This window comes from Nelumbo lutea, chromosome 5, assembly GCF_056320005.1.
Source record: "Nelumbo lutea isolate HS-2025 chromosome 5, American lotus-T2T, whole genome shotgun sequence".
NCBI lineage: Eukaryota > Viridiplantae > Streptophyta > Magnoliopsida > Proteales > Nelumbonaceae > Nelumbo > Nelumbo lutea.
The window spans coordinates 80,969,150-81,113,328 of NC_142688.1; the positions used below are offsets into that span (position 1 = coordinate 80,969,150).

The 144,179-nt window shown below is 37.0% G+C and overlaps 1 protein-coding gene and 1 long non-coding RNA gene across 4 annotated transcripts in view; both read right to left on the reverse strand.

The window, feature by feature from the left end:
- LOC148853075 (uncharacterized) overlaps nucleotides 1-263 on the reverse strand; it is a 5,253-nt gene extending 4,990 nt beyond the window's left edge. The window contains exon 1 of the long non-coding RNA XR_016098648.1: nucleotides 1-263. This exon is cut by the window's left edge and continues 23 nt beyond it. This is a non-coding gene — a long non-coding RNA (uncharacterized LOC148853075).
- Nucleotides 264-32,173: 31,910 nt separating this feature from the next.
- On the reverse strand, nucleotides 32,174-94,314 carry LOC148853076 (Sec23/Sec24 protein transport family protein). 3 transcript variants are annotated; one of them, XM_088943904.1, is made up of 25 exons: nucleotides 94,083-94,314; nucleotides 92,942-93,874; nucleotides 90,293-90,523; nucleotides 90,078-90,152; nucleotides 89,842-89,940; nucleotides 86,943-87,054; nucleotides 85,186-85,313; nucleotides 82,393-82,512; nucleotides 71,454-71,534; nucleotides 57,411-57,488; nucleotides 57,199-57,291; nucleotides 56,744-56,798; nucleotides 56,036-56,112; nucleotides 52,770-52,841; nucleotides 52,512-52,595; nucleotides 50,950-51,069; nucleotides 50,760-50,828; nucleotides 36,241-36,318; nucleotides 35,974-36,112; nucleotides 35,571-35,735; nucleotides 34,451-34,596; nucleotides 34,186-34,365; nucleotides 33,753-33,841; nucleotides 33,608-33,639; nucleotides 32,174-32,673 (listed from the first exon to the last, which is right to left on the reverse strand). In XM_088943904.1, the coding sequence occupies exons 2-25, from the start codon at nucleotides 93,812-93,814 to the stop codon at nucleotides 32,567-32,569; spliced, it is 3,303 nt and encodes a 1,100-aa protein (XP_088800030.1). In that variant the 5' UTR covers nucleotides 93,815-93,874; nucleotides 94,083-94,314; the 3' UTR covers nucleotides 32,174-32,566. The 3 variants fall into 3 exon arrangements, with proteins under 3 accessions (XP_088800030.1, XP_088800029.1, XP_088800031.1); XM_088943903.1 differs by having other exon boundaries at nucleotides 90,293-90,544; nucleotides 94,083-94,267; XM_088943905.1 differs by lacking the exons at nucleotides 32,174-32,673; nucleotides 33,608-33,639 and having other exon boundaries at nucleotides 33,796-33,914; nucleotides 90,293-90,544; nucleotides 94,083-94,263.
- Between the last annotated feature and the right edge of the window lie 49,865 nt (nucleotides 94,315-144,179).

Here is a 144,179-nt window from a genome sequence, read left to right on the forward strand (position 1 = left end):
AAGGATTCTTTCCCTTGTCAAACCTTTTAGTCAATGGGACCTTTCTCTGGAACTTTTTGACAAGGAAATGGAGAACGATAGCACCGAGCGGAGTTTTCTTCTTCCTTTAACCCGCCTCAGTTCGTTTCTTCCGCTTTTCCTCCTCGAAGAAGCCTCTATCTCCCTCTCTCTATTTTTTTCTCATAGAAGAGCTCCTCCCTCTCCTTTGAAAAATATATTTCTTCTCTTCTTGGTATCTCCCCTCTCCTTTTAGCTTGTTCTCCTCTTTTTTTGGATCAATGCTCCCTCTCTTTATAATGGTGAGGGGGAGCATAAAAACCTGCCAAGATGCCTATCCGAGGGGTGGGAGTTAAGGACGAGGTTGAAGAGTGGTCTAAATCGAATTAGTTTTGAGGTTTACGAAGGGGGTCCAATTGTAAGAATCAAATTTTCTAGGGGGCCTTTTAGGGACTCATAGAGTGTGAGGGGAAATTTTGGTAACACAAGATGGGGGGGGGGGAACTGTGGGAAATTCGGGTTCGGGCTCTTAACGACACAGGCAATGTGGATCATTTTTTTTATTTAAGTGATGGTATTTTAGGAATTGTATTAAAAGGATATTGTGGTGACGTTTATCAGTTCAAGTAAGGAGTATTTTGTTGATTTGTGAGAAAAAGACAATCTGGATGGTATTCCAGTAATTCGGTCATGGGGTATTTTGGGAATTTGGGTGTGAAGGGTAATTGTGAAAATTGGAAAGTGTCTTGGTAATTCGGTCAATGGTATTTTGGTAAGTTGGGATTAAAAGGGCAATTTGGTAAATCAGGTAACAAAAGGTGATTGGGGTAATCTAGGGTTTGAACAGGGAGGTTAAAAGGGGTATTTGGGTAATTTGGAGAATGAAGGGCATTTTGGTAATATGGTCAAGGGGTATTTCAAGAATTTGGAAGAAAGGGTATTTTGGTAATTGGTCAAAGGGGTATTTAGAATTTTGGTCCAAGAGTGTTTAAGTAATTAGGAAGAAGGGTATTTTGGTAATTTGATCAAGGGTATGTGATAATTTGGAAGGGGCATTTTGGTAATTTTGGTATCAGGTGAGATCAATAACAGATTTTGAGGATTTGAGGGGTTGAGACTTAGGTTCTTTGGATATTTTGGGTTTTGACGGGGTCAGAATAGTTTGATTAATGTTCGAGAGTGAGTTAAGGGTTTAAATGGAGGACCAAGCAAAAATCGAGTACTAACAACTCTCTCTCTTTGTTATGAAGTAAGAAACTACGAAACAACAAAAGTCGAAAAGAAACATAGAGAGATTTTTGCCAAGAATAAGCTTGGAAGAGGGGCAAGAAGAAAGAGAGGTGAAGGTGAAAGGATGACTCCGTGCAGCATTATTTCATCATAAGCAGGCATAGCGCATATCACACACAAAATAAAAAATAGTACATCAGAGCATGATAAGTGGCGGCACAATAAGGAAATACACTTTCTACTAGAAAACAAATCAAGAAAATTCTATAGCATAATGTGAAGTTCAAGTACTTATACTAATAAATATGTGCGATATGCTGCATTATAATCTGGAAACATGGCCTTAAGCCAGGAAATCGACATTCAAGATATTGAGTACGTTAAATCATGATGTAAATGGGAAAATCCATTGTGAATTGGAAAATTAGTGAAAACTCATGATATGCAATTATGCAATATTCAAGATTCTTAGCACACTAACCGTGATGCAAATTGGAAAATCTACTATAAATTGGGAAATCAACAAAAACTCATGATATGCAATTATGCAACATTTAAGATTCTTAGCATGTTAAGTTATGATGCAAATTAGAAAATCCATTGAAAGCCGAGAAATCAACAAAAACTCATGATATGCAATTATACAACATTCAAGATTCTTAGCATGTTAAGTCGTAATGCAAATCGAAAAATCTATTGTAAGCCGAGAAATTAGCAAAAACTTATGATATACAATTATTTAACATTCAAGATTCTTAGCACGTTAAGTCGTTACACAAATCGAAAAATCCATTGTAAGTCAAGAAATTAGCAAAAACTTATGATATGCAATTATGCAACAATCAAGATTCTTAGCACATTAAGTCGTGATGAAAATCGGAAAATCCATTATAATATGGGAAATTAGCAAAAACTCATGATATGCAATTATGCAACATTCAAGATTTTTAGTGCAAAGTCAAAAAGAAGATCGTTATGCTATAACGCACATCAGACTCAACACCTTTTCATCAACTTCCTTTGTTCTACCGATTGAAAACAAAATCTTCCTTCTTTACTCTTTCATTGTTAGAATCCCTATGGCTTCTACCGAATTTTTTATTATTTTCATTTTTGTTCTATATTCTTCTCTTTTTTTAATCGTTAGTTAAAACTATCAAACACCACTCAATGTTCCTAGCCTTCTGAAATCCAAAAGGTATATCTGTGCAATTGATCCAGATGACGCATCCTGAAAAACAACCTTGCTTCTAGGAGGAATTCTAATTCTTCCGTAGGCTTTATCTGTAATGTCAAAGTGAGGGGAAACAAATAGAGAGAGTTTGTATAAAGAAGAAAGAAAGAAATGTATGAATTAAATGTAATGGGTAGCACTGCAAGTAAACTCCTTAGGCAGGGCAAATCGAATCAAATCATTTTAGACACTAAAACTTGGGCATGGAGGACCCTTTAGAACCACTGATCATGTTAACCTTCGAAATGCCTATACCTGGTGCTATTTCATGCATGGATTTTTTTACCCTCTTTTGCCCCTGCCACCTCACATGGAGGTTTTCACCAAGTCTAGGTGTCACCTAATTTTTGTGCCACAAAGCCAACTCTGGTTTTCATCCGAACCGGCGAAATTAGATTTTGCCATGACCTAATGCTCTTATCCGAGGCGCCCTTTTGGGTTTTCATCTCGCCCTTTCAAGTCATGCTTCATTTTGTGAATTCAATTAACTATCTTTAATCCATCCCGTCATCACCCAGGGTAAGGGATGCTTTCAACGTTCTTTTGAGATATATACCATATGCCCTTTTGATCAAGGAGGATGACATTGGGAAAAGGTGTGGGTAGTGGATTCTTCCTTTGTGGAAAGAAGGGAAAGGGATAGGATGGCTGATTGACCTAACCCCACTTGAATTCTTCCTCTTGCCTTTCTTCTTTCATGCTCTCCTTCATTTTGCTTTTCCTTTATTCGCATTCTTTTCTCTTCACCTCTCTCTCCTTTTCCTTTTTCGTAGCTGTTTAAATTTCCCTTTTTTTGGACAATTGATCATAATTTTTCTATGTGCAAATCCCCAAAAAAGGTATTTTGAAAGATATCGCAATTCTCTACTTCATCCTTTTGATTGGGTTTTGCAAGAGCCGATCCTTATCGAGATGGGTTTATGAGAAGGGAGGAAGCTAATAAGTAAGCTCAAGGGGCTAACAAATGAATCAAAGTATCAACGTGGGTGTTCAGTTCATTTTGGATAAAGAAAAATGGCCGAAAGGTGGTATCCTTTCATTTCAAAGACAAGCATATAGCATATATATAAAAATAACATGTTCAAGCATAATATTTTCTTATTTGATCAAATCTAACTTGCTAGACAGTGTACGCTCTTAGCTCCAATCAAAATGATGTACCTTATGACATTTAATGTAAATGAATAAAGTACATATTTGATTCATTATATTATGATGTGTTTCTGTGTAATATCCTTAAACTGGACACTTATGAGACTCGTGTTAGTTTAGAATGTTCATAGCCGTTGGGTAAGTCTGGGGAGATTTATCCTACCAATGCTGACACTGATGTGCCACCAAGTTGGTTGGGGTGGCTTGTCTCAGCTGCCAGGGTGAGACCTGAGGTACATGCAATGTGGATTTTCTTGAAACCCTGAACTGGACCAGAATTCCAGTATTACTTTGGACCTTGGAGATTGATGGGCAAAACTGGAATGTTACACCTGATCCCTATACTCAATTATGACACTGCACTAAGTGTTGGATTTGATTGTCTTTGATATGCCAATTAGTGAGATCCTTAGAGGGGGTCAAAACCTGGGTATGTTGGGACAGTCTGAGAATTCATCTGAGTGGGTGATCATAGTGACAAGATCAGCCCCTTTGTCGGACAAAGGTAATGATCGGGGATGCACTATCTCTGATGGAAACCAAAACTGCCGATAGTTGATTTCAATCGTTAAAATTTGTTTTTGCAAAATATATTTATATATGGATAAATATAATATACATATTATGGTTTCAAATTGTTTGCAAAATGTTTTAATTCCCGGGTTCCATGCGAGTAGAGAGTGCAGCACCGTTCCTTGCAGCCGAGGGAGAGGTCCTCTCTTGTCGGGCAGTGTTTAATCATTATGGGCTGAGAGGTTAAGTGCAAGACCATTGAGGGTAATACCTGATGGGCTAATCTTGCATCTGCCCACAATCCCTAGGTTTTTATAAGGTAGCTTACCCCAGGGACCACTTAGTGTAAGTGTTGGGCCCTTTAAGAGCCCATGGTGATGGGCTCAGGGGTTTGTTGCCCATAACAGTGAATTTGGCCAAGCCTTATAACAAATGCTAGGCTGAACCCATGTGGTTGATGTGTAGATCAATGTTTGGGTCCCACACCATACAGGGAAACCCAACTGGGCAGTAGTTTGAAAGGTTAGTGAGCACGTGGACTTAATGGCCCTAAAGCCCAATTCGAACTGGTTTAATTAGATTAATTAAAGAGGGGCGGATATGGGATTTGAATCAGCAGATAGGATAAGGGATTATCCTTATCCACTCAGAGAATCCAGATCCAAATAAGGATTTGGATTAGGAAGGTCCTAATTAGATTAGGAGAGCTTATTTAATTTGCAGATTAGTAAGGGCTTATCCTTATCTCTTAAAAAGAATCCAAATTCAAATAAGGATTTGAATAAGGAAACTCCTAATGGGATTAGGAGTTGATCTCTTTAAGGCTATAAAAGGGGGAGGGGGCGAACCATTCAAGACATCTCAAAACAATTCAGATCTCAGATCATAGAAAAAGAGAAGACAATTACAGTAAGACTGCGCTATCTTCTGCTCTTGCGCCCTCCTCCTACTGCCGCCATTGCCAGTTCGATCTCCACTGTAAGAGCGATTAAGAAGAGTTCTTGATATCAGTTTTTGGGGAAAAATTGATCTGAAGTTGTGCTCAGATACCCTCTATCGAATTCTTGCTGAAGGATTTGATTCTTGTAAAGAACCTGTTGATTCTGCTCCACCCTACACTGTGTCATCTTTAGTGGGAGCTGTCTTTGGAGTTTTTCTTGGGCGTGAACACCTTCATTGGGACTTACTGCTACCCCGTATCAAGTATATCCCTCTCCTACCTTTTGGTTTCAGATCTGGTTCGGTTCTTGGTTCAAGATTGATCCTTGAAAATGCAGATATTTTAAAATAGGGAATGTGATTCCCAGATGAGAGAGAGAAATTTTTGAAATTTCGCCCTACCTTCCTACAGGATTTGGCCATCCATATGATGGATATCTCATCCCTTTAATGGTATCAGAGCCAGAAATAGATCAAATCTGAATCTACGCAAATGGGTAGAAGGCGTTCTACCCGATTTGCGTAGATAATTAATTTTCTGGGAAATCGGTTCCCAGATTAAGGGCTATTGATCTAAAATTAAATCTTTATAAATCTAGATTATATTTAGAATAGTTCTTTATATTTTTCTTGATTTATGGGCTATTAGTACAGTGGAGGTCGAATTCTTTAATGGCGCAGGAAATCAACGATTTTGTAGTTTTATTAATTTTGGTATGTAATTATTATTTTTTAATTTCTAGACTAAATGTATACGAATTCGATCTGATGTAATATTAATAGAAAATTAGGGTTTTCCTATTTTATTTTATTTCAAGACTGAAGCTGGATGCGCAGGAGGAGATTTCGCAGATGGAGAAATCGCTATATGCAATTTGCAGTTTGTGAAACTTTAAATTGTGATCTAACATTTGTTTTGCAGGTTGCAAATGTACAAACAGCCCTAGTTCTGATTTTTTATTGTTCTTAATCAGAAATTTAATTTTTCAGATCAACTCTTGAATTATTTCTTGAATTAAAAATCAAACCCTAGACCCATTCGAATCAGATTGGACCAAACTGGTTGGACTAAATCTGTGGTTCAATGGGGGCTGATCTCAGCCCTAATTTCCCACTCCTGGGTCAAGAGATTGATATTTAATTGCAAGATCTAATTCGTGCCACACCTGTAAAGCCCAGTTTTAAAGTGTTAAAACTACCTAACCCACTAACTGAATAAAAGCTATATGGGCCGAACTACTCTTTGCTATTCAGCCCATATACCTAGATAATATTAATCAGTAATATTATGGATCATTATGGGATTTGATAATGGGCTTTACAGATGTTAATTGATTGGATCAATTCTATCCATGCATGTGATATATGGATATGTGATGTGCAACGTTCATGGGCCATAAGTACTTGGCCCATGCTAATACGATAGTGGCTCTTGCGCACACCATGGCTGAATGCACATCATTGCCATAGTGTCCTTAAGATCATTGGATGATACTCCCTTTTTGGTGGGCTCCACACCTCTCGTAAAGAGGAATCGTGCAGAACCCTAGCCGTTTAAGGCCCACCGAAATCTGGCTTTGTGAAAGTTAGTGGAAGCCACTTTGGTTTGACCTAAATTAAACTAGGGCATAACTTTTGCTCCCTCCTAAAATATAAGTGCATGTGATAGGGAGATTTATATGATGAACTCTCTAAAGGCCTTCCATCATTAGCATAAAGATGGGTCCTACAGTTATGAGGAAATACACCATAAAATTGGGCTATCTAAGTGTTGCTGGATCTGTTGGAATGCTTCATAAGATGATAGGGGTGTCATAGACCGATGTGGGAGGGGCATATCCTAAAATGAAAGAATCTCTCACGGTACCTTGGCGTTCACAAATATGATGGGTAAGCACTCACTAGACAGAAAGGTTTAACCTAAAATGGCAATGAACCTTGTTTGACAAAGGCCAAAGTGAAAGCTCATACGATGAGTGGATATGATCATTTACAGAAAAGTGGTGGGGTTATGCATATGAAACAGTTGGCTCCATGCATCCTATGTGATTTTCCACATTTCTAGAGACATAATTCGTAGTCTCCGCCACTGAGATAGGAGGGAAATCTCGGAGATGAATAAATGAAAATGGAACATAGATTAAAAGTCATATCTATGTAGATAACATGAATCAAATTAGGTTGTTGACTAATGTTTGCCTTTTTTCAGAAATGGCAAACGGACAATTTGCTAAGCTGTTGGACAACAACAAACTTAAGGGACCAAACTATGCTGATTGGTACCGTAATCTTATGCTGGTCCTAACATCTGAAAAATTAGACAAAATATTTAAAAACCCTACCTTGGAGCGTCCGGGAGATAGGGCTTCTGAGTTCCTTAGGAGAGACTACCAAGAATGGGAAGAGAAAAATTCCCTAGCCCGGTGTTACATCATTGCCTCCCTGGACAATCCGATACAGAGGCAGTTCGATCAGATCAAGCTAGCCAATGACATATTGAACAATCTAAAGACAATGTATGGGGAGAAAAAATGTTCTACTTGCCAAAAGGTCTTGAAACAGTTCATGACCGCGCAAATGTCCAAGAACCAACAGGTTCATGACCACTGTCTTCGGATTATGGGCTATATCAATGAACTTGAGGCTCTTGGATTCGGGCTTGACCATGTCACGAAGGTAGACGCCATCCTGACTTCTTTGCCTCCTTCCCTCAATCCGTTCATCATGAACTATAACATGAACAAGCTAAATGTTAGCATCCAGGAACTCAACAATATGTTGCAGAGGGCCGAGGAACTTATTAAGAAGGATGAGCCCATTGCTATGCTTGTTGAAGCCGACAAATCGGGTAAGAAGAAGAGGAAGGCAAAGAGAAAGCCCTAGAAGAAGGCTGCCAAGTCTAAGAGGCAGAAGAAGGATAGAGCATCAGATGCATGTAACTTCTACAAACAGACCAGCCACTAGAAGAGGAACAGTCCTCAGTACCTAGATTCCAAGAAACAAGGTAATTTTGAATCCTATTTCATAGAAACAAATTTGTTGGTAACTTTTGCTTCCTGGATAAGCAGAAGACTGAGTGATAGAGAAGTAACTCTTTACTTGCGGACTTCTGCAAGTGTTGCAACTACGACTATAGAAACTGTAAAGTTATTTTTCAGAGAATGATCTGTTGTACTAAAAGATTATCTTTATGTACAGAATTTGAGAAGAAATTTGATTTCTATTTCAAAATTGTGTGTGGATGGATATTTTATTCTTTTTGGTAATACGATTACTGTTAAAAGAAATAATAAATTCATCGCATATGGAAAACTTAAGAATGGTCTCTATTTTCTCCATCTTTCTCTGGAAACTAACAGAGCCGAAACTACGTCAGTTGAAATCCCCAAGAAAAAAACCCGTGATACAGTTAATCCCATGTGCTTGTGGCATTACCGACTTGGCCATATCAACATTGATCGTATCACAAGGTTGGTAAAGGATGGTCCTTTGGATTTTCTAACTGTAGAAGATCTTCCCACCTATGAACCTTGCATTCAGGGTAAGATGACGAAATGACCATTTAACGGTAAGCCTGAAAGATGTACAAGCATGCTTGACCTTATACATAATGATGTATATGATCCCCTAAGTGTTAGGACATGCAACCAACATGTTTATTTTATAACATTCACCAATGATTATTCTCGGTACAGTTACATGTACCTAATGAGACACAAGTCCAAATCCTTTGAAAAGTTCAAGGAGTTCAGACAAGAGGTTGAGAAACAGTTAGAGAGAGAAACAAAGACCCTTCGATCAAATCGAAGTGGCGAGTATCTCTCTGACGAATTCAGGGACTACTTAAAAGTCAACAAAATAGTATCACAGTTAGTTCCTCCTGCTACACCACAACTTAATGGTGTTTCAGAGAGGAGGAACATGACCTTATTGGATATGGTCTGGTCACTTCTCGTGCACTCAGAGTTACCCACATTCTTTTGGGGTTACGGATTGGAGACTGCAATGTACGTGTTGAACCGGGTCCCAACCAAATCTGTTTCAAAGACTCCCTATGAGCTTTGGACCGAAAAGAAACCAAGTGTAAGACACTTAAAGATTTGGGGTTGTCTAGCATACGTTAAAAGAATGAGTGCGGACAAATTGGAATCCAAGACCAGTCGTTGCCTATTCGTAGGCTACCACAAAGGCTCTGTGGATACCTATTCTATGACCTAGGTGAACATAAGGTGTTCTGTAGCCGAAATGCCCATTTCTTGGAGGATGATTATATCCTGAACAATCATCGCTAGGAAGTTGTTCTTGATGAGTAGAGCTCAGGGGTAGTGGGAGGTGTCCCAAAAGTTCCAAGTAGTGACCAACCTAGAAGATCTACCCGGGTTTCCAGGCCTCCAGTCCATTTTGGCTATGACCAGGATAGTTACTTGGTGGAAGTTATGACTTGTGAGGAGGATCCCGTGACTTATACGGAAGCTATGTTGGACATAGATTCCTTGAAGTGAGTAGATGCCATGAGAGATGAGATGCACTCAATAAAGACCAATGAAGTCTAGACTCTAGTAGATCCACCCCCTCGGGTAAAAACAATTGGTTGCAAATGGATCTATAAGATGAAGACGAGCCTCGATGGTAAGGTTGAGACCTACAAAGATCGTCTGGTAGCGAAAGGGTATACTTAGAAAGAGGGCATCAATTATGAGGAAACCTTTTCGCCGGTGGCCATGCTTAAATCCATTAGGATCCTACTAGCTGTAGCAGCATACCATGACTATGAGATTTGACAAATGGATGTCAAAACTGCATTCCTGAATGGAGATCTTACTGAAGACATGGTATGTAAATTAAATAGATCCATATATGGACCTAAGCAAGCTTCTAAGAGTTGGAACATCCAGTTTGACTCTACTGTCAAAAAGTTTGACTTTGAGCAGAATCCGCATGAATCCTGTGTTTACAAGAAATCCAGTGGGGATAAGGTTACGTTCTTGGTTCTGTATGTAGATGACATTCTGCTCATTGGGAATAATGTAGGAATATTGACTATGGTGAAAGTATGGCTTTCATAGCAATTCTCCATGAAAAATCTTGGAGAAGCCTCCTATATACTGGATCTTTGACTCTATAGAGATAGATCGAAGAGAATAATAGGATTATCTCAATCTACTTACATTGACAAAATAGTCAAGAGATACAACATGGGGAACTCCAAGAAGGGAAATGTTCCTTTCAGGCATGGAGTCACTCTCTCCAAGGGAATGTCTCCCAAGACTCCCAAGGAGATTGAGGGCATGAAAGACGTTCCCTATGCCTCAGCCGTAGGGAGCATCATGTATGCCATGCTGTGCACTCATTCTGACATTGCTCGGGCAGTGAGTGTGGTAATCAGATTCCAAGCCAACCAAGGGCAGGAGCACTGGACTGCTGTGAAAAATATACTTAAGTACCTTAGAAGGACAAAAGAGTTTTGTCTGGTATTTGATAGTAGCTCACTACAGATCTAGGGGTATACTGATGCCAACTTCCAATCAAGTCTAGATGGTAGAATGTCTACATCTGGGTATGTTTTCACAATAGGATCGTGTGTAATTTGCTGGAAAAGCAGCAAACAGGGTTCTTGAGTAGTAAGAATAATAGTCCACAACCGAAGCTGAATACATTGTCGTAAGTGAGGTTGCCTAATGGATGAAGAAGTTTATTCATGAATTGGGAGTAGTTCCATCCAGCACATCACCCATTTCATTGTTGTGTGACAACAATGGAGCTCTCGCTCAGGCTAAGGAGCCACGAACCCACTCAAAGTTGAAGCACATCGAGAGGAAGTACCATGTACTACGGGAGATAGTTGGAAGAGGGGACATCCTGATTCAGAAGGTAGCATCAGCGAAAAAAATAGCAGACCCGTTGACTAAGGCACTAACACAGAAAGTTTTTTAGAAACACGTGGAAAGTATGGGACTCCGGCTTATACCAGATTGGACCGAAGTGCAAGTGGGAGCTGTTAGACAGTGTATGCCCTTAGCTCCAATCAGAATGATGTACCTTATGACATTTAATGTAAATGAATAAAGTACATATTTGATTCATGTTATTATGGTGTGTTTCTGTGTAATACCCTTAAACTGGACACATATGAAACTCGTGTTAATTTAGAATGTTCACAGCCGTTGGATAAGTCTGGGGAGATTTATCCTACCAAGGCCGACACTGATGTGCCGCCAAGTTGGTTGGGGTGGCTTGCCTCAACTGCCAGGGTGAGACCTGAGGTACATGTACTGTGGTTTTTCTTAAAACACTGAACCGGACCAGAATTCCAGTATTGCCTTGGGCCTTGGAGATTGATGGACAAAACTTGAATGTTACACATGATCCCTAGACTCGATTATGATACTACACTAGGTGTTAGATTGGTTTATCTTTGATATGTCAATCAGTGAGATCCTTAGAGGGGGTCAAAACTTGGGTATGTTGGGACAGTTTGAGAATTCATCTGAGTGGGTGATCATAGTGACAAGATCAACCCCTTTGTCGGGCAAAGGTAATGATCAGGGATGCACTCTCTCTGATGGAAACCAAAACTGTTGGCAATTGATTTCAATCGTTAAAATTTGTTTTTGCAAAATATATTTATATACAGATAAATATAATATACATATTATGGTTTCAAATTGTTTGCAAAAGGGTTTAATTCCCGAGTTCCATGTGAGTAGAGAGTGCAACACTGTTCCTTGCAGCCGAGGGAGAGGTCATCTCTTGTTGGGCAGTGTTTGATCATTATGGGCTGAGAGATTAAGTGTAAGATCATTGAGGGTAATACCTGATGGGCTAATCTTGCATCTGCCCACAATTCCTGAGTTTTTATAAGGTGGCTTGGCCCAGGGACCACTTAGTGTAAGTGTTGGGCCCATTAAGAGCCCATGGTGATGGGCTCAGGGGTTCACTACCCATAATAGTGAATTCGGCCAGGCCTTGTAACAGAGGCTAGGCTGAACCCATGTGACTAGTGTATAGATCAATGTTTGGGTCCCACGCCATACAGGGAAACCCAACTGGGCAGCAGTTTGGAAGGTTAGTGAGCACATGGACTTAATAGGCCTAAAGCCCAATTTGAACTGATTTAATTAGATTAATTAAAGAGGGGCGGATCTAGGATTTGAATCAGCAGATAAGATAAGGGATTATCCTTATCCACTCAGAGAGTCCAGATCCAAATAAAGATTTGGATAAGGAAACTCCTAATGAGATTAGGAGGGCTGATCTAATCTGTAGATAAGATAAGGGCTTATCCTTATCTCTTAAAGAGTGTCCAGATTCAAATAAGGATTTGAATAAGGAAACTCTTAATGGGATTAGGAGCTGATCTATTTAAAGCTATAAAAGGACGAGGGGGCGAACCATTCAAGACATCTCAAAACAATTCAGATCTCAGATCACAGAAAGAGAGAAGACAACTACAGTAAGACTGCACCATCTTCTACTCTTGTGCCCTCCTCCTGCTGCTGCCATTGCCAGTTTGATCTCCACTATAGGAGCGATCAAGAAGAGTTTTTGATATCAATTTTTGGGGAAAAACTGATATGAAGTTGTGCTCACATACCCTCCATTGAATTCTTGCTAAAGGATTCGATTCTTATGAAGAACCTGCTTATTCTGCTCCACCCTGCACTATGTCATCTTTAGTGGAAGCAGTCTTTGGAGTTTTCCTTGGGTGTGAACACCTTTGTTGGGGGTAATTGCTACTCCGTATCAAGTATATCCCTCTCCTACCTTTTGATTTCAGATTTGGTTCAAGATTGATCCTTGAAAATGCAGATTTTCTAAAATAGGGAATGTAATTCCCAGATGTGAGAGAGAGAAATTTTTGAAATTTCGCCCTACCTTTGTGTAGGATTCGGCCATCCATATGATGGATCTCTCATCCCCTTCATAACTAGCTCAAAAAGATCTTCATCTTCCATCTGGCTTAATATGAGAACTCTTTCGGACAAACGTATTTTGATAATGTATGGACCATCGTAGGTTGGGGTGAACTTACCATTGGTATCCTATTGATTTGGAATTGTTCTACAAAGGACCAAATTGCCAGGCTGGATGTCATGTGAATGAACCTTTTTGTTAAAAGTGTGTTCCATTCGCCTTTAGTAGGCTTGTACATGTGTCAAAGCTGCCAATCGAACTTCATCCAAAAGTGTTAACTGCTCATATCATGCCCTTACCCATTCGGCTTCGGGGATTTTAGTTCTAGAAAGATTCTCAAAGAAGGTGCCTCAACTTCTACAAGGAGCACTGCTTTCATGCCATATACTAGTGAGTAAGGGGTCACCCTAGTTGAAGCACAAATTGAAGTTCTATATGCAAGTAATGCAAAGGGAAGCATATCCTGCCAAGACTTATGAGTAAGGGAAATTTTTAGAATCTTTTCTATATTCTTATTTATTGCTTCTACCACACCATGGATCTGAGGATGCTATGAGGAGGAATGAAACTACTAGATCTTGAACTAGTCAAATAACTCCTTAACTTCTTTGCCAACAAAATTATTACCATTATTTGAAATGATCTCATGCAGAACCCTGTATTTGGCAATAATATGATTGCGAATGAACTATACTATTTTCTTCATCATGGGATAAGTGATGGTAATTGCTTTTACCCACTTGGTAAAGTAGTCAATAGCCACCAAAACAAAATTATGCTTGTTAGAAGCAGGTTGAAGGGATCTTACCATCTCCATGCCCCAAACAGAGAAATACCAAGGAGATGTAAAAGAATACAATTCAAACAACGATGCATTGATCTTGTTACTGAACACTTGACATGCATGACACTTTCTAGCATGTTTGTAGCTGTCTTCATCCATTGTAATCCAAAAGAAACCCATTCAAAGAAGTTTCTTAGACAACATATGCCCATTCATGCGGGGTCCACAAATTCTATCATGCACTTATTCTAGTTTCTTTTGTTCTTCCATTTCATCTAGACACCCCAACCAAGGTAATCCTGGGAACTTCTTTTACAAGATTCCCGGAGACAATAAATTGACTAGCTAACCATGCTAGGGCCCTTCAATCCTTGATACCTACCACATCTAGAAAAATTTTGTGTTCCATAAAGTTCTTTGTCATAGAACCATGGCTTTCCATCAAATTCTTCTTCATCTACTATAAAGGTGTATACTTCACGCTTATGTGTGGGTTCAACATCCTTATACAAGTAGATAGGTTCAACCTCATCCTCCTCCAAAAACCTCGTAGATGACCCCAAAGCTGCCAATACATTAGTAAAACGATTATCCTAATGAGGCAAAAAATTAAAACTATCACTCTTGAAGCTCTTCAAAACTTCCTGAAGGTAATTATAATAAAGGGCCAATTGATCATCTCGAACCTCCCAATCACCTCAGGGTTGGCTAATGACCAAGAAGGAATCTTTAAAAACATCAACCTCTTTAACACCCCAATCTTTTTCCATATAGAGGGCCCTCAATTAAGCTTCTTACTCACATGTGTTGTTGGTATTAGCAAAATCTAGACTAATAGTAAAGGGATAGTGTAAACCATCAGGATGTACAATAATGATACCCGCACCCCAGCCATTCAAATTAGAAGATCCATAAAAATAAGTAGTCCATCTTCCGCCAATTTGGCCCTAAATTTCTAAGATAGGTTCATCTGGAAAATCTATCACTAAAGCATCAAAATCAGTGGAAGGGATTCCTACCAAATAATTTGCTATGGCCTGACTTTTAATTTCTTTCTGGATCACATACATGATGTCAAATTCTGATATGAGCATGATCCATCTGAATATCCAACTAGTAACTGCTACCCTTTTAAACAAATACTTCAAAGGGTCCATTCAGAATATGAGAAGAACAAGGTAGGACAATAGATAATGTTGCAACTTCTAATAGGCCTAGGTAAGGGCGAGAGAAGTATCTACCATTATGTAACAATATTCATATCCATTAAACTTCCGACTCAAGTAGTAAATGGCCCTTTCTTTCTTTCCAGTCTCATCATGCTACCCCAATATACAACCTATTGAATTCTCTTGGATTGAAAGGTACATAAGGAAAGGTCAACCTAGTGTCGGTGGTACCAACATAGGATGATGAGCTAGATATTCCTTGATTATATCAAATGTAGCTTGACACTCTTCATTCCATACCACAGGAATGCTCTTTTTGAGTAGATTAAAAATGGGTTTGCAAATGGGAGTCAGTTGTGCAATGAATTTGTGGAAATACTACAAATGTTCCAAGAAACTCTAGACTTCTCGCTCTATCCTAGGCAGGGGCAAATGGCCTTGGTAGGGTCTATTTTGAGTCCCCTTCTACTAACTACAAACCCGAGCAACTTGTCTGACTGTGTTCTAAAAGTGCACTTCTAAGGGTTATGCTAGAGCTTGAAGTCTTTGAATCTATCAAACAAATTACATAGATCTTGTAGATGATCCTCTGCTCTTCTGGACTTTGTTATCATATCATCCACATAAACCTCCATTTCTCTATGGATCATGTCATGAAAGAGGGTGTCCATAGCCCGTTAATAAGTCACTCCAACATTTTTCAACCCAAAAGGCATTACCTTGTAATAGAATGCTCTCCAAGGTGTAATGAAAGCTGTTTTTTACTTGTCCATTTCATCCATTTTTATCTAATTATATCCTAAAAATCCATCCATGAAAGAGAACATTTCATGACTAAATGTGTCATCCACAAGAATATCAATATTTGGTAAAGGGAAATCATCCCTCGGAAGTCAATACACATCCAAACTTTGCCATTCTTCTTTGGTACTGGAACGACATTGGCTAGCCATTCCGAGTACGTGACTACTTCTATGAACCCAACCTCAAACTGCTTCTTTACTTCTTGGATCTAAAGTGACCATTCCAGGTTATATTTGCAGAGTTTCTGCTTAACCGACTTCACATTGGGATAAGTGGGAATCTTGTGAACCACCAAGTTAGTATCTAAACCAGGCATAACTCTGTAAGACCAAGCAAAATTCTCTTGATTCTCTTGATTTGCTCTAAGCGACCAAGTTAGTATCTGAAGTGGCCATTCGTGCAATAGCCTTATCAAGTTCATTTTCTGCTCATATGGTAAATTTTTTCTAATCAATAATTCTCTTGATTCCTCCTCATTACCCAAATTTTTTGTCTTAGATTTGGCCTTTGGCTTATTCTCTTTAAGTTTCTCAACTTGATCAAGGAGTTCTTTCAAAATTTTCTCATCAAAATCTTCTTGTTAAATGCCCAAGACAGTAAAATCTAATTCAACACTAAAATCGTAAGGCTCAAGAGTGGATTCCTAGGAACAAGATAGGTAAAGTAGTAAGTACTAGGGGGGGGGGAATTAATTTCTGATAGGGGCTGGGCCTATGATACGAGCTGCACTATGTACCATTTTTATAAGGATCAGGCCCAACGTAGTCCCATAAGTGTCTTTGAATGACACGAAACACCATCGGATTTAAATTGTTCACATCAACATCAAAAACTCTCAATGTGTATGAAAGTGGGATAGAGAGCATTGATTCCCCACTCCAGCTTAACATTCAAATCTGAAGGAATGATTCAAACTCAGTGCTAATTCCCAATACTATGAGATGGACGCTCCAATTGGCAACTTTTTCCAAGCAAGGATGGATAAGATATACTGGGTCAACGTGGTTATCCCAATCAATTGCACAAACATCCCCCATCTGAATACTCATAGATGAGTTGGGGGTGCAATTCTGCTACTTCTTTGACAATGGTGGCTTCTAGAATTTTGATGGCAGACCAATCAATCGTGAAAACCACACCTTGATTTATGCTATTGCTACTATTGTGGCCTTCAACAACTAGGGTAGATGCCAGACTCTTTCCCATACAGTGATTAGCCTCCTCTTCAATAAACAAGGTAAAAAGGTCTGGGACTTGAATAGGATCAGGCTGGATTAAAGGGACTTGGGGATCAGGTGCTTAAGAATGATGATTTCTTCTTCCTCTTACCGAGCAAATCATATTCATTAGGCATGTACTCGAGGCTGAACCTACATACCAACTCCCTAGCTTTGAGTGGGCTTCTTTGCCCCTGCTGCTTATTTCCTAAACTCTTAGTTGGATTAAACTTAATCTTTGCCATCATCTTCAGATGTGGAACCAACTCCTTACTTGCTTCTTGTTCTTTTCTCACCCTCTCAATTGAGTTAACCTCCTCAAATTGGTAAGAGTAATGCCCACTAATTTCCTCCATATGTTGCACTGAAGATCCCCTTGCTAGTGAGATTTTGTTGTCCCTTAAGATAGTAATCAGCTTACTTTCATACACAAGTTCCAATTTTTGGTGCAAAGATGAGGGGACTGCTCCATCCATATGCAACCATGGTCACCCTAACAACAAAGTGAAGGAAACCTTTATGTCAAGTACATGGAAGTTGATCTAATAAGTGGTTTTCCCTAAGCTAACATCCAAATTAATATCTCCCAAATTCGATCAGTTAGATTTATCAAATGCTCTGATGGTCATTGGCCCATTCATCACATCCTTTCTTTGAGCCCCAACGTTACGGTCTAACACAGGCTTAGCCTTGCCTACGCTTGGCAAACTTATGTTGAGTGGCAATACTATAAATATGCTAGTATGATTTTTGAGAAGAATGATGTTTCCTATTGGTAGACCACAAAAAGATTAATGTACTCTTTGAGGAGGGGTAGCCGACCTCCTTGGGTGCCTAACCTTGGCACTCCTAGACCTACAACCCTTGCGAGGTGGCCCTAGTTAATGGCTAGCATGGCTACCAGTAGACTTGTTAGGGTCGGGCCAGGCTTTTACTCTTCATAAACAAGATTTTGTTAGGCCCGAGCCTGAGCTTGACCCGACTAATTGGCCTACAACTTGGGCCTGAGCCCGGCCATAATAAAAAGCCCGAAGCCCAACCTAACAAAAAGATAGATCGATGCTTGTGTCTGTGTTCGCCGCCGGTACCTATGTTTGTGTCTATGTTCGCCACCGACTAAACAATAAGAAAGGAATAGAAAAAAAAAGGGCAAAGAGAAAGGACTCATTGCTGGTGCATGTGTTCTCTGCTGCCTGAGTTCATGTCTGATAAATGAACTGAGCTGAGATTTTGATAGTGAGAAGGAGAAATGAAAAGAGGAACAACCGAACAATGAAATGAGAGAGAGAGGATTCACAACTAGTGCCTGAGTTTGCGTGACTCGCATATGATAAATGAGCTGCTGAGATCGATTATGAGAGAAAAGGAGAAGTGAGAAGAGGAATGAGAGAGAGAGAGAGAGAGAGGACTCACCAGTCACTGCTAGAGTCCACTGGTTGCACCAGTTTTGTCTTCTTGAGAATGTTTGGCTATGTGAGACTATGACTGAGAGGGGAGTTTGTTCGGCTAAGAAAAAGAGATGAGTGATAAGAGAGGGGTTGAGAAGAGAGGGATTAATATTTAGGGTTAGGGTTTAACTTATACAAAAGTTGGGTCGGGCTGGGCTTTTTTAACAAATCCTGAGCCGGGCTCAGGATTTTAGTCCCGATGTCAAGCCCACGGGCTAAAATACATGCTCAAGCCCGTTCGGGGGGCTACCTGGCCCATGAACAAGTCTAGCTATCAGGGTTCCTCATGGGGGCAGTGCATGGACCAGCACTACGCAACGCACATTAAGGGGAGGCTTTCCATGCGGGTTTGGCCCAAGCATGTCCCTACACTTCGCCAGCCTCATGCCTAAGTTAATTGATCTATCTCGTTGCCTACAATGCATGGGTGTGCTCAGACCCAATGATTGCCCTACACATCAACGACACGACATGTGCCTTGCATCATTGGCGCCACAGTCGCCTCACATCATGGCGTTCCCCCTTTGGCACATAAGCGACACCTCCCATGGACTGGTAAGAGCCACAAATGGCCCTTAAGCACACATCAAGCTTGTCCTGACTGCCTATGGCCCAGACTCTATATGGGTTTCTTCTACTGTATATCAACCCCTGTGATAGTTGGTATCAAAGCACATAGCCAGCCAAACTGGAGTGGTCATCCCATAAGCAGCACATCATGGGGTATGGTTCCTTGGTACACCTACTCAACAAGGTTGACCAAGTATCAAGCATCAGGCCTGGCAAGAGGCCACTCATCATGTTCCCATTCCAATGACCCTGAAGCAGTGCTCATGCGGGGGTAGATGCATGGGCCATTCCATGGAAGTCATATTGTGGTGATTGGAGTGGGGGAGTGCCACGCTTCCTCGCAGACATCAGTCATTGTTCATTTTTGTGAAGTGTGGGTGGTGTGCCTACATCTTGGTTTCATGAAGGATGAGCCATTGTTTCGTAACTTGTCAAATGCACTACTAAAGTGGGGACGGCAATCCAAAATTGGTTGATGTCAACAGTTAGTCAAGGAATATCACTGAAGTGGAGGCATTAACATAGAAAGGGTCCCCGATTGAAGCCATACAAGCAAGTGCATGTTTAGCTCACATAGGAATGTGGGTACACTGACCATTGGAGCATGACGGCCAACACCAGCACAACATCAGAGGACATGCTTAGCTCACATAGGAAGAAGATTCGCGAAAACAAAAACTCACCACACAAGCAAGTGCATGTTTGGCAACATCATGGGTAAAAGTTGCCACACTCGCACAAAACGTAGTTGGATCCTTGAGGGAGAACACATTGGGGTCCCCTCAGAGCGAAGATGTAGCCCGAATCGGTGAGGTGAAGTGTATTTCGAAATCTAAAAGTGCATAAGCCATGTCTTGGTTTGAGAAACCCAAACATAGCAAGGTGAAGTCCTAATGCCAGCATGGTGAAAGGGTTTCCCAAGACATTAGCCAACAACAGGAGAAGACCTATCACACTGTGTTCGGTAGCACAATTGAAAAGCTACCAAGAAGAAGAATTGAGCATTGAGGTAAAGAGAACACGAGATAGACCTCCGTGAAGCATTACACACACATCTTTGAGGGCCATAAACACACACACATCGGGGGCATAGCCATTGCACGGCTTGAGTAACCCCAACATAGCGGGTGAAGTCCAGGTCAACTAGCATGGTGAAATGGTTCTGTCCCCATAAGTGGACACTAACATAGGCAAGACTCAGGTTGACCAGGAAACCGTAAACTGGAGCACACGTGGATGGCGTGGAACACAAACACCCATTCATAAAGGAGCCATTGTCAAGTACAATAACGGATTAAGTAGGGGAGCCTATCATGGTTTGACATATGCTTAGTCTTGCCTATGCTTGGCAGGCTTACGTTGAGTGGCAATACTATAAATATGCTAGTACGATTTTTCAGAAGAATGATGTTTCCTATTGGTAGGCCATCAAAAAGCTTAATGTACTCTTCGGGGAGGGGTGGTCGACCTCCTTGTGTGCCTAACCTTGGCACTCCTAGACCTACATCCCTTGTGGGGCAACCCTAGTTAATGGCTAGCATGGCTATCAATGTTTATAATGGGCACATACACGCTCATAGGGACAGTGCATGGATCGGCACTGCATAATGCACATCAAGGGAAGGCTTTCCATGCAGGTCTAGTCCAAGCATGTCCCTACACCTTGCTAGCCCCATGTTTAAGCTAATCGAGCTATCCCATTGCCCACAGCGCATGGGTGTGCTCAGGCCCAGCGGTTTCCTTACACGTCATTGGCATGACATATGCCTCGCATCATCAGTGCCATAGTCGCCTCACATCATGGCCTTCCCCCTTTAGCATGTAAGCAACGCCTCCCATTGACCGGCAAGAGCCACAAATAGCCCCGACCATGCAAACTAAGATCATGATCTAGTGTTACTGACCTTGGTGGAGCCACCATCGGGCCACACATGGCCCTTAAGCAAACATTAAGCTTGTCCTAGTCGCTCATGGCCCGGACACTACACGGTTTCTTCCATTGCAGATCTACCCCCACAACACTAAGGCAAGCAATGTGCTTAAGGTGCAAACATTCAAACCAGATCCATTATCCACCAATACTAAAGGGATTTTCTTTCCTCTACAAGTTACTGTGATGTACAAAGGGAGGTTATAAGAGGTGTCATCTGTTGGGATTTCATCATCAGTGAAGGTGATGATCCTCAAGGCTAGAATCATTTTGACCATCTGTGCCAACTTCTCCGGTTGGATGTTAGGGAGAATGTGAGCCTTCCTGAACACCTCCATAATTTGTAGACGATGATGTCCAAAGGTCAGAAGAAGGCCCAAGATGGATATTTGAGTGGGTACTTTCACCAATTGATTCATCACATTGTATTTGGACTTCTTAATTGCTCTACAAAATTCTTCCCACTCCTTTGCTTCTCCTTCCTATGATCTAATTTCTTTCGAAGCATCCCTTACCTTTGCTTTCCTTTTTACAACCCTAGAAGGCATGATTCTTCTTGACCTTAGTAGTGCTCTGCATTCTTCTTTTGAGGGACCCTATGTGTGGTCTACCATAGAGTCCATTGTATAGTTCTAAGGGGCCCGGTCAGTATTCTTGCTAGCCAGCTATAGAAAAGGGGTAACAAAGGAGGTTCTAGGGGGAAAGTTGATAGGCTGGAGGTGTGGATGATGGGGGTATTGTCAGATATGATTGGTTTCCAAACAAAGAAAAGGAAATAACAAGAGGGGGTCTCCTAGGCTCTAAGGCAAGGACGAAAGAGTCAAGTAGGGTAGTTGGATGACTTGGGACAGAGGAATTCTCTAATGGAACTATAACCATCTCAAGATCAACAAAGATTCCTTCCCCATAATCTATGAGGTTGATAGATGAGTTAGGACCAGCTTTGTGGTTAGAAAAAGGGTTTTGTGTTATTCCCTTGCCTGGTAGTAGAGAAGGGTCTTGCATTGGATTGGAGGTGTGATTAGATGCTAACCAATCAAGTCTTGGATAGCAAATTTTAATGGCCAACAATGATCTGTGGTGTGATCGGGTCTCTAGTGAAATGTGCAGTACGCTTTCTCATCATAATTCCTTGTCTTAGGCTCTGTGGGTGGCCTCCACTTCAATAATTGCAAGTATCCCTCTTGGACCAAGGTGGGAAATAGTTGGGAGTATAGGTAAGGTATTTGAGTAAGCTTTTGCCTTTCCCTATGGGAGCGAGGTGGAACAACTGGAGGATAGGCAATGAAGGGGACATTATTGTACCTAGGAGGAGGACATTGAGGGTTTACTAGAAGTGTAGGTTGGTAGGGTGCTCTAGGGCGAGGTGGTTATGATTGAGGCGGAGGATTGACTAATAGAAGTTGTTTAACTAGTGAAGGATTAGATTTTGTAGTGGCTACAAAGTTGGTTTGGGGAAAGGCAGCGGGTAGAGGAGGTCCATAAGCGGAAATTGCATGCACCTCAGTCTCCGCTTTTGGTCTAGGTAAGGGCCTCTTTGGTCCAGTGATAGGATTGGGTGTATTTCCTACTGTGACTATTACCGAATTCATGCACCCATGGTGGACTGATTCTTCTATCCTCATTGCACCTTTGACAACATCACTAAAGTCCCTTAATGGTTGGGCCACCAACAACATGTGATATGGATCCTTTAGTGTTTTGATAAAGGTCCAAACCATTTCTTCTTTAAGCAAGGGATGACAGAGTTTGGCCGCTACTTCGTGCCATCAGTAAGCATAGTCTAGAAAAGACTCCCCTAACTTCTGACTCATCAACTCAAATTCTACTCAGTCCGAGACTAGCTCCATATTGTGGGAGAACTGTTTTAGAAAGGCTTCAAAGACCTTTTTCCATGACTTCTTCTTATCCTCTATCAATTTAGCAAACCACATCCTCATCATATCCAAAATGGAACATATCTCCATAGAATATCTTCAAGTGTGTTTGTGGGCATCCCTTTCCATCATACTTCTCAAAATTGGGTATATTGAATTTCTTAGGTAATTTAGAATTTGGGTACAAACATAATTCCCAGAAGTCCGTGATTCCCAAATTATGCACTCCTTTCGCTTGTCTCATTTCTTCCTTTAACTTTTCCATATCTTCCTTCCAATGGGTTTGAGACATATGGGGGGATGGTGTAGTAAACATGGGATCATCTTCATCAAAGAGGGCCAAAGAGGGCTGGCAATAGGACTGCTCTGGAAAGCTAAAGGTTGGTTGTGGTGGAGATTAGTAGTAGGACTTTCCAAAAAACTAAAGGTTAGTTGGGGTGGAAGTTGGTATGACGAAGTAGTGAACACAAAGGAAGGGGGTGTAGAGGTAGTATTGGGTGTGCAAATGTCAACAACGAAGAGGATGCGCAAGGTGGGAAAACTACTGATATGTTCGGAGGTGTGAAGATGGGAAAAGCTTCTGACATTGGTGGTTGGGTGCTTTGATTTGTTGGGGGGAGGAGGTGGTTCTGGCTGGGTATGTTCTTCATGAAAGGCTGCAAACTAGGCTATTACATCCCCCAACTTCTCCTAAAGTTTGAGGTACTTAGTGTATGGGGCTAAGGTTGGTATCCTTAAGTCTGATGAAGCAGAAAAATCCGTAGATGGAGGGATGATAGTTTTTCCATTTGGTGTGACTCATGCACCATGGCTTGTGCGACCGATCTAGTTATTATACAACGGGTCACGGGCTTAGGATTCCCAATGGTGTTCTTTTGTAGATTCAACTTGGTTAGTAATGCTATCTTTTTTCGCATGCCCTCCCCCCTAAAAATATCCTTTTTTCCTTTTCTTTTGTTGTTTTGTTTTTCTTTTGTTGTTTTGGTAAGAGTGTCACTTTACTTCTCATCATAAGGAGAATAAGAGGGAAAGGAAAGGGTCACATAACTTTATTGAGAATCTCTAAAAACAGTCTTTGAGCCTTTTCCACATATATATGTATATATAGACTTCAATTCAGTATAAACAAACCAAATGTATGTCTCGAGATATTGACTAAAAAAATAGAGAATTCAAAAGTATGCAGCTCTGGGGAGGAGGAAATATGACAGGTCTACACCCGTTCTCCTCAAAATGGACTCTAGATGCACGATATGTCGTTCCATTTGAGCTATGACATTAGAGGCATTGGTGACATGATCATCCATGGTTGTTTTGAGATCAGCATAATCCCAAATAACTGCCGCATTTTCTTTGTGAGCCCTTTCCAATTGATCTTGGAGTGCAAGATTTTGTAAAACTATTTCAGCCAGCTGGTCACTATTCCAGTCTCCTTCCTCTACTTCCTTGAGTTGATTCTGGACATAATCTTCTTTTAGCTTACCATTTTGAATTTCTAATGCACAGCTCCACTTGATTTCTCTTCTTGCAATGGCACACATTTTATCTTTGTGCCAAGAGATTTTCTCCTTTTCTGGTGCACCGTGCTCCTTCAACTCTTGTAGTTCTAGGGATGCTTCCATATAAACATCAACCATGGGGTCTCGGATCGTGTACCTGATGGAGGTGGACAGATGGGTGTAGGCAATTCTAACGATAGTGGGAGGAGTGATTTTGGTTCTCCCTTATCCATAACTAGTAGGCTGCGCCACAAATGGGGAATGTGGTTGGGAATAGGATGGAATATTCTCTTTTTCTATCATTCTAATAACTGTAGTGGGTGAAATCAATAACATCCCTTGTCACATCATCTATAGGCGACACAAATTGCTGAAATCCAAATTGTCTAAGTAGCGGCAATGGTACATATGGTGTCGACCCTGTCAGACCTGCCATGACAATGCTTTGAGAATAGGCCAATACGACTCCACTTTTTCTAAATCCATTACAGTTCTCCATACAATTTCTCCGATGTATTTGACCACTTCATCGTCACGCTATTGAAGCCTTCGGTACAGGCGTAGATTACACGTAGTATATTCTGGTAGATCCTTGTACATCATACTTGAAATGGGTGTTAATAACGAAGTTAGTATACATGACAAAATTCTCTACAAGCTATATGACCCAAAGTTTTCCATTCCCCTCTTATGGAATATCATCTTCATCATTGTTTTCTTTTTTTTTTCTTTTTTTTCTTTTTTTTTCCTTTTTTATATTATCTCTTCATCCTTTTCCCTAATATGCCCCCTTCTTCTTTTTTTATATATTGTGATCGATTATTTTATCATATTTTTTGGATTTTTTGTTTTGACTTTTCTCTTATCCTCCTCTTTTTTTTTTGGTTTTTATTGTTTCTTACTTTGGATTTCCCTCTTTTTCTAATTTTATTCCCCTTTTGTATTTTGGGATTTTTTTTCCCTTTTTGTAGTTTTCTTTTTATATTTTGGCTTTTTCCACATTTTTGGATTTCCCTCTCAAGTTTGAGTAACATCGTGATATTTGCTCAAAGCCTATGATACCACACTACTTAATTCAATGCTAAAAGGGGGGGAATGGACACAGAAAACTAATAACCTAACAAATGGAAATCAAGAGATAATGTAAAGAGCTCTACCTTGACACTAAACTTCTATTCCCGTCGACCTGGAGATGAACAAGATCTAATCCAAACACCACTGCCTCATCATGGAGGAAGAAAAAAAAAGGATATATATAGTTTTTATTTGACATACCTTATTCTTGACCAGGTGAAAGAAACCTTGTTGACAGAAGCGGTCTAAATGTTATTTCTAACAGTCCTAATCCAAACACCCATGCCTCATCATTGCATTTTATAGTCTTTCCCTATTGGTTTAATCTTGTTTTTCTATCTTGCTTTCAAATTCGAGCCTATGAATTCTCCAGACTCCGAAAGGTCTGAACTTTCTCTCTTTTCAATCCATTCCACTGAGTCTAAAGGTGGGGGTTCTGATAGAAAAGGGGTGAGGGAGCAATCTTTCACCCTTTTGCTCAGGCCCCTGTATCCAAAAGGGGATTGGTCTATCAATATGGAAGGGAACATCCTTTTGAGCTGATGGAGGATGTGAGTCTCTGATTCGGATTGAAAGTACAAAGGGGAATTACAGAAAAAAGGGAAAATGCAATATCAAATAAAAATCTGATAAAAAGAAAATAAAAAAAGGAGAAAAATATATAAATAAGGGATGAAATAGGGTAAATAATGATAAATCCAATGAATAATTGATAAATAAATTAACAAATGGGGTGCCATAAGAAGATAACAAATAATAATAATAATTTTAAAAAGAAGAAAGATAATGAATAAATAAATAAATATAAATACTTAAGATTCTCTTCTATGTGTGTTGCTTTTATAGTTTGATATCTTTAATGATCATTATCCTATTGGCTTGAATAATTGTCCTTTTTTTGGACCACATGTGGACCTCACCTATTGGACCCAAGAGAGGAGTGCCTAAACCCTTCCCTCTTCCATTTGAGTTTTACCCGGACTGATTTAGCTAGTGCCTCAGGCATTAGAGTCACTATTAAAATAAAATATTTTTGAAAATCATTCTCGAAGGTCCCATCACCTCCATTTCTTTCAAATGATGGGTAGCGACTCCATTTCAGCCCAAAGTGAGCCATTTTTTGACACTCACACCAGCTATGTAACAGGTATGTTCTCAGCTACAACAAAAGATTTGATATCTCATACATCAGTGAGCAAAGTCAACCTTTCTATTATGTGTATCAAGCAGGGGGTGCACCCAGTACTTTTGATCCAGCCTGGTATACAGACATTGGTGCCACAAATCACCTCACACTAGACATGAATAATCTTCAAACTCGTTCAGAGTACAAGGGCTCAGATTAGATTCACATTGGGAATGAAACAGGTCTGTCTATTGCTCAGGTTGGTAACTCATCCTTTACTTATAATGATGGGTTATTTAATCTGAAAGTTGTTTTTCATGTTCTTGACATTGCCAAAAATCTTCTTTTTGTAAGCCAGCTTGCTCAAGATAATGATTGCTTCTTTGAATTTCATCCCTCTTTCTTTCTTGTTAAGGATTGGTCCTCGAGGAACATTTGACTTCTGCATTTTAGCTTTTGGATTTAAGCACAATAGTGTTAATAGATGCATTTATTCAAAATTTACTAAAAATTGTGGAGTGATTGTATGTCTTTATGTTGATGACATGCTTATAGTTGGTACTAATATGGTTGATATAAATGAAACTAAAAGTTATTTATCATTTGCCTTTAAGATGAAAGATTTAGGAGAAGTAAATACCATATTAGTAATGAAAGTTAAGAAGCATGATAGAGATTATGCCTTAAGCCAATCACATTATATTGAGAGAATACTTGAGAAATTTAAGCATTTAGGATTTAAATAATATTACACACCATATAACTCTAGTATAAAGCTAGTAAAGAATTCTAGTAGGATACTTACATAACTTAAGTATGCTAGCTAGTGTAGTAGAAAGTCTAATATATGCTATGCTTTGTACTAAATTTGATACAACATATGTAATAAGTAAACTCTGTCTGTTTATAAGTAATCCTAATATAGAGCATTAGAAGGCAATTGGTAAAGTTCTTGGGTACCTCAAAAAAACCTTAGAACTTGGCTTATTATATTGTGATTATCCAATTGTACTAAAAGAGTACATTGATGTGAGTTGGATTACTAGTAATAGAGACAATATGTCCACCTCTAGATGAATTTTCGTACTTGGTGGAGGTGCAATCTCTTAGGCGTCCAAGAGACAAACTTATATATCTCACTCGACCATAGAATCTTAATTCATAGCCTTAACTCTTAAGAAGAAGGCTCAATGGATTAGCAATTTATTATTAGATATAAAACTATGGCCCGGTCCAATGCCTACAATTTCCATCTACTATGATAGTGAAGGAACTCTATTAAGAGTTTACAACAATACTTACAATGGTAAGTCCAGACACCTATGTCTGAGACATGAGTATGTTAGGCAATTAATTTAGGATGGAGTGATCACTATAACATATGTAAAGTCAAGTAAAAACTTAGTTGATCCTCTTACCAAGGGTCTATCTAAAGAAATGGTAAGAACGACAACTAGAGAGATGAGATTAAAACCTTTTGCCTAGTCTCGGATAATGGTAACCCAACCTAAGCTGAAAATATCAAGTATTGATTTTAATGGGTAAAAACAAGTTACTACGATGTGATTGTTAACACTAACATTGAGATAAATTCTTGATGAAATTTTGAAATGTATCAATTAACGAAGTGCACAACGAAACTTCACCTATGTGAATGTAGAAATGGTGCCGCTTCTCATGAGAACTTGGGTTTTGCTTTCGAGATCATTCATAAAACTAGGAAAGTAACACAATGCCATAAAAGTGTTGAGCAAATTTGAAATTCTTGCAAAGACAAGACATTTTTATGTATATAGATATTTCTGGTCTATCTTGAGAGTAATTGGTTTAAAGTCTTACAACCAATAATTGACAAGATTTTGAGACATCTGTACTAATTAAAGGTTTAAGTTATAAAAGACCTTCTCGTATGCATATCTATATCATAGCAGTTTGGATAGAGAGAGACCTATGTAATTGACCAATCAAAGTGGGGGATTTTAATCTCATTAGAGATTAAATCCAATAGGATTGGATTGATTAATTACATAAAAATACACCTGCACATATATCTTAAAAATAGTATTTAAATCTCACACTAAAACCAATTATCAACTTGCTTCTCCTCTTTAAAGCCTTGTCCCACAATGGAAAATCACTAAACATGTTTTGAGTTTTAAAGTAGTAGCTTGTTTCACTCCTTAGAATTATAAAAGGAGATCATAGAGGCTTGATATTATGCAATGCACACCCATGCGTGTGCGCAAGTGTGTGCGGTGCAATGAGGCACTTTAGAGATACATTTTGATTTTTGGTGCGAAGGTTAAATTGCACAAAAGGGTACGATTGAGGTAGAATCATGACCAGTGACGTTTTAAGAAAATCCAATGGTCATGATTTGATCGGGTGTGATTAAAAGGCGTTATTCAAAAGTTAACAGTCACTAACTGTTTAATTAATTTTGAACAATCACAAAGTTTGAAATTGTAACTACACAAAGAGCCTTTTTGAACTAGCACCTTCTTCTTTAAGATAACTCTCTAGAAATTATATAAGGAACATGAATCAAGCAAATGAACAATACAAAAGTTTTTCAAAAAATCACTTGTCTTTCTTAGTCCAATCTGCTACTATCTCATAGAAGGTTTATTTGGAGATTCTTCAGTTTTGTTGGTTGCAGATTCTCACCTAAGGCTCTGTTGTATAATGGGAACAAATTTGCTTGTAACCCAATAGCAAATTCAAAAAACTGAGTGGGGGCAAATAATGTTCTAAAGAAAGTATCTTTAGACACGCCTCTGAGCTTCTTCTTCAATTTTTCGTGACCCTAATTCCTAATAAACACTTGTTTTCCCTTTTTAAAGAGTAACATAATACATATTGTACTTCCAAAAGGAATATTACATATATAAAATTTTTGCAATTCTAAAAGGAATGTTGCATACCATACATTGTTCACCCACTCCCAAGAAAAAAGAAAGAAAATGAATAAACTTAGGAATTCTTAATTAAACATTTCCTTGGCAAACTAACCTACCACCTCACCACATTCACTATATTTTTCTCCTACCCAACATTAGGGATGATAGTGTTACAGTTTTGCAGGGATGGACTTGGTTGACTTGATCAGGAAGTCAAGTTTGTTTTCTAAGAGGTTGACCTATCACAGTTTGAGCTCAACTTTGGGTTTTAATATCCAACCCATTAGTGCCCTATATATTTCTTAGAATCTTAACATGTAGGTAACTTGGTTATTGAACTCTAACTTAGAGAAATGCTTGTAATGAGAAGGAGATTTTCTTCTTCTTACTCTCTTTCTTATTTTATTATTATTTTTGTTTTTATTGCAAGTTTTTTTTATTCTCGCTCCCCCTCCCTCCCCCTCTTTGCCCCATCCTTGACCAAGTTGTCTGGAACAATTTAAAGCAAATTTGAAAGAAATATTTCACTTGAGTCACTACAAGAAATGCAACACATACCGACGGTTGAAAATTGTCCGTATATTTGACAAATTTGTGGGCATAGACCCAACTAGGATACTCTGTGAGGGTATAGGGTTATACCGATGGAAAGCACCAATTGATATAAGCACCCAATCTTGTACAGACGAAACTTAAATTGCCGCCGCTAAAGATTATTGTCGGAATTAAATGCAAGCTATGTGACAATTTCGCCCACCATTATAGATTCTTATTTTACTGATAATTGCTTCACATCAGTATAGATGCAAGAAATATCAATTGCAGTGTTTTCGAACTACTGTTGACCCAGACGGCCAGACCATTTGGCTCAAGAACCGTCCAGGCAACCGGTTTTATTTCACACTTAACCTGGTCCTTGGCCAAAAGCCATTGATTTGATCATTGACCCACTGACCCAGATTGTTGGAACCATCAACCCATTCAACTTGTTCAACGATTTTTTGTCAATTTTATTTTAATTATTTTTTTATTTTTTATTTGTTAAGTTAAAATAGATCATCCTTTTTATCCAAACGGTGAATTTGTCAACCAGGAAACCGGTGACCAGAACGGTTCTGGTTCCAGGTTGATTTTTAAAACTTTGATCAATGGTTGTTATCCGTCAATGTAATCATCCATAATTCAACAGACATTAATCATCAATAGGTGAAGATATATTGATAATTACTATTTTTTCGGTATAAGATATACCAATGGTTTTATTTCATCTCTATAGCCAAAGATATATTGATAATTACTATTTTTCCTTGACATATCTTTTGATTTATACCAACACAAAACCAGTAATTATTTTTCCTTAGAAAACCTATTAATCCCTTATGACCATACAAAAACTTGCACATTAAAATCTAATAAATAAATTGGAGGTATATTCTCTGGTTCACTCTTGCTTAGATGCAGAGAATCGATTCCCGCAACCATCGACTTTAGAGAGGGGGTTATTAGTGTCGTGTGCATCACCAAATACAAAGAAATAAATTCACTTTTGATCAATGATTTAAAAACCAACCCGGAGGCCAAACCATTTTTACCTCCGAGTCGTAGGTCATCGATTCGATCAGCCCGGTCAAATGGTTCAACCAGGTAGGCCAAACCATATACGTGTGTATGTATAAATATGTTTTAGATATGTTATATGTATTATTTTATATTTAATTTATATTTTTTAATTCAGTTTTAATTTTTATGAAAATTTTAAAATTAGAATTAAAGGCCCAAAACGGATTTTTTCATGAAAATAATGGGGCAAAGCACCTACAGCCCCTTGGGATGCATAAATCTCAAAACATTACCCAAAATTAAAAAAAAAAAACCCTAATTAGACATCAGAGTACGAAGTTATATAACCTCCAAAAGTTTTGTATGCCTTGAATGTGCAACTCACGACTTGGTCAGTGGGTTAAATGAGTCAATGATCAAACTGACCAAGTCAAACAGTCTTGAATAAACCGGACCCAAAATCCTAACCAGGTAACAGTTCAAATGATTCGACCAGCCGGGTCAACGATGGGTCACTCAGAAGAATTTTGTATTGCTCTTGATACATTCAGGAAACCAGGAGAAATCAGGAGAAATCAGGAGTGACAGAATAATGCTGTCGCTTAGAAGTCTGGAAATATTTTATTTTTTTTCTGATCGTTATTACTCTAGTATCGTTTTACTATGCCATCATAAAATCCCGATCATCTTGGACATCAGAGTATGAAGTTATATAAACTCCAAAAGTTATGTAAGAATTGAGTGTACAACTCGCGACTTGGATCAAACGAGTCAATGATCAAACTGACCAAATCAAACATTCTTAAATAAATCGGATCCAAAATCCTAACCAGGTGACAGTTCAAACGGTTCGACCAGCCGAGTCATCGGTGGGTCACTCAGAAGAGTTTTGTATTGTTCTTGATACATTCAGGAAATCAGAAGTCTGGAAATATTTTATTTTTTCCGTTCGGTATTACTCTAGTATCGTTTTAATATGCCGTCATAGAATCCCGATCATCTTGAACAAAAGTACTGACAAGTAGGACAGTGACACAATAATGCTAGAATAAAAGAGGTCCTATTTCATAGTTAGATGACAATTTGGACTTCATTCTCTCTCACATTATTAGTATCCGAAGTTAACGTCATTGGTTAATCAAGAGACTCGAAACTAGAGATGGGGAGTGTGTTTACAGTTCAAGAGTTGGCATTCGCAGTTATTTTTTATTCTTCCAAAGTCCTCGAAGCCAGAGATGAACAATCAAGCCCGTTTCTATCCATATCTTAAAAATCTTGTATTTACAGTTCAACCAGAACATAAAAAAAAAAAGGACAAAAAATGGTCTATAGCATAAAAAGGGAGAAAATAAGGAAAGCAAAAGAATAAAGAACACATAAGAAAAGTGGAGAAACAAAGAGAAAACAGGAAAAGATATATTTTATATTTATTAATACCTCTCTATCGAATATATTAGCTGAACCTAGTAGTAACAAAATTCCTATTGCGAAATTGATTGTGCTTTCTCTCCAATGGAAATCGAGAGATGGAGGAACTCCGAAAGCACACATCAAAGCATGGATTTCTCACTTCCTCTGCCCTTCTCATGTTTACGCCTTTAGTAGAGGAATGGAGATAAAACCACAAGATCACGCCATTTTAGTTTGGATTTGCCGGTGGATATGTACAAGGAACTCAACATAAGAGAGGCCGCTCGGAGTCTTATCTTCAACCATATTAGAAAGGAAGAGAACTCCTGCATAAACAATAGAAGTTGATGCATCTGCATATAATTGGGCTAGAAGCAAACAAAATTTTCTAAGCAGTGGAGTGCTGTTTAATTACCAAATACAACTCCACCTGCCAAAATATTTAAAGAAACTAAATACTTCCACCTCTTGGAAAAACAAGCACAAAGCAACAAAAACCCATGCTTTCAACGCATCAATCCTTTATTTCCTTCTTAGTTCAAGCTACAAAATACCTAGTTCTTTTTTTTCTTTTATTTTGAAGAGAGTAAAGAAGAAATTTTAAAGAAACAATCTGATCGGGTGTCAAGGTAACACCACACCAGTTAGATGCCACTATGAAATCAACAAGAGCACATTACAAACTGATGGGGTTTAACTTCCAATGAAAATAGGAATATTGCCCAGTACAACTAAAATGTGAAACAAGGGGCAAATTCTAAAGGTGGTTGCACTGGAATGTTCTAAAGGTGGAATCCAAAACCAGAAGGTTACAAGAGCACATTACAAATTGATGGGGTTTAACTTGCAATGAAAACAGGAATATTGCCCAGTACAACTAAATGTGAAACAAGAGGCAAATTCTAAAGGTGGAATCCAAAACCAGAAGGTTACAAAGAGGCAAATTCCATTTATCAGTGGCCATTTAAATTTTTTTTTTTTGGGGGGGGGGGATCCAAAAAGTGTTGAATTTGAAAGGGGCAAAATATGCCATTTTTCAGAACTTGGAATCCATATGGAATGAAAATAATTTCAAGCACAGCTTCCAGTGGCCACTTGGAATCCACATGGAATGAAAATAATTTCCTCTTTAAAAGCATGATTTCAAGTTTAGTAATGAATCCATTTCTACATTTGTCTGCAAGTGCCAATCTGTTGTTAAAGTAATGAATATAGCCAAGCATGAAGTTGCATGGATGGTTATCATGCCTGAGAGCTTACCAGATGGATCTCCTTTCTTGCACAATCTTAATCTGCAAATAATAATAGAGCTTCATAAATCAAATGAGATAGAAGAACGATTTGAAAGTTTTCCAAAAGAAAAAAAAAAAAAGGAAACATTTGCTACACAAAACATATTCCATACCGAAGATAGGAACATCTTTGGCGCCTTATCTCATTAACAGCATCATTTAGTTTCTTCGACAAGGGATTATCATATTGTTGCAGCACAAGCTGGGATACCAACATAGAATAATCATAAGGCACACAGTTAATTGCAGGGATTATCATATTGTTGCAGCACAAGCTGGGATACCAACATAGAATAATCATAAGGCACACAGTTAATTGCACAGATTCACACAAGAAATAACATACTGTTCCATCAAATTACAAACTTCAGTTGGAATTTCCATCTTTCATCATTCCAATAAATAAATCAGCCAATAATGGCCAACAAAATTAAAATAATTAATAGAAAGAAAATCAAATATGAACACATTATGTCAATCAGACAATGAAAAAATGATGCGTAATACATTTGTGTGCACGTGTAAAAGTTTTGGTATGTAGAATACCTGCATAGGAATTTCATCAATAGAGGAGCTCCCAAATAGTTGCCGCAAAATATCAGGGTTAACTGCATTCCCAACATAAAGCAGACCATCCTCACCATTCTCCAGAAGATATATACCATCCTCAGATAAATGCTCACTGGAAAGTGGCTTTGTTGGGGGGATCAGAGACCCATCATACTCCTGATAATTGACCAGAAAGATTCCATTGTTACAGGGGTTAAAAAATCAATAAGCAAATTTGTGAACTAACAGTACTAAATCATACCTCTGAAATAAGGTTATCAATAGCTATCATCCTCGGATATACCAGAGGAACTGCCAAATGGGTAGATAGGGAGGCAACACGAGTAATCCAATACGAGCGATCATCAATTCGGCCATCAGTTCTCAGTCCTATGCTTTTAACTAATGCTGAAAAATGGGCAAAACAACATGTTCAGTAGAACTCTCCTTTTTTTCTTAGAAAGGTAAAGGTTGTATCATATTATATCAAGAGGAAACCCCAACAAAAATACAAAAGTCATTCCTATCAAGCAAAGAAAGTGAACTAAAAATATATCTTCCGTTCATTTGCTCAATACTTTTTATGTACATGTTCACAATCCTAGATGGAGGATTGTGTAAGTGTAAGCTTGTCTTACACTGTCAGTCGCAATCCTAGATGGAGGATTGTGTAGAGTTGTTTACTAGCATAAAAACATTTAGCCAATAATCCAATATGAATATGAATCCCAAATCATTTTACATGGCTCTTAATAGAGCAAAATGGCAAAACAGGATTTATGTAGCTTAAGCCAAATAGTTGGGGTTACGGTTGAATTGACTAGCAACACGTACTTCGTAACTGGTAAGCTATTGTATGGCATACAAGAGCTGTATGATAGAACTACATAGAGTAACATCAGAAAATGCCATAGATATTTTCAGATACTTGATACCATCAAGTTTTGGACGAGTGCTCATCTGGGCAGCAGCATCTGGTAAAACAAACCTCCACAAAGAATCAACCAAAGAGTTTTGAGACAACTAAGCTGACATCCCTTGTAAGATGGAATGCAACCCCAACAAAAGATATATCAAATTATTAAGAGTTTAGTAGTTATGTCCACTGCATCTTTATATATTGTTGGCATACTAAACTGTATCCATATCTAACAAGATATTCCCCACTGAAATGATTTAAAAAATAAACTCTAAAACCTTTTTCCAACTCCAACCGCTTGCGAGTGAATAAGACAAGCACAGACCTTCATCTTAAGCATCAGTAGGCAAGATTAAAATTTGGCATTCTAAAATAATGACAGAAAAGAGACCACAGCTAGTATTAAATACCACATTATATCCACACATTTCAATTATCAAATCCCAAGGAAGGAAGGAAATACCAAGTGTATATAGAGGCAGAAGCTTGAGTGCCTCAGGAAGAATTAGTTGTCCAGAGGATGATACTGTTGCACAGAATTTCCGGTAAGAATGCAAAATGTTGATGCAAAGATTTGTCATTTGTTCCCGGACTTGCAACAGGGGGGTGGTAGGTATTTCATTTGCCGCTACAGAAGAATCCCCCCCAAAAAAAAAAAAATCAAATTAGCTTATATGAAAATAAAACACTACAAAAGAAAAGGCAAAACTGTTATAGCCGAATCAGTAAAAAACTAGAGAACATGAAAAAACTTGATGCTGAACAGTTTACAAGTTTGAAGCAATTGGGAACAAGATGGAAGAGGAAGTTTTGACAGAATAGAGCGACAGATAAAAAACAAAGTCAGCAGAACCACAAGTACACACCCTGCTTCAAGAAACATGTGAATTGAGTATCCAAATCAGCTGTACGGAACAGGTTGCTGAGTACAGACGTGCAAGGAAGTGATAAAGTAGTAACTCTGATTCTTCTTTGACCGTATACAGTTGTGTACAGAAGGGCACACTAAGAAAATTAAATACAAAATCACAAAGTCAAACAAGATTTCTTTTGCCAAAGGAAATTTCACCATATTAAATGTGAATATGATAAATTAGGATCTATACAACTTGCTGAGCAGATTTAGTTTGCACCTGAAAAGCACATTCAGCTCCCTCCTGGAATTTATCATCATGTTTCAAGGTGACCATTATAGTTTTGTCACAGTCAATCTGCACAATGGGCAGCAAGTTTTTAAGAGATAAAAACTAATCCACTTAGGAAGCAACTTATACAAAGGCATCACAAAAGATGCTGGAGGGAAGGAGCAAGATAAAATGAGAGAGAACCAAGAACACACAATCAAATAAAAAAGTCTAATTCAAGATCTTACAGATATAACTAGGAAAACAAGAATGAAAGAAGAGCCACTTACAATAAAAATTGATATCAGTAATAATTTACTTCAATTGGAAAGCTTTCTGATTTTTTAAGCCATCTTTCTTCAACTAGAACTTACATAGTTAAAAAGTTAATGAAGCTTTCAATATTAACAAATTTACTGCAACCAATTCTTTCTTTTAATATTCATTTGCATATTTTTGTTAAGCGTACCTCAATTCAATTAAACTAAGCCTTGCCCCAATTATATGAGGTTTGCTACATGAATCTTGTTTCACCAGTCTGTTATATCTATAGTTGAATTATGAATATGCAAGTTAATTTTCACTTCTTCAACCCATTTCCTTTATGGTCCACCACCACTAGCTTTGTAACAGATCACTTGTGCCACAAAGCATTTCTCACTTAAATTAATACCTTTCAACTTGTAACAGATCACTTCTCACTGGTGCAGTAGACAGTCTTTTCTAAATGTCACTAAACCATCTTGGTCTACTTCACCCCATTCTATCATCTAATAGAGATACTCCTAAATTCCTTCAAATAAGTTCTTTTGTTAAGTGTCCTTTCAAGTTTTCCCACCCATCCATTTCAACACTTTTCTACTACACTCATTTTATGGACATGTTTCATGACTGCCCAACACTCAGCTCCATAAAATATTGCTGGTGTTGGGCACCCCTACATTTTGCCCATCCTGCAGTGATTCTTTGGGTGAAATCCTCCTCAATCTCTTCCTTTTTGACAATTATTGAAGCAAGGTAAATAAAAGAGGTCACTTTTAGAAACTCTTTGGTACTATAAACACAACACAAGGGAAATGAGAACCAGATTTATAATGGACCCTGAGATCAGCAAATGGCACAGCTGATACTTTATCTCATATCCCAACTTCAGAAGACCTCTGCTTGACAAGAGATGGAAGAGTGTACTTTTCTTTTAATCAAACTTAAAGAAGTTTTCCATTAAAAAAATACACATGCAAAGATGGTGGAAAGAATGTAAAAATGGCTGCTTCATAGTAAAATCGTTCTGCAAAGCTCTTATTCCAGATCAGAATGAGCATTCCAGCTTCAAAAGGGATTTGGGGTAACAATTCTTCCTAGGATGGAAGCTTTTGCTTGGCAGGTAGCTTTGTATAGTGTTGGAGATTAATTAGTTTTATGATGTTTTTCTGAGTGGATGTTTATTATAGTTGTTAGATAGGAGGTGGGGACCACAGTAGTTATGTGAGTCCAAATTTTATTATGTTTTTTGAGTGTTATATATATGTTGTTTTATGTTTTGCCGCCCTATAAGGGCATAGTTGTCTTTGTACTGTTCTATTATTTTAGTACAAATAATAAGTGAAGGGGGCGGCCAGAATTATTGCTCTGTTTTCTTTCAACTTCTCTTCTTCTCTTCTTCTCCTTCTCTCTTCCTTCTCTCTTCAAGAAACTACTTTCTTTCATATTTTTTTAATTCAGCAGATTTCTACTTGGTATCAGAGCATCGGCTAGGGTTTCTTAAAGCATTATCAGGCAGCCCTAGATCAGCCGATTGCATGAGGAAGTAAAGGGCTGATCGATCTGCTATAGATTGCCCAGTTCTTGGAGTTTTTGGTGGGATCTAGACATCAGGAAGGTGATCTACTGTTCGTCATCAAAATCAGGAAGAACTGGAGTACGAGGAAGAGTTCCAGAAAAGTTGGACTCTTTGTTTTTTATCTGATCTTGGGCGCCTAGGTATTTTTAGTTTTCTTTTGATTTTCTGAAGAGGGTGGTTTGGTTTCTGAAATTTTCTAGGCCTCCCGGAGTGATCGATTCCCTTTTCTCTCTGTTTGGAGGCATGGGGAGGAGAAAGATTTCCCTCCAGTTAGGGTTTTCTTCTTTTGGAAGGGTTGGTTTCTGTGTGTGTGGTATTAAATTATTTTTTGAAGGTCTCCAATCTATTTTTTTCTTACTGTTGAACTGTTTGAAGTAAAATGGAGAGTTGGAATACGGAGAAGAAATCTACCGGTACTGTGGGACTGGGTGTTGGAGGTAGTAGTGATATTTTTGGGTCTGTTATAATTACTATAGTAAAACTTGATGGCACAAATTATTTGGAGTGGGCACAATCAGCTAAGATGGCTATTGGTGCCCGTGGAAAATTAGGGCATCTCACCGGAGATGAGAAGAAACCTGATATAGACTCTTCCCGATGGGTGCAAGAGAATTACATGGTAATGTCTTGGCTATGTAATTCTATGTTACCTCATATTGCAAAAAAAAATCCTATGGGATGTACTGCCAAGGAGATTTGGGATGGAGTGACTAAAACCTACTCTCAGAAGCAAAATGAAGCCAGAACCTATCAGTTAAGAAATCAGGTTATAAGTATGAAACAGGGAGAAAAACCTCTTGTTGTGTATTTCTCCATGCTGAAAACCCTATGGCAGGAAATAGATCACTTAGAAACTGTGGTATGGGAAAGTGTAAATGATGCAACAACTTATCACAAACTAGTAGAGAGGAATAGGGTTTTTGAGTTCTTGGTAGGGCTGAACCCTGAATTTGACATTGCTAGGCAGCATATTCTCTCTAGGGAGGGTGTGACACTCTCTCAGGCCTATGCCTTTGTCTCTAGAGAGGAGAGTAGGAGGAATGTAATGCTGAGACAGCCTGGGATTGACCAATCGGCTATGGTTGGTATAACAAAACCTAAGCCGAATGGAGACAAGGGGAGTAGTGAGACTAGAAAGGAAGATAAGAAGGACTTGGTGTGTGATTATTGCAAGAAGCCTAAGCATACCAGGGACACTTGTTGGAAGCTTCATCCAAATCTTATGCCTGCTCGGATAAGAAACAAGAAGGGAAATGCAAATGTAGCCACTACAGGAGACTCTTCAGCCCCTCTCTCCCAAACTAATTGGGAATCCATTGCAATAGCAGCAATGAGAAAAGAATTGGAGAGGTTTGGACAGCTTATGAGTAAGAAATATTCACCCAGCCCTAGCCTTCCAGATGGACAGCAGAATGTAGGAGCCAACTACACCACTTCCTTTGCACATACAGGTAGTCCATATGCAACTGCAAATCTTGCATCCACTTCAGGTAAGGAGGGACCTCCCTAGATTATAGACTCAAGAGCATCTAAGCATATGACTAATGCCCCTACCATTTTCAATTCCTATCAGTTGTGCTCTGGTAGAGACAGAGTCTCTACAGCAGATGGTTCACATATGCCTATTGCTGGGAAGGGGACAGTTAGAGTGACCAATGATATAACTCTGTTCTCTGTTTTACATGTCCCTAGACTTCATACCAACCTACTGTTTGTTAGTTCTTTGACAAAAAAAATTGAATTGTTCTGTGACATTTCTTCCTGGTAATTGTGTTTTGTAGGATCTGGAGTCAAAGAAGATGATTGGGAGTGGGCGTGAGGTGAATGGAGTCTACCTTCTGGATGAGATTCCGAGACATCAGGGCCATCATGTTAGCAGTAGCAATAGTAGTTGGTCAGAGTCGGTAAACCAGATTATGCTTTAGCACAATCGCTTAGGGCATCTTTCTTTTAATTCTTTAAAATGTCTTTTCCCAAAGTTGTTTGAGTCCGTTCAATTATCTACTTTGGAGTGTGAGAGTTGTCAGTTAGGAAAGCATTGTAGACAGTCTTTTAAACCAAGTAATAAAAGTATTTTTTCTTTTAATATTGTTCACGCTGATGTATGGGGCCATATCAAAATCCCTTCCATGGGAGGATTCCGTTACTTTCTCTTGTTTGTGGATGATTATACAAAATATTCTTGACTATATTTGATGAAATCACGTGATGAGGTTCCTAACTTGGTACGACAATTCCACCAGATGGTTCTCACAAAATTTGGAGTGAGAACTAAGGTTTTTAGATCAAATAATGCAAGAGAGTACTTTGAGAAAGATTTAACCATGTATCTCTTAGAACATGGTGTAGTTCATCAAAGCAGTTGTTCATATACACTGCAACAAAATGGAGTTGCTGAGAGGAAAAACAAACACATTGTGGAAGTGGCAAGGAGTCTTATGGAGCACGCTTCAGTCGCTGTGCAGTTCTGTGGAGATGCAGTTCTTACAGCTGCACATGTGATTAATTGTGTTCCTTCAGGGACTTTGGGGTTTAAGGTGCCATTTTGCCTCATTTTTCTAAATGAACAGATATTTCATATACCTCTAAGGGTTTTTTGTTGTGTTTCTTTTGTTCACATTCTTGACCCTCATCGCAAGAAATTTGATCCTAAGGCCAAGAAATGTGTTTTTCTTGGGTATGCTCAGAACCAAAAGGGGTATTGCTGTTATGACCCAGTGTCGAGGAGCAGATTTGTCACTATGGATGTTACGTTTTTTGAATCCACATTCTTCTTCTCGAGTGGTTCTCTTCAGGGGAAGAGTTTTGGGGAGGAGAACTCACAATCTATTCCTCTTCCTGTTTCTGTGGTGCCTCCATCGGTTCAGCCAGTACTTGCACCATCAGTTCAGCCATCACCTGCACCATCAGTTCAGCCAGCACCTGCACCTCTAGTTTCATTACCTGAGCCACTACACGCAGCCTCACAGCAATATCAGTGCCGGAAGATGACGATTGACTCCACATGTCCTCGACCCACACCACTCTTTGTCAATCCTTCTGAAACTCTAGATTCGGCAGATACAGTTCCAGGTATTCCTCTTGAGCATGTTATGCTTTCTGATGATAATGTTTTTGTCCCTAACACCACTATTACAGCTGATCCCACTGACCTTGATCTTCCCGTTGCACTTCGTAAGGGGAAGAGAAAGTGTACAGCCGCATTTCACACCATCTTTCCTACAGTGCCTTATCACCCTCGTACCGTGCTTTTCTTTCTTCCTTGGATTCTGTGTCTATACATAGGAATGTTATTGAGGCTCTCTCCAAACCTAAGTGGAAAACAACCATGCAAGATGAGATGGATGCTTTGGTCAAAGGCCAAACTTGGGAAATAGTTGATCTTCCTCCAAACAAGGAGACAGTCGGATGTCGATGGATATTCACAGTGAAGTATAAGGCCGATGGCAAGATAGAGAGGTACAAGGCAAGGTTGGTAGCAAAAGGGTATACTCAGACCTATGGTGTTGATTATCTGGAAACCTTTGCACCAGTAGCTAAGATGAGTTCAGTTCGTATTCTTTTATCTCTAGCAACCACCTATTCATGGCCCTTGTTCCAACTTGATGTCAAAAATGCTTTCCTCAACGGTGACTTACAAGAGGAGGTATATATGGACATTCCAGCAGGTTTTTACGAAAATGTTGGTAAAGGAAAGGTGGGCAGACTCAGAAAATCTCTATATGGACAGAAACAGTCACCTAGGGCTTGGTTTGACAGGTTCAGAGGGGCACTCATCCGCTTTGGATACACACGGACACAATCTGATCACACCCTCTTTGTGAAGAGAAGATATGCTTTGGTGTCAATTCTGATTGTGTATGTGGATGATATAGTGGTGACAAGAAATGATCTAGAGGAGATTGATGATCTCAAAAAAATCATTGCAACAAGAATTTGAGATCAAAGATCTTGGTGAGCTCAAATACTTCTTAGGGATTGAAGTTGCAAGATCCAAGCATGGGATCTTCTTTTCACAGAGAAAGTATGTACTTGACCTACTACGAGGGACTGGGAAGCTGGGGACCAAACCAACAAACACTCCTATTGATCCAAATCACAGAATTAATGGTGTGGATGGTGAATTGGTAAAGGATGTGAGGAGATATCAAAGAATGGTGGGCCGATTGTTGTATCTATGTATGACACGACCAGATATTTCTTATACTGTCAGCGTTGTAACGTACACGCATGCACCTCAGGTTCAGCACAAGGAAGCTATTGAGAGAATACTTGCATATTTGAAAAAACACCCTGGCAGAGATATTCTTTTCTCAAATCATGAGAATTTGAAGCTAGAATCCTATACAGATGCAGACTGAGCAGGATGCTTAGATGACAGGAGGTCTACATCAGGAGTGTGCACCTTTGTGGGTGGAAACTTGATCTCCTGGAAGAGTAAGAAGCAAGCGGTTGTGGCAAGGTCAAGTGCAGAGGCTAAGTATAGATCCATGGCTCATGGTGTCTCAAAACTCCTTTGGGTTAGATCTCTTTTGAGTGAGATTGGGGTGAAAGCAAAAGAACCTATGTTGTTATACTGTGACAATCAAGCTGCAATCAATATTGCCCACAATCCAATTCAGCATGATAGGACAAAACACATTGAAGTTGATAGACACTTTATAAGAAAAAGGGTAACAACCGGAGAAGTTTGTTTGCCTTATGTCTCTTCAGAGTTGCAACTGACTGATGTTCTCACTAAAGGGGTGGCAAGGAACAAGCTTGAACATGATCTACACAAGTTGGGAATGTGTGACATTTACTCCCAACTTGAGGGGGAGTGTTGAAGATTAATTAGTTTTATGATGTTTTTCAGAGTAGATGTTTATGTTACACAAGTTGGGAATGTGTGACATTTACTCCCAACTTGAGGGGGAGTGTTGAAGATTAATTAGTTTTATGATGTTTTTCAGAGTAGATGTTTATGTTAGTTGTTAGATAGGAGGTGGGGACCATAGTAGTTATGTGAGTCCAAATTTTATTATGTTTTCTAAGTGTTATATATGTTGTTTTATGTTTTGCCGCCCTATAAGGGCATAGTTGTCTTTGTACTGTTCTATTATTTTAGTATAAATAATAAGTGAAGGGGGCAGCCAGAATTATTGCACAAATGATGTAACAAAATGCCATAATAATAACCCAACCTCCATATGCACAAATGATGTAAATATGTTTTATTTCTTCTTTATTTTGTAGTAGGATCCCAAATAGTTGCCTTGGATAGCTTTGTAGCTAATTTGGGTCAAGGAGTACTTCTGTAATTTCATAGTTTGGTTCCTAGTCAAGGGCTTTTAGGTGCTCCGCTGTTGGTTTTGGTCTCTTGGATGTTTTTGTAACTAAAGTTCTCTTTTGGAGGAGTTGTTTGAAGTTATTCTTGTGCTTCAGGAGCTGTTTGTAACAATGTTTTAAAACGTGGAGGCATGATGTGAGGTGTTCCACTACCTAGAAGCGCGAGGCATAGTTCAGAATGTAAGAGGTGACACAGAGGCTTAAGAGGAGGGGGATGAGGAGAAAGGAGGAGGAAGGGGAGGACGAAGAAGAGGAAGGAGAATCTCATCTTTCTTTAATTTTAATTAAAATCTTTTATATTAAAAAGAATGAAAATGCATAGCACTAGTTGAATATTTTCCTTTCCAACCATCTAATCTCCTTTGCATCGTTTCCTCTATTGGTCTCCATAGTGCACCTGATTCTGAAGCTCCTCCAACCAGCATCCCTAAATAAGTGAAAGGAAGTTCCCCTGTGCTGCATTCAAAGGCCCCAACACACTCCAATAAAACCTATCTTTCCACCTCCCCAACTCCAATTATTACACTTTGAAAGATTAACTTTCAGCCCCGTCAAGAACTCAAAATTTGCCAAAACTACTCGTAAATTTAAGATCTGCTCAACTGATGCATCCAAGAAAATCGAAGTGTCATCTGCAATGAGTAATACAAGGTCCCTCTCTTCCCACCTTGAACCCTTCAATTAGACCCAGTTGACCGCTTTTCTCGAATAACAGATTCAAAACTTCCATGACCAACACAAAGAACATAGGAGATAATGGATCCCCTAGCTTAATTGTTGTAAACCACCATTTTGGTAAGGATTTGAACTTGATCCGAGAGGGTTTTCTCTAGATAATGGTATCCTCAAGTTGCTGCTAGAGAAGAACATATTGTAATCCCATTATTGTTCTTATAATGGAGATTTTTCTGGGTTATGCCCCGTAGTTTTTCCTCTTCACATGGAAGAGGTTTTCCACGTTAAAAATTGGTGTTGCGTATTTGTATTGTTGTTATTCTAAGTTCCATTGAGATTTGAGTCGGTTTGGAACAAGCCATTTTGCACTTGGGTTGTGTAGTGTGAAACAGAGTAATGTGACTCCAAAATACTCCGTTTTACCACTATAATACTGTATTCTGAAGGCGAAACAGAATATTCGCAGGTGATGCCCAAAACTGGTTTTAGATTGCTTCCAAGTGTTTTGTTAACCACTTCATTGTGTTCTCAGGACCTAAAATTTCAAGTATTGGGAGCTTGGGTTTTGATGAATCAACCCATTGGGCGCCCTCCAATCCCTCTATCATTGTGTCTCCATGTAAGAGACCAGCTTGATGCCATTATCACTGTGGCAGAACAGTTCCAAGAGGAGTTCCACTACAAGTTCAGTTCTGAAATTTCTAGGGATCTTGTTTGTTTTTGTTGTTTTCAGTTTTATATTGTTGTGCTTACTGTTGTTCACTCAAAGCACTGCATATAACTTGTTTGTTTGCCCACAACAAAAACCAATTTACTATCACTCCATAAAACAAGAAAAATTCCAAGCCAAAACACCTTTTGTTACAAATCAACATCAACACTAGCACCAACCTCTTGTACCGCCAAACATCAACTCCAAAATATTACTCTCCTAAGAACTATATACTCTTACCAAAATCAATAACTCCTATCCAACTGAAATGCTAAAACCCCCTAATGTCAAGTAGCGGACTCAACTAGTACCAATCAGATATTCATCCACCAACTCCACTGCTTTGTTGACTTGATACCAATCCATCACACAAGAGAAGCAAGAGGTCTATCACACAAGTTTTGGTTTTAAATTCTTATTTCGTACATAAAAGATTAGTTTTGTAATTTTAATTATAGTTCTATCTTTTAAAAAATGCCTTGTATTAAGAAGATGAATGAACAATATCAGCAAAAAATGGACTTGTTTTAAAAAATGGACATTATTAAAAAATGTCTCCTTAATAAGAGCCCCGAGTGCTAAGCTTAAAAAAAGCAAGAAGTGCAAGTTTTAACTACAACTGTTTTTGTTTGCAGTGCAAATTCCAGTTCAATACATATATGTACTTTGGTTCAGTTTTGCAAGCATTTGGTAAGACTACATTGTGTACTGAAAACAACAGCTATCCCAACTTCCAAGACATGTTTGCATTCAAAATGAGAGCAAAGTTTGTATCAAAAAATGGATACAATCTTTGCACTCGAAGTGGGTTAATGTAACAAAAGATGGATTCCATTCTTGGAATTTCTCATCACAGCCAAAAACTGTTTGGAAAAGGTACAAAATTTACCAATGTAAAACTGAACCAAACTTTGCATTTTCATGACCCACCATAATTGTATTTGTACTGAACATATTTGTTTTTCCACTGCAAACAAACGCAGCCTAAGGTGCACACCAATGCTGAAGCACAAGGTGCACCAGGGGCACACCTTTTGAAAGTGTTGTTCCTGGAACCTAGGCGAGGTGCAGACCTTAAAATGCACCTCGCCTGTGTGCCTAGTCATGCCTTGTAAATCACTTTGAGGTGCCCAAGGATTTCTATGGAGATTTTGCTGTCACCTGCTTTATAAGGGAGCAATAGGGCAAAGATCTTTCGGAGCCACATTCCTTTTGTGGTTTGCAGAAGCATTTGGAAGGAACAGAAGAATCTTTGAAGATGGTAAAAAAATCCATGAAATACTATCCTTGGCAAATGGAAATACAATTAGATGGGTTAGAAGATCAGCTAAAGGTTAGGCACTGAACCATTAGCAAGTAATAAACAAGGGTGAATCATCTTGGGCTGAATTCTAATAGTCAAAATCATCTTGATTCAGTTTCTCTAATCGAGGCACTGAACCTATGTAATTCTTATTCTAATTAATCTATTGAAAGTTTCCATTTCTTATAAAAAATGGAAAATACAACTTGGTTTTGATCCTTACTGAATTTCCTAATGTTTCTTTTATAGATAACCAGAAAACTGTATTAATTAAGGAAAAAATAGAATAAGTACAGCGCTCCCAAGCCAAGCCAAACCCACATTAAGAGACTAAGTTAGCCTAGAATAATTGTCCCTTGTGCACCCCTTGTTTTGCTAATGCATTTTCCATTGTATTTCCTTTCCTGCTGATCCATTTAATTTTTTTTTGAAGGACAGAAAATTTTTTTATTAAAAAAGAAAAGGAGATAGATCAGAGGTGATAAGATATCAACAAAAAACAATGCAAGCCCCAAATCATCAAGGTCACCCAAATACCCTGCAGCTTACAATCTTGAAGACCCATCCAACCCAAGCTAAGAACCTGAAACCGACCCAAAACAAATCCCCAAAGAAAACAAAACCACTGGCCCGACAGATGACCCAATCAAACCCCCTTCCTGAAACACCACCCTTCAGACTTCATCCATGAGAAAATCCTCCAAAGACTTCCTCATCCCATTCCTTGCTTCCTTTCGAAAGTACTTTTTTCTTCAATTTCTCTTCCTTTTTTTTCTCGAATTCCTCGAAGGTTCTCCTAGAAAACTCCTCACCACCCCAGAAAAACAGACCCAGGCTTTTTCCCAATTGTGACTTCCCTATCCACTATCTTCTGAAGAGCTGCAACATGCCTTCGCGCGTCACCTGATTCTCTGTCAATAGTATCACTGCTATGCCACAACCTGTTCTCACCTGAACTTGCTTAGTTGCACCCCCCCCCTCCCCCCAATGATCTGAACCAAATATCCCCATGCCACTCACTCTTTTCCTTCTACACCCCATGATCTGAACCATTTAAAATTAGCCCCAACCTCACCTGCTAGCCTCCTTATTTCTCTTACTTGACAGAAAGTCCATAGCCCTTCACTGATGTTGATCATCCAACTTATCACCAACAATGAGTCACATTCCACCCCTAAATGTCTAAAACTCAGCTGTCTTGCAATACTTAAGCCTTACAGAAGGGCTTCAGAAAATTGTACAGATAAGAATGTTAGAATAGTGTATACCCTTAGCTCCATCAAATTGATGTATACAGAATTCAATGAATTAATAAAATCAGATCATTATTATTTCATGTTTGTAATTGGTGTGTTTTCAGTGTGTTACCCCTTAAACTAGACATTTATAAGACTTGTGCTTAGAAAGTTCTCAACCATTGGATAGACTTGGAGAGTCTATCCTAAGTCTATCCTAACAAGGCTAACACTAATGTCTTGCCGAAATGGTGGGGCAACTTCTCTTAATTTCTAGGGTTAGACCCAAGGTACAAGCAGAATGTGTTTACGAGAAACACTGAACAAGGACCAATTTCCAGTTTTTCCCTAGACCTTGGAGATAGATGGGCAAAATTGGAAAGTTGCACTTAACCCCAAACTGGATAATGACACTACACTGGGTTAGGGATCGGATTGCTATTGATATGCTAACCAATAAGATCCTCTTATGGTCAAATACCTGGGTGAGTGATCATTGTAATAGGATCAACCCCACCCCTTTGTCAGACAAAGAATATCAAGGTTAACACTCTCTCTTATGGAAACCTAAAACTACCAATAGTGGACTTTGTTTTTTTTAAATCATCTTGCAAAGTATACTTATATTTATAATATGTAATTTTATGAAAAGATTTTCAAAAGGTTTTAATCCCGAAATCCATCTGAGTAGAGAGTGTGACATTGAATTATCCTTGGGCTTCATTGGGTGGTTGAAACCAAGGGTCACTTAGACTTAAGTGTATATTGAGCCCAATTCAATTGACTCAGGAATTTACTTGGTTTACCTGGTGAATTCAGCCCATGTGCTTTTCCTACATGGGCCAAACCCATATGGACTAATGTAAGACTTCTTTGGATCCCACGCCATACATTATTCAAGCCCAATAAGACTTGCAATAGTTATGTTAGTGAACCACTTGAGTAATGGGCCTTAACCCATGAGTAGTCACATGACAGCTCATGTGCTTGGGTCAAATATGGATATGGATTTGAGTATGGATCACTCTAATAGCTAATTTAATTGGAGGTTTAACCAAATCAGATTTGGAAATTCCTATTTACATTAGGATTAGTTTACCTATAAAGGGGAGATGAGAGGTAGAGGTCAACACATGCTTGTGCACCTCATTCTTGCATGGTGTTCTCCACTCTCTTGCAACCCAAAACCCTAGTTCGACCTACCCTTGAGAGACCATTCTTCTCTTGTTCTCTGTTGTGCTTTTCTTGCAAAACATCAGAGAAATTAAGTGGTTAACAGCTGCAAAAAATCTAAGCAAGTTTGAAGTGAAAATCAACTAGAAACGTGTTGTATGATCAGCCTCACTGTTCAACCACACCATCTTTAGTTGGGAGGACGATTTGAGATTGAATCTTGGGCATGAACCACCACTCTGGGAGCTGTATATTGTGGTCTCCAAATCTGGTTAGATCCAATGCTAGATTGATCCTAGGAGAACATGATTCTCAATGTTTTGGACTGTGTTTTAACAATCCAAACAACAAAGAAATCGGTTACCACAACTGGGCCAGAATAAAAAGCTAAAACTACAGACCTAACATCTTTAAAGACTCCTCTTATGCCCAGGGATCTGGGTTTTCAAAAGATCTGCTGTCAAAATTCAGTTTAATTCTTATGTTGCTAGAGGGAATCCACACCTCATGCACTGTCAGTTTCTGCAATGAGGAAGTTTCTATAAGTCCCTAACCTCTAAAGAAGTTATCCAAAGAGAAGTCACTGAAAATTCCATAGACCTGGTCCAGTGTACATTCCTTACTTGAATGCCTTCAATATGCCTTCAATTAAAGCAGTGTTTTAAAGGCACGAGGTGCAAAAAAGGCAGAAGGGCCAATTTGTGCCCGAGGCGCATGCCTTTTTGAAGCAAGGCACAAAAATACAAAAAACAATTGCTAAAAAATAAAAAATAAAAGTCAGAAAATTCAAAAAATGCCAAAGTATTCAAAAAATGCAAAAAAATAAAAAATATTAAACATAATATTAATAAGAAATATAAACTTAAATTTTAAAGTTAATGGCTTAAAAAACCTATTATCTAAAATTAAAATACATAAACATAATATGTAAAGCATATTCAAATGAAAATTTAAAAACAAAATCAAACACATAAAACATTTTCAAGCATATAAAGCCCACAATTTCTTTTTTGCCTCGATTTCATTACTTCAAGTAGCTAATTTGATATAAAACATATTACATTCCTGATTCTACAAGTCGCCTTTGTGCCATGCCCCTCGAGGCAAGCCCAAACAAGTCCAAGGCACAAGGCACATCAGGCCTGCGCCTTTTAAAAGTGCTGCACCTAGGACCTGGGCGAGGCGCCTACCCTAAAATGTGCCTCGCTTGTGCGCCTAGGCACGCCTGGAGGCGCACCTTTTAAATCACTGAATTAAAGCAGTCACTGATTTGCTCTGGGCCCACTTGATCACAATTTACAAGCCCGAGCCCAGCCCAAGATTGGGTCCGACCCAAGTATGTCAAATTTCAGTTCAAGCTGGACCTGGGTTGCAAAGATGGAGCTTGACCCCAGTCCCAATCCAGGCTTGGACCATAGGCCCAACATTTAGGGTTGGGCCTGGGTTAACATTAAACCAGAACCAGACTGCCTGCCTTGCACCCCTATCTGGTTTATAGCTTACATGATGGTCTACATAGTAACCTTTCAATTTGATGTATTAATGTTTTTATATTTTTGCTGGTAGAGTTATCATAACACCCTTTTTAGAAGTATGGTGACCTTTTTTTTTTTTTTTGCATTTACTATTAAGAAAAGATTACCCTGATTTCCAAGCCAATTACCATTAAACTTATACTCCATATATGTTTTTTAATCTTAATTATTTTAAATCATATGCCAGCCAAATTATCATACTCCAGAATTCAGATTGTATTATCTTAATACTAGTAAAAAAATCATGTCTAAGCATCAAGGTAAGGAAATACATGCATGTATAAATATAAAAAACTTTCACAGATGGAATTAAGGTGCCATAAAATCATGCAACCAATTACTACAAAAATGTCATAAACAATAGCCGTGTACAAATCATTCTTCTTTATAATTCAACATTTAGAAGTTCAGTCAAATCACTTGCAGCATCTGCGATATGGAGTCTAGATTTAGTATTTAATACTTAGTAAAAATAAATATGAATAATATTTTTCTGATTAGAAATCTTAAAAATATTCTATCCTGTGAAGCATTATCCTGCTATGCAATCTCCAAGAGTAAGGTTTTTCCCTTACTTTTTTTGTGAATTCAAACAGGCAACAAATTTCCAGACACAGATAAAGCCATGAATTTAGATTTTTGTATTTCTTTTATAATCTGACAGGAATCTACTAGCATCCTCTAAATAATGCATGAAAGCTAGGTATTTTGTGTAAGGCATACTAACCCCAGGAAGATCAACATCTGTTGGTATGTGTTTGCAAAAATTACCATAGTATTCTTGAACTTGAAGACCCTGCAAAAGAAAATAATTATCGCAATTACTTTTGTTAAGCAACTAGTAAGTTACAGAAGAATAACAAGGGCATAAAAATATCAGCTAAGGGATTTATACTTCAGTGGTATGAGGAACTAACCTGGCTGCACCTTACACGCATTACAGCCTCAAAACCCTGGGGCCTTGTAACATTCCATCTAAGATCATTGTAAAGCTTTGCAGAATCAGAAAGAACTGAAAAGGGGTAGTAATAATAAACCTGCAAGAAGAATATCATCTTAACCATATAAAGCAAAATTTAAATTTATATGATGATAGAAAAGCATTTATAACATGCTCCAAAATTTAAATTTAGATGATGATAGAAAAGAGATGGCATAGCAGGGATTAATATCACCCCCAGAACATTAATAGAATGGACTAAGCCTTATCCCACTATATGGGGTTGGCCAGATAAACATGAAAGGAAACGACATTCAGAATAAAAACAAAAGGCAACTGATGTCAAGGGAGAAAAAGCTCAATTCAGCTTGGTCTAAACAGAAACGAGCTTTTGATGAGCTATTGGAGCTCAGATCATGAAAAACTAAATTCAGCTCAGTCCAAACCAAGCTTCGAGCCAAATGAAGCTTGGCTCATGAGGCTCCCATATGAAAGCTCGATTAGGCTTGTGAGCCTCATGAGCCAAGCTTCATTTGGATAGATAGATTGATATATATATATATATATATATATATATATATATATATATATATATATATATATATATATATATATATATATATATATTATTTTTATATGTATAATTTTTACATTTTACAAGTATAATTTTTTATAGAAAGATTGGCTCAAACGTACAAGCTTTTGAGTCAAGCCAAATTCGAGTCAAGACTCTAGCTCAAATCAAGCTCAAGCTTGAGCCTCATGGTTTTTTGGTGAGCTAAGCTTGAATAGCCAAATATCTGGCTCGGCTCGGCCCGAATCCACCCCTCTTTTAATATAAAAGACATTGGGAGAGGCGGCTAGATCATTATTAGCTTTCTCTTCCCTCTTCTCCCAACTTCTCTTCTTCTCTCAAGAAACTTTCTTCGTTTTCTCTTTTCTTGAATCTTTTTGTTTCTTTTATTTTCTATTAACTGGCATAGTAAATTTACAGCAAAAGTAATGTCAGATCCGGTGATAGTTAAGATAGTTTAGTTTCCCAACCAATCATCAGTACCTCCCAAGATCATCAAAGAGTTCTCCATAATCACTACCCAACTTCACATTAGGATCCATAGGTGTGTTACAGGTTTTGAAAAATTATATTGAATCAAGCAATTTAAACCTGAATCGAAGCTGGTTCAAAACCCAACTCTTCTTTTATTCTTTGCTACAGAAAGCAGAACAGTTTATTTACATTAAAGTAGTTAGTTCATAGTCTAGTAACATTTTTTGTGCTTCAACTAATCGCTACATGAATCACAAAACAGAAAGCAAATTCAAACAGAACCACAGGACTCAGTGATGGTATTGAGTGAAAATCTCTCATAAGAAATAACCTAAGCAAGGAATTACTCATAAGGAATAACCTAGAAATGGCTAAATGTCCTCTAACCAACTTTTGTCAAGTTTGAGAATTGAGACATGGTATTGGCATCTCAATAATTAATAGTTAACATCATGATTAAATGCATAACAGAATAACAAGTTCATATATACCTGTCCTCCAGTAGTTCTTGGGACAACAGAGATGGAAGCAATGTCTACATATGTCTGGGTAGTTATGAAGACATCAACACAAACCTGAGAGACATAGAATAATTAAAACTATGCATTAACGACAAACTATTAAATTATACACATAATCTCCATTTTCTGCAACAGCTCAACAGAGAAAAGGTAAACACCAAGCCTGATCAAATTTCCATTCCATATCTTCCTAGTTTAGGGAAACAAACTGGTTCACTTAGACCTCACCTGGTACTCAGCAAATTCTATTGCCATTGTCTTCAGAGTCTTGTCTGCCGGTTGGAGCAATTTATGGGCTTCCTGAAATTCGATGATGGATAGAGCACTTTCAATAGAAATTATTCTATCTTTCCTATTTACAGCAACTAGGCTCCTATGATACCCGGATACCTGTACAGGGGTGCCATATTGTGTCGAAAACTTCACTTCGAGTGTAAATTCCAATTCCGACACTTTACATGGCCACATCCCTGCAATATCCGGGTATTATAGAAAGACTATGCTTCTATAAAAGAATAAAATGCACAATAAAAGGACACAGTGATTTTGTAATCTGTTTATCTATAATGTGAAGAATCTCTGACATTCAGAAGCAGAGCTGCTCTTTTTCAAAATCTTTGTAATATGTTGCAAATTTATGGCAGAATAAATTATGAATTTACTTTGTTTTTGCTTATATTGCCAGTAAAGACAATACTCCCCCAGAAGACAATCAAATAATTGACAGAAAACAACCACAGGAAAACAAGGATGAAAAATATGTTATTAGTATTACTCTGAAAAAATTACCTCCAATCTAATTCTGAATAAACATACACAAAAACACAAATAAATAAAAAACAAAAATAGAGAAAGTTAATATCAAGAATTTAGTAACAGAATCAGCGTTAAATGGACAAAGGATCTATGCTGGACACCCATTGGATTACAATACCAATCAGTTTCCCTTTGAATTTTCCAACCTTCTCTCTAGTGCATATATTTATTGTTCCACCATTAATTTTACTCTTTGGCAAATTAGTGCCAAAGTCCCCAAGTGGCTTTACCTTTTTAATATAAGCTTTGCTCTATGGTACATGTTTTATTTCATTGAACAGTATTTTAAAGGAAAACAGATACATTATATGATTTCCTCCCACAGGAATCCATTTTTTCTTTCCCGTTTCCCTTCTCCTTTTTCATTGGTCCTTAATGATAATAAAATGAAATGCATCTTTAAGTTTTTCATTTAGCAACCGTAAAGATAAAAACAACTTATCATCTTTTCAATCTTTGGCTTTGATTTCAGCAGTTCTTTTTTTATCTCTTACAAGTACAGTGTTGAAAACAATTTTATTATGTTGAAAAAAACTAAAATCAGAATATGGAATTTTATGGAACATGGATGCTCTGGAACTTAGAACTGATGTTCAGTCATCAATGACATTATACATAAATTAACCAGGTAGAACTAATTTTTATTGGATGAGTTTTAGCTTAAATTATGCATAATGCACTTCAATAGAGTAGTTCTAGATATCAAACAACCTGAATAAGTTATTTTTTATCATTGTACCTGTTTATGCGGAGCTATATAAATTTAAAGCCACCTAAATTAGTACCTATAATATTTTTGAACATAAATTTCATAATTTTCCATTTCTCTTACTCATTACTACTATTGAGTCACTAATGAAAAGGTGCAATCCTGAGGCTTATCCTGAAACTTTTCTTTGAAAAAAGTGAAATATTCATTGTATTACTCCGCAAATACTCTTGTCAAGCAATAACCCATTCTCATGTCTTAGGCCGCCAGCATCTGGGAAAATTTACACCTGTCACTTCAAGTCTAGCATATCACCAGAAAATTAAAAGCAAAGGAAATTACAAAGAATCTTTCCTTGATGGGGCTAGAGTCTAGGTCAACCTTCCCAAGAAAGATATTAGTCAGCTTCGAAATCCACAACTCATATCCAGTAACTAGGTCACACTTCATAGTAATCATTGGCATAACTCTTCATGTATATGTTCTTATGATAAAGAAGTTATGCAACTGAAAGTAGGTGGCTTCCCTTCTATTTCTTAGGGTTGAAAATGAATAGGATATCAATCTGATTTGAATCTGATCCATTTATGCCAGATTTGGATATCTGGTAGCAGCTAAACGAATCAAATCAGATTGACAAATGTGATTCATTATCGGATTGAATCCGGATATTGCATGGTTCAATCCATGACAATCCTATTTGATTTGATAATAATATATTTTATTTACCAATAATCAAATTATAAAAATATAATTTTTTTTTAATTTGGCATCCTTGCTCGATAGTTGAGAGCCATGTTTCAAAGAACTAAAGGGAAACACCAGATTTCAAAACCAGGGAAGACTGAAGACATTCTTCTTCTGCCCATTGGTTTTCACCACACCTAAACCAGAGATAGGCAGACAATGAATGGAGTGAGTTCGCCATTCGTCGCCAGGTTAAGGTTTCACCATCGTTGGAATATAATGGCTCCAGCATTTTTTTTGGACTCAGAAAAATTAGGGATATGATTGCGGACCTTTCCTATGGTACATTGCATTTGACAGAGACAGCTTTCAAGGAATTTATTTCAAGGGTTAAAGTTGAATTTGGGTTGAACAGTGGGAGAGGTCTTTCTACCTATTTCGCATCTTGGATTTTTTTGAGAACATTCAACTCCACTGAAATTATGACGATTGATGAAATTGGGCCGTTTTAAGCTCAGCTGCAGCAGCTTTCTCTAATCCAAGTGTATTCTCCTCTTGCAGGAAATATTTAGTCTTTAGTTGCAGAAATAAAAGATACTTAGTGCTGCTGAATGTCTGTCTTAAAAGAGTGAGAAAAGGGCTGGTGAATCATTGATACTCCATTAACTTTTTAGCTAGATTTTTCACAATGAAGGCTACTTTCAATGGGTTTCCAGAAAATACTGGAGAAGGTAATTTGTTTATTTCTTTATTACATTTTTTCTTTATTTCTTCGTTTCCTTCTTTCTTGTATGGACATTATCTCAGTTCTCAAATTTAGTTTCAATCTTAAATTTGATAAAATGGTTTAATTGTTGCAGTCTATACTTGTTATGTTGCTAGTGGAAATCTGTAAATTTTCTATTTTTTTTAATTGAACTGAATCAGATTCAAATTGGATATCCAATTATATAATCAAATTGAATTCAAATATCAGAGTTTTGAGATTCGTCGGGTTCAAACCAAATTCGGATATCTCATAATTCTTATTGAAGCAAATTTAAATATACGTCCAACCGAATTTGATTCAATCCATTTTGCATCCCTACTATTTCTTGTCTATTTTATTAATTATTCAAATTTTATCTTTTACGTGTTCAATACTTTTTCTGTCTAATGCACCTAAACCCAACTAATGACAGAATCCAAACTCCAACTCCAAGCTAACAGTCTATCTAAATGGAAATAAATTGATGGAACCAAGCACGGGAAAGGGTGTCAACTCAAATTCAGACATACATACCTTCTCTCCTGCAGAGGTATTAGTTCTTCCTTCAGCTTCCCTAGCAGAAAGGGCTCCAATACCAACTGATGGCAACACTGAGTACCAAATAACACATTATTATAAAAGTTTGATGCTTCAGTGTCCATCTTTCACTTGTATTCAAGTGCACAAATAGACACAAAGAAAGAAAATTATGTAATTCAAAACAATATTTATATGCCAAATTAAATGCTCCAACACAATGAATTCAATAAAAAAAATTCATAGAATGCAGGAGACAAACTAAAGAAACTACAAAAAACTAGAATAGCTTAGAGCATCTTATATACATACACACACGCATATACATACATACATATATGTATGTATGTGTGTGTGTATATATATGTATGTATGTATATTGGTGAATCTCACAAAATTTGCATATTGTGTTGTTGGGAATCACCGATTTTACAGATGCATGAGAAGTAAACATCTTATTTTTATGTCAGAGATAACTGCATCAATATCATAAATAACAACATTATTGTCACCTTATTCAAGTTTCATATTCAAAGGTATCATCTGCACAATGATTATTGTGTGTGAATTAACACATTTTCAGACAAGGGACACAAAGTGGCGGTGGAGTGAAACAATGTCAAATAACATGCCAAACAAAAGTACAACTTTATATTTTTTATAGACAACATCCTATGATATAGAGTGAAAAGATATTGGCCCTGCCTGACTGAAATACAAGAAGCTTTCCCCCTGTGGTCTTCATCGCCAAGAAAGCAGCCTACAATAGAAAAGACTATATTTGGTCAGATTAATTTAAAATCCATAATATTATACAAAACCTGAATTCTCAAAGTTGGCTGACAACTAGACCTGTTCATGGGCCGGGCTTCAGGCCTGACTTACACAGTGTCGAGCTTGGGCTTCGGGCCGGGCCCCATTCAAATTTTGGCAAAAGCAAAGCCCGAGCCCGGCCCATGAACAGGTAGTGACAACCGCCAACTACAACTCTGTGAGCGAAAACTTGTTTAAATGAGTTCAAGGACACCAATCTGTTTAACTTAACAGAGTAAGAGTTGTTTGTTCAAGGGAACTGATAGGAACCCACCAAGTATTGCACTACAAAGGAGGATGCTATATATAGAACAAAATAAATGGAAATGGCATTTAATTAGGCATACCTTGATTGCCGCACCAAAAGCTGATTCAGCAACTCTGTTATTCTGAAACATGGTTGGAATGTTGTCCAGTAACTGCTCTAAATGCTGACGGCACTGAATTTTCACAAGGAATTATAAAATTAGCTTATAAGTATCCTAGAAAAATATTAAGTAGAACCTCCTTAAATAATTATTCATGTAGAACTTGATAGTTTATGTCAAGCAACACTAACCTCAGAAAGTTGAACAATGACATCAGTTTGGAGAGGGGTGTAGACATCTTGAATATCAGGAACAATGAGCATCAGAGGCTGCAATAGTAAATTGAAAATCAAAATGATCATAACCCCTTTATTGATAAAAAAATGGTCATAACCCTTTTCAAAGACAAATGATCATAACCCCTTTCAGTTCTCAGTTATAAGAGCCGTATGGACATTTTCTCTGATTGGCAGAGCCATATTATCATTTAACACAACAATAAAGCTAGGTGCATGCATTATGAGGCACAGTTGGGGAAATTCCAGGCTTAACCAAACTTCAATAAACAAATAGTACCACATTTCAGAAACCTACTAGCCTTATTTGCAATCATTTTATCAGAATATTAGCACTGAACTCTTGTTCTTACAAAGACGTCAAGATAAAGTTTTCAGACTTTGTTACACTGTTGTCCACATGATCAAAAAGAAAAACAAAAAGAAAAATAAAATAAAATACAAGATCAGTATCTGGCCCTTTTCTGCTAATAATTACCACAAATACACCACATCACTTTAACTATTAAAAAATTACAAGGTGTCTCAATAAATTCAAATTGCTCCAAAAAGTAAATGTTCAAAGAAAGGGTAAAGTGAGGAGACCAGGGTTGAAATCCAGAAATAATGACACCACAATGCAATAATAAATGGTTTTAAAAAATTGTAGATATAAAAAATAAAAAATAAAAAACTTTGAAATTTGAACTATTTTTCCTTTTTGATTATAACCTTTATCATGGTACCTTTGTTTAGTTAGGAGTGCCAACTGCCAAGAACTATTTTCCTTATCCTTTTCTTTGGTAGGTTTGCTTGGAGCAGTTTTCTAAAAGGCATGCATTACAAGAATGTATGTTCACAGGTGAAGCTAGCGTTAATGCCACTTTAATAGTTTTGATACCTAAGAAACCCGTAGCTGTACTCCCAAAGGATTTCAGACCTAGTTGCCTTGTGACTAGTTCATATAAGATCATTGTTAAGGTCCTATCCTTGAGACCAAAATTGATCCTTCCTTCCAATCACTACTTAGCTTCAAGGTGCATTCATTCTAGAAAGACAAATCGTTGTTAATTTAAGTGGCTCGTAAGGGACATGCAAATATAATTCTCATGGGTACAAAGGCTGGCTAACGGCATGGTAGATGCATTAGCTAAACAAGGGATTACCAAGGAGAATTTCTATTGGGATCAATTATAATGTGAAATCTGTTTTTGGGAATGGTAAAACCCTTACCCTCCCCAACTCCAAGAGGCATTTTCAAAGATCTCTTCATTTTCTCATTACAATTAATACAAACTTGAATTATCTATCAAAAAAAAGATACCATGGAAATGTGTAAGAGCAGCTGTCTTCTGGTCCACTTGGGAAGAGAGGAATGCAAAAATCTTTAACAAAGAATCTCACACAAAAGAAGCTTTGTCAGAATACAATTTTGGTAGGAATGGCTCATTGGTTGTCTAGGGATATTGAAGTCAAGCTAAATTGGGTCAAAAGAAGTGCAAATTCTTTTGTGGATGGGTAAGCTAAGCAAGGGACAAATAGGGACGATTTGTTTTGGGCTATTGTGTAATTTGTGCTGTATTTCCTTTGGTGAGGAGTTAAGAGAGTTTATCTCCCCCCATCTTGTTGCACCTCTTCTTATTTTTTATTGAAAGTCATTCTGTTATTGATCAAAAAAAAAAAAAAAGGAATGGCTCATTGGATCAAGGCCTTGCCCATTTTTTGCATCCTTTTCAATAAAAGACATCTTGAGGAGATATCATATAGCAAGTTCTACACATGAACAGCCTCTCCTGGTCACCTCTAAATCTGCATCAAATAAAACTAAATTTTGACAGAAACAATGTAGGTAATCCAAGGCCTCCGGTTATAGGTGGAGTGTTTAGGTGTTTTCTGCATAGAATCATAGGCGGAAAGAGAAAAAAGAGAGAAGGAAGAAGAAAGAAAGTAAAAGAGGAGAGAATGTTCGAAGGCCAAAAAATTTGGGCTGGTGACACCTTGTTTTTCATTTATATTAGGGTAAGTTGAACTTAAGAAATAAAGGGGAAATATAAAAGTGCCCCTGGTGCCACATTCTAATATAAACATTAACCCCAAGCAACACTCCCCTCAAGTTGAGCTGTATATATTGATCATGCCCAACTAGTCACAAAGTTCATTGTGTCATAAATACGGAAGCCCCTTTGTAAGAAGTAAGAACATCTTCTAGTTGCTCCTTCGAACTAACATAAAGAATACAGACTTCACCACTTTCAAGCTTCTCCCTTATAAAATGCTTGTCCAACTCAATATGGCTTGTCCTATCATGGAGGACAGAATTAGTTGCAATGTTTATAGCCACCTTGTTGTCACAGTAGAGGGACATAGGATTGTTAACACTAAATCCCAACTCTCCCAATAGTTTTTTATCTAGAGCACTTCAACAACCCCATGTGCCATAGCCATATAATCAGCTTCTGCACTTGACCTTGCAACTACACTTTACTTCTTACTCCTCCATCTCACCAGGTTTCCATCTACAAAGTGCAATACCTACTGGAGAATTTCCTATCATCCATAGGACCTGCCCACTCTGCATCTGTATGCACCTCTATTTTCATCTGCTTGTGTTTCCCGAACAAAAGTCCAGTTCCAAGGTACTTTAAGTGTCTAAGTACTCACTCAACTGCTTCCAGGTGTGGTACCTTAGGGAGTGCATAAACTGACTCAGAACCCCCACAGCATAGGTATCGGGACAAGTCATCAAATAGGTACAACCCACTAACCATTGAAATTGTCCCACATCCTTCAAAGGTTCTCCATCACAATCACCCAATCTGTGATTCACATCAATAAGGGTACCAGCATGTTCGGCCCCTAGTTTCCCTTTCTCTTGTAAAAGATCTAGGATGCATTTCCTATGAGACACAAAGATAGCCCTTTGAGAGCAAGCAACTTTGATCCCAAGGAAATACCATAGGGATCCTAGAACTTCCACTTCAAATTGGGTGGCCAGAAACTCCTTCAACTTCTGTATATATGAGAACTCCGCATATACTATTAGCATTGCAACCTTTCCCTAGCACTTCTTAACATAGAGAGTACGACCATACTAGAATTACCTAACACCTACCTATTGAACCGCCATATGAAACTTGCTAAACCAGGCCCTAGGAGATTGTTTCAAGCCATAAAACAACTTTTTCAATCTGCACACCTTGTCTTCACTGCCATTTAGGAATGCATTTTTAATGTCAAGATGATGTAACTCCCAATCTAATTTAGTGGCCAATGACAGAAAGACTCGAATTAGAGTTCATCTTTGCTACTAGGGCAAAATTATCAACCTAATCAATACCATACACTTGTGTATTGTCTTTTGCACCAACCTTGCCTCGCACCTTTTTATTGTCCCTTCTGCATTGTGCTTCACTAAGAACACCCATTTACACCCTACCAATTCTTTCCCTTTCAAAAGATTCACCAACTCCTAAGTACCATTCTTATGGAGAGCATTAATTTCCACCTTCACAGCATCTGTCCATTTAGGATATGCCAGGGCCTCTACAACATTTTTGGTACAGGGACACTATCAATGGCATATAAGAAAGCACAATAAAAGGGAGAAACATGATCATAGGACATATAATGGGTGATGGATGCTTTGTAGTGCATGACCTAACACCCTTTATTTGGGCAATGGGAATGTCAAAGTCATCCACATGATCATCAACAAAAATAGGGACAAAAAAGTAAATGGGAATAAGAGTACATGATTGTGGCCTAACTTCTTGGGAGTCCGATGGTGTCAATTGCATAGTTTTTAGGAGATCCACTTCCTTAGCATGGTGTTGATTCTACGATGCTTACACAAGAAGACACTAAAGGAGTTGGATCCGAGATGGAGGGAAGGTGCGCTTGACGAACGTGTTGCTTCTTCTCCACACAACTCTCCCCCTTAGAAGTAGCAAGGTAGAAGGGCTCATACTCAAAAAAGACATCCATAGAAACAAGGTACTTACAAACAACTTAATCAAAGCAACACTAGGCCTTCTGAAAAGATGGATACCCATGGAATAGACTCAGGGTCCAACTTACCATGAGAAGAAGACAAGTCATGAACAAAAGACCAACATCAAACATTCATATAGGGATGGAGAACAAAGGAGATTGGGAGAATATAAGCTAACAAGGCCCCTTATAGTTCAACACTCTAGAAGGCATACAGTTGATTACGTACGCAACAGCAAGCACATAACCCATCCAAAAATGTTTTGGTATAGTCATGTCTAACACCACCCCACAAGCTACTTCATGGTGTCTATTCTTCCTTTCTACAACACTATTTTGTTGTGGTGTTTTTGCACAAGAGCTACGATGAAGGGATCCATGGTATGCAAAAAATTCATTTAAATCACCATGGAAGTATTCTTTTCCATTATCTAACTAGAATATATGAACCTCCACATGAAATTGAGTAAACACCATTAGATGAAATTCTTTTACAATTTTTGGAAACTTATCTATGGTCAACATAGGAAATATCCACATGTAGCAGGAATAGTCATCAATCAAACTAAAAAAGTGTTTGTAGCCACCCTCAGAGGGTATAGTGCGAGGCCCCCAAACATCAGAATGCACAATATGGAACGAAAAATCTAATATTTTATTATTTAAAGAAGATTTACAAATCAGGAAACAAATACTTCAGCAACTCAAAAGACAAATGACCTAGGCGGTTATGCCATAGAAAAGCTTAACTCTTGTTTACATGACTCAACTACTTAACCCTAATACTGATGCCAAGAGACCAGCTTTATTTTAAAGGACATAAAGGCCATCCACCATGCTTCCTCTACTAATCGTCTTCCTAGAGGTTTAAGTCCTAAAAAACACAACAACGAGGAAAGAAAGTCACACTATCATTTAAGGAATGAGTGGTACTACTAATAGATAGTAAATTCAAATGAAGCTTTGAAACATGCAACACATTAGAGAGGGTAAGGTCGTAGGGGATCCTGGCCTACAATGGAGGAGAATGATCCATCTGCAAGCCTCACCTTATACCCCCGAACAAAAGGCTATACAACTAAAATAAGTTAGGCTTACCGGTCATGTGGTTGGAGTTCCCTAAGGCAATGGTCCAGGGAGAATCAGAGACAAGAGTGGATACATGAAAAGTAGAGGATGCATTATCTGCTTTAGACACAAACGAGGTGGAGGGAGTACCAACCGTACTATCCATTTGACGCAATGCCCTACCATAGGATTCCGGGTGATCACAAAAGGAGTTAATGATATCCTCTTTAAGGTCAGAAGCAATCTGATGCTCCTAGGTGTTTCCGGTAGTCATGCTACCAGTCTGAGAACTATTTGTTGCCACATTAGTTGCATTGTACTTCTTCTGTCCTTGAGCTTTATTTGATTCTTGGTTCTCGGTTTCCTGTTGGGCATCCCAAAAAGATCCCAGCAAGTCTCAAGAGTGTGCCTCAGGCAATGGCAATGGGTTCACCACAATTTGTCCTTGTCCCTCATTCCTCTTATGATCACTTTTCTTCTCACTATTATTACCACCATTTACAACTAAAGCAATCTGTTGCCCCCCAAAGCTGTAACCATCACACTTTGTCTGCTTTTCTCAGCTTGTAAAGTGGCATATACTTCCTAAATTGAAGGTAGAGCACCACTGCCCAATATCTTAACCCGGAGAGGCTCGTATATAGGAGTTAACCTAACAAAAATGCAAAAACACATTGCCGGGTAACTAACTTCTTGTATGCCTTTGCATCAGCATCATTCTTCCATTCAATAATCTGATAACGGTCTAACTCCTTCCAGACTAAGGTGTGGGCAGAATAGTAAGCAGATAAACTCCAGTCACCCTACTTACAGGTAGAGGATTCAGTCTGCAGTTGATAAATCTTTGCATAATGTCTCTACTTAAAATAGGTCAATTTCTCCTGTTCCTATATCTCACTAGCTGTATAAGCCAGCATGAAATTCTTTCCCACCTTTGGCTCCATAGCAACAAGAAGCCAGGACATAACCATACTATTTTCCTAATCCCATTTATCATGTTCAGCAGACTCTGACTTGGCTTCTTTCACCTTACCATTAATGTATCCAGATTTTCCCCTTACTGTAATATAGAGCTTTATACCCTTAGACCATTCCAGATAATTCAACTCATTCAAGGCAGTGATAGGCATAGGTAAGGCCATGCTTTTTTCGGATAGGAAACGGTAACTTTCATTAAGAAATTAAGAAATTAAACAAGATATTACAACTCCAGCATTCCAAAGCTGAAACGCTGAACCCACATTCATAACCACTGTAACAAAGCAACCCAGAAAAGTTCACTCCTGTTTGATCCTTGTTTGGCTAGAGCATCAGCCAGGCCATTTTCTGTTCTTCTAACCCACTGGAGGTTTGCTTCAATTTCCCTTGCAAGGCACCAAACTTCTTTCATAGCTTGCCTGTGGTTCCAGATTCCCAGATTTCCAGATTTCATCGTTTATTACTAATGATGAATCCCCTTCCACTTCAATCTGTTGCAATCCCATTTGTTTAGCCAGTCTCAGACCTTGCAGCAATGCTAATACCTTAGCTCTTAATGAATCACCCACTCCTATAGGCCCTGAAAAAAGAGCCAGAATTTTGCCTTCCTCGACTCTAAAGACTCCCCCTACACCTGAGGGCCCCAGGATTCCAAGGGAGCTTCCATCAAAACTGAACATTATTTTTTGTTGTGTATAGGCTGCCCAACTCTCTTGAATTGTTGGATTAGATCTTGAAGAGTTTGCTACTGTACTCCAGTATATCATCCACTGTGAATTCCTTAAATAACTCATCTGCTTTTACCCAATGCACCATCTTGATAGTTATGCAATCAATCAATTCCTCCCTTGATTTCCTTTTTCCTTGAAAGATTCTATTGCTTCTTTCCTCCCAAACTGTACACAAGACTGCGGCTCATGTGGCTCTCCATACCATCCTTCCCCTTTTCTTGGGTCGTCTAAAGAAGCTTCAAACAGGCCTACTACATTGGGAGGGGGTGTCCACCTGCAACCAAAGAGAGAAGAAAACTACTCCCAAATAAATGAGACAACAGTGCAGGAAATTAACAGATGCTCGGAAGTTTCACAACAAGCATAGCAAAGGGAGCAAATATGAGGGGAAAGGCACTGATTTGGCCTTCTTTTTGTAGTACATAACAGGTATTAATTTTTGGCAGAGCCACTTCCTAGCAAAAAGCCCTCACTTTTGGAGGAACTGGACTGCACTACACTTCTTTAGCTGGGAAATACACAACCGTAGATGAAGAGTGGAGGAGGGCACTGAAACAAGAGGAACAGACAGGAGGACAAGGCTGACCAAATCCTACTATCTTCACAAGAAGCATCCAAAAAAATCATACTCAAAAAGGGAAATAAGTTCATCCACTGCCCCCTTTCAACTTCCCTAAGGCCTCTCCTTAGACCCAAGTCCCGAGAATCTCCATTATAATTAACAGAAGCGATCACTTTCCCCTTATTCAAACAGAGGGAGTACAAAGAAGGGAATCAATCCATTAGAAGGCCATCCCCCAACCAAACACCTTCCCAGAACAGCACTTTATTACCGAAGCAAGCATCATACCTAAGAAACGGTTGGAGAGTATGGGTGACTCTGGAAATGGCCTTCCAAGGTGACAAGTGTGAAGCCCTAGGGTCAAGTCCTACCTCCCAGCCATTAGATGCCCTACCATGAATACTTGCTATCACTTTATGCCACAATCTGTCCTGCTCACAAGGCCATCTCCATACCTACTTTCCCAACAATACTACATTCCTTTTCTTGATATTGCCAATGCCTAAACCCCCATGTTCCTTACTTCTGGTCACCACCTGCCATTTTACCAAATGATCCTTCTTAGGATCGCCTGGAATACTAAAGGTTGAGAGCAAGTACACTGGTAAGTTTGATGAAGTGGACTTAATCAAAGTGCTTCCCCCCAAGAGAAATGTAATTCCTTTTCCAATCTGCTAGCTTCTTCTCAAATCTCTCTATAACCGGATACCAAAAGCTCTCCAAAGAAGGATTCACCCCAAGCAGTAAGCCCAAGTAGTTCAGTAGCTAGGCACTCGCCTCACAACCCAATGCTTCAACTAAAAAAGTGATTTCCTCCTCTATCCTGTTTTGGCAGTATAGAATCCGTTTAAGGGAAGTAAGGTTGCTAGCAAGTAAATTAAGAGCTCAGTTTTCAGGGACATAAATATCAGTAAACTGTTTATCTGATGCTTTGGCTAAATAAGGGGGTGAATAGGGACCAATTGTATTGGTGAGCAACTAGTAGGGAATCAATTATCTAGCTTTGTACAAAATTAATGAGATCTAATGGGTAAGGTAGCAGTGCCTGCCTAGAGACATACAGGGTGCTTGGCACATAACCATTGTACATATTCTAGATTTTTCATCACTAACTAATAAAGTGTACAGTTACCAATCAGAAAAATAAGAGGCAAGGCATAGGACTACCTACTAGAAGAACACCTTAATTTTTTTGTGTACCATCTACTAGCAAAACATTTTAATTTTCAGTGGGATGAGACCACCAAATAAGCAACCATGGAGAACAGCACTCAAACTCAAGAGCCATGGCAAGAAAAATCAAGGAAAACTCCTCCAGGAGAGAAAGAAACTTAATTACTTTGATGCTTTCATTATCCCTAAAGATCTAAAGGCTTCACCTACAGCAAAAATTATGTTTGTTTTCATTCAATTTTATTAATTTATTTTAGATATTTTTTTTGTTAATTTCATATTGCACATAGAATATCAATGTAATTATGATAGACATAAAAGCTTATCCAACTTGGCACATCTCCTAAAAGATGATGACATCAGATGAAAACAACATAGTTTAATGATAAAATATCTAAACCATGGTATAAACAATTCTTGGTTAAAAATGAATGCAGACAAACAGATGGCATCAGTAATCAAAACAAACAGTGAGAAGGCTGAAGATGAAACAAAAGCATGTACCTTATATGATACAATAAAAAATTGATCAAAATATGATACAATTAAAAAAGTTCCATACAAAAAATATACAAGAGAAAGGTAACTGAAGAGTATGGTTGGAACAGGGGATATGTTCAGAAATGGCAACAGTGATATTGTTGCCAAGGTTTAACACATCAGTGTCGGTGGAAATGTTGGTCACCAAAATATAAGAAACATGTCGGAAAAGTTGGAAATATTGTATAAATTATAGACATGGAGGTAACATTAAATGAATAGGCAGACCTTTTTAAATTATTATCTTGTTCCAAATCATTACACAAAGCTAAAAAACTAAGGTTATAGAAAAAGGAATATGTTTTGGAGTTGTCTCATAAACCTTAAGATTCAGAGCTTCATGATAGAATGAGATAAAGCAAAAGTTAAACTCAGAGAAAATGTAAATGGTTATAATAGATCAACCAAATAATATATTACACAAACAAAAAATAATATTTAACATCATGTTTGAAATGAATATTGAGATGGCTCAAGTAAGTTAGGTGGGCAAAAACATTGTTTTTTTTATAAATGCGGGCAATAGCATTGTTACTCCACATATCTACAATATTGTCACCAACTTACGTTATAATAATATCCCCTGTATTTATTTTTTATCAATAACAGCAGCTTTATTAATAATATGAAAATTGTGAAACTTTAAATACAAAAGGGGGAGATAAAATGTCTTAGCTCTCCATCAATAGAAAACAATGAAAGAGAATTAAAAATTAGCCCAAAAGATCGACTCCCTATTCACCCCTTGCTTGGCCAACCCATCCGCAAATGAGTTGGCAGTCCTCTTCACCCAGCTTTATTGTATCTCAATGTCCCTACACAGCCATAAGAATTTTTTCTTTTCATTGTTGTAACTCCACAACCCACTGTCCCCTTTCTTCAACCAACTTACCACCACCTTCGAATCACCTTCCAGGATCAAACGACTTATATTTAGTTCCTTTGCTCTTTGAATTCCTTCCAACGCTGCAAGGATCTCAGCCCTAAGAGAGTCACCTTCTCCAATAGGGCCTGAGAACAAAGCAATAACAATCCCTTCCTCATTCCCAAATACTCCTCCAATCCCAGAGGGCCCTGGATTCCTTAAACTACTGCCATCAAAATTCAATTTTATAAATCCGGAGGGAGGGGACCAAGAGGGACTAAGAGTCCTCTTGCACCGAGTAGTAGTAGCTACCTCTTTCCAATTTCTAAACAAATCATCCACAGGAAGTTCTAAAAATAATTCCAAAGATTTTAGCCAGTGGACAGCCCTTAAGAATATTAGGTCTAACAATTCTTCCAAGGTTCTTTCCTTGTCTGAAAAAATTCGTGAATTTCTCTCTTCCCACAGGGACCAACACATGGCTACCCTAATACTCCACATAATCTTCCCTCGGGAGAGAACACCCAAAATGAAGGGGAGAACAAACTTTGGACACTCTCGGGAGGATTCCAAGAACACCCATAGCGGGAAAAGACCCACTCCCATACAGTTTTAGTAACCTTACAAGAGACCATGAGGTGGTAACCGGATTCTCCATCAGCTTACAAAATGGACAATCTATTAGGAAGTAGACAATAGTTGGGTCTCTTTCTCTGAAGTAAGTCAATTGTTTTTATTCTTTCCAAGAAAATTTCCCAACAAAAAATACCAACCCGAGGAGGAATAGGCTTGCTCCAAATTTCCTTATCTAGAAAGGACAACCCAAGAGGGACAAAAGGTTAGGTTAAGTTTTCAAAAAACGAAGCACAAGAGAAAGTACATGAGGCGGATGGGATCCAAATTCTAGTGTCTTCCTTATTAGGATCTAGGAAAACATTCTCAAGGATGGCTAGCAAAGATAAAATGTTGTCCGGGTCTGTATCCCTAATTGCCCCTCGTAGGCCTAGGTTCCACCCAAAACCAAAAGTGGAGTCTGAAGGACCCAAGAAAGAAGAGATATGTTCATTTTCAAGTCTGACAGAGAGTACAGGGAGGGAAACTGGTCCTTCAGAGGTGAATCACCAACCCAAAGTTGTTCCCAGAATTTTATTGGGTTACCAGAGTTGAGATCATACCTGATCTAAGGGGAAAATTTTGGAAGAAAATTGTGAATGGATTTTCAAGGAGAAGCAGTTGTAGCCCTTGCCACAATTACAGGATCACAGCCATTGTCTTCCAACCCATGTATGCTAGCCAGAATTTAGTCCACAATTTATCCCTTTCAATTGTAAACCTCAGCAACCATTTTCCCAGCAAGGCCATATTCCTTTTTCTGATGTTTCTAATCCCAAGGCCTCCTAGTCTTTTACACCTAGTTACCACCTCCCAGCTCATCCTATGATCTCTCTTCTCCTCTCCATCCCATAGAAAATTCCTTATTAATTTTTTCAAGAAATTGGAGACCTTAGAGGGGATCTTAAACACTAACAGATAGTAGACAGGTAGGTTAGCTAAGGTAGACATAATCAGAGTGACTCTCCTACCTAAGGAAAGATAGTTTCTCTTCCAAGATGCAAGCCTCTTCTCAAATCTCTCCACTACCGAATTCCAGAAGCTTACATACTTAGGATTATCTCCTAAAGGGAGGCCCAAGTACGTCAAAGGCCATTTCGAGATTGCACAACCTAACTCACCTACATATTCCCTTTCCTCCACATTCACCCCCACCACATAACTCTTATCAAAGTTCACCTTGAGGTTAGATATCTGCTCAAAGAGTTGTATTGCCAATTTTAAATTCCAGATCCAATTTATGTCCCCTCCTTCACAAAACAAAATTGTGCCATCTGCAAACTATAGATGTGTCAAAAAAACCTCCTCCCTTCCTACTCACCACCCTCTTATCAAATTCCTCGAGTCTACTCTATGGATCAATCTCCCTAGTACATCAGCAATCAGGGTGAAAAGAAAGGGGGAGAGTGGGTCTCCTTGTCTTATACCTCTCAAAGCAAGAAAAAAGTCAACCACAGTTCTATTCACCAAGATAGAATAGTGACAAGTCCTGATACAACCCCATATCCATTTACACCACCTGTCTCCAAAGCCAAAACTTCTCAACACCTCCAACAGGAAGGACCAATCAACTAGGTCGTAAGCCTTCTCCAGATCCAGTTTGCATACCACTCCCTTCTTCTTCAACTTCCCAAGGCTCTCCAAACTCTCTTTTGCAATGAGGATTTGATTAGTGATCTGTCTTCCCTCCACAAAAGCTCCTTGATTGGGTGCAATAATAGTGGGAAGTACCTTCTTTATCCTGAGAGACAACACTTTTGCAATAATTTTATACAAGCTATTCACCAAACTGATAGGTCTAAAATCCTTTGGTTGTGAATCCTCTTTCTTCTTTGGGACCAAAGCAATGAAAGTTGAGTTCAAACCCGGATTAATTATTCCCCTTCTATGAAACTCCTTGAAAACTAACCTAAGATCATTCTCCACAATATCCTAGCAAACCTAATAGAAAGCCATTGTGAAACCATCTGGACCCAGAGTTTTTGTCCTACCCATTGAGAATATTGTTTCCTTTATCTCCTCTGGATCAAAACTCTTTTCTAACCACTCTCTTTTCTCTACAGTTAGAGTCAGCCATTCCAATCCCTCCAACCACACCCTCTTATTCAGAGGCCTTCTAAAAACAGATTTAAAATGGTTTACTAAGGCCTCTACCATTTCTATTGGGTGGGACAAAGCTGCTCCTTCAACTTACAATTTAGATATGAAATTCTTTTTTCTCCTCCCATTTGCCACTGAATGAAAAAATCTTGTATTTCTATCTCCCTCCTTTAGCCACTTACACCTGGATTTTTGCCTCCAACTAATTTCCTCCTTAACCAGGATATCCTCCATCTGCCTCTTCAGATCCCATCTCATCCTCCTTTCTTCCTCTCTAAAGGATCCCCTCTCTTCCTTCATATCCAATTCCTCAATCTGCTCCAGCAATACTTGTTTTCTCTCATCTATTCTTCCAAACTCCAGCCTATTCCACTCCTTTATTTGTGATTTTAGGAATTGAAGTTTCTTGCGGAACCTCATTCCCTCCCATTCTGTTACCGGATTAGATTGCTCCCACCACTCTCTAATCTTCTCAATGAAACCTGGATGAGCCAACCACATATTTTCAAACCTGAATGGGGTAGGTCCATGACCTCTCAATTCCTCCTTACTCATCAATATAGACCAATGGTCTGAAGTAAGTCTTGGAAGTGCCCTAGATGTTAAATTACCCCAGTGTTCCTCCCGATCTGTTGAGAACAAAAACCTGTCCAGCTTAGAGCATATTGGCCTAGATTGAAGGTTGGACCAAGTGAAGTTATTATTTAGGAGTGGAAGTGGAAATGCCAATTCCAGTAAAATTTCATGTCGCTATCCATAGAAGTGGAAATGGAAACTATTTCTCGTACTCCACATAGTACCGGTAGTGTTCATTGGGGAATATGTCAATTCCGGTAAAATTTTGTGTCACTACACATGGAAATGGAAATATTAGGGAAATTATTAGGGACATTTTGTTGCACTATATTCAGGACCAAGTCATGGAAATTCAACAACTAGAAGCATTACAAGGGATAGGATTGGTAAAGCAGTAGTTTCACAAACGTCATAGTAGAAGGGGGTTCAAGTTATCTTATAGTGGCTGAGAAAGAAAACAAGTACCAAGGCCTCACTGAAACACAATAAGGGAGATCAAGGAATTAATAATGGATGTGGAGATTCAGTTCAGCTGGATATTAGATCAGCCAATGGTTTAACTCATTCAATGGCAAAACAAGAGGTTGATAAAGAGCAACTATTCTGTGGGGCATGGTGGGAAACTTGTACTGTAAAAAAATGTACACATAAGTTTTGGGGAAGCTCAACAATAGCATCTGGGGACTTGATGTGCTTGGCACCTTCTCCTGTATTGTATTGGTTATAAAATTGCATATAACTGATCAGAAAAAAGAAAAAAGAAAAAAAGAAAAAAAAAAAACTGAAAAGTATGGTTTAGCAAGAAGATTGAATCAAGTATTTACTTGTTGCAATGCACGCTTGAGATTGTAAAAATGGATCGTTGAGTCAAATGTTGCAATACCAACCATTGTTCGAGGACCTTCCTGCAGCAAGAAATCAGACAATAAGACATCACAAAACTGGCATATTCAATAACATTAAAAAACAAACTGTTGTATTTATTTCTGTGATATCTAATTAGAACATAGTGCAGATGGCATAAAAGGATAGATTTATGTTTAGGCAAACCAATGAAAGTATACCATTGACCATTCATATACAATCTTCCGTATCTACAATTCTACATACTAAAACAACGATGGATACCTCAGCACCAACCCCCATCCTTCCTCCTCCCTACTAAATTTTCTCATTTTTCATCATTTGAAGAAAAAAACAACCGATTCATGTAAGCAGGCACCAAAATGGGAGCCCACCATACTGGTTAGCCTCTATGAGTGCTGTGCAACCATGATTGTTGGCCTCCATGGGCAGCACCTTTTCTCAAACATAGAGATGTTTTGTCTTCCAAAGGGAGTCTTTTTGTCTTCCAACACTTGAAGTAGTATTCTCAAAACATTTGTTTCGGAGGAGACAGATCTGGTGTTCCCAGCAATGAGTGCTCACGCCAGGTAGGGCAGTCAATGGATCAGGACAAGGTGTCCCAGTCCCAGACCGACTGCTTTAACGTGGGGAAACACTTCATTGGTTGCCTTGACACTCTCAACTGTACCAAAACTGTTTCCTTGTCTTACAAAGGACGTAACCTCAGGCAATTCAACATATACAACATCACCTGAATGGTGTTGAACATGGTCGGTTATTCCTATTGTAGCTGAAGTGCCATCATCTTTGACCCGCTCATGGGAGTCAGAATACTTCAAATCATTCATAGCAGGCTTCTGTGACATAGACCCTCTGAGGTTAGCAGCAGCCCTTGAAGCACACAACCTCAACGCCATTAGAATCAAAAATATGCTCTTCTCCCACTCCCTGTCTCTCTTTGCAAATTGGAGTTTTAATTTCCTAGGAATTGGCATTAAAATGTGTTCTTAAATACGGTTGTTCTTAAATTTGCATAAAAAGTAGACTTCTTATTTCATAACAAGGAAATCAAAAGTTTGATTTGATATCTGAATGTGTGTGCTCATAGTTCTGCAGAAACCCCCATTTAGGTGTTCTTAGTTTTGCAGAGAAGATCATATCATTTCACAGTAGAGAAGAGACCAGTAACTTTAGGTTTGTTTTACTTTTCCAAAGGAAATAAATCATCAAAAGTTCTTTGCTTTTATTATTTGTACTAGAAAGAGAAATTGCCGATTCAATTGTAATCAGTGTCAGCGTCATGTTACACTGTCCTTTCTATCTTCTGCTTTTTGGATTAGAAGCTTTCTTCTCAGTTTTTGTAGAAAATAAGAGAGAAACAATGGTGATGGAGGCTTTTAACCAGTTGCATGCTGAAAATTAATGCAAAACTGTATTTATATCAAAACTGGTTCTGCAAAAACACTCAGGCGAAGAAAACAGTCAATATGGCTAAAGCATGACCCGTTTTCAATAGACCAATACCAAGGGTGAAGAGTGAAGTATTGATCGAAAAAGGGAAAAAAGCTTCAAGGGTGAAGAGGGCGATTTAGATGCAAAGGAGCCCAAGCACAAATAAATTTGTAAAATTAAATTTTGATGGATGTTCGCTAGGGAACCCAGAGCCTTCAGACATAGGGGGTTTATTTATTTAAAGATGAAAACAGCAACATACTCGCAGTTTATTCAGAACCAGCGGGGCATGGAAATTCAATAAATGCAGAGATAAGTGCGCTCTTGCATGAATTGAGATTTAGCAGAATGATGAACATTAATAAGCTAATAATAGAGAGAAACTCAAAGGTGCTGATGAGCTTGATGAGCAATAGAGACCAAACAACATGGCAGCATAGTGTCAAAAATTGCACTTGAAGACCATTAGTGGGCCTTACTTCATGGGACGCTAAAGGACAAAAACCCAAGGGACACAAAAAGACAAATCCACATTAAGGACAATGGTGGCAATTATGTAAATAACATAAAGATTATTTCATTACAACACCTCACCATAGCATGAGGTGGAACATGAGCTCAGAGGTGTCACTTTAAGGCAATTAGGTGTAATTTAAAGAATGAAGTGTCACCAAACAACATGGCAGCATAGTGTCAAAAATTGCACTTGAAGACCATTAGTGGGCCTTACTTCATGGGACGCTAAAGGACAAAACCCAAGGGACACAAAAAGACAAATCCGCATTAAGGACAATGGTGGCAATTAGGTAAATAACATAAAGATTATTTTATTACAACACCTCACCAAAGCTTGAGGTGGAACATGAGATCAGAGTGTCACTTTAAGGTGATTAGGTGTAATTTAAAGAATGAAGTGTCACCAAAACAGGGGAGTAGGTGCCACAATGAGGTAAGTTCAAGGAGACCATCCCGGCCTTCCCAAACCTCCCAACATGGACCCTCCCCAAAACCTGGAGCAGGTTGGACTTTCAGAATCCAAACCCTCCCCACATTTGAGAGTGGAGCGGGTTGGGTCCAGAACCCACACCTAATTTCCTGTTATATATAAGCAATAAACAAGCAAAATAACATGAACATCAAAATTTCCAATTATTTGATTGAAACATGTTGAAAACGCATAAACCATCAATTATCTTTCACATAAAATTCAAAACATTATTAAATTCAACACATAATACATAAGTTCATATGCCTTACAACAAAAATGTATAGGTTAGAGAAGACCTCTAATACTATACCCTACCCGTACACTTAGGCTATAAAACCCCAAAACCCATCCCCACCCAAAAATCCATTTTTCAAACAAACAAAGAAAAATCAACCCCATTGGGGTGAGTACACACCAGGTAGGGTTAGGGATGGCAATTTCGCAAGAATTTTTGGGTATCTGACCCGTCCCGACCCTAATAAGTCTCGTATATCAAAACCCTATAGGGTTTGGGACAGATTTGAGATTTTAGATAAAAACCCTATAGGGTTTGGGACAGATTTGGGATTTTAGATAAAAACCCTATAGGGTTTGGAACGGGTTTGGGTTTTGACTTTAGGCTATCTGATACCCAATAACCGGTTTTATTTGAAACAGGTAGGGAAACACATACAATTTTCATAAATACATTAATAACACTAAATTTAAGGTCAAATAGCCATAAATAATGCATAAATATATAAGATATATATATATATTGGTGTACATAAAAAAAATATATATATTACAATTAATATAGTGGGATGCATAGATATCAAACAATACATTAATTAGGAGTCCAAGACACAAAACATATGAACCTATTATATTTATCCTAATTATTATATCAATTATTTTCTATTTTATTATTTTTACTTTTTAACATTAACAAAAATGCTAACCAAATATTAAATTCTCAAATATAAATTTAATTATCATTTAACAATTAATAAAAATATATATTTTTTACTCAAAATATATCAAATCTATTAAATTTTATAAGATATATATCATATGCAAATTCATAATTTTTAATTATTAAAATAATTATTTCACTATTAAAATTTGAACTTCTATAAATTTTTCGGAACTAAAAATCATTTTTTCATATAAATGTAAATTAGTGGATTTGGTAGATTCAATATAATATTATAATCTTGAATATTTTGTAAACATTTTTTTATTTTTTTGTAAATGATAAATATAATGTTATTTAACATAAATTAAAATATTAACTAATAAATACAAAAATATATCAAAACTGTAAGATATATAACATGCACAAATTTATAAATTTTAAGTACTTAGATAATTATTCTATTATTAATATTTTATTTGTATGAATTTCTTGGGATTAAAATCATCTTTTATATAAATTTGAATTTAATAGATTATTTATTCCATTTATTTATCAAATGCTAAATTTAAACATTATTCTTTTAATTTTTAGTTGGAATTATTAATCATACATATGTATTGTTTTGTTTGGGTGAACACAAAAATTAATAAAACTTATTTTATTTCATTAAACAACACAAAAGGTGAGATGGATCAGTAGCTTAAAGTAGTGTTAAGAGTTTCGGCTTTATCATTAACTAATTTGGGTTCAAATCATGCTTTAAGCGTAAATAAATTCTTTTTAGTAGAAAGTGTTAATTAACCTTTCAAATCGGGTGGAACGGGTCGAGACCGGTTTAGGAAATTGAGAGGAAAAGTTAGATGGGTTTGGGGTCAAGGATACATAGGCGGGTACAGGAATGGGTTGGGCAATTTGCACGGGTACCATACACATTGCCATTCCTAGGTAGGGTGGAAATTGCCAATCCTACTTAAATGGTTTAAGTGTCATTTAGGGTAACATAGGTGGCACTCAAGTGGTAAGTGGCAGACTTGGGAAATAATTAGTGTACATATAATGTTTCATGTACATAATTCACGTTTAAGGAGGTGAAACCACTATAGATAGGTCCACATCCCTCATTTGCAAAACACATCAAGCATTGTAGTCTTCTAAAGCCTTTGTGCCTTAGTTCAATACAATCAATCTTTACAAATTCCAACTTAAGAGTCTTTCCTACTTTGTGCCTTAGTTTGTTTTCCTTGCACTTTGAGCTCACTAAGCAAAATGTTCCTGAGCAGGTTAGGCAGACTTCACTTGTGGGGACAAGTGGGGAGACACATTCTTCTTCTTTGAGAATCAATTGTTCAACCATAGTTAAATCAGACCTCTCAACTAGACCTGTTCACCGGTCGGGCTTCGGGCCCAATTTTACACTGTCTCGGGCTCAGGCTTCGGGCCAGGCCCATTAGAATTTTGACAAAAGCCAAACCCGAGCCCGGCCCATGAACAGGTCTACTCTCAAGTTCAACTGAAATTTTGCAAAGAATTGATATAGTTTATCATAAACCACGGTTGCAATAGTGAATTGAGATGAGGCAATAAATATTCAAGCCAAGAAGTAACGATTTTTGTCACAAAATGACATTTGTTAATCCAATGGGCTGAAAGTCAAAAGCATACTATACACCATCTTTTCTCAGTATAAGAACAATATGAGTGCCATTAATGTGTTGGATTTCCTTTGGGTCAGCAAAACTATTTTGAATAAAAGTAATTAACTCACCTCCAAGCTCAGGCCAGCATTGCTGATAGAATTTAGCACAGATCCCAACTGAGCCCAGAGCTTTAGTGGGCCCAATAGCAAAGAGAACATTTATAACCTCAGAGTGGGAATAGCACACAAATAGTCATTATCTTCAGGGTAGACAATATGGAGTCAAAAGGTCTTATTATTAGTAAAAAATAAAAAAGAAAATTGTATTCAAAAGAAAAACAGAAGTACAACCAAAGGTGATAAGATATCACCCAAAAGAAAAAAGAAGAAAAGCTAACATCCTCCAAACAATTTTTATGACTTCTTTTATTAGAATAAGGATAAGAACTAGTACAACCAACCCTTGGAAAGGTGCCCTCCAAACAAATTTTTAAAGAACAACTTTGAGCCCCTTTCCCAAACTTTCACAAAAATAGTGTTGACACTATGTGTTTTGATGATACAAACTAATTGAGAGGTACTAATAGTGTGCTAAATTTGCTGCTAATCTAAGTAAGCTTCTCTGAGCTATAATTGTGTTAAGCAAATTTGATGATAAAGAAGAAGTGGAAGCATTGCTTGATCAGTTGTCTAAGCTTCACACTTCCAACACCATCTCCAATCTCTTCAAAGAAGATGCACCAAGGAAGTTCAAGCATGGAAAAGCTACAAAAATATTCCAAAGGCTTTGGAGCTGCTCAAAGAGGTTTTATGCTACATCAATTCAACAAGGATGAAGCATACATCAAGTTGTGGTTTAAGAGTCATATCTAGAGGTTCTTGATGTAATCAATTGCTTGAGATGCACTTTTTGTGTTGCTCAACAAGACCAAAACTTGGTTTGGTTAACCTTAGAGACCAATGGCTAGAATAGGTTTGCATTTTAGGCTTCTTCGACTTAAACATGTTCAGATTCTTGAAAATCAATGTTGAATGCAAAAGGAAGAATCCCCAAATCTTTGACAAAATGTTTCCAAGGTTTCTAAGTGTTGGACTATCATTAGTCAACTAACCTTAACGACAAAAGCATAAAATGCCTAGGCTCTATGGTATAGTCAACTACCCAAACGATATAGTCGACTAACTACAACAAACGAGGCATGCAATGCGTAACTGTTAGAAATACTTGACTACCCTAAAATGTATAATTGACTACCTGTGACAGTCAAGGCATAGAAATGCCCAGACTGATTGCAGTGGTCGACTACCCAAAACAATATAGTTGACTAACTCTGACAAGCCGAGTTAAATCACATATCAGTCAATTGAATAGGAGTCAATTGACCAAAGGAGAAAAAAGATTCTCCCCTTCGTCTGGTAAACGACTACTAGAATAGTGTAGTCAACTACTTCGATGAAATTTGACCTTTAAAGGCTTAAAACGGCTAATACTATCATGTTGGAGACATTTTGAATCATTACTATGTTTAGTAAGAGACATCCAACAGCTAGAAAATAATCTAGCTTGATTCAAAGAAACCAAGCAAAAAGAGAATGAAAACAACCTGAGCTTTTAGTATATAACGTCATTAGTTGTTTTTAGAGAGCCTTTATTTTCTTCGAAGAGATTTATGAACTTCAATAGATTTTAGAGGTGAGTAAAGTTGAGAAGCCATAGGTCTCATATAGTCTTACCCATCTATTGAGAGATCTCTTCTTTGAGTTAAGCATCTTGAGTTTATATTTTTGCAACTGAGTAGATTGAGCTGTAATATTTATCTATTGAAAGGCTCTATGCTCTGATGTATTGTGCTTTATCTATAATCTCTCTATGTGCAGGAGGTGTTCTAGTTTAAACACCATTAAGAGTTTGATAGAGACCTTGAAGTTTTACCAACTTACCAAGTTAGGTTTGGCAGGCATGAAGCTCTGTTGAGTTTGGGTAGCACTCCAAAGCCTATTCAAGGTTGTAGGAGCCTCGAAAAACCTACAGTTGTAAGACTTTGATAGCGCCCTGGAAGTCCAGCTAGTTTTGGTTAGTAGAAATCCTCAAAAGGTGTCTAAGGTAGAGGATGTAGACGGGTTTCTGCTGAACCTTTATAAAAATCTTGTGTGCCTATTTTTGTGATTATTTTGTTTTATCTTTTCTTTATTTTCAAGTTTGTGTAGTTGCTCTAGTATTAACATTCACCAACTCTTCAGCCAACTTCTTGTGTTTGAATATCTGAAGATCCTATAGTTATTTAACTTTGTTTACTTTCTTTTGAACTGCAAGATACAGATTTCTTGGTGCAATTACTGAGCTACTAACTCTACTAATCCTACTAACTGCACTAAATTTTAGTTTAGCAGTTTGCATGCTGTATTGTATACAAACCTTCACTAACCGCTAACTGTTAACATTTAACTGCTTTGGGTTTATATTTCTACAATATTTTACATTTATTGCTTTATTTATTATTCAACTGCATCATTTATTTTCAGCAATTAAATTAATCTTGAGAATCCTGTAGCAGTTCTTTTTTTTTATTTATCACCCAACTGCTTGAGTCTCAACTTTTTATTTTCTAGTAGCTGGTCCTTTTCACAACTACCTTCTTGTGGCAATCCCCAGCTGCAAAACTTAGCACACACATCTCGTGCAACTGTTATTTATATTTCTCTTTGTTTACTTTCAGCTACCTTTACACATCAGCAATTATTTAAACTTATTGTTGAATCCTTATTTTAACTGCTCTTCCACTAACTTCTTTAGCAATTTCTATACCTATTGTTCTATTTACTTTCAGCTGCTATTTACTTTATAGCAGTTACTTGTATTTATTGTTCTATCTTATTTAACTACTAACCACTATAGCTATTGTGATTATCTTGTTTACTTGTTTGAAGTTATAGTTTATCTTTCAGCAGTAAGTTGATCGTATGGATCAATCATTTGATTAACTGCTAAACATTTTGACTAAGCCTTTATTCCTATGCATCTTATCTTGAATCTTCAAGAAGGCTTAGTGGAAGGTTTTAAGCTCGAACTAATCAGTTTTTAAGCTATATCCAATTCAACCACACCCCCGGACAAGGCCATCGATCCCAACAAATAGATCCCCACCATAGCTTTTCACGACAAACACCCAATCAGCATTCTAAACCATCACCCAAGATCCAAACACCTTTCCCAGAAGACACCAAATATACAGAATGTGTAGGCATATTCTTTTCCAATTCCAAAAATGCTTCTTTTGCAAATCCCTCTCCTCCCAAAAAATTGCAGGCCTAAAATCTTGCTCACTGGAACCTCTGTTTCAACTTTCAACAATCTTTTCAATATAAAACTCCCCCTCCAGACCCCTCATTTAATCAATAACCACCTCCTCATCTTCTTCTTGGTCTTTATCCTCTGGTTCTCCCTTACATCGACTTCAACCTCTTCTTTCACCTCTTCCCAGCCCAATCCAATTTCTTCTCCTTGAGAATCTGGGATCATTTTTAACTTGCCTTTCTTAACCTTCCCCCGCTCTTTAATGACAATTATTCTTCTCATCACCCCTCTGAATTTTATTTTTGGCCTTCGCTCCCTTCTTGTTTACCCTCTTAAACCTATTACATGGACAAAGACCATCCTTCAGACGATGAAGAACTTTAGAAACATGAACTAAGTGTCCAGCATTTTTCTCCTTTATATTTTTTCATGTTCTCCAGTAAGTTGCTGTCTTTAAAAGCCCTTCCAACCATTTTTGTGACCCTTATTCATCCCAAGTCAACCCCCAATTTGCTCATAATCACCTCTGTAATATTTCCTGAAGCATTCATCTCAGACTCTCCTACTAACAAATTAGGATCACACAGACTCTCCCCCTCCTCCCCTTTAGTCCTTTACCTCATCTTGAGATGTACCAACCTTTGCAGACTCTAAATCTGGAACAACATCAAACTCAAAACAACTGATATCCTTTTCTGCTTCAAAACACCTCTGGTTCAGATCTTGAACACATTCTTCTTGATTGTCCACCACCACTTACCTAGAATTAAGAGAGGTTGTTTTATTTGGATCAACCGCACCCTATAGAAATTTTGTTGCCCCACCTAATAGATCTGCCCCTTCCATCCTCTTTAACAGGCCTTGCCCTGTTTCTTTGTCCGGTATCCTAAGATTTTCTTTAGAATGAATATCTATATCATTTCGACAAATCACCGCCTTGTTCAAAGTACAAACCATCTCTGACAGCTCTTGCCAGCCTCAATCTCTGTCGGAACAACTCCCCTATTGGATTTCATCAAAACATCCTCTTCTGCACGAATCTAGTAACAGCCCACTTCCAACAATCATCATTAAGCTTTCCTTTTCTAAAGTTAGCAAACTTCTTTTGTTTCTTAAAAACAATTCCTAGCCTTTATTGCCTTGACTTTGTGCCACATTCTTCGCTTGAAGCCTTGAACGACCTTGAAGCACCACTCCTTTTCATTCCCCTTCAAGAACAAGACGATGATGGACCGAAACTACAATCCATCATCAACCCCATAAACCTAGGTGTGTGCTCATTAGAGGAGTCACATGTCCCTTTCCCTTTGAGTCTTGGTATAAAAAACAAGCCTGGCCCATTTGAACTTCGACCCCCCTCATCCATGGGCTCCAAAAATCCAGACCCACTATTGTTTAAAGCCTCCACCTCCACACGGCCATTTAAAAATGTCACGCGATAACTCTAGACCCAAGCGTCCTCCCATTTCAGTCCACCCTTTCTTCTAAGGGTCCCTCCAATTTCCTTTCCTCCTCTCGAAAGTGTTTCATCTTCACAGCTTCAAAATTTTTTCGGTTTTCACCTGTCGATCTCTTACCGGTCAGCAGGCCACACGCTAACTCTTTTTTTTTCCCTAGGCAAGTAGGCATGAAGTAACCACAAAAAACTTATTAACTTTTCCTTTTCCCAGCCTTTGTTATAGCAAACTGGTGAACACCAATCTTGTTTGAAACACCCACTTTTCTTTCACCATGTAAGCAAGCTTCTTCTACCTTTTCGTCTTCCTTCTTCTACCAATCTTCCATGGTACCATAGATGTACTATTCTCCACTTCGAAGGCTAGCACTTTAAGAGTAAGAATAACTTTTAGGGTTAGAGAAGCAAAGAGTAGGGCTTTCAAAGGACCGGATATTGGTTCAACCCAACCTGGTCCAGTATGAGTCCATCACAGATGGACCAGATCCAAACAAATCCAATAAATACTTTGGACCATTAAGTCTGGATTGGTCCAATTCAATGTCTTATTGGTCCTTTTTTTATCAGTAATGGCAAATTTTATTAAGATTATGAAACTTTAACTACAAGGGGAGGTAAGCTTTCTTAACTCCCCCACCAGCAAAAAACAAAGGAAACAAAAATCTTAATTCAGATAAGCAAAAGTCTTATTGGTCCATCCAATCAGTTCAAATTGATCTTGATTCGGATTTGTCCAATCCAAACCTAGTTCATTGAGACCAATACTCTTATTTTCTGCCAGTGGACTGGACATTGATTCAATCCAACCTAGTCCAATATAAATCCATTACAATACGGACCACATCCAATCCAATAAATACTTTGGAGACTGGTCCAATTCAATATGTTTTATTGGACCATCCAACCCATTCTAACTGATTTTAATTAGGACGAGATCCAACCCAAACCCAGTCCATTGACAACCCTAGCAAAGAGTGCCTCTGGCTTGGGTTTTAAAGTAGGTTTCTGGCTATTACCTAAAGGGATTTTAGGGCTAACTATAGATCCCAAAAGGAGGCCATAAGACCTCAAGTTCACCTAAAAAAGAACAAAAATAAAACCAAATTCAAAACAACAATGCATTCAAGGAGAAAACCAGGCAGAGAATAACATTCAGTTCATAGAAAGCCTTCATTATAAGCATGAAACTTACAGGAAGATCTGAAATAACTTGATTAATTGCGCTGCATGCTGCTGCAGTTGCACCAGTCTGTATAGCATTCATGGATACATCTACAAGGAAGAAGAAGACAGCTGGCATTGGATCACGGACCTGGAAGTAAGAAGACAACATGCAAAATCATCCTAATTAGTAAAACTCCAATAACAATACATACTTTAAAAAAATAACATTATTAAACTTAAAAGTAGATCCAATAAAAGTCAAACAGATTATTTTCTATGAGAACAGAAAGGCTAATATATATGGATTGTAAGGTTATCCCAAGTTGAAGTCTGACCACACAACATGGGTTAATATTTTTAGACATTTGCATTAAAAGACAAAAGAAAATGAGAATAGAATAGATTTCCTAAAACCAGGTTCAAGTAGTAGAATCTGAAGACAGGGAAACTAAAACGACTTGAAGACAAATTAAAAGGTGAGAAAAAATGGAATGTAGGGGAAGAAATTAATGGTACGTTTTTTCAGATGTAAAATTCTATCAAAAAAGTGGCTCAAAAAGGTCTATTAGGAAATCAAAAGGTAAAAGACAATTATTAAAAAAAAAAGAGAAAGCACTTGGGGGTGCAATGTAGGAGTGGTTTTAAGGGCTTTGAATTTCATCAAGCTGTTGCTCTCACTCAATTACTGAAGGGAGTCTTTTTCAGATGCTACAGAATCTAACTCTAGTATCTGGACTCTCCTTCAGATCTTTCTCCTGTGCCTCCTGGAATATTTTGGCATCCCAACCTCCCCACCCCCCCAATTCAGCCCTTTCCTATTAGATATATCTGGTTTGGACCAGTCCCACCCACCCAAAATTAAGCCAATCTGTTGGGGAGGAATTCAATTTGAAAATCAGCACTTGACGAATTGCAAAAAAGAAGGCTTAATTGATGTTTTTCACCTCATAAATGCTTTTCTGTGTGATGCAAATCAGATAACCCACCTGCTAATCTCCTACCCCTTTACTTCTTTTGGGACTGATTTCTAGCTCCCTTTGGTTGTAGGTGGTCCCCACCTGGTGATGTGAACAGCATTTCTTTTTTTGGCTCCTTCAACCCATCCAAGAGAAGGGGAAAAGCCTACCTTCATCTTCTTTAAGGCTTCCTTAACCTTTAAAGCTACCATCAGTGTGAGCTTGTCTTACACTGCCAGTCTCAAACCCGGTTAAAAGAGGAGGGTTACATCAGGTTGGCAGCCAGCACAAAAACTTTTGCCAAACATGCAAGGTCATGGATCTTGATTTGTCTTTGCACTGAACAAAACGGAATGGGAAACAGGATTCATGTAGCCAACCCCATATAGTTGGGACAAGTCTTATATGATGATGGTGAATTGATGGTATGTGTGTGCTTCTAACTCCATAAAACTCCTAAGATCTCTAAAATTTGTACTCGCAACAAGTTTTTCATTTTGTAATCTCTGAAAATGGCTTCAGCTATTCTTTTCTTTCTCCTCATTCTTTATTGGATCTCTTTGATCTTCACTTTTCATGCACCTAACGTGATATAGATCACTTTTCTTTTCCTTATCTTTGCCAGTTTGTATATATCTTTCTCACCTTCTAATGTATCTAAGTTCTTGTAGAATTCATTGCATACCTTCAGTTTATCTTCCCTTACTAATTGCTTAGTTCTTTTTTAACATTTATATATCCCTTCAAGTTTTCTCTGTTTCTATTTGCTTGCCATGTCTTGTAACAAGATCTCTTAGTCTTGATGGTTTCTTGAACTTGACTGTTAATGAGTGCTACCTACAATACATGTTATTCATTTTGTTAGGCTGGCATTTTACCACCTATCCCTCCTTTTACTTAACATTGCAACTTTACAAGTAGCTTTCATTTATTACCCCCAATACAATTTCTTCCATGACTGCCCATTGTTTTTAGCATGTGAGTCAACCACGAAGTTTGCTGATATATGTACCCACATAATTGAAGTAACACTCTCCATTGTTATTTGCTTGGTTTCTCTCAGTGTATGTCTGTGCTGCCATGTTCTCTTGCAGCCAGCCAACTAACCCCTTTCCATCACTATATTCCTTATATTCAGTTGCCAGAGAGACCCCAAGACCAAATGGTCTTGAAATTAATGCTAATACAGCCTCATAGCTGTTCCTAAAAACACCTATATTTGAAATGCCTAGATTCCCAAAGTTGCGTGCAGCGTGCCTGCATCCATCAAAGTTTAGCTTAGGGGCCTGTTTGGGAGGGGCGGAGAAATGAGCTGAAGATTCAGCTAAGCTGGTTCAGCTTCTTTGAAGCACTCCAAATAAGCTATTCAAAGAGGCTGAAGCCAACAACCCTTCAAATGACTGACTGACAGCCAATTTAGGCTCTCCAGCTGTCCATGTGAGGCCCGCCTCAGAAAGCCAGAAGCTGCTGTGGTTCAGCCCTCCCAAACAGGCACTTAATCTGCTTCAAAGCTGGCGGGATCCACATCCACTGTTCAGAAACAAAATAGGGCAAGGTGGAATCCCAGTAGTGGCCATCAATATCACATTTTCCTCATCGTTAGTAAAATGTTTCTGTGGATTGGGAGCGGGAGGAGGCTAGTCATTCAAAAACCACTGACTCGGGGGTGAAAGAAATCTTCTTTCACTTCCCACTCCCTGAAATCCAAAGACAGTCTTATTGCTTGTACAAGAAAAAGAAAAAAGAACATACTCCTTGAAATCAAGTTAGACTCACGAAGTACATATATTGAAAAACCATAGGTCTGGAGTCCAGAGGGCAATACTGATCAATATAAAACTTTCAAATCTTGAGTATTTACTGACCATGTATTCCTTTGTTGCAACAAATTCCACCGTTCCCCTACATAGCTCAGGCCGTTCATCAGCATCCCTACGCCTACCATCTGGCCCTAAATTGCAGTGATAGTCACGGGGAGTTTCATCAGTAAACCCTGCAAAACAAACATCATATGCTGTGTAAGTTGAAAACTTATAGAAATTGATAACAGGTGCAAAGTGCATCTTATAGAAATTTGTAAAATTGGTGATATTTGGTGAAATTTCTCAGAAATCTTTTTCTGAGTGGTGATACAAAATTTTCCAGAAATAATTTTTTCCTAATATCTCCAACATTTTGCCAATACATTGGTGATAATTCATATTCCATTAATAGGCTATATATTTAAGGTTTAAAATTTTAGATTATTAATAAAAACTTTCCAATACTTCATTAAAATCATTATAATTTTTCAAAAATCGTCTTCCTAAAAGAACCATTGGGGAATTGGCAAATGGATAATTGGCTTACTAGTTACTATTTTGATATGATCTACTTACTAAGTCACTATAATTCAAAAGAAAAAAAAAATTGCATACAACTACAAAAGAGGATTCTCAATCTAATCAAAACATATAATAAGAAAAAAGAAAAATGTCAAAATAGCAAGTAAATGACTTATCTTGTGAAGAAAAAACTAAAACAGAGACAAAAAAAACATACCCATTAAAATCTCTTAATTTTCTTCTATTTGATTTAAATAGTTCTTTGCTATGGTTTTTTAAGCTTTAGATCTGCAATTATACTTGTAATGGGTCCTTTATGTTCTAGAAATCTTCCTAATTATTTAGATTTTTCATATTTTCTTAGCAAAAATAGCAAAATATCTCAGAAATTCCCCCATCTCTACATGGTGTATATCCATTGATATCAAAATTATGAACCATGGCTAGAGATTTATTTGAAAACTTCCCTATACCAGAAAATAACTCAGGACCTGGATCTAATAGATTGTACACCCCTATAAAGAACAAAATGGCAGAGAAACTGACTGAGTTGAGTTGAGTTCTAGGCTGCATTTGTTTGCGATACAAATGAAAAACCAGGGTATTTACACCCCCAGGTTCAGATTTGTGAGTGTTTGTTTGAAATTCAAAAATGCAACGATTTAGAGAGGAAAAATGTCTTTTCTGACATTTCCGTAGCGTGAGGAGAGTGCATTACTGTACCCATTTTTTGGGTACAAATTTGTATTTTTTGAATCTTTCATTGATCAAATGACAGAGACCACATTTTGTATCGATTTAAAACAAACAAGAAGAGAACAAAAACGGTTTAGAACTGAGAACCCACTTTGCATCCTTGAACCGAAAAAAGGGTATTTATGCAGAGTACATATTTGTGTTTGTATTGCAAACAAACGCAGCCCTAGGGGTTCAGAGACACCCTAAGTAGGAAGCATGCTTAGCAGGAATGGCATGGGTGTCAAAGTTTTTCATATAAAGAAATTTGAGATGGATAAGATGCATACCACACTAAGTAATCCATGATAATCCCTAATATGAAATGATGGGATTTCCATCATAAGTAGTAATTAGCATACCTGCTACAAGCTAGAGAATTAGGGAACTAAATTTATTCGTTTATGGAATGATTTAAGGAATACTTACCTGACAATATTAAAGATTACATATAGATACCATCATATTGAAATATAAATAAATAATGATTTAGAAGTGCCCAGAAAATACTAAATGGACATAATCCGCACTAACACAATAAATCAAAAATCAAGTATACTGACCACATAAGTTACAAATGAAGCGCCTCCCTTGATCAATGAATTTCATGAAAGGATTAATGTACCCTTTGCAACGAGAACAACGAACAGGCCCACCTTCTCCAAAATCCACAACCTACAAAAAATATTAAACTAATATGAAATATTTACTTTTTTTTTGAAAGGGAGAAATGATTATATTTAATTGCAAGTACAGAAATATACAAAATGTAATGATTAAATTTATAGAAAGAACAACAATCTTCACACCCAGAAAAATACCTCTGAATTAAATGAAATTCTCATAATACATAAAATACTACACATTGCTAAGTTGATTAATTTGTCCTCTCCAATACACATAAGCTGAAGCATAGTTGTCAAGACGTCACCTAGGTGACCACCTAGGCATCACCTAGGCAACTAGGCACCCTTGGCTGAGCACCCCACCACGCCTTGACTTATAGCAACTAGGTGCCCACCTAGGCAACTAAGCGTCCACCTAGGCAGCAAAAATGACAAGGCGGGTGCCTTATTGTAACATCATTTATCTTGATGCATCTTTATGTGTGTTAATACATTCTATTTTAGAATATATATATATATATATATATATATATATATATATTTAATGTTTTACTATTGAAATTTAAAAGTTCAAAGGGTTTTGAGATGAGAAAAAGAAACAAAGAATGAATACAAGTATAGAGAGGTTTCTTTTTTTTCCTATCCTCTCTCCCTCCAATCAATTAAATAAAATAGCAATTCCATCCTTGGTTTTTTTCTATTTCACTTTCCATCTTGAATTTTTATCCTTAAAGTTAAAAACCTTCTTTAGTTGCTAATTGATATGAAATTGCTCTATTAATACTTATTCTAGTAGCAATAATTTTCAAAATAATGAAATTAATATATTTAAAAGATTTTTTATCTTTTAGATATGATTTTTCCACATTTTTAGAGGAAACTTAATGTTCGTAATAAAGAGACTTGTTCTTCTTTCAATTAGTATGCATGCCGAATAATATATAAAACTAAGGAACTAGCCAAAAGTTAGTTCTTCATATTATAAAACTTTTATCGCCTAGGCAACTAGTCAATTAGGCACCTCAGTGCCGCCCAGAATCACCTAGACACCTTGACAACAATGAGTTGAACAAAGGCCAAATAAAACACTCTAATCTTGGTAAGAAGGTGAGCAGTCCTAATTCCTAAATAGCCCAGACAAAAAACCATGTTAAATTGAAAATAGTTCTCTGTCTCAACTTTACAAACAATAGATCAAAGAAAAGAGCATTTAGATATCCCAATTCCTGGATCTTTAGCCATCTTTACCCCAAAAACTGCAGGCAAGAATTCTGCTCTTATAGAATCACCTTGCTCACTTGGGCCTAAAGTACAAGGCAGGTATAATACCACCCTCATCTCTTATCACCCCTCCAATTCTGGAAGGACTTGGATTGCCCACACTACTACCATCAAAGTTCAATTTCAACCACCCACCCATTAGGGGAGACCGCACCTCTAGGGGTTTTTGTTTCCTAGAGGAAGATCCAGCTATTGCCCCCCCCCCCAAGTCCTAAAGAAATCTTTCACCTTGAAGCCTGAGAATAGATTCAAGGTCGTCACCCAAAATTCTACAGTTATTGTTAGGAGTTCAATCAATGTCCCCTTACTCCTCTCCTCCTCAAAAATTCTTCTGTTTCTTTTTTCCATACTGTCCAAATCACCACAGCCCGTGTGCACCTCTCCTATTTGTGCATCTCAACATAGAAGGGCTAAACAACCTCTCCAAGTTGGTAGGAGGGTTCCACCTAAAACCAAAAAAGGGAAAACAACCATTCCCAAATATAACAAACAAAAGGACAAGAGATTAAGAGATGAATAGCAGTCTCACCATGCAACTAACATAAAAAACACCAGTTAGGAAACAGGGATTATTTTGGTCTTTTCTTCTGCAACAGATCATAAGTATTAATGCTTCCATGGAAGAATCTATCAAAAAATAATGCTTCCATGGAAGACTTCCCAACAAAGAGCATTGACCTTAGGGGGAATTTGGAAATACCAGATTTCTTTTATAGGAAGGAGGGAGGAGAAGCAAAGGCAATAAGGGCCTTGAAGAAGGATTTACAAGCAAACACCCCAACAGAATTAAGAGCCCAAACTCAATTATCCAAAACTTCCTCATCCAGGACCTGGAATCCAAAAGGTGCATCAAACTAGACAAAGGTGATTTCCAACTCTCTGAGATTCCTAGTGAAAGCCAAGTTTCAATTCAACCCCGAAGGTGAGGGATGAGAAAGAAGAAATCAGACACAGGCTTTTACTTAAGTTTAAGGTTGAAAAGAACAAAGAGAGGGAAAAAACATCTTTCAAGGGAGACTCCCCTACCTAGACATCTCCCCAGAACCTTATCTTCTAACCTAAAGCCAAGTCATACCTCACATAATTAAGGAAGAAAGGAAGGACATCATGTATAGCTTTCTAGGGTGCAGCAAGAGTAGCTCTGTGCAAACAACCAGCATCACATTCATTGCTTGAAAGCCTGTGAATTCCAGTCACAACCTTATGTCACAACCTCTCGTTTTCCATAGGAAATTGCCACAACCACTTGGTCAAGAGAGCCAAGTTTTTCATACTAGCATTGCCAACTCCCAACCACCTTCTTCTTTATGCCACAACCTCTCATAGCCAACTTTTATTGTAAACTTGTACATATCTTCTGGGTTTATCCCTCTCAATAATAAATTCACTTACCAGAAATCAATGTAGTGATAAAAAATGGCTACAAAGCTGGCAGGGTTTTAGATAAAAACTAATTACTTAACAACCAAAATTGACACCTAAAACTGAAGAACAACCTCCCTTGACAAGAGAAATAATGTAGTATAAAGAAACTGTAAAAGTTAGATACTATTACCTGGATGGGCTCCTCAGATGGATGGGGGAGAGCCAAAGGCTGGACCATCAAAGCTAACTGCATGCTAGAGGTTGACAAAAGGTCACCAGTGCATGGGATCTATTGAAAGAAAAACAATAAATTAGTAACATCAGCAATTTACAATTCTTGTAATGAATATCGATTCAAGCACAAATATATCATATATATATAAAGATGCTAAAAGTTACCTAAGTATTCAAAAACTTGGAAAATACCTGATTAATGGTGCACCTCATGTAACGCGGGCTGCAATTGCCAGTATCCTTAACAATGTAATCGCTTGTAGCAGGCTTTACAAATACAGAAGTTGGCATGATCAGACTAAGGGGAAAGTTAAATAAATTGTCTCTATATCTAATGTTATATTCACACCATGATACATTACAAGATACATTGATTTTCTTTTAATTCAATGCATGAAATAGCATACCGGAGGAGGGTTAGCCTGATTTCCTTGTCGAGTTTCATACAGGATCACCGAGGAATTTGGGATGGGGCGTGGGATTTGATTGGGATCAATCTTTGATGTCCCTCCCAATGGAGCTCCAGCAACTGGGAGGTGACCCATGGCAGGTGGTACACCAGTCATAGGTTGGTTTGGTGGTGGAGGCATTCCATACATCCTAGGTGGTTGAGTTGCACCAGGTATTGGTGGAGCCACCTGAAAGCAATCAAACAATTCCTAATCCACAATACGATTAAGTAAATAAATAAATAGAAATAAAAATAATATTACAGTTGTAAACATTATAAAAGAAGACTCCCACAGTAAATATTATAAGAATGTAATATGATGATAAAGTGAAAAGTACTTAATTTCATTGCTTGTTGGGTGGACTTTGATCAGTAGGCCACTAGGCCTTATAATTCTGATCCTAAAAAATCATTAAAAAAGGAAAACTAGAAGATACAATATCTGGTGATAAGAAATAACCAAGAGAAACAAGACAAAAAAACAGCACCCCAAGGTCTAACCTTAAAGAGTTATAAACCAAATAAGATATAAAAATTCATGCCATCACATACCACCCTCAACAAACCAAAAACACTATTCACCTGTCTTACCATCAAATAACACCTCAATAACCTTCTCCGCCCAAAATTAATTTTGGCTATTATCCTTTACCCTTATTCCAAAACCTCATTCAAATTCAATTCATCAACCTTTAAACCCTCAAATCAACCACCTAGGTTTTCTTAATCCCACATCCATTCTTCCCCAGCCTCAAGGAGATACCTGTCTTGATTAGATGTTGAAAATTAGTTTCACATCAAGATTTTTAATTCTCTCATTCTCTTCTAATTCTATGAACACCTCTCTAGTAGCCCCTTACCCTCCTCTAAATAATATAGTGTAGCATGGACTCTATTAAATTGATCAAGTGTCCACGTCAGACATGTTAGATTCCAACAATCCATGGATTCTTGAAGGACACTTCTATGTTTGCTTATCGTTATTTGCATTGGTTTATGCACCTTCATTTTTTTAAACAATTATCCATTATTTATATAACATATAAAAATGTAACTTGAAACTATAGTACAGCAGCCAAGTCCCTAAATCCTACTTTTTCCATGCTTTCCAAGTCTGACATTTCATACACGCACAAATGAATTTCCATGAATGTATGTATGCATGTATACACACATGCATTTCCATGTATACATTATATCATAAGTATGTTGCATTTATAAAGAAAAAAAAAGAAAACATGCTTGCATATATATAAACTTGTGTAAATATGACATATTTCATACCTTTGGGAGAGATTAAACAGATGGTTTAAGATGAGATGTTTTGGAGCTTTTCAAACTTTTTTCTTTTGATAATAACAGAAAAAATTTTATTAAAAAAAAAAGAACAAATCTTACAGCCTGGTGTAGAGATTACACCATTGCAAAAAACATTGCAGATTACATTCTTGAATTTCAATGACCCTCCAAAAATTAGGCCTTAAATCTGACATGGACCACTTGAGCAAAATCCAGTAAGATGAGCACCCAATCAGTGACAGCTTTTCCAATGGATGCCACCACCTTCTCTAGCTCCCACTGACTGTCTTCAAATACTCTCCTGTTTCTTTCTCTCCATATGGGCCAGCAAACAGCAAAATGAATACAACTCCAAACAATTCAGGCCTTTTTACTTCCATTGATGGACGGCCACTTGGAGAAATTTCAGCCAGAGACTCGGAAAGGAACAGCTGCATACCAAACAATGCTGAGTAATATCTCCAGCACAGATCAGCCACACTACACGAAAAGAACAAATGGAGCTTTTCAAACTTTGGTGCTCCTATGTTCATGTATTGGTTCTGGTTTCTGTTCTAGTTTCCATTTTATCTAGTTACTTAGGTCTAACCCCAACCTTATTGTAGGACCAAGTGACCAACAACAGCAATTATCATGATGATAAATGAAGGAACGGGTAAAACAAGTTTTGTTCATGTATTCTAGATTCCTAAAATAATATTTTCTATAAAGTTTTCTTTTGCGAATAAACAATGTATAATTTTTCAAAGCCTATATAATGTATTTCTGACCGAAACAGGCCATTGAAGTGGGGAAATGTTCAGAATTGGTTCTAGGATGTTCCTTCTCCAAACATGTGTGCATGTGTGTGTTTCATATGTTCCACAGCAAGTCCTTACATATGGAGCTTTTCAAATCTTGGTGCTCCTATGTTCCCACATCAGTTCTGATTCCCATTCTAGTTTCCATTTGATCCAGTTACTTGGGTCTAACCCCAACTTTTCTGTAGGACCAATGACACCAATGACAGCAATGATTATTTTCTATGAAGCATTCTTTTGCAAAGAAACAATGCATAAACTGTTCATGGTTCCTATCCCATGGAACTAGCTCTTTTTTTTATATATCTTCCCCTCCCTCCCACTCCCCCAAAATACACATGGAGTTTTGATATTCGTAAACTTAAAGAAGTCTGAATTTAAGAAAGTACTTTGTGCATTACACATGCCTTTTATCAGTCAGCTTAACAGTGTCAGTTTAGAAGTAATCAACAATGACATATATATGGCATATGCCAAATTAACTATCAATCCTGTACCAAACTCACCTGCCGGGGTTGCATCTGCCACGTCTGAGCCCCATATGGAGAAGCTGAAGGCGGTGGAATGCCTTGACTTGCAGCCGAAAAAGGTGGCACTGGTTGAGAGGATGACGCTGGTGGTGCAATGGTGGCTAGACTTCCAGCAAATGGACGCATGTTAGGAGGCTGTGGAGCCCTATTCTGCACAAGTGATGGTGGAGGCCCAACTGGTGGCTGCTGAGTACTGCCAATGGAAGGAAATCGGGGGCCACCTGGCAAAGCCCCTGATGTAAAGACAGGGGGGCCGTTACTAATTGGACCCAATACATTCGAAGGAGGTATAGTGGAAACTGAACCCTGTGCACTTGAAGGAGGGGCAACTGGACCCGTTGTCAGAGATGCAGAAGGGAAAGCATTAGATGGTGGCCTTGTACCAAAGGGCGGAGGTTGCGCAAACGGAGGGCCTGAAGGCCGGCCGGAAGGAACATTTGGTGTCACACTAGCTTGCGGAGGGGTAGTTGGAGGAGGCCCAGCTCTTGGGAATCCAGCTGGAGGTGGACCAGGACGAGAAACCGGAGAAGCACCGGGAAAAGAAACCGGAGGAGCAGCTGATGGTGCAGTCGTAAAGGGGACAGGACGGGTACCAGGTGGGTTGGGCATTACAGGTGAGGCACCGGGAAATACACTGGCAGGGTGAGCTGATGAGGCAGGAGCAGGATAAAGTGGCGACCCAAATGGGGCAGGGCGAGGACCAAGCGCATTAGGCATTGTAGGTGGGCGATTGATTTGTAGATTCTGCATGTTATCGGCTAAAGAATCAGGAGTTCTCTGCACATTGGGATTGAAATTAGGGGGCGGGTTGCCTGGTCTAGGTACCCCAGGGGGTACAGGAGATGCCATGGAGAATCACAACAGACTCAACTAGATCCTTTAATGCTTCAGCGAATCCTTATCTTTTCCCTGGAATTACCAAAAAAAACAAAACCTAAATCTATAAGCTTTCAAAGAAAAATGAATTGAATATCTGCAAATTTCCCAAAAAATAACAATAGAATAACGAGAAATCCGAAATTCTGTCAAAATTTCATTTTTCTGCCAATTTATTCAAATCAATTCAAATCAAAGCTGATCCAAACAGAAGCAACAATGGAGTTAGAGAAAACCACACCTAGATTGGAAATTCTCCCAATGAATCAGTCTTACAGAAGCAATAACAGAGGTAGAGAAAACCAGACCCAGATCAGAGATCCTCCCAGATCGATTAGTCCTTGAAGGCCCTTAGTCGTTGCTGTTTCAGTGTTTGATCGGCTGAGGTTTCCGAACGAGGAAGAGAGGTGTTCGACAAAAAAGAGCGTGCGAGAAAAAAAGGGTTTAAAAATAAGTCTGGATCTGCTGTAGACTTCCAGCTTTGGCTAACGCTGTAAACCCAATTAGATTTTTCCATCTGTACAGACGCACGTGAGATTTTTCCCGCGTGTGATCTCTAACTCGCCGAGTGTTGGGTGCCGAGTGATCGGGACTGAAAAAGCCAAGGGCAAATTTTTTGAGTTCGGCTTCGGAAAGGCAAACCCGTTCGAACAGCCCTTTCTCCGTAGCACAGATTTATTCTAACAAACCAACCTCAAATATTTTAAAGTATGATGCAAAAATATTGGATTAGAAATGGGTATATCCGAATCCGGTCCAATATGGTATATATAATACATCATATCCGAATATATGATGGATCTCACAAGCATCATCTGAATTCAAATCCGTTAAAGATACTGGATTTTTGAATATGATCTTATCGGAATTAATTTCTTGAAAATTTTATAAAATATAACAATTTTTATAAAGAAAAACAAAAGATACAAGTATTTTTTCCAATTATTTTCATCATATATACACATTTTTATAAAAAATAAATAATATAAAAATTACAAAAATGCAATATAAACTACATGTATATATATATATGGGGTGATCTGACAAGGGGATATTTAAATCCAACAATATATGATCGGATTCCAAAACATATCAGATTGGATCATAAACTGGTCCATTTTGCACCCCCTATTTTAAAGTATCCTTAAGGTTGCACTCTTATTCACTTTTGTTTGTGTTTGGCAATATTACATTTTTGCATTGACAAATTAGAGTAATGCATATTTACATTGATAATAACATGTAAAAGTACATCAATAAAAAAAAGTAAATTTGCATTCAAGCAAGGTCCAAAATATTGCAACGATCGGTCCGACAAGAACCCGATATGTGGAATGTGTATAAATCATTTGTTCTGTTTCTTTTCGTATGTATTGGTCCCAAAACAATACAATTCGGATCTATAATTAATGATCCCCTATCATTAATTTCGTTTTGTTAGTGTAAAAACTTTAAGTTTTAACTATAGCAAGATTGGAACCTTGGTCACTTGATTTTAACAACCACAAGTTCACCAATGAGCTACACATATTTCTTTGTTATGGTTATATGTATTTTTAATTTTAAGTAAATTTTCACTTTTCTTAATGAGTGACAAGTTTTTATTAATAAATGCTAAAATTAATTATTAAATTTTATATACTAATAAATATTAAAATTAATTATATTGGTTTTTGAAAATTGGCATTCACATTTTAATTTTTTGTTTTGTTTTTTTACATTTTAGTTATTCCATCATTTTTCAACGGTTACTAATTGTGTCCCGGTATGTCACACTTTATATAAACCATTAAATTATGATTTTTTACATTTAAATGACTTATTTACAATCATACAAAATATGTAAATATAGTTACTAATATATTTTTTAAGATTTATTTGAATTTTTATCATATTTATACATATGTTAATTTTTGTCTATATCCAAAGTGTATCCTGATATATTTCTTAAAATTGTCTTTCTGATACACCTTGTGTTTCCGATACCTTGAACCTTACATTCAAGTGTGTTTTTGATTAAAAAAAGCATATGCTTTATTGAAATTCGTGTTTGCATCCATTACAATTAAAAGTCTATTTGGTAAGAAGATAAATTTGTCAATGCAAAACTAACCCAACTTTACAATTTATATGAACTATTTACACTATATATATTTGCATTGTTTCCAAATACAGCCTAAGTTTTTAGGAAATGGACTTATTGTACCCTTATTGTTTAGAATATGTTTTAAAGTGCTCTCAAGTTTTTTGACAATTGACTTAATCCTCCTCTCCTGTTAGCATTTTATCACAATCCATTCGCATGTGACACCACGTGACATATAATTTTTTTAATTTCAATATTACCCTTTTGTAATCGATTTTGTCCTTCATCATTCTTCAAATTTTTGAAATAAAACTTAATAAACCCAAATTTTCAATAACCATTCAACAATAGTAATAGTAGCTACTAGCTACTTCTCTATCGATTGAAGCCTCCAGAGGTTGTTTATGAATTTTCCTCTCTCTCTCTTAATTCTCTCTCTCTCTCTCTCTCTCTCTCTCTCCATGTATGTATATGTATATATATCGTTGGGGCAAAGATAACACAACATATCAAAAAGATTAAGATTCAAAAGTTTGATAATAAGTTTGAGTTGGAAAAATGGGGTCATAGAAACTTTGAGGAGAAGTGCTATGAGGCATGTTTGAAGACACCATCTTTAGAACATCATTTGCCCTCACTCTATTTTATTGAATTTGTTATTGGGTTATAGGAAAATCCGTTCCTATGATACAACAAAGCCTTAAGCAATAATATGCAACCAATAAAGTTGAAGAGTTTCTGAAGAAACCTTCTTTGAGGTAGTAGCAAATTGAACTGAGAGAGACAAAAGTGTTTTATGAAAACATGTAAGGGTGAGCATTTGGTTTTTTTTGGTTCAAAGTTGAACCGAAAAAAAAATTGAAATTTTAAAAACCGATTTACCTATATGATAAACCAAACCAAAACTGAAATATTTGAAAACCGAATAAACCAAACCAATTTTTTTTTATTATTTCGGTTAAAACCGAAATATTTTTGTTTTGTTATTTAATAAAAAACTTTTAATAAATGTATCTAGTGGGTCAATTTTATGAGAAAATTTTGAAGTTCTGAACACAGATTCCATAAAAAAAGAAAAGAAAAAAAATTGGCAACAATGCCAAAGCCCAAAAGAAAATTAAGTGGGGTGTGGGCCTTGTTGCATTCTTAGATGAATAGAAATAAAGAATAACCTAGGAATCAAGATTCACAAACTCTCAAATGGTGGATGGAGCATCACAAATGTGATATCTCCTCTAAAATCATTGTTACAAATCCTAATAACCACCTTACGAGCAATACTGTGGGATATAAGGAACAAACAGTTTTTCATTGGCAAGAAAGCAAGCCCATCAGCCCATGGAAGACCCTATAACATTTAAACACCTATAGGGTCAAAAAGAAATGACAACAGTGAATCAAGAAGACACTTCCAACATCCCCATGAATATCGATCAAAGCGGAGACCAAATAAGGAACATCATGGGTTTCAAAGCAAAACTTTACATAGATGGATCATGGGGTCCCTCTACTGGCACAAGAGCAACATGTATCTTTATTTTAACCACTCAAGATGAATGCTTATTTGCAATAAGAGAACCTTGCAGAGCAACTTCCCAAATTGATACAGAATGCTAGGCTGCCCTTGAAGGCCTAAAACAACTTCAAAGAATGAAGATTCAAACAGCGATGTTATTTATAGAATCATCATGAGTGGCCAATTTTTTGAAACACAACAAAGCAACAACAAGCTTAAGCCATTGAAGCATCATAGAAGAAGCCGAGACAACCATCTTACCATTTAGTAATTTATTTGTAAAACTACCAGTAGCAAAAGGAGTTCATATTTTAGCTAAAAGAGCTCAGACCTACATAAAAAACTAGTTATAGCATGCAGTCCCTTCATGAATCATTTTAAACTCAAGTAAAACTAACCTAATTTTCAACCATTGTATCTATCTACCACTCTACAAACCTTGATTTATGATCTGAAATCCAACAAACTTCAAATTCGATTTAAGACACAAGGTTCAATACATTAAAATAAACACCTCAACAACTTCAAATTCGATTTAACACTCTACAAACCTTTCAAACTCCTTGATAATAGCTTTCTTTGAAGCTGAACAAAACAACTTTAAATGGTTAAAGGTAACAATAATGGCATCTCTAATTTCTACAACTGGTAAAATACAACAAAGAGACAAAATGAATCTGATTTATAGTTTAGATGATTCATATGATTCATTTATAAATAAGAAATGAATTAATGGTTTCATATGTAAATGAATCAACACAAGGAGAGAGCATGCCCATTTAAAGTTTTAAACATATCTAATTGATGGGCCGCCCTATCAACATGTTAACAAACTAAGGAATTAACAAAAATTTACATAATAAAAATGTTTTCTAGAAGAACTATTATCCAAAAGAAAGGTATTGAGTAATAGTCCAAATCTTCTTTGGAGCACCCAAGAAGCCAAGACTTTGTCTAACATAACCAAAAATTTCTTCTACTTCTCTTGTTTAGTTACTTTCAGAACTTAAAAAACAACCAAAAGTTCAAAATTCCACCACTACAGCATTTCCACAAAGACTTTGCCTCCCACCTGTTATATCTATTTGAAAGAAAGGCCCCTTGTTAGAAAATTAAGGTGAATAAATACAAAATAATCCATTATACAATATAAGTATGGAATTTAAAAACTTACCCAAGAATAAGCATAAGAATGAATTTAATGATGAAATATCAATCATTATTGGTTGCTTCGATGCACTCTTTGATAAATCTAGAAGGGAAGAAAAACATGTATCATTTAATCATTTATAAAGGCTAAAAAATTATCATTAGAAATGACATATGAAACTTAAACAAAAAGAGTATTGCCATTTTCAAATTTGTCAATCTCTTCTAAATTTTCTTCAATATTAATTGCATGTTGCGATGATTGAGTCCAATCTCGAATACATATAAGTGTTTTTGCTATCTTAGGTGTCAAAGAGCTCCTAAATGCATCAAGTACTCGTCCTCTAATGTTAAAAGCAGACTTAGAAGCAATTGTAGAAATGGGAACTGCTAATGCATCACAAGCCATCTACGAAAGTATATGGAATCTAAGACTATTAACTTTTTACCATTTTAGAACATCAAAGTCGTCATTACTTTGTCTCTCTTTAGTATCTTCATTCAGATATCTATCCAACTCTGATTTAGCATCTCCCCCTCCACTTATTAACTTGTACTTCTTAAATCGAGACATCATCAACATCTTCTTTGCTTGTGGTTTTAGAGTTGCTCATTCTCTATCTCACATAAAATTGAATATTTCACCTTTTTAGTAGTTTGTCCACTATGAGGTGCAAACATACTATTGTATTCATTATACAACTCATACAAGGCTTCCTTGAATTTTTTTGCAAATTCTTGGTCCTTAACACTTTAATAAGTTTCATAAAGTACAAAATTCACATACTCTAATTTGTGCAGAAGGTCTAACACAACTGCAATATAGATCAATTTATTCATCTTTTTAATATTTCCCCAATAATTATCGTACTTCGCTTTCATCTTCTCTATCATCTCCCTTAAATTTTTGTCATCACTGTTTACCCATTCTTGTAAAAGGCACTCAACTGCATTAATTTCATAGAAAAAGTTATTTGATGTGACATACAAGGAGCCTGAAATCTATACTGTGATATCATAAAATGTTGTAAAAATAGCATTGGCTTCCTAACATTCTCCCAATCAAAACAAGTAGGAATCCCATCCTTTATCTCAAATTCACTTCTAAAATAAGGATCATAATCTTCAAACCTCTCAAAGACTCTTTCAAACTTTTGAGTTGCATCTAACATTAGGTATGTTGAATTCTATTTAGTATTAACATCTAAACATGACAAACTCTTGTTTTAAATATTTTTAATTTCAACAAATTCTTTACATTTTTGTAATCTAACTGGATATTGCCTCACATATCTCATAGCCTCCTGAACATGATTAATAGACTTACCCGTTTCTTTCAAGCCATCATTCACAACTAGATTTATAATATATGCAATGTACCTCATATGGAGCAATTTCTCATCTAAAATACAAGTTCCCCAATTAGAAAATTTTCCTTTTCAAGAATGTAATTGCAACATCATTTGAACTCACATTGTCAACTATAACAGTAAAGACTTTATCAATCAAACATTTTTCTATAACCTTACCAATGGCCTCCTTTTATGACTAAAAATTGGACAAAAGTTAAGAACCTTTTTATTCAATTTCTAATCATTATCAATAAAGTGGGTCATTAAGCACATGTAGTTGATTCTTTACAAAGAAAGTCATGTGTCTGTAGTAAGACAAATCATTTGGCATGAGTTTTTTTAACTCCAATTTCTCGTTTAGGTATAATTGGTAACAATCTCTGACAATAGTCCATCTAGATGGAATCCAAAACCTAGGACAAGAAAGTGTCATAAACTTTTTAAAGCCCTCACCATTCACAAATTTGAATGGAAGTTTATCAACAATGAGCATCTGAGCTAAGCCCTTTCTAATGGCCTCTTGGTTAAAATTCCAACAACTAAGGGAACTCATCTTCTTCTTGATGTTTTCACCCTCCCCCTCCCTTAAGGCTGATTGCATATTTAACTGTTAATGTTTTGCCTCTAAGCTGTAGGGGTTTTTCTTACATATGTTCATGTGATTCCTTAATGAGTCTGTCCCATTTTTCTTAGGGTCACAACAAAATTCTTTATCACAGTAGTTGCACTTACCCTTTACTTCACCATTACTTGACATGAGTTTTGAAAAGTGGTGCCATACTTTTGACCTTGGCTTCATTGCTCTTTTTTTTTTCCTTTAACAATTACATTCATCAAATCCATTTGATTGAAAGGTCAAGGTTGGGGTTGTGGACTTCTAACTTTAGTAATATTGATAGGAGTGTCTCTAGTTTGTTGTGACATTTAAAATTATAATTCATAAAAGATAAGATATATGTTAAAACTAACAAACAAATGGAATAAAATACTTAAACATCTACAATCATAATTTACTTAAAAAACAAAAAGAGAAACATGTAAGAGCAAACTTATATTACACAATAAGGCAGATGATGTCATTGCTAAAAGAATATGGCCCACTAAATAAATACTCGAAGAATCCAAGTCCAAATCCCTATCAAGATAAAAACAACAATTTATAGAAATTAAAAAAATACAATGATAATTTGAATGAATTAATGAGTATCTAAGAAGAGTGAGTTTCTATTAACATCATTACTATTATGTACCTTCCTTAAGGCAAGTAGTTTGAATGAATTAATGAGTGAGAACTATGTAGGTTGCAACCATAGAGTAGCAGAAATAGAAAAAATAAACTTAAAAATGTAACAAAAATAAGAAGTTTTTTTTCACTCACTTTGATATCTTTTATTTTATTTTCTTGTGAAAAGGCGTAGAAAGTGGATGAAAGCAATAGAGAGTGAGAAGAAGAAAAATTGATCCCACCCTCTCTTAAAAGATGGAATCACCCACCAGGCAACCATGGCTACAAATAGATGGAATTGAATTCAAATGAGTATAATTCATTAATTTAGAGAAATCCGAACTGGATTTCCAACAAATACATAAAACATGGATTCAAATTCCATTTATTATTTATGTATCCAAGTTTATGATTCCATTGATTATTATTTGATTTAAAACATAACAAATCTATATAAATTTACACAATTATTATTTAATTTAACTTAGATTATGACTAGGTTGATATTGGAATTCAACTTAAATGAATCATGTTCAAATTTGAATCCATTAAACTCCAATCCAACCACTCATTTATTTGCTAGCAATGTACAACATAAATACAATGTAAAAAATATTTATGTACAATTTGGAGTTGATTACAAAAAATACAACAAACAATTTGAATGTTTGATCAAATAAATGAATACAATATAAAAATTGCCAAATACAAATTCACGTTTACATTCTCACTTAGTCATATTTTAGAAATCTAAATAATTAAAAGATTTTGATAAGAAGAAGTTACTTGTAACTGGAGGTGAAGTGCTGAACCAAAGCCTAGAGCCTCAAGCCTAGAGCAAGTCTTCTGTCAGTCACTCTCAATCAGTCTATGTTCTAGCAAAATCAGAGAAGAAGAAGAAGAAGAAGAAGAAGAAGAAGAACGATGGCAGAAGTTAGTTTATTAGTTACCTATTGGCTGTTGTAAGCCTGTAAGGCCTACAACCGGCAGTGAAGAAGAAGAAGAACTGAAGAAGAATGATGGTAGCACAAAATGACAGTCGGTAGTCGAGAGAATTCAGAGAAGAGATTGATGAAGGAAGAATGGAAAAGCAGAATTGAGTATATGGCTCTGCGCCTTGTTGAAGCAGAAGTATGCCTGAGTGCAGAATGCCTAAGGCTGGGAGGACTCTGGAGTCTGAAGCGGACTATGGAAGATGAAGAGTTTTCCTTTTTTCAACTTTTTGTGTCTAATGCGAAATTAGTCATTAGAAACTTTTACATTAAAGTTATTGCTTATTATGAATGTTCAATCTTCGATGTATAATTGTATATAAGTATATTTATTAATTTATTAAATATTAATACAAAACTATAAATTATAATATAAATAAATTAAAAATATATAATTATAAAACTAAATCAGTTTTTTCGATTAACCGATTTAGCAAATATGATAACCGAAATAGAAGCCCAAAATAGACAAAAACCAAATAGCAAAATCGAACCCGATTGAAGTACCGATTATGCCAAACTAATTAAACCAAAACTGAAACATTGGTTCAGTTTTTTCGGTTTTGACCGAATTGTGTGCACTCCTAAAAAGTTGTGTTGAAAAGCTTGATTCACACTCCTTAAAATAATTTCTAAAGAATCATTGATCAGATGAGGTGATGGTTTAGAAAAGGCTGCTTGAACAGTCACAATTTCAAACATTGTGACTTTTAAAAAGGTACTTAACAGTTAATGACTCTTAACTTTGAATAGTGTCTTTTGGCCACACTCAATCGAATGGTGACTATTGAAACATCAATAGTCAGTCTTGCACCAAAGGTCAAAGCTACTCTTCACGAGACATACTGGTAAACTCGAAGTGTGGGTAAAATGCGTTTCTAAAGTGCCTCATTATTACAATTTCAAACATTGTTACAATCATATACATGCGTCCATGGACAGTGTGAGGTAGCAAGCCTCCATACTCTCCTCTTTATTTGTAAGGAGTGTAAATAAACTACTATTTAAAAACTTAAAACAAGTTTTGTAATTTTCCAATGTGGAACAAGTTAAAAACAAGTTTTAGTAAAAGAAAAAACTATTTTCCAAAACATGTGTGTAGTTTTTTTTCTTTTCTCATGTAATTGATCAATCAAATCTCATTAGATTTAATCTGTAATAAGATTAAAATCTAACAATCCCCCACTTTGATTTATCAATTACATAAGCCTTTCTCAATTCACACTACTATAGCATAGTTATACATAAATGCAAATGGTGTTTTATAACTTAAAAATTTTATTAGTACAAATATTTTAAAGCAATGTCCTTTTAAGGTACCCAAGAACTCTCACAACTGCCTTACAATGCTTTGCACCGGTTATAATTGTAAATCACTAAGCTTTACTTACTGCATATGTGATATCAAGTCTAGTACAAAGCGTAACATACATCAAACTTCCTATTGCATTAGGTATGTTATATTATTTGAATCCCAAATGGTTAAATTTCTCAAGTAGTCTCTCAATATTATGTGATTGACTTAATGCATAACCCTATTATGCTTTCTAACTTTTAATCCTATAATGATGTCTATTTCTCCTAAATTTTTCACATCGAAAAATTTTATGTCTTATCTTGCAATAGAAGCGAAAGAAAACATGACTTTAATCATGTTGATGAACCAAGATCTTGTTCAACTTGAACAGTTCGATGGAGCAAATTTCAGTCGATGGCAAGACAAGATGATTTTCTTTCTAACCACACTAAAGTTGTATTATCTCTTCGATCTAAATTTGTGACATCTTCTTGAACCCACTGACAAAGATACTAAAAATCTAAAGAATGAAAGAGTAAAATGAGAAGATGATTCACTTTTGTGTCAAGGACATATATTGAATGCCTTATCAAGTTGACTCTACAACTTCTACAATGAACCTTCATATCCAAAAGAAATTTAGAAGGCTTTGGAATTCAAATACAATGTGCAAAAAGCAGGTACGAATAAATATCTTATTGTAGAATACTTTGACTTCACTTTGGAATTTTACAAATGACCATAATTACATTGATATTCTATGTGCAATATAAAATTAACAAAAAATATATAAAATTAAATAATAAAATTGAATGAAAACAAACATATTTTTTGTTGTAGGTGAAGCCTCTAGATCTTTAGGGATAATGATAGACAATCTAGTGGTCGTGATCACTTAAATGAATATGGTAAAATCATCTTCTGGATGGTGGTTTGATTCAGGCACCACAGTCCAACTGATGGCCAAGAGGTATATATGAGAAACCAAACATATGCCAAAATTACTGAAAGAGGCAACGTGGAATTTAACTTCACCTCCGAAAAAACACTAACTCTCTTGAATGTTCCCCATGCTGCTGACATTAGAAAGAACTTGATCTCAATAAATTTTGTCTGCAAGTGGGGATTCAAAGTTTGCTATTGGGTTATAGGAAAATTTGTTCCCATGATACAATAGAGCCTTGGGCGAGAATCTGCAACCAGCAAAGTTGAAGAATCTTTGAAGAAACCTTTTATGAGATAGTAGTAGATCGAATTTAGAGATAATAGTGAATTTTTGAAATTTTTTTTGTTCATTTGCGTGATTCACGCTCCTGAAATAATTTTTGAAGAGTCATAGAGCAAAGGAAGGTGTTGGTTCAGAAAAGGCCCCTCGAACAATCATAATTTCAAACATTATGATTGTTAAAAAGGTAGTTAACAATAATGACTATTAACTTTGAATAGTGCCTCTTGATTGCAACGATCAACCTTGCACCAAGGGTTAAAGCCGCTCTTTGCGAGACACGTAGGTGAGCGCGAAGTGCGATCTTAGTATGCCTCTAAAGCGCCTCATTGCATTGTACACACACATGCACATGCATTGCATATTGAAAAGCCTCCATACTCCTCTTTATTTCTAAGGAGTGTAAATAAACTCCTAGTTAAAAACTCAAAACAAGTTTTGTAATTTTTCAATGTGGGACAAGTTGAAAAGTAGTTTTAGTAGGAAAAAAAGCTATTTTCCAAGATATGTGTGTCGTTTTTTACTTTTCTCATGTAATTGTTCAATTAAACCCCATTGGACTTAATCTGTAATGAGATGAAAATCCAATAGTCTGATCATTAGATTTGGAGTAGGACAAACATGGAGTATATAGTGTCAAATTGAGATATTGTCATTTATGCAGTAACTTTGGGGTTGATGACTCTAATGACTAATGCTTGTGAAAGATACTTTGAAAGGCTCCATTATATCATTGAATTTGTTCATCTAAAATAAACTATTGAATGCACTTAGATTAAAATGCATTAGGAGAAGGTGTGGGGAGATTATGTTTTTGGTAGTGTAGCATAGAAACAACCTCTTGGTTTGGGTCATCTTTGAGTGTTTGTTCCAAAACAAGGGAATTCCTCTAATGTTCATTGGTTGTGTCATTGCATTTTTGCATATGTGCAAATTTTCTTATGATTACTACAATGCTATGGAAATTGTGGTGGGCCCAAAATGTTGCTTTTTATTAGATGGATATGGAATCCTCCGTAGTTCACTTTGCCTTGGTAAAAGTTCATGGAGGAATACTTGTTCATATGGACCCAATGGTGAGGTTGAAAGCATCATCTTCATTAATGGTGGAGCCTGATGTTGGTAGTGATGAGTTTATTTACTTTGATAGTGATTGTAAAGAATGGTGATTTTGCCTTTGCTTGCTATGCCATGATTTCCAATGATTCATTCTTGCAAACTACCAAGGGCCTAGTTCAAGAGTACAAAGCAAAAGTTGCTAAAGCTTATGCCCTTGTTATATATTCAAAACCAAAAGAAAAATAATGCAATATAAAAAATGGTTAACAAGAAAGTTTTCTTAAAATACTGGGGCTGTGGGACAGGGGGTTTGGTGCCAATCTTTATGTTAACAATAGGTTTATTCAAATGTTTAATATTAAAAATTTAAAGAAGAATGATGGCTAAAATTAGGGTGAGAAAAAAAAACTGAAAAAGTAAATCGACTGAAAAACTTGACTGAAAGCGAATCGAAAAAATGGTTTAGTTTTATATTTAAAAAAAAAACCACTAATTTTGGTTCGGTTTCTATTTATCAATTTAAAAAACCGATGGTTAACTGAACCGGTCGGTATATACTAATAAATAATAATATATAATATTTTTAAAATTAAAATCAAATTTGAATCCCTAAACTCCATTGTGCCTTTCCCTTTCCCCTTTCTTTCCCTCTCAGCTCTCTCTGCTCTGCTCTCTCTCTCTCTCTCTCTCTCTCTCTCTCGACTCTTGGACTCTCACTCTCTCACAGTTAGAATCTTTTTCTTCCCCAATGATGTATGCACAATTTACATAAAAATTTTGGTGTTTATGCATGGTTTTGATGTTGATTTGTGTGAATTCTTACCCCAATTTAGCATGATTTTAGGAAATTGTCAAAGGGGACAAGTCTAAGGAAAAAGAGCATAAAATCATGCTAAAAGAGGCTAAATAGAAGGTGATACAACCCAGCTGGGAGCAAGGCACGGCCGAGAGGTCAAAGGAGGGCCATTCGACCCACGCAACCCGTGTTGCACTCTTTGGGAAAGCCCAAAGAGAGAGCACAACCGAAGCTCTCCAATGGAGCCTATGCGGCCCAGCAATGAGGAGACCCATTTGCAAATCAAGAGCAGCTCAAGACCATCCCAAAGTGCAGCCCAAGGAGCCTAAAGGTGGGAAACTTTCTAGAAGAGAGAAATGAGGCGTTAAGTGAAAAACAAGGCTAATTGGATAATTCTGGACAATTTCAGCACTGAATAGTAATTTGGGCATAACTCTCTCATCCAGACTCTGATTGAGATGATTCAAGATGAGTTGGAAAGATAAAGAAAATTTCTAGAACTTTCATGTTATGAGTTTTGATAGATACGGACTAAATTAGGGTCAAAATTGAGCCCGAATTATCTGGAATCGCATTGTAGAACTTTCTAGATGAGAGAACTTTCTAGAAGAGAGAACTTTCTAGATGAGGAAAGGAGCTGAGGAGAATGCTATAAAAGGAGAAGAGAGCCAAGGGAAAAGAGGTCCAACATCTGATTTCAAACTCTCATTGAGCTCTTGTTCTAAGAGAGAAGAAGAGAGAGTGATAGGCGCAAGAGAGGAGAAGAGAGGAGGAACAAGTTGCTTCAAGAGAATAAGCTGAATTCGGAGGGGGAGAAAGCAGTTGGAGATCAATGTTTCATCCTCACTTGATTTTTGCACAATTTGGTAATCGAATTCAACTAAGATTTATGTAATTTCTCCATCAAATTTTCCTTTCCTGCTGTAATCAAAGCATGTATTATGCAAATTCAATTATGTAATTTGTTTTCTAAGTTCATTCGAGTAAAGTAGATTCAATTTTGAAGTTTATTATTTAGAATTTCAATTGTGGATTGTTGGCCGAACTGCTATTCTGAAATCTCAGATCTAAAATTTCAGATCATGAATTTACAAGGTCTGAATTGCTATTTTCCAATCTCAGATCTGTAAATTCAGATCATGAAATAGTGAGATCCAAATTGCTATTATATAAAATTAGATCTGTGATTTCAGATCATGAACTTGTAATACCTGAATTATTTGAGAAATAATTCAGGTAGCTTTAATTCAGTTTGGCCAAATTGTTCCTCTTTATTGGAATTCCTAGAGTGCTTGAGAAAGTCTCTAAGATTTCAGATCTTCCAATCAAGAGCCGAATTGAGTGCAAGGTTAGAGATAACTTGCACAATTTGGTTGGTGTTCATTCAACTGAGTTGGTGATCATCCAGCTGAAATGAAGCTCTAGAATTGCTAGATCTGAATGCATGCATGGTGATTAGATCCTTGATAGAGATATAATGACCATCACTCATGCATAGATTGATCATGCGCTCGAGAGAGGCTGTTCATTGCTTTGGGATTTCACCAAACCAAGGGTGAATCCTATTCTACTCGAATTGCCTAGAAAACTAGTTGCTGAATTTATTTTTCTATGCATCTTTAGCTTGTCTCCTCACTTGAATACAAAATGTTTGGTCCAATGTGTTAGAAATAGTTTTGGAGTTAGAATTTCAAATTTTCATTAATTTTACATTTTGGCTGACAATAGACTGATTTATTACTAGTAATTGCTACATAAGTCCTTGTGGGAATGATACTCTACTCACTACTCTATTACTTGAGCGGCTAGTGCACTTGCTAGTGTCACAATGAGCCACAGATCACCCAACGCCATCAATGGCTGTTGGCGGTCCACCAACCAAATCACTGATGCCTCCAACGGGTGTGTTCTAGTGAGTGTTCTGTACTTCTGTTTTTGTGAATTTGTGTTCTATTGTTCTCTCTCTTGACTTTAATATTCTACTTCTTCCCCAATGGCCAGACCTACTAACGGTGATAGGCAAACCCCCAAAGTCCGATTGACGGTATCTCTCTCTTAGTGAGTGACTGTGTCTCTCATCTGTCAACAGATCTCTCTGTCTCTCTCACTCTTAGAATCTTCTCCCAGTTACAGTCTCACTCATGTCATCTCTCAGTTATAGTCTCTCAAATCTCACTCAAAGACTCAATGTTCACTGTTCATCCAAATCTCAAGTGTTCAGTGTTCGCTCTCTCTCAAAACTTCAGAAGTTAGACCATCGGCTAGATGCCACGACTACTCAGTCTCTTCTCTCTTGACAGCGAGTTAGCAACCACCAAGTTACCATATGGCATCTGTCAAATTGGAAACCAGTCCGACACTGTCAAATAGCCACCTCTCAGTTCTCACTGCACCTATTTTAGGTATTTTTTTTAGAATTTTTAGAATGAATGAATGAATGCACTATTTCCAATAGAATGTTAATCAATGTCATCTCTACAATCTTACCCTTTGTAAACTGCTCAAGGGCCTTCTGTGAGAGTTACTGGCAAAAAAACAAGTCTTATTGTTGCCCATAAACTGATATGAGTTACTGGTGATGAAGATTGGCCTTATGCAAATAAAAACAACAAGTGGAAGGAATAAATCATTATATGGATAATTCAGATTTTATGGAGAATTTGGATTAAATCATTGTATTTTTTCTTTGATTTTATGGAGAATTCAGATTAAATCTTGAATGAATGAATGAATTTAGAAATTTAGTATATTTTTCTCACTCCACCTCTTTTAGTTTTTATTTTTTTTGTATTTTTGGAATGAATGAATGTTGGCTTAAATCATTGTCTATTTTTTATGATCTTGTGGAGAATTAAGAGTTTTGGCTTAAATCATATGTTTATTTTTCTAATTACACATGTGTTTTTTTATTTATAAGATATATGTCAAGTACGGGTGATAACAATACAATGCTAGAGAGTTAAACTCAAAGTGTCAACAATCATCTCCTTCTCCTGCACCTTTAAGTAATGTTGGTAATTCATCTCACCCAATTAGTTCAAAGATTGATTCAAAAGTTTTTACCACTTCTTCTAGAAAAAAATCTTGGGTGTGGGATCATTTTACTAAATTTGATTGTAAGGACAAAAGTGAACAAATGGCAGAATGTAATTATTGTGGTAAAGACCTAGCTTGCCCATCTTCTAGATGTAAACAATATCTCCTTAATAATATAGACAAGTGGCAAAAGATTTTGGAAGCTTCATTTAAAAGTTCTAAAGAGAGGAGCACAATACCATCACTTGTGCCTTACAAGTTTGATCAAGATGGATGTAGAAAGGAACTTGCTAGGATAAATATTGTAAATGAATTACTTATTAAGCATGTCGAACGAGAGGGGTTTTTTGGCTTCTATGCTAAGATGCAACTATGATTTGTAGTTCCTTTATGTCATATAATAGCTAGAGATTGTTATAGTCTTTATGTGGAGGAGAAGAAAATGTTGAAACAATTTTTTAAAAAACTATCATCAAGGGTTCGCCTTACTACAGACACATGGACATCATCTCAAAACCTTAGTTGCATGTGTCTTACTACTCATTTCATTGATGATGAGTGGAAATTGCACAAAAAAAATTAAACTTTTGTCCAATTTTCAGTCATTCAGGAAAGATAATTGGCAAGGCCATTGAAAGGTGTTTATTTGATTGGGACATTGAGAGAGTATTCACTGTAACAGTGGGCAATGCAAGTTCAAATGATGTAGGGATTCGATATCTGAAGAAAAGAGTTAATAATTGGAAGGGAAGTGTCTTAAAACGCCATTTCTTACACATGAGATGTTGTGCACATATTTTAAGCTTAATTATCAAAGAAGGGTTATCAGAGGTAGATGATTCTATTTTCAAGATTCGTTCTGCAGTGAAATATGTAAGATCTTCACCAGCAAGGTTGCAAAGATTTAAGGATTATGTGGAGAAAGAAAAGATAGTGAGTAGGGGTCTTGTTTGCCTAGATGTTGAAATTAGGTGGAACTTTACTTACTTAATGCTGGAATCTGCTTTGAAATTTCAAAAGGCATTTCATTTGTTGGAGAGCGTTGATAGTAGGTATATAAATGATCTTACTCATGGTAAAAACAAGGGTTTGCCTACTAATGAAGATTGGGAATATGCATTTGATTTACTATTTTTTCTTAAAATTTTCTATGAAATTACATTGAAATCGCCTGGCTCACTTAATGTAACTGGAAATGAATACATGAAAGAAATTTATGGTATTGGAATCTTTTTTGGAAATGTATGAGTGATGATTCCTCTATTAGTTTAATAGCTTACAAGATGAAGAAGAAGTATGAGAAGTATTGGAATAGTGTCAATAATATCAGCATTATGTTATTCATTGCAGTTATTATTGACCCCCGATGTAAATTGGAGTATGTGGATTGGGTTATTAGTGAGTCATATGATGTTATACTACTAAAGTGCTAAAAGAGAAGGTGAGACAAGTTTTAACTTCTATTTATGAGTTTTATAGTTCAAGCCAGTTATCTCCTAATATTCACTAAAGTAATCAATCTTAGGATCTAAATGATGTGGAAGTTGAGAATGCAGAGGATGTTGCTGATATCATGAATTCAATATTTAACAAGTAAAATAGCGGACCAAGGAACTTCAGAGAACAAAATGAAATTGAATAATATTTAGGGGAAGAATGTGAAAATCCAAAAAGTAAATCATTTGACATATTGGCTTGGTGGAAAACTAATTCCTCTAAATATCGAGTGCTTTCTTTGATGGCTCGGGATTTATTAGCTATGCTTGTGTCTATAGTTGCATTTGAGTCGGCTTTTAGCACTGGATGTCATGTGATTGATTCATTTCGTAGTTCTTTAACTTTGAGAGTGGTAGAAGCTATCATTTGTGGAAAAGATTTGGTGCGAATGTCACACGATTATCTTTATATAGAGGAGAGCTTAGATGAGCTTGAAAATATGGAATCAGGTAAAGTTTGTGTTTTTCAATTTTGTTTTTATTGTTCATGTTTACTTTGTTATAGTAATTCTAATTTGCATTTGTCTTTTTATTGTAGAAATGCCATCCTTATTCGAGGAGCATCCTCGTGTCAACATTGATGATTAAGTGGTTAAGTGGTTGTGGAACTTGTGTTTGTGACTTTGTGGTTGTAGTTGAGAACCTTGTGTTTCTTTTTTTTTTATTATTTTTTTTATGATTATGGACTTGTATTTGTGGTTTTTATGGATTATGGTTATGGACTTTTATGGCTATGAACTTTAGGGCTTGCAATTGTGGTTTTTATGGTTAGGGACTTGTTGACTTGGTTATTACTATGTTGTTCTATGGAATGATTAAGTTGTTTTTTGCTTTTAATTAGTGAGAACATGACAGATTGATAGGTGAAGAAATTAGTATCACTTGTAGGTTTTGGTTTTTGGAACAAATTTGGTTGGAACAAGTGAAGAAATTAGTATTCAGTTTCATTACTTGGGTAGTTGGGTATCCTGCCTTTTGTAACAGTTTTGGGTTTTGGAATTGGTGAGAAAGGAGACACTGTTGGAACCCTAAAATCTCATGTTTTTCCTACATATGATAGAAACATGAGTAAAGTTGTTGAAGGCCATCACAAGTACTATACTACTGTTATTTTGGTCTAGAAGCCTAGTTCAATAGACTTTGGATGGGTTAATAAACTAGCAAATGGTTTGGCTGATTCCCTAGCCAAAGCTCATACCTCTCTCTCTCTCTCTCAGGCATAAGAGAGTAAAGATGGTAAAGTTCTCTAAGCAGTTTGAGGGTCAGCTTGTCCCCAAATGGAAAGAGATCTTTGTTGATTAATGATTACTGGCAACTCAAGAAGGATCTCAAGAAAATGCATTTCCCTAACGATAAATCCACCCCCTTCAAGCATCAACACAGCTCCTTAGCCCACACCTTCTTCTCCCCTCTAAAGAAGTTCTCTTTTTATGGTCGTCATCACAGAGAGCATGGACCAACCCAAGTACTCTCTTTCTCTCTCTCTCATCTCTATATATGTAATTACAATTGTATACTAATGTTTTATATGTGATGTTCATTAGGTTCATAAGAAGCTAGCTTCTTTAGATAGTAATGGGAACATGCATGAGACTGAATTGCTGGAGAAGTTCAATAAAAAGAAGCTATATCATTAAAAGAAAATGATTAGAAGATCTTTCACTGGGCTCTATAAAGGGTTAGGTTACCTGAAAACTTACAAGTATATCATGTCAAAGCTTAAGTTTGCTTTCTTAAGCTACAAAATAAAGAAAAAGACAAACAAGTCTAATAGCTTTTCTTATTGTAGTGGTTCTGATGTTGCAGACACTTGAACATGCTTGCTTTTGTAAAGATATGAGATTTATATAAATTCTTTATTGTTCTTGCAAGTTACTGAGAAACAAGTTTTACCCATTTATCTCAAAGTGGTTGAAACAACTCAAACAAGGCAAACTTCTTCTTGATCAAACAACTTCTTTGGTGAAACATTTTATACGTAAATGGGTATATAGCCACTTAATAATACGAGAAATTAAGAAAAATAACTAAAGACAATAAGCATGCCTACAACATATAACCATGAATATGTTACTGTTGATTCATACATGACCACTGGAGACATAGTGTTCCTCCGGTAGGTCAAGTACCATTTGCACGGTCATAGATTTACACATATCTAACTCATATTTGCATGCTTCACACATGTAATTAGGCTTTGACTTATAAGTAAATAACAATTTAAACTTGCTAATAAAACTCACTATGACCGATGAAAGGCCACGAAATATCTTAATCCACACCAACGTAAAGAATCTCATGTTGTAACCTTCTTCATTAGTAATAATCTTCATCTAGATTTTTTTTTTTTGTGATAACTTGAGAATATATTCTGTTAGGGGTATCTTCAGCATTTTAGAAATTGTTTGTGGAATCCAGCCTTGTTATCTAATTTGTTTGCACCCATTCTTATGGGATTATCCTGGAACTCACAAAATATGACATTTTTAATTTAGTATTTTAGGTTTTTTCACCCATTTTTAACATATTTTATGTTTTTTGTTTAAAAAGAATAAACTTGTTCACAACACAAGTCACAAATTATGCTGTTTTTCTTTTTTTTGAGGGCATAAAAAAATTGAAAAACCGAACTGTGGTTAACTGATCCATTGGTTCTGTTTCGATTCGGTTAAATGCAAAAACCGAACAAATTGGTTTGGTCTAGAAATGTGGGCATCCCTAACTAAAATAGTATTTTCCATCTTTCTATTTACAGACGTTAATGGCAAAGGAGGATTTAGTTATTTGTCAAAAAACTTGGGGGGTACTTTAAGGCAATTTCTAAATAATACAAGTGTAATAAGTCAATTTCCTAAAGCTTAGGGGTATTTTAAGAGATTTGCCTAAAAGCTAAAAGCAAGAGGATGAGGTAGAACAATCATGTATACCACACAGAGACAAAGAGATAGAATGGTGAATCTCCATATTAGATGATGGACAATTATTTATACAATGTATTGTAGGGCTTTCTATTGGATGGTACTAATGTACATGGGATCCATAAAAGGAATATCTTCTATGCCAAATATGTTGATCATAAGATAGATGCCATTCAATCATGAGTGTCTTATATTTAGTTTCTTATGATCTGAATGGTTATAACAAAATAGATTATGCATTGTTTGATTTTACATTCAACTAAGTTTGGAAAGAATATAAATACAAATATGTACACTACAAAACAAGGTTAACAAGTACTATAAACAAGGTTTACATCGCAATCATAATGAAAGGTGCAATAAATCAAATTTTCTTACAAATATATTAATAGAAAAGAGGTTATTAAAGTGTCATGTGATAATTGAAGGTACATGGTAGTGTAGCACTAAACCTTAGGGTCCATTTTCTTTGATCCATTAATAGTGTACTAGGTTTTAGTGATGCCTCAATCTGTGCTAGCTTGGGGTGAATTTTCTCTTAATAGACTTAGACCTATGATTGCCCTAATTTGGATTTTTAAGGTGGCCTTAGTAAGGACAAGTATTCTTGGCAACAATTTTGGGAAAACATGGGTATTCCTTCACAACAAATATTTTTGCATGTGAGTCCATGATTAACGGTAAACATCTTGCAAGAATATACTATTAATTCTTTAGGTATAGTACTATTGGGGCACTATTATAACAATATCATTTTATTTTTTATATTTCCTCATCCTAATATAAATACCAATACCTGGTGTCACTAGCAATAATTTTGCTCTCAAATATCTCTTCTCTTTCTCTTCTCTCTTCCTCTCTTCTTATCACCTGCGTAACATGGTATCAGAGCGGGACTATCAGATATGAAAGGAGAGATTGGGTGAACTATTTCCTTTGCACCATATTTCCAGATATATTGTCCTCATCTACTATTCGGGTGATTGAAGATCCAATTTTCTCACACATTGAAGTAATCTCTCTCCTCCTTTTTTTTTTTTTGGTCGTGCGCTAGAGCTGAACTTGTACTATGTCTGCTGGTTGGATGTGAGGTGATCAACACCTCTTTCTTTTTTTTTTTTTTTGGGTTGACTGATCCCTGTAAAAAACTGTAGGTCAGTGAAGACCTTTTGTGTGTTGCGATAACAACTTTTATGGTGAACTTGAAATTAGAGAGTGGCCTATACATGCTTTTAACATCACCTCTGTTTGATGCGTAGGTTACGAGATGACCTGTATGCACTATGGCAGTAACCAGTTTTGATTCTGTAGGTCACGAGATGACCTATTAGTGCTGTAACAACACCTATGTTTAACAAAAAAGGGGGGTTGTGTTTTTGAGAAAAAAAATGGGGTTCCTTTCTCCCTTGGTGTCTGCACCCAATTTTTGCTCGATCCGCCACCTGAGCATCCAATTCACCCCAAACACTCGATCAGACCCATCCACCTCCCCGAAACATCTAAAAACCCAAAAAACCCAAATTTCACCTCGAGATCCCTCAGATCCACCATTAAACCTACTTTATACCTATCTGATAGCCCTGATCAAACCCCACTTACAGTTCAACCACTAGATCAGACACAACCATCAAACCCGAAACATCTTGAAACACTTACCAATGAAATTTGAACTCATGATTCCTTTGTTCACCCGTGCATCAAACAAAGAATCCATATCAATCATTCTCACACCCACAACCCATATCCACTTGATTGAACACATCTAAACCCATTAAACTTTTCCAATCACCCCAAAATACAAAAAAAACCTATATATGAAATTCCAGCCCAAAAAACCTTCATTTACCCTCGATCATACAAAGGTTCTATTTCGAGGCTCCAGATTAATCGGATTCCAAATCTGCTCGATCCGGGCCTAGTTGGCCCAATTTGTTTTTACCAATCATCTCAGACTCCCTAGAAACCCCATCCGGAGAAATTTTACCTAAAACTGCCTTTATTTCCCCTTCATTACACAAAGATTCCATTTTGAGCCCTAGATTAACCGAATTGAACCCTTTTTAGATTTGTCCAATCTGGGCATAGTCGGGCCAATTTGACCCCACCAATCAACCCAGAATGTCCAAAAACCCCACCCAACAAACTTTTAGCCAAAAATTCCCTCATTAATCCTTTCATCAAGAAAGATTTTATTTCGGTCAATTCTGTTGGTCCACGCATCTTAACCCTTCTTAACCATCAGACCCATCTCAACCCTCAAAAATTTTGACCCGGAACCACCCACCATTGGACCAGAACCCCGGTTCTGAATCCAATTTGACCCATTTTTATCAAAAAATTACCAAAATGCCCCTAAATTACTCAAAATTATGAAAATTCTCATGCCTCTCATATAAACTTCATTCGCCCTAATTGATCGAAAGGCACTGTTCACTCTCTTCCTCTCATCGATACACAGCGGCAGAGTGGCGGCCGATTTCTCCAACTACCGGCGGCACCCCAGCCACTTTCTTCCTCTTTCTTGTCTTCATCTTCTCCTTCTTTCTCTCTTCTTATTTTTCTTCCTCCTCTTTCCTCTGTTTTTCGTCTTCATCAGGCACCGTCGCTGCTTCGCGTGGTGGTGGTTTCTTCGCCCGGCTGCGCTCCCTCTCTTTCTTTCTCTCTTCTTCTTCCTTTTCCTTTTTCCTTTTTTTTTCTTTCTTTTTTCTCGGATTTACCCTCTCCTGTTACTCCCAGCCGTTGCAACATCGAGCAGTGGCGGTTGTGCCGTTTGTTCCCTCCATCTCGCACATATCTCTTCCTCTCTTCCCTCTTTCTTCTTCTTCCTCCACCGCTTCCTGTTTTTCTTCCATCGAATCATTCTAATCGCCATTTTTCTACTGTTCATCGCCTTTGATCTAGAGAACCAGCGACAAAGATTCCAAAAGTGCCAAGCCTTTGTTCGCAACGACAACTCAACCGCCCCCTTTCCGATAAGCTAGTGGTCACGCCCTTCTACCTTCGTCGTTCAAGCTCAATCGAATCCCTCCTGTTGCAGTAGCGAATTCAGGCCAAAATCCAATTCATGAGTTAACTTGTTAAATCTCTTTCCCTGACTTTCCATCTACTGAATTGATTCTATTAAAACTCTAGAGATCTATCCAGTTCCGTCGGATTTATGCATTTCCTTGATTTTTAGTTACCAATTTTCTTGTTTAGCGTTAATCGTAATCGTAATATGTTGTCTGTTTCGTTTTATTCTTTCTTTTAATCTTCTCTGAATTTTTCGAATGGGATGTTGATGAGTTTTAGATCTTCATATATTGCTCCTCTTTCTTTCATTTTATTTAATTGATACTTGCTAACTTGTTTTAAGGCCAGGATGATTTGCTTATGAAGCAGTGGTGCCATTAATGAATATGACTGTTTGAACTGAATAGCTGCCTAGTTTAGCCTCTTGGAGTTTGGAGTTGTAATGAGAGATACTGAATTGATTTTGTTTTTAGCCTTAATACACTCTAGATGGAGAAGATGATTGATTTGGATGCTCCAGTGTACATGGTTATATTATATAGTTTCTACAACAATGAGGATAGGAAATAATAATAAATGGTAAAAAGAATAATAATAGAAATGAATAAAAAAATAATAATAAAGAAAAATAAATTGGAAATCAACAATATTGCTAGTATAAATGTTAGATAGTGTATGACTTTAGCTCTTAATGTATTTATTGTCATTTATTATAAATAAATAAAGTGCATAATTGATTCATGTTATTATGATGTGTTTCTATAGAATATCTTTTACTTATGAAACTCGTGTTAGTTTAGAATCTTCAAGTCATTAGATGGATATAAGAGATTTATCCTACCAAAGCTAACATTGATGTGCTGTCAAGTGAGTTGGGGTGGTCTGTCTCAGTTGCTAGGGTGAGACCTAAGGTACATGTAGTGTGGATTTTTTTTGAAACCCTAAATCAGACCAAATTCTAGTATTGCTCTGTACCTTGGAAATAGATGTGCAAAATTGGAATTTTACACCTGACCCCTAGACTCGATTATGGTACTGAAGTAAGTGTCGGATTGGACTGTCTTTGATATGCCAATCAGTGAGATCCTTGATCGGTCAAAACCTTGGTATGTTGGGATAGTTCGAGTATTCACCTGAGTGAGTGATCATTGTGAAAGGATCAACCCCTTTGTCAGACAAAGTGAATGATCGGGGAATGCATCTCTTTGATAGAAACCTAAATTGCCCGTAGTTGATTTCAAACTTGTTGAAATTTGTTTTGCAAAATATATTTATATAGAGATGTACTTATATATTATGGTTTCACAAAATGCTTGCAAAATGTTTTAATTCCCAAGATCCATGTGAATAAAGAGTGCAACACTATACCTTGCAACTGAGGGAGTGCTTTTCTCTTGTTAGGTAGTGTTTGATCATTATGGGCTGAGAGGTTAAGTGTAAGACCATTGAGGGTAATACCTGATGGGTTAATCTTGCATCTCTGCCCACAGTCCTTGGGCTTTCACAAGATGGTTCGACCCAATGACCATTTAGTGTAAATGTTGGGCCCATTAAGAGCCCATGGTAATGGACTCAGGGGTTTACTGTGACCTATAGTGAATTCTGGTAAGCCTTGTAGCAAAGACTGGGCTGAACCCATGTTGTTGATTTGTAGATTAATGCTAAGGTTCCACATCATACAAAGAGAACCAAACTCACCAGCATATAATGGGTTAAGTGAGCAATATGACTTAATGGGCTTAAGGCCCATTTCGAACTGTGTTTAAGTGATTCAATTAAAATAGACCATTTTGGGTTTATAATCTAACTAGGATTAGCAATTGGATAAGATAATCAACTTGAGAGTTTAGATCTAAATACAAGATTTAGATTAAGAAATCTCTTTCCTAATTAGATTAGGAAGCTGATCCTGAAAGGATTATAAATAGGGGTGAATTCCATAGAGAGAATATATTCCTTTCTGCAGTCTTTTCTCTCCCTTAGGTCTTGGCGCCATCACAGTTCAATCTCCACCTCCTGGAGTTATCAAGAACTCTTCTTGATATTGTTTCTTGGTGAAGAAACAATCTGAAATCATGCTCACACCACCCTACTCGATTTTTGGTGAAGAATCCCAGGTTCTTGCCAAAGAACCATTTTGCTAATCCTGCCTTAACATACGTTATGTCATTTTCAGTGGAGGTGGATTTGTTATCCCCTTTGGGGATGAACACCTACGTTGGGAGTTCATTTTGATTCCGTATCAGGTATATCCCTCTCCCTCTTTTGGATTCATATATGGTCCTATTTTGTTTTAAGAACAGACATTGAAAATGTAGTTTTCTAAATCAGGGAATATGATTCCTGGATGGGAGAGAAAGAAATTTTTGAAATTTTGCCAAACCTCCCTGCAAGGTTCAGCCATCCATATGATGGATCTCCCATCCCTTCAATAAAAGATGAATAAAAATAAAATAAGGTTTTTGATTTGTTTTTCTTTAACATTAGTATGTTTTGATTGGTTAAACAATTGCATCCTTGTGATTGTGTTTGTTTAGGATACCATGTGGGCCCCACCTATTAAACCCAGGAGAGGGGTGCCTAACCCCTTCCCTCTCTCTCATCCGAGACTTACCTAGACTGGTTTGGACCGGTGCCTTGGGCTATTGGAGTCACTATTAAAATGAAGCTGTTACTGAAAATCGTTTCCGGAGGTCCCATCACCTCCATTTTCCAATATGATGGGTAGCGACTCCTTTTTTAGCCCATGTGGCAAGTGAGCCATTTTTTCGATGCTCAAACTTGGTGTTAGACTTTTTTAAAGGCTTTGTGCCCAATTTAAGAGACTTTTTGAATCTATAACCATGAGTGGTGAAGATTCTGTTACATTCGGTGTTTCCTCAATGTAGAATGAAATGAGTGGGGGTGGACCTATCATTTCCCATGGCTATTATTCCCCTCAATTGATTAAATTATTTAGAGTGGTCAAGAGGGATTAAGGTATACATTACTGCAAGGGGGAAGATAGGATATATAAATGGGAGAACCATAAAACCCAATTTTGGGTGTGCTGAATATGACAGATGGAACCAAGAAAATAGTATGATAATGTCTTGGCTTTTATTGTCAATGTAACCTAAAATAAGAAAGAATTTTATGTGGGCTGAAATGGCAAATGAGGTATGGGAACAAGAAAAATCAACCTATTCTAAACTGCGTCACTATGAAAATATTTACTAGTTACAGGCAGAATCATCCACTTGAAAACAGGGGGAGATGTGCCTTTCTGTGTACTATTCAGACTTGATCTCTGTCTAGAAGGAGTTAGATCATTATCAGAGTGTGGATTGGAAGTGTGATGAAGATGCAAAATAGGGGGAGAGGTGCCTTTCTGTGTACTATTCAGACTTGACCTCTGTCTAGAAGGAGTTAGATCATTATCAGAGTGTGGATTGGAAGTGTGATGAAGATGCAAAATTGTACAAAAGGGAATGATACCTTTAAGAAGGGAGACTTTTAGAAAAGGGTGGATGACAAAGATAAAATGTGGTGTACTAATTGCTAGAAACCCCGACACACCTGAGATACATGCTAGGATCTTCATGGGAAGCTGAAATGGTCTCAAAATTTGAATAAGAAGTAAGGTTCAGATCTGAATAAAAAGTTAGGACAACAAGGTACAAAAAAGCACACTATGGCAAACATGGCTACTTAGGAGGATCAACCCCCCATTACTACAATGACTCAAACAAATGTCTTTGGATTTGACCCAAGGGAGGATATTATTAATTCCTTCCATACCATTTAGAGTTCTATGGAAGAGCAATTCGTTAGATTGATGCTCCTTCCTCAACTGCATTTGCGTCTACATCAGGTAACTCTACCATAACTTTCCATGTAGCATACCATTCCCCTAACACTCATTGGATCATTGATTTTGGAGCTTCTAAACACATGACTAGTATGTCCTCTTACTTTCAAACCTATCACATCATTTTTGGAAGAGATAAGGTGAGACTAGTTGATGGATCATAGTCTACCATAATTGGTCAAGGAATCATTTCTCTTCCTTTTGGCCTTACCCTGTCTAATGTTTTACATGTTCCAAAATTTCCTATTAATTTGTTCTCTGTTAGTAGTATTACTAATTCCTTAAATTGCTTAGTAACCTTTTTCCCTTCTTACTGTGTTATCTAGGATTTGGCCTCGGGGAAGACGACTAGTAGAGGATGTATGGTGGATGGGCTTTACATGTTGGAGAATAAGGCTAATCTTATAGTCACAAAGTCTAAGAGTCAGTCTTGTTAGAGTCAGGTCTATTTATGACATAGTTATTTTGGTCATGTATCTTTTGAGTCTTTAAAAGTGGTGTTTCCAGAGTTGTTTAAGTCAGTGTCAGTGTCAAAATTTACTTGTCAACCTTGTCAATTGAGTAAGCAATATAGAAATCACTTTTCTTCAAAGAATAATAAATTTGAATTTCCTTTCCACATTGGTCATTCTGATGTTTGGGGCTTTGTTACTTTACCTTTTGAGAGTGGCTACACGTATTTTGTTACCATTATCGATGATTACTCCAGATATACATGGGTATATTCTATGCGAACCAGGGATGAAGTATCCAAAATTATTCAAGATTTTCAGCAGATTATCTTTACCCAATTTCAAACTAAAATCCAAAATTTTCAATCAGTTAATGCCTAATAATATTTTCATAGTAATATCATGGAGTCTTTTGCTTGGTATGGTTCACTTCACCGTAGCTCTTGTGCCCGAATACCACAAGACAATGGTATTGCTGAAAGAAAGAACCGAAACCTCCTTGAAGTGGCCCAGGGGTTAAGAAGTCATATGAATGTTTCGAAACATTTTTGTCTTGAGGTTGTCCTTTCTATTCCTCATCGTGTGTTTGGTTGTTGTTTTGTTCAAAATTTATTAACTACTCATGAAAAATTGGAACCTTGTGCTATTCCTTGCATCTTCTTGGGGTACTCTCTCACTCAAAAGAGATACCAATGCTTTGATCATGTCTCTCAGATGTGTTATGTTTCTATGGATGTCTCTTTTTTTGAGAGTGGGCCTTTCTTCCCTATTTCTTCTCAGTGGTAGTGTAGGATTGAGGAGAAACTAGTTCAACTCCCTCATCTTCATAATTTTCCTCCCTTTCGTGTATTCTTTCATTGTCACAAAGGCCAACCATATTTTAGAGTTGTGGAGAACCTAGAAGTTGTACCGCCAATGCCATCAAACTCTTTGAGGGTGGATCATACCCAATCAGGAACCTTGGTTCTTATTAATGTTTCTGACCCTATTGCTATTGATACTCCTATTACTTATGACATTGACCTTCCTATTGCTCACCAAAAAGGTGTTAGATCTTGCACCACTAAACAACCCATTTCCCACTTTATTTCAAATGAAAATATTTTACCCTCATTTCGGGCCTTTTTCTATTCCATTGACAATGTCCTAGCCCTAAGAATGTGGCAGAAGTTCTTTCGGTGTCTGAATGGACATATGCTATGAAGGAAGAAATTAATGCTTTACATAAAAATGATACATAGGATCTAGTAGATATTTTTTAAGGGAAAGATCCAGTTGGATGTAAATGGGTTTTCATAGTAAAACATCGGGTTGATGGCACGGTGGAGCGGTATAAAGCTCATTTAATGGCAAAGGAGTTTACACAAGTATATGGAGCAGATTATGTAGAAGCTTTTGCACCGATTGCTAAGATGAACTCTATTAGGGTCATTTTCTCCCTGACTGCTAATTTTGACTTAGATCTCCATCAGCTTGACATCAAGAATGCCTTTCTGAATGGTGACCTTGAAGAGGAAGTATACATGGTACAACCCTTTGGTTTTTGAGCTCAAGGTAATGAACAGAAAGTGTGCAGGTTAAAGAAATCATTATACGGGCTGAAACAATCACCAAGAGCCTGATTCAGTAGATTCCATGTAGCAATTCAGCAAAGATGATACGAGCAGTGTCAATTTGATCATACATTGTTTGTGAAAAGAGGGGAAGGAAAAATTGCAGCACTGGTAGTATATGCTGATGATCACTAGTGATTAGAAGGATGAAATTCAAAAGTTGAAGAATTTTCTTGCTACCCAGTTTGAAGTAAATGATTTAGGTCCTTTACGGTACTTCTTTGGGATTGAAGTGGCCCGCTCACAAAAGGGTATCTTCATTTTCCAAAGAAAGTATGTTCTAGATCTACTCTAGGATACAAGAAAATTAGGAGTGAAGCTAGTTGATTCCCCTATTGATCCTAACCACAAATTAGGTGATTGTCAGGGTGAACCCATCAAGGATGTGAAACAATTTCAGAGACTTGTAGGAAGATTGTTATATCTTTATATTACTCGACCAAACATTATTTATGTAGTGGGTGTTAGCCAATTCATGCATGCTCCTAAGACTATTCACGTTGAAGCAACATAAAGAGTTGTAAGATATCTTAAGAAGTTCCCAGGTGCTGGCTTGTTGTTTCAAAAGCACGGAAATTTGAAAGTTGAAGTGTATACTGATGCAGATTAGGCAGGATCCCTGAATGATAAAAAGTCAACTAGCAGCTACTGTACCTTTGTAGGAGGGAACCCAGTTACATGGAGAAGTAAAAAATAGAATGTGGTAGCTAGATCTAGTGTTGAAGCTGAATATCGGGTTATGTCTCATGAAGTGGCTGAAATTATGTGGCTAAAAAATTTGTTGAGTGAGTTGGGCTTTCTAATTGATGAACCTATGACTCTATTCTTTGATAACAAAGTAGCCATAAACATTGTTGCATGATAGAACTAAACAAATCAAAGTCGATAAAACTTTATAAGGGAAAAGAACGTCATAGGGAAGTGTGTATTCCTTACGTTAGCTACGAAAATCAACTTGCAAACATCTTTACAAAACGGTTACATCACTCACAACATCATGATTTATGTAACAAGTTGGGCATGATCGACATCTATGTTTCAATTTGAGGGGGAGCGTTAAAAACTGTTAATTCTTTAAGTATAGTACTGTAGGGGTACTATTGTAACTTTCTACTTTTATTTTTTATATTCTGTCACCCTAGTATAAATACCAATAGCTGGTGCCGCCAGCAACACTTGCTCTCAAATCTCTCTTCTTTTTTTTCTTCTTCTTCTCTCACTCACTCTTCTCTCTTCTCTCTTGCGTAACATATACCATAGGGATTTATCACAAGTCTGAGGTCCCGTTAGGCTTTCATTGTACAACCACCCCTTACTCCTCTAGGGTCAATGTAGCCTAATTAAACTTTTTTCTCTATGATGAGTAAGTATTAAAGCCAAAAGAGAAGCAACACTAGAATAAGAAAAGGTAAAGAAATGATCGTTTTCATTAATTCAAAAGAGTAGTACAATGGTTTGCATATGCAAAAAGGTAAAACAAAATAGGAACTATCAACTAAATGTCCTATTGAAGAAGCGTTTTTGTTAAAGGTGGCATCATGTCCAGAATTTCTCAAGTTAGCGTTAAATTTCCCCTCACCAATAAGGTTCTGAATTACAAACTTTGGTTACCAACCATCTGTATCCAATCAAATCTGACTTTATGAAAGTCAGTGAAAGCCATTATGGTATGACCTAAATCATACCTAGGGACTATTTTCCATGTTCCCTCTATTTTAATATAAGTACAAAGAGATGGGGAATATCATATGATGAATTCTCTAAAGGTTTTCCGTCATTAGCATGAAAACAGACTGAATTGGTGGGTGGAAATGCACCATAAAATTGGGCTATCCATTTTGCTGATGTAGCCAGTGGGATTGATTTATGAGATGATAGGGACGCTATAGACCGAGGTGGGAGAGGCCTATCCTAAAATTGAAGACACTTTTATGGTACCTTAGGGTCCATGATATGATGGGCCAGCACTTACCAGATAGAAATGTTTAACCTAAAATGGAAATGAACCTTGTCTGATGGAGCCCAAAGGGAATAATCCTTGGATGGGTGGATACTTGATCCTTTATAGAAAGTGGTGGGGTTATGTAGTTGAAATGATTGGCCCCATGCACCTATGTGATTTCCCACATTTCTAGGGATATGCACCTTGTCCTCGTTACTGATAGAGGAGGAAAATCTCAGAAATGAATAAATGGAAATGGAACATAGATAAAATACCGTTTTATGTAAGATAACATGAAACAATTTTAGGTTGTGGACTAATAACTATTTCCTTTTATCAGAAATGACACAAAAACAATTCGCCAAACTATTGGATGATAATAAATTAAAGGGACTTAACTATGTTGACTGGTACTGTAACCTTAATCTAGTCCTCACATTCGAGAAATTCGACAAGGTTGCCAAGAACCCAACACTGGAATGTCCGGGTGATAAGGCTTTTGATGCACGTAGGAGGGAGTATCAGGATTAAAAAGAGAAAAGCTCTCTTGCTCAGTGTTATGTCGTAGTATTTTTAAACAACAACATCCAGAGACAAATTCAATAAGATCGAAATTCATAAAGATATTCTGGATAGTCTGAAGACCATGTATGAAGAGAAGAATCATTCTGCCAAACAAAAGTTTATCAAACTATTGATGACCACAAGGAAGACTGAAAGCTAGCTAGTTCATGACCATGTCATGCGGATGATGGGGTATATAAATGAATTGGAGGCTCTTGGATCCCAGCTTGATGATGACACAAAAACTGATGTCGTCCTGAACTCTATACCCCCATCCTTTAATTAGTTTGTCATGAACTATAACATGATCAATCTAAATGTTAGCCTTTAAGAACTCAACAATATGTGTAGATGGATATGAACTGATAAAGAAGGACAATCCGGTAGCCATGCTTGTTGAAGGTGAAAAATATGGCAAAAGAAAGTGGAAGGGCAAGAAGAGGCCTCAAAAGAAAGCAGGTAAGCAAAAAAAGTACAAGAGATACAAGTCATCAGATGAATGTCACTTCTACAAATAGATTGGACACTAGAAGAGGATTTATCTTTAGTATCTGGAATCCCACAAGAAAAAAGAAGGTAATTTTGAATCTTTTGTCATAGAGACCAATATGTTGGTCACTTCTGCATCCTAGTGTATTGACTCTGGGGCTTTCACTCATGCATGTAACATATTGCAGGAGTTCAAAGAAAGCAGAAGGCTGAATGACGATGAGGTGGTACTGTACCTGTGGACTTTTACAATAGTTCCAACTATTGCTATAGGAACAATAGATTTATTTTCAAAGAAGGAATTATAACAATAAAATATTATCTTTATGTACCGTTACTTAGAAGAAATTTTATTTAAGTTTCTAAATTGTGTAAGGAGGGTTATTTTGTTTTATTCAATTATAAGATTACTATTAAATTGAATAAAAAATTCCTTACATATGGAGAACTTGAGAAATATCTCTATGTCCTCCATCTTTCTCTAGAAATGAACATAATCGAAACTACATCGGAACATATCCCCAAGAAGAGAATACATGATATGGTTAATCTCACGTGCCAGTGGCATTACCGACTTGGCCATATCAATGTAGAACGTAACACAAGATTGGTGAATGATGTTTTTTTGGAATTTTTAACTGTAGAAGACCTACCAACTTGTGAGCCTTGCCTTTAGGGTAAGATGACAAAACAACCATTTACAGGTAAGTATGAAAGATCTATGGGCACACTTGACCTGATACATAAAGATGTATTTGGTCCCATGAATGTTAGGTCACACAAACAACACTGTTATTTCATAATTTTCACCAATGATTATTTTTGGTATGATTACGTGTACCTAATGAGACATAAGTTTGAATCTTTCAAAAAGTTCAAGGAGTTGACTAGAAGTCAAGAAATAGTTGGGGAGACACATCAAAACCCTTTGATCAGATTGAAGAGGTAAATATCTCTTCGATAAATTCAGGGAATACCTAAAGGACAATGAGATTATATCACAATTGTCTCTTCCTGATACACCACAATTAAACGTTGTGTTAGAGAGAAGAAGCCAAACTCTATTAGATATGGTTTGATCACTCCTTGTGCATTCAGAACAACATATATCATTTTGGGGAGATACATTAGAGATTACAATTTAAGTGTTGAACCGGGTTCCAATCAAATCAGTTTCCTAAGACTCCTTATGATCTATGGACCGGTAAGAAACCAAGTGTAAGACAATTAAAGATTTGGAGTTGTCCAGCACATGTTAAAAGAACAAGTGCAGACAAATTGGAATCCAAGACCAGCCATTGCCTATTTATAAGCTACCCCAAAGGCTCTGTAGGGTAACTTTTTCTATGACCCAAGAGAACAAAAGGTGCTTGTTAGTTGAAATACCAACTTCTTGGAAGAAGATTACATCTTGAACGATCATCGTTAGGAAATTGTTCTTGATGAAGAGAGCTCAGGAGTAGTTAGAGTTGTTCTATAGATTCCAGATAATACCTAACTTAGAAGATCAATCCGGGTGTCTTGATCTCCAATCCAATGCGACTATGATCAAGAAAGTTACTTGATGGAAGCCATGAATAGTGAGGAAGATCATGTGACTTATACAAAAACTATGTTGGGCATAAATTCCTTGAAGTTGGTAGATGCCATGAAAGTTGAAATGGACTTAATGAAAATCAACGGAGCTTGGACTCTTGTAAACCCACCCACGGGGTGAAAGTAATTGGTTGCAAATGGATCTACAAGAGGAAGAAGGGCCCTGATGGAACTTATAAAGCTCATCTTGTAGTGAAAGGGTATATTTAGAAAGGAGTCAATTATGAGGAAACATTTTCGCTTGTAGCCATGCTTAAATCCATTTGGATTCTGTTAGCTATAGCAATACACTATGATTATGATATTTGGCGAATAGTTGTCAAAACATCATTCCTGAATGGAGATCTTACTGAAGATATCTATACGCAGCAGCCACAAGGCTTCATTGCATCTGGTCAGGAACACATGGTATGCAAACTGAACAGATCCATTTATGGATTAAAGCAAGCTTCCATAAGTTGGAACATATGATTTGACTCTACGATTAAACAATTTAACTTTGAGAAGAATTCGGATGAATCCTATGTTCACAGAAAAAGTGTGGGAGAAAAGGTTACATTCCTGATTCTATATGTAGAGGATATGTACTCGTTGGGAATGATGTAGGAATGTTGAATATGGTGAAGGTATGGATTTCATAGCAATTCTCTATGAAGGATTTTGGAGAAGCCTTCTACATTTTGGGACTTTGACTGTGTAGAGATAGATCAAAATGGGTAATAGGATTATCCTAATCTACTTATATTGACAATATCGTTAACAGGTACAACATGGAGAACTCCAAGAAGGGATTTGTCCCTTCTAGACACGAAGTCACTCTCTCCAAGGGTATGTCTCCCAAGACCCCTGAGGAGATTGAGGGCATGAGAGAGGTTCCCTATGCCTTTACCGTAGGGAGCATCATGTATGTTATGTTGTGCAATAGGATAAACATTGCTCAGGCTGTGACTGTTGTAAGTAGACACCAATCAAACGTATGATAGGAGCATTGGACCGTTGTGAAAAACATAGTCAAATACCTACGAATGACTAAAGAATATTGTTTTGTCTTTGATGGTAGTTCACTACAGATGGTTGGGTATACTAATGCCGATTTCTAGTCAAACCCAGATGATAGAAAGTCTAGATTTGGTTACATCTTCACAATGGAGTCTTGTGTAGTTAGTTGGAAAAAAAAGCAAACAAGGGTCCATAGCAGATTCCATGATTGAGGCCAAGTACATTGCCGCGGGTGAAGCTACCAAGGAAGCAGTTTGGATGAAGAAGTTCATCCATGAATAAGGAGTTGTTCTATCTAGCACATCACCCATTCGACTGTTGTGTGACAAAATTGGAGTCATTGCTGAGGCTAAGGAGCCAAGAGCCCACTCGAAGTCAAAGCACTTTGAGAGGAAGTATCATGTATTTCGGGAGATTGTTGGTAGAGAGGACATCCAGATTCAGAAGGTAGCATCAATGGAGAATGTGGTGGATCCATTGAATAAACCACTGACACAGAAAGTGTTTGAGAAACACATGGATAGTGTTGGACTGAGGCTTGTACTCGATTGGACCTAAGTGCAAGTGGGAGCTGTTAGACATTATATGCCCTTAGCTCCAATCAGATTGATGTACAAATACACTTATTGTAAATTAATAAAAAACACATAATTGTTTCATGTTAAGATTGATGTGTTTCTATGTAATTACCCCTTAAACTAGACACTTATGAGATTCATGTTAGTTTAGAATGTTCTTAGCCTTTGGATAAACTTAGGGAGTGTATCCTGCCAAGGATAACATTGATGTGCTACGAAAGAAGTTGGGGTAGCTTGTCCCAGCTACTAGGGTTAGACCCAAAGAACGTGTAGTGTGTGTTTGTTTGAAGCACTGAACCCAAACCATTTTTTAGTTATGCCCTAGACCTTAGAGACTGATGGTCAAAATTGGAAAGTTACACATAACCCCTAGACTTGCTTATGGTACTGCATTGGGTATCAGATTAGGATGTCTTTGATGTGCCAATCAGTGAGATCCTTTGGGGTTCAAAACTTTAGTATATTGGGGCAGTATGAGAATTCACTTGAGTGGGTGATCATAGTGATAGGATTAGCCCCTTTGTCGAACAAAGTGAATGATTGGGATTGCACTCTCTCTCATGGAAACCAAAACTGCTGACAATCGATTTCAACCGTGTTTGAGATTTATTTTGTAAAATATATTTATATTATAATATATAAATATATATTTTGTTTTAAGAAAGATTGTTTAGAAAAATGTTTTAATTCCTAGGACCCATTCGAGCAAAGAGTGCAACACTGCACATTGCAGTCAGGGGAGAGGTCCTTCCTTGTCGGGCAATGTTAGATCATTATGGGCTGAGAAGTTAAGTGTAAGAGACCATTAAGGGGTATTTACTTGATGGGCTATATGTTACTTAAGTCCTTTATCGTTGGGCTTTTATAGAATGGCTGGACTCAATGATTATTTAATTGTAAATGTTGGGCCCATTAAGAGCCCATATTGACGGACTTAGGGGTTCACTGTATTTGATAGTGAATTCGATCAGGCTTTTTCTTAGATGTTGGACCGGACCCATGTGGGCTTATATGAGGTCATTGTTGGGGTCCCACGCCATACAAATTGGACTTAAATAGGCTATCAATTATCTTGGAAACTAAGCCACTTATTTAATGGGCCTAAAGCCCACGATTAATGAGATTAATTAAGTGGTCACATGACTGCTTAAGCTGTCATGTGACTTGGGCGAATATGGGTTTGGAGCACCCATTCTCATAAGAGGACAAGACCTATCTTAAGATAGAATCCAGATCCAAATAAAGATTTGGATTACAAACCTCTTAATTCGATTAGGAGTGGTGCTTATTAAGTTTTAAGAAAAGAGAGTTCGATTTGCTCTAGATAAATCTACTTTCAGTTATCTCTCTTCTCTTGCCACCCTAGAAACATTAATTCAATCTCCCCTTCTTGTGGCTGATCTTGATCAGTTTGATCTTAGATTTTGTAAGAAAATATCATAGAAAAAGCGTGGTCACCTCCACAGTTCAATCCAAGCTGTTGGATTGCAGTTTTGCTGAAAATTGCGTTGTTGTACCGACTTCAGTCCAAGTTGCACCATCTTCAGCGTAAGCTGGTTTTGGGATTCAATTTGGTCATGAACTACCACGTTAGGAGCTATTTTTTTGGAATCCATATCATGTATATACTTCTCCCTCTTGTTTGGTCCAAATCTGGTCCGTTTTCGATACTAGAACGATCCTTGAAAAATGTAGTTTTTCTTAATTAGGGAATACGATTCCCAGATTGTTAAAAGAAAATTTTTGAAAAATTTCCCAACCATCTAGAATGGTTCAGCCATCATATGATGGATTTTACTGTGCAGGGCAACCCCATATTTTCAAGTGTCTTACACTTAACTTTTTCTTAGTCCATAGTTTGAAAGGAGTCTTAGGAACCGACTTGGTTGGAACCCGATTTAGCGCAATATTCAATGCATGCCCTCAAAAGGATATGGGTAACTTCGAATGGACGAGGAGTGATTGGACCATATCTAATAGAATTTGGTTTCTTCTCTTTGACACACCATTTAATTGTGGTGTAGAAAGATGAGACAACTGTGATATAATCCCATTGTCCTTTAAGTAGTCCCTAAATTCATCAAAGAGATATTCACTTCCTCTATCTGATCGAAGGGTTTTGATTTGTCTCCCCATCTATTTCTTGACTTCTTCTCTAAATTCCTTGAACTTTTCAAAGGATTCAGACTTATGTTTCATTAGGTACACACAACCATACCGAGAATAGTCATCGGTAAAAGTTATGAAATAACAGTGTTGTTTCCGTATCTGAACATTCATGGGACCACATACACCAGTATCTATAAGGTCAACTATACCTATAATTTTTTTAGGCTTACTTGTAAACTACCTTTTGCCATCTTGCCTTGGAGACAAGGCTTCCAAGTTGGTAGATTTTCCATAGTGAGAAAATCTAAATGATCATTCTTTACCAACCTTGTGATACGTTCTATTTTAATATGACCATGTTAGTAATGTCACAGGCACGTGAGATTAATTGTATCACATGTTCCTTTCTTGGGGATGTGTTCTGATAATAGTAGTTGCGACAGTTGCAACCGTCCCCAATTAAAGCACATCCTTGTCATCAATTAGCATTCTACTTTCTTTAAACCCTTGCAATGTGTTACATGCATGAGTGAAAGCCCTAGAGTCAATACACCAGTATGTAGAAGTGACCAACATATTGGTCTCTATGACAAGAGATTCAAAACTACATTCTTTGTTTTTATGGGATTCCAGATATTGAGGACAATTCCTCTTCCAGTGCCCAACTTGCTTGTAGAAATGACATTCATCAGATGACTTGTCTCTCTTCTACTTCTTTAGTTTGTCTCCCTTTTTCTGAGGCTTCTTCTTACCCTTCCTTTTCTTCCTGGCAGATTTTTCACTTTTAAAAGGCATGGCTACCAGCTTCTTAATCAGATCTTTAGCTCTTTGCAACATATTGCTAAGCTCCTACAAGCTAACTTATAGCTTGTTCATGTTGTAGTTCAAGATAAACTGATTAAAGTTAGGAGCCAAGAGCCTCCAATTCATTTATATAAACTATCATCCACATGACATGGTCATCAATTGGTTAGCTCTTGAATATAGGTCTGATTTCAGATTTGAAACTCTGAATTGAAAGCGCCAAGTTAGAATAAAAATGCTTCAGTAAGTGTTCAGATCTGATTGCAAAAGTGATAAACAGTGAGATCAGATCTGAACCACAAAATATGCAATCAATTATAGCAATAAGTTCAGGTCTGAATTCTATAAATCACAGTTAATGCAATAAGAACTGTACTAGCCGCCTATGCATCATTCAGCCATATATTGATAATTTTCTCTCTTTTTTTTTTTTTCTTTTGAGATGAAATAGAACACAAAGAGGTAATACAACTATACTACTGAACAAAAACAGAAACCAAATATAAAGCAATTAAGCAATAGGAAAGAAGACCAGCTTCATCAGTAATGAAAGCTACTGCATTCAAATCTGAATTCTAAGATGCTGAATTAAAAATCAGCAATGTATGCAGAGCTAAAAATCAGATTAACAGTAATAGGAAGATTCAAATCTGAATTATACTACAGATATCAGAAAATATAGATCTGAATCCTACTACAAAGGAAAGAGAATTCATATTAACTAGTGTAGAACTAAAAGAAAAGATTACCTAAATTAGTAATGTGAGTGTGTGCAGATCTGAAGAACTACATCTACCAGCTATACTACTGAATTAGAACAGCTATGTATATTTTTTTCTATGTATTCAGATTTGAATTCTGATTTCAACAATGAAAAGTAATGTATACAGATCTGAACCACACCCTTTTTATCAAATATGCAAACTAGAATGCAGCTCTACTACTGAGACTAAATCAGAAATCAAAGATAAAGTAGGTCATTAATAGGAAAGAGAACTAACTTGATTAGTAGTGGAGTTTCATGCATAATAATCTGAACTATAATGCACCGAATTGAAAATCAGATTAACAGTGGCTAATTGTTCCTAATATTGCTGCAATAAGTTCCCTGGCAACGGCGCCAAAAACTTGATGTGTGGCTCATTGTGACACTAGCAAGTGTACTAGCCGCTCAAGTAATAGAGTAGTGAGTAGAGTATCATTTTCACGAGGATTTATGTAGTAATTACTAGTAATAAATCAGTCTACTGTTATCTGATCAGCCGAAATGTAAAATTAATGAAAATATGAAATTCTAACTACAAAGCTATTTCTAACACATTGGACCAAACACCTTGTATGCAAGTGAGAAGACAAGCTAAAGATGCATAGAAAAATAAATTTGGCAATTAGTTTTCTAGGCAATTCGAGTAGAATAGGATTCAGCCTTGGTTTGGTGAAATCCCAAAGTATTGAACAGCCTCTCTTGAGTGCATGTTCAATCTATGCATGAGTGGTGGTCCTTATATCTCTATCAAGGATCTAATCACCATGCATGCATTCAGATCTAACAATTTAGGGCTTCATTTCAGCTGGATGATCATCAACTCAGCTGAATGAACACCAACCAAATTGTGCAAGTTATCTCTAACCTTGCACTCAATTCGGATCTTGATTGGCAGATCTGAAATCTTAGAGTCTTTCTCAAGCACTGTAGGAATTCCAAGAAAGAGGAACAATTCTACCAGACTGAATTAAAGCTACCTGAATTCTTTCTCAAGTAATTCAGGTATTACAAGTTCATGATTTGAAATCACAAATTTGATTTTATAGAATAGCAGTTTGGATCTCACTATTTCATGATTTGAATTTACAGATCTGAGATTGGAAAATAGCAATTCAGACCTTGTAAATTCATGATCTGAAATTTCAGATATGAGATTTCAGAATAGCAGTTCGCCTAACAATCCACAATTGATATTCAAAGCAAGAAACTTCAAGATTGAATTTACTTTATTCGAATGAACTTAGAAAACAAATTACATAATTGAATTTGCATAATACATGCTTTGATTACAGCAAGAAAGGAAAATTTGATGGAGAAATTACATAAATTTTAGCTGAATTCGATTACCAATTTGTGCAGAAATCAAGTGAGGATGAAACCTTGATCTCCAATTGTTTTCTCCCCCTTCGAATTCAGCTTCTTCTTCTCTTGACGCTGCTTGTTCCTCCTCTTTTCTCCTCTCCTGCGCCTATCACTCTCTCTTCTTCTTTCTTAGAACAAGAGCTCAAGAAGAGTTTGAAATCAGATGTTGGACCCATTTTTCCTTGGCTCTCTTCTCCTTTTATAGCCTTCTCCTCAGCCCCTTTCCTCCTCTAGAAAGTTCTACAATGCGGTTCCAGATAATTCAGGCTTGATTTTGACCCTAATTCGGTCTCTGTCTATCAAAACTCAAAACATGAAAGTTCTAGAACTTTTCTTTATATTTCTAACTCATCTTGAATCATCTCAATCGGAGTCCGGATGGGAGAGTTATGCCCAAATTATTATTCGGTGCTGAAATTGTCCAGAATTACCCAATTAGCCTTGTTTTTCACTTAACGCCTCCTTTCTCTCTTCTAGAAAGTTTCCCACCTTTAGGCTCCTTGGGCTACACTTTGGGCTGCTCTTGATCTGCAAATGGGCCTCCTCATTGCTAGGCCGAATAGGCTCCATTGGAGAGCTTCGGTTATGCTCTCTCTTTGGGCTTTCCCAAAGAGTACAGCATGGGCTGCATGGGCCGAATGGCCCTCCTCTGCTCTCATGGCTGGGTTGGGATGAATTTGATAAATTTTGAGCTATCTTTTCTTGCTTTTGCCTTATTTTTCTTGAGTTGAGTGCCCCTGAAATCTTTTTTGCAATCAAATTAAAATAGGGCAAAATCTAATTAAACTGGCATAAAATTTTATGCAAAAACCTCATAAAATATAGATAAATTGTAAGTTCATCAAATACCCCCACACTTAAGCTTTTGCTTGTCTTCAAGCAAAGATATCAGCCATAAACTAAACATTCTCCCCTTCTGTTCTCACTATTTACCTGGTAAACTTTTTAAGATAGAAATGCATTGAGTAGTCGGGGAACTGTTGTAAGTGCTCAACTCTTATTTTTTTAATTACCATCTAACATATATAAGATCCAAGGAAAGGAGAATACAAATTTCATCAAAGTCCAGCCTTCACTCCTAATCAATCCTTAATTGTCAAAGTTAATAATCAAATTACACAAAGTTTCACATCTGTAACTTTATCTTAATGAGAGTTCAACTTAGTATGCCCACTTGGACCTCAACTGTCACCATCATTACTTATTTTTAGGGGTGAGTGCATTTTATGCTCCATCTCACCCTTTTCTTTTTTTTTTTTCTGCGTGAGTGCATTTTATGCTCCATCTCACACTGGTAACATGTTTGAGGTAGATAAAAAGAGTCGTGTTTTGAATTGCTAGTTTTACTATTCAACTCCAAATAGTGGAGTCAATTTGGGTTGAATCTCATGTATCAATAAATCAGATGTGCCTAGTTTCCTTGACCATTAATAATGAAATCAAGTGCTTTCATACACATGAAGATAGTTAGGGCTAGTCATGCTGAAAGATATATTCAGCTCCCATTTTCTCATGCATATATCAAACTGGGTTATTCACAAGAATAAAAACTTAACAAGTACATTAGTCTCCCTCAACTCATTGTATTCAATCTTAAAAGTCATCTAATAAATAGCAATGAACTTGGGGGGGGGGGGGGTTCCAGTTTACTTGGATATGTCATTGCCTGCAAATGTGTGTTGGGGTGAATGAGGTGCATGGCTTCAGCCCCCAAATTCTAGTTCTCAGGCTCACTCTCTCACAGTTAAGATGAACATTGTCCCCACATCAGCCATAAACTGAACATTCCCCCCAAATTCTAACTACAAAGCTATTTCTAAGTAGTTGTAAATTGTAGTTGTTTACTTTAATTTCTTTTCATCTTTAGTTTCTTAATGATTTTCATAATTGCTTTGTTTTTAATAGTGACTCCAAAGTCCGAGGCACCAGTTACATTAGTCTAGGTAAGACTCGAATGGGAAAGGGAAGGAGTTAGGCACCCCTCTCTTGGTTTTAATAGGTGGGGCCCACATGGGGTTCCAAATAGGCACAATCACAAAGTAGATAACTATTCAATTAATTAAGATCACAACAAAGTAAAAAAATGATGAACAAAACATCACAAAAGATTTTCCCATAATTATCCTTTTTTGTTTTTTTAAGTCTATTTTTACATTTATATTTTTTTGTTATTTTCTTATGAAATCTTATTTGTTTATTTGTTTTATGGATCTTTTATTTAATATTTTGTTTTTTTAAATCCTTTATATTTCTTTTATATTATTTATTATATTTTTATTTTATTATTTATCCCTATTTTATTTTTATTACTATTATTATTTTTTGTATCATGGTTCTGGGTATGAAAGGGAATGTCTTTTAATATTGATTAAAAGTGATTAGTCCCTTCAACATGTCCATTTACTAGACACCCTTAGACCAATAGAACAACCTTTTAATGTTTCTTTTCGGGAGGTCAAGCATCTACTCAGTTTGGATTGGAGAAGAGCAAGGAGAATATTTGAGTTTGAAAGTTTATGAAGGAATGTAAGAATGTGTTTTTGATACTGGCCAAGGGAGCATTATTCTCTATACCATACGTGTATGTATTGGACATCCTAGATTTTTGGAGGTATTAAGCTTAAATTAGCCTTTTGATTCTACTTCTCAAGAGTGAACTCATAGAGTCACATCAACTTGTCCTCGGTTCTAACGAAATGATGAAGAGATGAAATATCTTTTGGTGTTGGTCAAGGAAGGGATAAACCCTTGCCATACATGTAACTACTAAATACTCTAGGCAAAGAAGAGGGTTAAGATAGCATTTTTTATGCTACCTCTCAAGAGGTGAACTTATTGAGTCATGCATCTACTTAGCCTTAAGATGGACATAGGGTCATAGAGTCATGCAAATACTTAGCCAAGATATGGATACAAGATAAAGAATAAAAGGGGTCAAAAATGGTCTTTTGATACTACTTTTCAAGAGCTAAACGAATAAAGACATGCATCCACTTAACCAAGATATGGAACAACAACCTTGAATAGGAAGATGGACTCTTTATTGGAGAGTTGTAGGTTTGATTTTGACCCTAATTCCTAGATTGAGAACTTTTTTTCTTATTGGGGTTTGATTTTAGATGAAGGATGTAGGTTTGTTTTTTAACTCTTAATTGAAAGGTTTTTTTTTTTTTTTTACCTTGTATTATTGTTATTATCTTTTATTTAGGATTTTACTTAGGAAACCTAACATAAATGTGCAAGTATTAATATTTGGAAATTGGAGCTTAGGTGTTATATTTTATTACTTTTAGGGTGTTTTAATGTCTTTTAATGAATGCTCAAATCATTTTTTAATGGGTTGGAAGAGTTTGGGGTTTATTTTTTATCTTATTTCTAAAGATAGAAAAACCAATAGTACAACACTCTTGGTGTCCTAGTTCGAATTAAACTATAATTCTTCTATCATACTTTATCTAAGGCTTCTATGTATAGGTATTCTAGGTGAAATGCATGAGGTTGTTAGGTGAATTCTAGACTCAAAGGTCCCAACAAAGTCGTTAACCTTCAAACCTCCACCCATGAACTAGTGGGATTCTTTGGTTGGTGGATTGTTTGAAAGTTTGGAAGATCCTTTAAGAACCAAAGTTGAGAGTTACACACCTAATATCCTTCCTCTAATATGTAAGGTGGGATTCTAATTCTATTTCCATGGAAGAGTGTGCGTGTGCATGTGCGTGCGTGCATGTGTATGTGTGTGTGTGCCATGAGTGTTCAAACGTGCAAAAGAGATGTATAGAAAAGAAACAAAGAACAAGGGGAGAATGCAACCACGTGTTCAAGTTTATAAACGATCATACAGGTTTCTAAGTGGCCACATTTGGGGATCTAAGAGAAGATAATTTCTTTTGATGCTTGGCAAAGGAAGCTAAAGATAGAAATGAAGCAAAACACCACCATTTCCATGATTGATGGGCGGTGACTCCATTTCTAGCCCAAGTGAGCCATTTTTTGATGCTCACAAGTTTGCTTATATACTAGGGTATATTGGTACTTCTTATAGTTTTAAGCGATATGAGGGGCACTTTCATAATTTTACCAAACTGGGTGGGTCCTTGGTTCAGCTAGGTCTAGGGGGTCAAATAGGGGTTTAGGTTTGGTGATGGGGGTTTTGGGTCAATGATCGAAGGGTTGAGATAGGTTTTGGGCACAGAGTGGGGTTTTGTGCGTACGAGCTACTAAGATCGACCAAAATGGAATCTTATTGTTTGAGGTGGTATATAGGGGTATTTTTGACTAAAATATGGAGGGGTATGGTCTTTAAGAATTTTGTGTTGATTGGTAGGGTTGGATTGGTCCAAATGGGCCCGGATCGGGCAGATCTGGAAAGGGCTTAGTTCAATTAATTTGGGATTTTAAAATGGAATCTAGGTGTAATGGATGGGTAAACAAATGTATTTTGGGCTGAAATTTTATAGGTAGGTATTTGGAGATACATTGGACCTGGTGGTAATGTCGAATTAGTTCATAGAGGTCAAGATTGTAGGAATTTGGGTCAATGAGAAGATCCAGAATGAAATCTTGGTTTATAGAAGGGTAGATGTGGAGATTTGGGGTTAAAACTTTATGGGTTTGATTGGCTTGGATGTGTTTGGATCAAGGGAATTTGAGTTGTGGGTGTTTTTGGCTAATGAAAGGGGTCGAAATGGAGCCTTTGCTTGATAAGAGGGTAAATGGAGGAATTTTGAGTTGAGATTTTGCAGGCAACCATTTAGGTTGTTTGGGGGTTTAATGAGGGTATCTAACCTATGGGTGGATGTGTAGATGGGGGTGATTGGGGCCATTGGATAGGTTTAGCGATGAATTTAAGGTCTTTTGGACTGAAAGTTGGGTTTTTTAGGTTTTTGGGTATTTCAGAAAGGTTGGATTTGTCTGATCGGGCGTCTAGAGTAAATTAGGAGTTCAGACGGTGGACTAAGCAAAATTTGGGTGTTGACAATCATCAAATATTGAAACTATCAAATTTATCACATATCAAAATTATCAAACTTATCAAATCATCAAATATCAAATATCAAAATTATCAAACCATCAGATATCAAAATTATCGAATTCATCAAATATCATCAAATCATTGACAATAAAAAATCATCAAATTCATTACATCAAATCACCAAATATCAAAATTATCAAATTCATTAAATCATAAAATATGGAAATTATCAAAGTCATCAAATATCATCAAATCATCAAAATTTTTAAATTCATTAAATACCATCAAATCATAAAATATCAAAGTTATCAAATTCATCAAATATCAAAAATTAAAGTTATCAAATTAAAGCAATCAAATATCAAAAATCAAATTTATCAAATTAAGTTTATCAAATTAAATCAAATCCCCAAATATCCAAATTACCAAAAATCAAGATTAAGATTCATCACATATCATTAGATAACAAAATCAGAACCGGATTTAGCAAATTATCAAAAAAAAAAGAAAAAAAAGGAGAAACAAAATCAATGTATTAGGTATAGAAACTGGAATCCAACATTAGAAAGCTCAAGATAAGGCTGATACTAAACCAAATCAAGTGATAAAAGTTGTCAAAAAAAAAAGAAAAAAGAAACAAACAAAAGGAAAAAAGAGAAACAAAAGAATCAATTACTTCTTTTGGGATGGTACCACTTTATTGTTTACGTGATAGTTGCATTTGCCTACTAAGGCCTGGGATGGTACTACACCTTCCAAGCAAAGGTATTGCACTACATTAATTTCGACCTCGACCAAAATTCCTTCCCAAACTTCTTGCCCTTCACAAAAATCTTTAGGTGCTTTTTATTTTCTTTGTTGATTTAGTAGTTTGCTACCTTCAACAAAGAGAGGCAGCTGTTAGCACCTGATTTTTGCTCAGTCGCTTCTTTGAACCATCTCCTACATTCCGGATGCTCGACTGAACCACACCAATCTCTTTAAAACATGCAAAAACCCTAAGAAACCAAAATTTAGCCCAAATTCCCATAAATCCACTATTAAATCTATATGATTCCCTTTTGATGGTCTTGATTGTGCCACATCACCATACCTGATTCCTGATCAAAGTCCATAACATTAAATAAATACTTAAACAATCAGTCACACAAATTTTCAACCCTAAATTCCTTGATTTAGCCAATCATCCATCAAAGATTTCATTTCGACGTATCTGAGACTACAACACTTCTCTAGCCTAAAACTTGTGATCTGTACATACCTAACACAATCAAACCCTCCCAATAGTCTCATAATCCAATACATACCTATCCTCTAAATTTCATCCCAAGATTCCCCCATTTGACCCATCATCAAGCCTTAATTCTGTTTTGATGAATCTTATTAATCAAAAGCTTACTTGTCACAAATGTCCATCATCCAAGCCTTATTCTACTAATTAGACCCCATCACCATTTTCAGAGACATCAAATTTCATATTGTAATTCACCCATTTGACCGTTAAACTAAAAAGATACCATTTTGACGCACTAGATTGAATCGCCACATCAGTTGTCCCAACCTAGGATCTCAAGAGGGTGGGGACTACTATCCGCTCATTACTTGACCCCATTAAAACCCTTGACAAATGAATTTGAGCCTAATGGGTTTAAAAAGCTCAAAATTCTAAACAAACCCCACTTGAAACTAAAAATAGATTAAACCACATTCAAAAGTTTATCAAATTTACGTTTTTTGCCATTGTCAGCCCCAAATACAGGGCTGCAACATTTGGCACACCCCAAGCCCTCATTGGATGCATGAAATCCATAAAAAGCCTTCCAAACTCGAGAAAATTTGTTGCACAAAGAAGGAAGGGTCAACTGTAGGCACTTTTTTCTAAAAACCATTGCCTATTTCAATGAAAGAACTCTACTGAATAGCAGACACTGTAGCTGGATGAATTTTAGACCCATTTCCCTCTCTTTTCCTCTATAGGAAATGTTTTTGTAATAAACTCATTTCACCTAAAACCCCAAAGCCTTGAAGTTCAAGCCCCAAATCCGCTTCCCCTATTTTCCAGACTAAAGATTTAAAGCCAAAAACACTCATCCCAACTCAATAGCTCGCCCAAACTTCATTTGAAGTTTTTCTAACTGCTGGAAAACCTTCCTCAAGGTTGCATATGAGAGGTAAGTCTTTCATTCCACTATCTTTTTTTTTTCTAAGTTTAAATTCATAAATCTCTGTTTTCAATGTTCTCGTTTGCTTGAGGTCCCGAAACTGTGGGAAAATTGCATTCCCAATTTTATCCAAATTTAGAAAAAGAGGTAGAGAGGCGAGGGTCTTAGGAAAATCAGTGTTTAAGACCTGATAACATCATCTCATATCAATTTAGGATAAAGTTGGGAGCATTTCACCTGATTTCTAGAGTTTTAAGCAACCCTTTTCATTGGGGTTTTGTTAGAATTGGTCCTAAACTACTCCTATTTTGGGCTATTATGACAACTTGGAGAGAAGGGTGCTTAACACCTTCCTTCTCCCAATCCTTCCAAATTTAGAATCTCTTGGTTGTGTGATTTTTCCAAGGAGAATGAAGTCACTACCAAATCTGGTAAATTGAATTTTTGAATATGAAATGAGGGCCCATTTCCTCTAAAAATGGGTGGCGACTCCATTTCATTGAGCTAGTCATGAGCTTCTCGGAGCCCACAACATCAAAATCATAGCTTCTTTTAACTTCATCGTAATCTAGAATTCCAAAATCGCACCATATAAAGCTTCCATTACACCTTATAAAGCCTTCATCGCAACCCAAAAATCCAAAATTACACCATAGAAAGCTTTCATCACACCTTAGAAAACCTCCATCATGACCCAGAAATCCAAAATTTCACCTTAGAACTTGTCCATTACACCTCATAACATGTCTATCACACCTTAAAACTTGTCCATCACACGTTAGAACTTATCCATCACACCCCAAAACATATCCATCGCACCTCCGAACATCAACAACTCACCTTAGAATGCCTTCATCACACCCAAAATCATACTCATCTACCTTGCACCTTCTTATCGTATCACACCCTCTATCGCAGTGCATTGGGTCTCTATCGTGACTAGCCCCTTGTTTTTTTTTTTTTTGTTTTTTTTTGTGTTTCTTGGTTTTCCCCCCTCTTTTCCTATGGTGTCCTCTTAAAAATAAATTTTGCGAACTCTCTATTTCTATATAATTGATTGCACTTAGCCTTATTTTTGAGTAGTTGTAAGTTGTAGTTGATTACTTTATTTCTTTTCATCTTTAGTTTCTTGTTTTGCTTTATTTCTATCTTTAGCTTACTTTGGCAAGCATAAAAAGAATTTAGCTTCTCTTATATCCTTAAATGTGGCCACTTAGAAACTTGTATGATTCTTTGTAAACTTGAACACGTGGCTGCATTCTCTCCTTGTTCTTTGTTTCTTTTTTGTTCATCTCTTTTGCATGCTTGAACACTCATGACACATACGTACACACACGTACACACTTCCATGGAAATAGAATTAGAAGCCCACCTTACCTATTAGAGGAAAGATATTAGGTGTGTACCTCTAGACTTTGGTTCTTAAAGGATCCTCCAAAACTTTTTGTTAAACAGTGTATGCCCTTAGCTCCAATTAGATTAATGTATAGATATATTTATTGTAAATGATTAAGAGTGCATTATTATTTCATGTTGATATTGGTATGTTTCTCTGAAATTACCCTTAAACTGGACACTTATGAGACTTGTGTTAGTTTAAAATGTTTTTAGCTGTTGGATAGACTTAGAGAGTTTATCCTGACAAGGCTAACACTGATGTGCTACCAAAGAAGTTGGGGTAGCTTGTCTTAGCTGCTAGGGTTAGTTCTAAAGTACATGTAGTGCACGTTTGGATGATACACTAAACCTGAACCATTTTTCAGTTATGCACTCGACTTTGGAGATTGATGGGAAAAACTAAAGTTATACATAACCCCTAGACTTGATTATGGTACTACACTAAGTGTTGGATTGGGCTGTCTTTGATATGCCAATAGATGAAATCCATTGAGGGTCCAAACTTGGGTATGGTGGGGCAGTCTGAGAATTCATTTTAGTGGGTGATCATATTGATAGAATTTGCCTCTTTATTAGACAAAGTAAATGATAAGACTTACACTCTCTTTGATGGAAATTTAAACTATCGGCAATAGATTTCAACTATGTTTGAGATTTTGTTTTGTAAAATATTTATATATATATTATGTTTTATGAAAAATATTTGCAAAATGTTTTGATTCTAGGATCCATCTGAGCAGAGTGTGACATTGTAATTTACAGCCATGGGAGATGTTCTTTCATGTTGGGCAGTGTTATGATCATTATGGGCTGAGAGGTTAAGTATAAGAGACCATTACAAGGTTGATTACCTGATGGGTTTTATCTTACTTAAGTCCATTATCCTTGGGTCTTCATAGAATGGCTGAATTCAAGGATCATTTAGTTATAAATGTTGGGCCCATATTAATCCCATAGTGATTTGCTCAGGGGTTCACTACGTTTAGTAGGAAATTCAGCAAAGCCTTTTCATTGAGCCTAGGCCGAACCCATGTAGATATATGTGAAGTCATTATGGGGTCCCATGCCATACAGTCAAGCCTAGATTGGCCATGCAACATCTTGAGTCATGAGCCTTTGAAGGAAATGGGCTTAATGCCCCTAATTAATAAGATTAAGTAAGTTGTCATATGACTCCTTAAGTTGTCATGTGCTCTGGATCAAATCTAGGTTTGAAAATGGATATGGAGCACTCATCCACTTAAGAGGATAAGGCTTATCTCTTAATAGATTTCATATCCAAATTAGATTTGGATAATTTCCTAATTTGATTAAGAGAGTGCTCCATAAGGAGAAAAAAAAAAAAGAAGAGGGCAAACTAGACTAGGAAACCACTCTCGTTCTCTCTTCTTCTTTTTGTCTTCCAAGAAACCCTATCACGACCTAGGCTTTCAAGGGCTGATAGAGATCAATTTTTTTCTGATTTTGGCAAGAAACATTTAGAGGAATTTCACGCTCACCTTCCCTAGTTCGATCCAAGTAAT

Excerpts from the sequence above, each read along its gene's own strand:
- LOC148853076 (XM_088943903.1), bottom strand. The coding sequence starts at position 93,814 with ATGGCATCTCCTGTACCCCCTGGGGTACCTAGACCAGGCAACCCGCCC. Across the intron at positions 56,113-56,743 it reads GCTTCTTGTATTTCAGTCAG|TGTTGCCATCAGTTGGTATT; the intron begins GCAGGGCCAATA and ends TTTGGTACTCAG. Across the intron at positions 36,319-50,759 it reads CAGATGTTGATCTTCCTGGG|ATTGACTGTGACAAAACTAT; the intron begins GTTAGTATGCCT and ends CCCATTGTGCAG.